Source organism: Tamandua tetradactyla, chromosome 5, assembly GCF_023851605.1.
Source record: "Tamandua tetradactyla isolate mTamTet1 chromosome 5, mTamTet1.pri, whole genome shotgun sequence".
NCBI lineage: Eukaryota > Metazoa > Chordata > Mammalia > Pilosa > Myrmecophagidae > Tamandua > Tamandua tetradactyla.
The window spans coordinates 108714133-108858311 of record NC_135331.1 but is presented as its reverse complement, the minus strand read 5'-3'; the positions used below and the strand labels follow the sequence as shown (position 1 = coordinate 108858311).

Sequence of the window (144179 nt, the reverse complement as noted above, 5' to 3'; positions counted from 1 at the left end):
TGGATTTTATATATCAGCCTTAATTTTTTTTCTCTTTTTATCTTTACTTATAGTCTTCATTTCTACACTCTTCTGAAGACTACTCTCTCCTGTCTTTTCCTATCTACCTGTAGTGCTTCCTTTAGTATTTCTTGTAGCGCTGGTCTCTTAGTTATAAACTCTCTCAATTTCTGTTTTTCTGAGAATGTTTTAAACTATGCAACCATCTTGCCTTGTCTCTCTCCCTCATTTTTGAAGGACAGCTTTGCTTGCTATAGAATTCTTGGTTGGCTGTTTTTCTCTTTCAGAATCTTAAATATATCATACCACTGCCTTCTTGCCTCCATGGTTTCCGCTGAGAAATATATATATATAGTCTTACTGATCTTCCCTTGTATGTGAAGGATCATTTTTCTCTTGCTGCCTTAAGAGTTCTCTCTTTGTCTTTGACATTTGACAATCTGATCTCTAAGTGTCTCAGAGTATGTTTATTTGGGTCTATTTTTTGGGGGGTACCATGCACTTCTTGGTTCTGCAATTTTCTGTCTCTCATAAGAGATGGGAAATTTTTCAGTGATTATTTCCTCCATTATTCTTTTTACCCCTTTTCACTTCTCTTCTCCTTGTGGGTCACCCATAACATGTATGTTGGTATGTTTCATGTTGTCATTTAATTCTGTGAGACCCTGCTTATATTTTTTCATTCTTTTCCCTATATGTTCTTTTGTGTTTAGGATTTGAGATGACTTGCCCTCTAGTTCGCTAATCCTTTCTTCTGCCTCTTCAAATCTGCTGTTTTAAGTCTACATTCTGTTTTTCATCCCTTCTATCATGTCTTTCATACTCATAAATTCTGCCATTTCTTTTTTTCAAGCCTTCAAGTTCTTCTTTATGAACATTCAATGTCTTCTTTATAGGCTTCATCTCTTTTGTCATATCTCCCCTAATTTCTTTTATTTTTTTAAGTTGATTTTGCCTATTTAATTAAAGAAGAACTAGTTGTTTCAAGTCCTGTGTTTCATTTGAAGTGTAAGTTGTTCCTTTGACTGGGTCATATGTTCACTCTTTCTAGTATGATTCCTAATTTTGTATTGGTGTCTCAGTATCCATTTTCCTTGATTAGCTTATTTTTAGAGGTTATTTTCACTCTTTTATGTAGGGTTGTCTTGCTGTTAGGCTTTTTTCTCTATCTGTTTTTTGGTGTTCAGTTCAACTTATTCTAGACCTCAAGCATAGCTTCTATTTAACTGTTCAGAATCTTTCAGCTCTTGTTTTTCTGGTTCTTGCCTTGCCTAAATGAAACCTTCCCCCCCCACACACACTTTTTATGGTGGTTTTCCCAGATATCATCAACCTCAGTTAGCTTTTCCCAGACAAGGCAGTCCTAGGTCTCAGGAGGATAGTGCTATTAGTATCTCATCTGGGGATGAGAGCTGGTTGTTAGAGATTCCTATGAAGCCTCTAAACTCTCTGTTTTTCCTATCCTTCCCAGAAGATGGTGTCAGCTTGTAGTTTTCCACCAGTGTAAAGTGTTGTAGTACATTTAATTGTAAGCTGACCCTGTATTTGACAGGGCATGGTTGAGACAGAGGCTGGGGTAGAAGGTGGACTAAGCCCCTGGAGTCTGAATTCTCTGATTAAGAGCAACCACTTGACATGGTCTCTGCCCCCTCTCTTCCTGGGGAAGCTAAGCCTTTTAGGGAATTGGCTCCTTCACTTGACTTTTTTTTTGTCTCAGCCCTATCTTAAGTCAGCTCTTGCCTAAATCAGTGCTGACAATTGAAATGCCTGAGGCTTTCTCTAATGAGATTCTTAGAATCATTAAAAAAAAATTTATATCACTTTTCAGAACCAGTCCCTCAAGTTTTGGCCTGCCAAGAGTCGGAGTTATGTCTTTGCTCTATGTGTGTTGGGACAGAACCCTTTAACAGTATTCTGAGGTGGGCCAACTCCAAAAGTCTCTTTTTTTTTTTTTTTTGTCCACCTAGGCTCCTGTCTTCTGAGAGAAACCTCAGGATTCCTTCTTTTCCTTTGGGTTATCTGTGTTTGGGTTATCTGTGACTCAACAGTCCATATTTGTTCATTAAAACCACAGTTGAAGCTTGGCTGGGCTGCCTTCCCTTACTCACAACAGTTAGCTCTTCTTTTTCCCACAGGGAAGTGTTTGCGACTTGGCCTGCCATGCCAAAGGGGAAGGGGTGCCATCCTCTAGACTGGGGAGCTTTACTCACAGTTCTCTGGTGTGATCTTGACTCTTTTACCCTTTCAAGATTGGTGTACAATGTTTATCCAGTCACTGATGTCCCTTAAACAGGTGTTTCAGTCAGTTCCTAGCTATTTACTAGCTGCTTTAGAGGACAAACTAAATTCCACATTTCCCTACACCACCATCTTGCCCCACCTCTTCATCAGTGTGCTTTTGAAAGCCCCATCTTAAGCCACTCGAACCCAGACTCTATAAACTTATAAAAACCCTTCAGTTTCTTCCTTTTTTTGAGACACTGCTAGAAATTTGCCAAGGTAGTGATCTCCTTTGCTGCAATAAGTTTAATATATTCAACTTTGACTAAGAAGATTTGGTGGTCTTTGTGGGGTAGAAGAGTTGCTTTCTGTTTCGAATGATAAGACTGTTGCTTTTTAATTATTTTGACCCAAACTTAGTTATTTCAACCACAATGAGTCGGTCTCCTCATTTCACTGGTACAATATGGCAAAATATTTGGGGATTAGGTGACAGACTTTCATTGAATAGTGGAAAATTTGGGGTAAGAAGCAGAAAATATTTGCAACAGATTGAATTATGTACCCCAATTAAGACACCTTCTTAGTCTTAATCACATTTGTGTGGGTGTGAACCCATTGTATTTAGGTCTTTTGAAGATGTTATTTTAAGTTAGGTTAGGTCTTAATTTGGATTATTGGAGGCTTTGTAAAGAGAAAGAAACCAGAAGCCAATGTCAGAGAAAGCCACAGCAAGGAGCAGAAGCAGGAAGTCAGTGGGCATCTGGAAGAGAAAAGACATCACTATGGGACAGGAGAACAAAGGAACACCAAGGATTGCAGGAAGCCAGCACCAGAATACTCTTGTTGCTGGGAGGAAGCAACCTTTCTAACCTTCGAATCTGAAGTAATAAAGTCTCATTGTTTAAACCAAAACCAGGATGTGGTATTTATCATAGCACCTGAGCAAACTAAGACAATATTCATTTTATAATTTTTTTTGAATGTTAATAATAGTAGATACCACTTGTTAAATTGTTTACTTTGTGTGTACACATTTCAACTGTCATTATCTCATTTAATCTTTTCTATAATCCTACAAGTGAAGAATTTTTATTTATCCTCTTACAGAATAAGAAATTGAGGCTCAGAGAAAATAAATAATGTTCTGAAGCTCATATAGTTAATTCAAGGTGAAGTAAGGGTTTGAGCTCAGTCTTCAAAGGTTGACCCCAAATACCATTCTTCTCTAATTATAGAGTATTGTCTCCTGTGGCGCACACTCTGGGCTACAAGGATTTCTTTTCCTAAACCTCAAATCAAGTAAATGGAGACAGAATATTTTATTATGTCATCTGGGCAAATATTTGAACTAAGAATTTTGTCAGATAATCAAACAAGCTAACACTTATCTAGTGCTTTCCCTGTGCTGGGCATATTCTTTGTCTTTTGAATATATTAATTTGATCAGTTCTTCCAGCAACCATTTGAAGTAGGTACAATGAGGAAACTAATACACAGAAAGATGAAGTGATTTACAGTTAGCAGTAGATGGTGGAGTCAGGATTTGTGTGCAGGTAGTGCGGTTCCTAAATCTGTATTTATTTATTTCTTAGTCATCTTGATCTATTGTGCAGAATCAGATCTTTGAATACTTCCATAGTCTCAAGTGGTCTGTGCTAAAGAATTTAATGCCAGCATTTTCTTGAACACTTGAAACTCAACACAGTACATGCTATATCTCTAGAAGGGCATTGACTTAGGGCCAGTCTGTTTTTACTACATTCAGTTGTGTACCCATGGGTAAATTTTTTGATTTATCTAATCATGCATGCCAAATCGTTGTCCAAATTAATGCTCCCTGGACACCAGTTCACTTCCTTAATCCTATTCTGTTCTCTGCTTTTTAAATGAGGACCCAGGATTTGACTGCCCTTCCTCTTTCTGAAATCTTTCTCCTATGCCATTTAGATTGCTCATTATAAGATGCAGCTTTTACTACATTATGTCCACTTGTGGATCTTAACCAAAATCTGGCTGTCTCCTTGGGAAGTCTGAGGGACATCTCATTCTCCCACAATGGCTGAACTTAAAATTCAAGAAGATTGGCTACTGTTTCCAGTGCTACATCAAGACCATTAATTTTTTCTGATATCTCAAAATCTGTTTTCTTGGAACTCCTGTCATTCAGCTATAGCACTTTTTCATCTCATTTTAGTCAAACTCTTCTCAAATTTCATCAACAACTCCGATGCCTAATTCTCTAATTTCCTCTACGTTAAAATATGAATTCTTGCCACCATCCTGAGAGTGCTTAGTTTCCATGTGAATGTTCCAATCTACATCCTGGCCTCTCAAATATTGAGTTCTCAACTCTATTCATTTTCAAGTTTGGTAATAATATGTCAGGACCTAGACCCTTTCAGAATTTGAAAATCTTTTATTCCTGAAAACTTTAATTCAGACTTTTAGTTCTGACAACAGAGTATATATTCCCACTTCTCTTAATTCTTTATCCCCTTTACCTTTATTTTACCCGATTATTATCTCAACTTTTCTCTTTTTGTTTTACCATTTCTTTGTAGTCTTGAATTGTTATTCCTTTCACCCTGGTGTCCATTGCATCTACCACTCTTCTTAAAGTTATCAACTCCTTTTCTCCTTTACCTTTCCATTTTAGCAAAACCAAATCCTAAATGAATTGTACTGACTCCCTCTCTGGCTTCCATATTTGGGGTGCTAATAGTTCTGAGTACTTCTGGAGAGTAACCATTATACCTGTTCAGACTGGCACCACATAAACCTTTGAATCAGTCTTTAACATGTTTAATTGTTTTCAATATACAAAAGAAAAAATTAAAAACCTCCTTCCTTAACTTATTTTCATCTCTGGTTCCACTCACTTTGCCTCCCTCCTGTTATTCGTGATATTCTAAAGCTGTATTCCATGTCTTTAGTTTCCAGTTTTCTACTCACTCCTTGACCTCTGCCATCTTGCTTTTCTCTCTGAAATGTTGCTGACATGGACCAGGAAATGGCCACCAATGAACTTTTTGTGGCTAAATCCATTGGGCATTTGTCATCTTTAGTTCTTTTATCTACAGTATTTTAGATTATTGAGCCAGGAAGGCCTTGGAGAAGAGTGCTGATAGAGACACACCAGGAAATAAATGCACCATTAAAAAGGGAGCGAGCCATGGAGTTTACAGGTATTCTGGAAACAGTGAAAAGATATTTTGATAAAGACACAAAGCTTTCTATAGAATAGCAGCAGGAGAAAAAGGATTTTGAATTAGATTGTTAGAAGATGCCCTAAATACCATGTTAAGGAATTCAGATTTTATTCTACAGTGATTAGTACCTACTGAAAATAGTTGAAAAGAAAACAAAAAACAAAAAACACATAGTAAGATGTGTTTGTCATCCACCTGCCACTGTGTTGCAAACACAGCAACTTACCTTTTTCCTACGTGTCTGTATTATCAGTAACAGAATCATAGAAAGCGGCAGGTAGAGCAATTTGGGTAAAGGTATAAGAAATACTTTTGTTATGAGTTTGAGGATGGCTAGAAATTACGGAAGAAATCCAGGGAGCATTTCAAGATTCAGGACTAGCCCCTGGAGAGAAGGTCAGGTTAGAAATGTAGGTTAGAGATTTAATTCTGGATAAGTGACTGCTGAAGTTTTCATTATGATCTCTGTTGGGACAAGCAACTACCCTCAAGATGGTCCCTTCTTTCCTTTCAATTTCCTTTTAATAAAAAAGACTCAGAAAATTCTTTGCTGTACATTTGTACAAAATTCCATTTTATCTTACATTTAAATCTGTTGTCATTCAAAAATAATATGCTTTTGTTACATTGTTAGGTCCTTTTGCAATTGCTGGATAAAGCAAATTTTTCCTTTTGACAGTTGGTTTGCAATATTTTTTCTATGTATGCTGAATTGCTTTCTTGCTCTTGCAAATATATTCAACATCACAGTTCTTCCACATGACAGACAGAGAAGGCCCTGGCAGATTCCAACCTCAGGAAGAAATTTCTTTCTATAGTACTATCAAGAGATTTATATATGTATGTCAGGAGACATTCATACTCATAAACTTCCATTAAATGAAGGTCATACAGGTAATATTCTTTGATGTCATTTTACTCTATTGGATCATTGCACATTTGATTGTTAACCAATCTGATTGAAAATTTGATTCTATATGCATTTTATATGTTGCCATAGATATATTTTAATGTAAAATGTAGTAGGTGATGATTGCATTTAATTATTATCTGTGAAGTTTGGAATATACAAATAGACAATTGTATAGTTCAAAATGTTAATGACAAAATACCATGTTTCAGATAGTGTAGATATGCAAGTGGATAAAAAGTGCTAAAATGATTGAAAAGGTATATGTAGTTTGCAATAGTTTCTAAACTATTTTTGTTGCCTTTTATTCAGAGATATTGATCTTTTCTCCTTTGGTACTGTTTGGTGCCTTCAATTAAAATTCATGATGATTACTCTACCAAATGCTAGCTTTGCCACCGGTGTTTCTTTCCGGAAATGTTGTATTCATTAAAAATTTTATGTTAATTATGAGAAACCTGTTTGAATTTGTCCAATTACACACACACACACACACACACACACACACACACACACACAATATTATGTTTAACATCTGTTTAATATCCTGATATTATGGGTTGAATTGTGTTCTCCTTAAAGACATGTTCAAGTCCTAATCCTAGGTCTTGTCAAGTGACCTTATTTGGAAGTAGAATCTTTGAAGACGTTATTAGTCAAGATGAAGCAAGACTGGGTTAGGGTGGGTGCTAATACAATATGACTGGTGTCCTTATAAGAAGGGGAGATAAGACATAGATCAGGACACAAAGGTCGATAGCTATGTGATAATGGAGACAGGAAAGAAGGCTATGTGGAGAGAGATGAAGCTCACTAGCCAGAGAATGCCAAGAATTTCTGGCAAACTCCAGAATCTAGAAGAGGCAAGGAAGGATTCTCCCCCACAAGCTTCAGGTGGAGCATGGCCTTGTTTGTACCTTGATTTCAGACTTCTCTCCTCCAGACTGTGAGACAATAGATATGTTATTTTAAGCCATGCAGTTTGTGGTACCCTGTGATAGCAGCCCTTGCAAATGAAGACAATTGGTGATGCCAGGTACTGCAGGCTCCTTGAGTGCAGGGCTAGATTTTTCACAGGATCTACCCCCTGCACCACACACAGTGTTGCAAAGTAGTAATAGAATAAGTGCTTTTGTATTGAGCTATTCTAGCCCAATGGAGCTCAGCTGCACTTTTCTACACCCTTATGTTTAGAATCTATTGACTGTATTTGTCTGTGTTTATATCTCTGCTTGCTAAATTCCATTCCTAGATTTTGAATAATCAATGTTGTCATGGTATAAGTGTATAATATTATTTAATGTTTTTGAAAGGGCCACTAAAAGACCCAATCTTTTATTTGCATCCAGAGAATCCCTAATAATAAATTTTAAGTTTAAGAGGTTTTCATATTGGTATGAGAAGCAGATAAGCTACAGCTCTTAGTATTCAGTTCAAGGTAGTCACATCAAATATATTTTAACAAAATGCACTGTTGCTTTATTTGAAATGGGGTTAGTCAAATTACTTTTAATAAACAAAAGTCCTGGCAGACGTCTTGCTATAGTAGTTGAGGATGGTTGGGGTTCAGTACCTGTGAAAATTGAATCAAACCTTCAGGTCCTTGAAGATTGCAGATGGACCATCAAGGGTAAAAGGGACACCTGGGAAAAACTGGAGCTCCCAACTCTACCTTTGCCAATATTTCTTTTTTGTAATCATTTTCCTTTCTTAGCGCATTGAGCTTTCTCTCAGTGGCCAGAGCTTCAAGCCCCTTTTCTCGAACTTTCTTATCATAGTATATAATAAGGTTGTAGTAGAAGGAAGTGGTTCTTTCCAATTCTTTGTCTAAGCCTTCGGCCATTTTTTTGTAGAGGTTGCACTTCTGATATGTAAAGTTTATGTTTCTATCTGCTTTGCAACGTTCCTTTTCTATTTCTGAACAATAGGATTCCTCCTCAATTGAATTTCTTTCAAGTTGCAGCACATGTTGTTCGTGGACCTCAGGAAGTATTTGAAGTTTCCTCTGAAGCTTATCTATCTCATTTTCCAGCTGTGAATTTTCAGCCTGCAAAGATGCTTGCTCATTCTGCAGACTTTTTGTTTGCTTTGTAATCTCTTTATTCATTTGTTTTTCTTCACATACTTTCTTGAATATTTCTTGTCTTTTTGCTTCCAACCTTTTAAGGGAAACATTTAAGTTCGCAATATTAATGAGTTTACTCAGATCAACTGCTGATGGATAGACTAGGTGATCTTGAATTATTGGTTCTCTATTTTTATATAATTTAAAGTTGCTGTTTCTAAGGTGATCAGGCAAATGGATGATCTTCAGCATTGTTTCAGTGAGAGATTTTACCTGGTTCTCTTTATCCTCCACATTTTCCTTCATTCTTGAACTGGAGTGTTCAATCACTTTTATCTGTTCCTTTGGTTCTTGCACTCTTTGCTTCCATCCCACAATTTCTTGGGCCATCACTTGTAGATTTTCCTGAAGATGGGTGTTTTCCTTCACACCATCTGTTATTTTCTTCTGAAGTTGTTTTCCATTCATTTGATATGCCGTTAAGGTCTTTTTTGCATCAATCATGTGAGATTGGAAGGATTCTGCTGCCTTGTGGAGTGACAGAATCTGTTTTTGAAGGTGAGCCATCATCATTCCATGAGATGAAAGTTTAGGGGGCTTACTCTTCCATTCTTTTCCCACAAGGTCTACTGTATCCTTGGGTGAAGAATTGTTCAGATATGTATTGAGTGCTGCCAAACACAGAGTCTGCAATGACAGAGGACAGGCCGCCACCACAGAGGACTTAAGGACTTCATAGGCTGCTTTCATCTGCCTAGTCTTCTCACAGAATTTATGATGTTCTTCAATACAGGCAGAAATACTTTTGCTTGGGTCTTTTTGCCTCCTTAGAGTATGTCGGCATTCTATTATAAGACAAACCATAGCAGTACATATCAGGAACTCCCAGGGAAAATCAATCAGACCTGGGAGTTTTCTCAGAGTTTCAGACATCACATCAAGCCCCCAAATTTGCTTCAGAATCACCTGGAAAAATACTATGGTAGCCATCAGTAGATGTTTCATGGCTCCAGAGGCCACTATAGCTCTGCTCTCAGTGCCAATATCCTGTTAACCACAACTGACCTGTGGAATCCTGTGGAGGGTTCCATCTCCCAAACAAACAAGTGCTTGGCAACAGGGGACACTGTCAGTTGGGTAGGGGGAGGAAGAGCAAGTTTCTATAAGATAGGGCTCTCTAACTTTATTCTGCTCTCTGTACAAGTAGAAAGTAGTATTAATTGTACTGTGCATCAAAAGAAAGGGGAAATGGCTGATGGCTGCCAGTGGAGACCAGCCTATGAGCTCTGGCCTCTCTGGTCCACACCCAGGCCTACAGTAAACCTTGGGGATTAAGCAGTGCCATGTCCTTACCCCTCCCCTGTACAGAAGCATGTCAGGATGTAATGGTGGGAAACCACAGTAGGAGACTCCTGTGTCCATGTTGTGGGTGGTCTTATTCTCCTGTCTTAATGTTCCTTCTGGGAAAGATGGTTCTGCCTAAAAGGATCACAAAGATCTTCCTTCCCTGAAGTTTTCCTTTTTCTTGTTGTTTCCTCAAGGCAGGCATTGGGAGAGGAGTGTGGGGTTTCACCAAAAGTATCAACTAACAGACCTGGGTCTTAATTTTCAGATCTCAGGAGAAATCCATAGAAAATGACAAATTCTGAACATTTTATGAATTTTCTGTGCACCCACTGTGTCCTCCTCCAATCCAAGTATTCCTTGATTGGGGAATCTCTTCTTGTGAAAGTGACTGTGTGACCCAGGCTTCTTATGTGTCTTGCCTGGCCATCTTTAGCACATGCTTTCCAAGGCTGCCTTCAGATGTTAGCCTCTGCAAGGGGAGTGGTCCTTATTTTCAGTTAAACTTGCCACCTGTGCTGGTTTGAAAGGAAGTATGCCCCCTAAGAAAAGCCATGTTTTGATATAAACCCCATTTCATAAAGGTAGAATAATCCCTATTCAATACTGTATATTTGAAACTGTGATGAGATCATCTCCCTGGTTGATGTGATTTAGTAAAGAATGGTTGTCAGACTGGATTAAGGGATAACATGTCTCCACCCATTTGAGTGGGTCTTGATTAGTTTCTGAAGTCCTATAAAAGAGGGAACATTTTGGAGAGAGAGATTCAGAGAGAGCAGAGAATGCTGCAGCACAACGAAGCAGAGAGTCCACCAGCCAGCGATCTTTGGAGATGAAGAAGGAAAACGCCTCCCGGGGAGCTTCATGAAACAGGAAGCCAGGAGACAAAGCTAGCAGATGACACTGTATTCGCCATGTGCCCTTCCAGCCGAGAGAGAAGCCCTGACTGTGTGTTTGCCATGTGCCTTCTCACTTGAGAGAGAAACCCTGAACTTCATCGGCCTTCTTAAACCAAGGTATCTTTCCCTGGATGCCTTTGATTAGACATTTCTATAGACTTGTTTTAATTGGGACATTTTCTCAGCCTTAGAACTATAAACTAGCAACTCATTAAATTCTCCCTTTTAAAAGCCATTCCGTTTCTGGTATATTGCATTCTGGCAGCTAGCAAACTAGAATACCACCTTTTATTGCATTAAAACATTTCTCACTCTCCTATGATATTGCTGACAGACTCAGGTTTAGTGCCTTTTTGTCTAGCACCTGGGATGATGCCAAGAATTACCCATCCCAGTAACTTTACCTGTGAGGCAAGTAAGAGAACCATGAGGTGAGACCAGTGTGGGGTCCTGATTGGTGCCAGAGCTTGGTGGGCACAGGTCTCACTTGATTGTGGAGAATAAATGGTCTGAGCAAGTTTGGTGGTAAGGGGAGGAGTTGGCAAATGCCTGAAGTTACTGTTTCTTTGTAACAATTTATTATTTAAAATTCAATTGTCATTTAAAAATTTATTAGCAGTTTCTAAAAATGAAGAATTCAGCCATGGTCAAAAAAAAAAAAAAAAAGTACTGGAGAGGATTTTAGTCAGCACTCTTTCTTTGAAGAAGGCAGGAAGACACCCAAAATTTCCTTACCCAAAATAGAGGATCCTGGTTATGAAATTGGGGGTTCACAGAAATGAGCTTCTACAGAAGCCAAGACTTCTCTGGGATCTTAGGTTTGTTTGAGGGATAACCATGCCCAGGAAGGATTTTGTCTATGTATGTCCCACACATGAGTCAGAAAAGGCTTTTTGCTTTCCGTGGGCAGTTCACCTTCTGCAATTTCTCTTCTGGTGGACACATAGCTGCTGGCATCTGCAGTATGAAATTCAATGGGAGGTGGCATATGCTCCATGTAGCCTTGCGGGGGGTGGGGGTGGGGGCCGATGCTGATAGCATCTACCATCTTCAGCAGCTGAAGCCCAAGGCCATTCTAGGAGTCAACATTCAGTCAGCAGATGTGAGGTAAGATCAAGGCTCTTGTGTGGAAAGTTTTCATGGGGCAGTGCTTGGTGTTCATGCGCCTTAAGTTGGCATGACCTCAGGTGAGAGGCCTTGTGGGGCAGTGAGCAGCCCTGCCCCTGAGTACCCACGGGTCCTTCCCGGACAGTCAGAGGAGCTATCCAGGCACTCACAGCCTGGGGAGGGCCCAGATCTGATCCCTCAGGCCCTGGAGCGTGGGGTGGGAGAGACGAGGAGCCAATGCCCAAGGGTAGGCAGATCAGAAGTCAGGACCAACGTAGTGCAAGGATGGGTCTTTATCCTATTATAAGAGTCCTTTATAGACAGAATGAAATTCAGACAGATAGAGAGCCACTAGAAGTAAGAAGTTGAAGGTCAATGGAACGCAGAAGAAAAGGGAGGGGTCAGTCTGCCATGTGTATTGCCCTACGACAAGAGGAGCCAGGGACTAAGGATCAGCCAACAGCCAGCCCCAGAACACCACAGTCTTCAGGGAGAAAACATTACATTGATGAAGCCTTCCTTGATGTGAACTTGTTCCTAGCCTCAAAACCATAAGCCATTAAATTCCCATTGTTTTAGCCAAGTGTGGTATTTGCTTGAGCAGCCAAGGAAGCTAATACAAATACTAAGTCTTATCAATTCTTTTTTGATGTACTGCATTCTGAATTTTTCATTTCCTCTATGAGGCTTTTAAAAACACCTATCTCTGCTAATTACTATAACTTCTTGTTGATGTCCATGTTAGATTTTCCTCAAATCCCAACAAAAGACAAAAAGTAGTTCTTTCCCTATAAACTATTTTTGCTAAGAGAAATATAGGCTTTAATACACAAATGTCATCAAATTTTACTGAACAAATGAAAAGAAATACTCTTCTTCAGAGGCTGCCTGTGCAAGACAAATCTAATTTCCAAGGTCACTTTGGTGGCGATATTAACTGACAGTCTCCACATTGTACTAATAACATATAGAAACACAAGACTCCAGTCTCCCAGACTGCTGGTCAGTCTGTCATTCTCCCCAAACAAAATATTATTTTCAGGAAAAAAATTTGAGATTTAAAGTAAAATAGGGTCATAAATTGTGCACCGGTATGTGTAAATGATCTAAACTTTTTCTAGTCACCTGGGTCTGCATTTCTGCTTTAGCAGATTTCTTACTCCATCATCTTGTTAAAAATATAGACAGTTGTATAACTTCGTCTAAGCTCATGCATTATTGAGCTGATAAATCATAGTGGCTTTGAAAGAGCCAATTTGCTCCAGCTGCCTCTCATGCAAATTAACTGCATGTGCTAAAACTCCTTATGGAAATTTCAATGGCCAAAAATATTACATACAATCAAAGCTCAATGTTTTTTTGTTTTTCCTCTAGAATATTTTCCTGGTTAGTAGCCATTTTAAGAGGCTCTGATTTTGATAATTTCTGGGTTTTGTTTTAAAGGCAGAATTTCTCTACTTATATATATTTTTCCTTACTTGCAATTCAATATAGAGATTTTGAAAAATTTCTTGCATTTGCCTTTGGTGAAACTCATGGCTATGATGCCCTTATCTAGATCACCACTGATAACTCATTATAGAAAAAACAAGAGCTGATGAAGGCCATTGCAAAAAGGTCCATACTGGGAAGCAAAGACACTTAGTGTTTAATTTGCCCTTACTGCCTCTTTTGGTCACTATATATAGATATATAGAGGTGTTTGGACCAAATCACTTTTAGGAATCTACCAATTTTCACGTTCTTGTTTTCTTTTCTTTGTGTTTTGCCCATTCTTCCTTTGCAAGGATGAATGCAAGGAAAACTTTTTTGACTATGTGAACCCATGATGACTTTTCTGAATTTTGATTTATTTCAGCTTTTGGGTATATGCCATGTAACACATGTACCATTTGGTCAGGCACCTGTAGTCACGTTATTATCCCAAACCTCCTCCAGACTTTGGGATATGCCAAAGAATTTAGTCGGTGATTCTATTAACAGAACATTCGCAAAAAGTGTGTGCTGAGTTATTGATGAAACACTTTCTTCCTCAATCCAAGGTAGTTTTCACAGAATTCAATCACTTTCCCCCAAATTAATAAAACACTGGTGTGATGTTCATGTCAGAAAGTAGAACTCACAGCCATTTGCTGTGTAACTAATTTTTAGTTATTTTGATAGAAATTATGATTTTAACTTGTTTGAGTAGATTTTGTTAGAAAATTGTGGATAACAGGAACTGATGTTTGGGTTGCAGTGCACTGAGTTTCTTTTAAAAAAATTGTTAAAAAAAACCCTATTTCAATTAACATAAAATAGAGTGAATTATTTTGATGAAGAAATAGCAACTTTATAGATAATTGGATACATATAGATGTGTTAAATATTTGGAAACCTAAGTCCCAAATATAATAAATTTGCAAAGGATAGTCTTAAAAGTTTCAAAATACCTCATAACGAGACTTCCTATTTAATGAGACTAATTTATTTTAAAGTATACATTTTCCTCACACATTCTCACAATATTTTGATCCTGTTCACTTTTTTCCTTATGTATATATTCATTACCTATTCTTTTTTTATTACCAAGACTGGTTACTTTTCCTTGCATCTTTGTTTCTTAGTTATTTGATCAATCAATTATATCTGGTTAGAGAATTCCAATAGTCAAATGACATTGCATGATCTCACTGAGATACGGTCTATAAGTTGCTTATAATTTTTACGTGACTTGACTCTCTATATTTTATAAGTAGATTTACTTCTTTTCTTTTCAACTCATGAACCAATCCAATAGCCTATTAAAATAAATCACCTCTTATCTGCTTTGAATTTTTCTTCTTTGATTCTGAATGCTGCCTTTAAAAGAATATTAACTGAAAAATAAGGTAACTTTCTAGTTCCTCTTTTTCATAAGCTGGGTCCCCTAGGATGCTTATCATTTATGACAATAGATCTTTTTAATCACAAGCGATCTCTCTTATTTTGAAGTCAGTCACTCTTCAGGTTCATATGGAAGCATGAAACCTTTGTTCTCCATGTGGCATACTCTAATTTAATGTCGTAGAAACATAAAAAAGGGCCATTTTTAAATGCTAATTTCATATATCCAAATGAAAATATAAGTAAAGCTAAGCAGAGGTGAAATATTTAGTTACTGAATATCATTATATGTATTTGTCTCCACTTAATGTTTTTCAAGTAGATAAAATGTTCAGATATACTAAGAAATTACCAAGAGTTTATATTAGGATATAGTTCAAGATTGGTTGAAACTAGTTTTGTTGATATGGAAGGCTGATTTTGTTAGTTTCTTCAGAAGGAGGTGGATTTTTGGTATAGACATATTTTTCATTGTCAAATGCAGTAGCTAGAGTGTAACCTATTTAAGAATGTTCTGTGTGAATTTGAGAACATTTTCTGAGCTCCATAGACCAAACTGAGTATTAACAATGCAGTACTTATGGTGTCATGTTTATTAATGGCTCAGTAGGAGGGACAGATGTGAAACAAGTATAGATGTAATTCATTCTTCATACTATCTTGGCATTATAAGAAGCCCAGGATGAAATATTTGTACAAAGTATTTGCTTTCTCCAATATGTTCTTTTAAAACTGCCTTGGGTATCTCCAGGTTTTAAGAAATATATATTTGTATTTGTTATACTTTAAGTAAGACAAAACCCTTTTCTATATTTATATGATTAACTTCCCTTATATCTGTCTCCACCGAAATTCATGCGCCATTATGAAAGTAAAATCATAGTATTTATGAGAAAAACGAATTGCTCAAGGACAAAAGAACTGCAAGGATTTCATAGTAATTGTATTACAACCGGGAAATACATGGGAAAATATTACCCATCTCAAAGAGGAAATAGAGGTAAAGTTTAGCTAGAAAGTAGAAAAAACATACACACCAACAAATAAAAATTCTACTTCTTCTTTTTCCAGTTTTTATTTCGATTGAAACAGAACCTTTCATATTGACATAGGGCATTACAAAGAAATATGGGGCATCCAACTGGTGGAAAATCTCTTCCTTCTGAGTACTCACTTAACTCCAGGGGTGGAAAAGGATAGGATTTCTGTTTGGGAAAAGGCAAGAAGTGGTCCTCCCAAGGCTGTTGACTCTCACAACAGCAGATTAACATTCCAGAGAAGAAAGTGGCTGTGTGACTCAGGCAACAGAAACAACATTATATTTGGTCTGTCTGAGGCTACAGCCAAAGAAAGAGAGAGAGAGAGAGAGAGAGAGAGAGAGAGAGAGAGAGAGAGAAAGAGAAAGAGAAACACAATAACGATTTTTTTTGAATGATGACGTGGTTTTGTAAATGAATTCATTGAGTTTCAGCAAAACAATTTATATGTTAGAACCTGTTTTATACTTCTGACTCTATACCACTTAAGTTAATGGTAAATTTTGGTTACATTCCATTTTTTCCATGATTAATCAACTATATCCATTTTAAGAATTTGAATTCTGAAAGACACAAAGAAACTTGTCCCCAGTTCTGTGAATTAAGATCATTTATCAGCTCTGCTTTATTTGCAAAAGAAGGTTCAGTTGCCCTTTATATTATTGTTAGAGCTCAAGACAATGTTTCTTTACTTATGAGCAGATGTTTGAAATCCTCCAGGAGGTTTCTATAAGACTATGGAAATGAACTTGGCATGGGTACTGGGCTCCCAGGTGGAGCGGTGCACATGAGCCTCCTTAGAAGTGTTAGATCAAGGCTAGTCAGGGAGAGCAACAGAACCTAGCCACCAAAAGCCTAGCGCTTTGGTGAGTGACAGGTACAGGCTCCTTCTGAAGCATGAAAAGGAATGCTAAATGATCTCCCTGACAGAATAAATCTTCTGTTTGTTTGGTCTGGACCAGATGTGCTACAGGCTGATGTGGAAATGTCTGCTCATGCCAATTTCACTTTAAATCACAATTTGGCAGGCAGGTTAGTTTTGAAAGTTGCAGCCCATTTAGCACTTGAAACAGAAATGTTTTCTAATGGTCTTTTCAGTTAATTTGCGAAGCCACACCAGGGCTTAAATAGGGCTGTAAATAGCTGTTCTCTGGAGATGTGGGTCACTTGATGAAAGAACTCTGTCTTGACATTGAATGGGAAATATGGCTTTATTTCCCATGCTTAACTGAGCAATCTCTGTGTACACAGGACTACTTCTGTGTGTCTAGCCCTATACTGAATGCACTGCTGCAGATTTATTTCTTTTTGCCTTTTTCCAGACAAGTTGCTTCAATGTTTTAAAGTCAGGATTAAAACAATTTTGATTGTTTTCTACATAGTCCTCGAAAACTTGAGTTAGAAAAGATCTTAAAAGACAAGGCACTTCCCAACATATATTATGTACTTTAAACTTATGGACACTCTCTAAGACAACCCAGATGAGGATTCTAAAGAATTGAGAATTGCTGATTGTATATGTAGAATGGAATGATATATTAATATTTTTGTTTGTTAATTTTTTTTAATTAATGAAAAAAGATAAAAGTAACACTCTCAAGAGAAAGTAGAAAAAGGATACAAGAAACAAATAAATCCATACATTGTGTTTATGGCCACAAGTTATGTCATGTTTCAGGAAATAATAAGTTGTTTGTATTTCATTTTCAACTATTTTGTAAGTTATGATTGTTTAAAATAAAAAAAATCAGACATACTCTAAGAGTAGCCTAACATTAAAAATGAAATGTGTAATATTCAGAATCTGAATCTAAAAAGGATGAATTGGTCTCTTTTCAGTTATCTTTAAAAAAAAGAATTTTTGGAGGGGGGGGGAGGGTTGGAAGATTCTCCTTTAAGAAAGATTGCTTGAAAGTATAGTTGTCATGTATTCATTTTTCTTCCTAGAAGAGCTCTTGAGAGTTCTGGTTAATAATTAGCTATTTGCATTAATGCCCTTATCTGATTCCATGAAGTCAGAGATCCTTATTTTGTTCATGTTTGTATTCTGAGTGCCTACTATGATGCACTCATAAAGTAAGTGCTCAAAAAATTTGCTGAATGAGTTAACTTGCATAACAGTGTACTTTTATCACTCAGTTGATGATTGCAGGAAGAATTTGTTGTTAAAATTCCTGAAAAAAAATTGATTTCTGTGGATTTAGATGTAAAACTGAACTCTTACTTAACAGTTCTTGATGAAAGGGTCTCAAAGAGCACGTAACATCAATAATGGGAAATGGGTATGTCATTTGTCTTTGGGACCTGGGACAACGGATCTATTGTCTTTTGTAAAATTTTAATTTGGACCATCTTGGTCTTGTAAAAAATTGTATAAAAAATCTATCATTTGTCTTTCAAGTTCCATCACCTCTGTAGAGAATATACACTATTAATACTAATGATTAAACTAGATTAAACATTTTGCTACAAAACACTATTTGTCTACATATAAAGACATCCACATATTCCAGAAGAAAACATAGGAGAAGATTTTTATTTTTGGTTTTGCTTTTAATGTTCATCTCAAGTGAAAATGTTTTTCTAAGCAAGACCCAAAACCCAGAGGCCATATGAGAAATTATTTTTTCGATTCCTGGTGCCCTGCCCATGCAAAAAAAAAAAGAAAATATTTTAAGATTTAATATATAAACAATAACGTCATCCTAGTTTAAAAATCCATACACCAAGTCAAAATACTAGTTGTAAAGTAAGAAAAACTGCAGTATATTTGAGACTAAGGGTCAGTTTCTTTTATATACAAAATATCCTCCAAATCAATTAAAAAAGAAAATGAAACAAAGCAAAAGATGCCCAGCCTCATATTTAATGAAAGAAAGACTGATTAAAACTTTGCTATGATTTTTTTTTCACCTGAAAAACCGACAAAGACCAAAAATAGTTTGAAAAAAACAACAAATATCAAGGGTGGGAGGGAAAATATCTACTTTCATGCATTATTGCTGGGAGTATAATCGATACATCCCCTCTTTTTTAATTAAATTTTTTATTAGAGAAGTTTTGGGTTTTATGTAACAATTATGCATAAAATTAAGGTTTCCCATACACCACCCTACCACCACCACTTACATTGGTGTGGAAAATTTGTTATAATTGATGATAGCACTTTTTTTTGTAATTTTACTATTTTTTTTAACAGTAGTTACATTTGCTACAATTGATGAAAGATGATTAAAGTAGTGTAATTAATTATGTCCGAGTTTATGTAGAAGTATTTTTCACCATATTATTATTATTTTTTTTCATGCATGTCTTTATTTTCTTCGTACACTGGGTAAAGGGAGCATCAGACACAAGGGTTTTACTATCACGTAGTCACAAGATAAAAGCTATATAATTATACAATCATTATCAAAGATCAAGGCTACTGGATTATAGTTCAGTGATTTCAGTATTTCCCCCTGACTATTCTGATAAACTAGAAACTAAAAAGATATATCTGTATAATGAGTCAGTGGTCATAATCATTTGCTAGATCCTAACTTCTCAGCTACAACTCCTTCCTCTCATTTGATCATTCTCTCAATCTTCAGGGGTATCTGGGAATGACCATTCTAATTTGTTCATGCTGAAAAGGTGCCGAGGAATGAAACTGGTTGATGTTCTTGGAGAGACTGGTCCTCAGAGTTCCGTGGCTTATCTAGCATAAGAGCAATCCAGAGGCCTTAAATTTCGGAAAAAATAAACTTACTAAATAAAACTTTTATCAAGTTATAGAGAGAGTTCAGGCAGGGTATTCTTTAGGATTTTCAGGAATCCTATTTGTTGGAGCTTGGCATACTGTGGTAATTTGCAGTAGATAGCTGAAGCTTACGTAAGAGTAACCTCCAGAATGACCTTTTCACTCTATATGAAATTTCTTAGCCACTGAAAGTTTATTTGTTACATTTATTTTCCCCCTTTTGGTCAAGAAGGCATTTTCAATTCCATGATGCCAGGACCAGGCTCATCCCTGGGAGTCATGTCTCACATTCCCAGGGAGACATATACCCCTGGGAGGCATCCCCCTTGTAGGGGAGGATGTAGTGAGTTTATCTAAGAGTTTGTCTTATAGAGAGGCCACATCTGAGCAATAGAACAGGTTCTCTGGGGTGGTTCTTAGGCATAGTTAGAGGTAGGTTTAACTTTGCCATTACAGAAATAAGTTTCATGAGGACAGTCCTCAAGATCAAGGACTTGGCTTAATAAACCGGAAGTCCTTAATGTTTGAAGGAATATCAGGAATTTCCCAGGTGGGGAAGTTTAACAGTTACACATTTTCCTCTAGCCCCTCAAGGAACTTTGCAAATACTGTTTTATTTTCTGCCCAAAATACTCTGGAATGTTTCATGGTGCATCCTCTCTTACGGGCAATTTGGGACTAGCCCTTAAAATAAAAATTACTATCACATGTCCTTTGACTTAACAACTACACATCTAGATGGATGTACTTGCACCTGTGTAAAAAATAACATGTAAAAGTATAAACAAGAAAATTTCATAGAACATAATTTGTAGTACCAAATATTGGAAATACCCTAATGGTCCATCTGTAGAAGACTGATTAAATATCTTATGGTGCTCTATATTGGTGGGATGCTATGTACCCATTAAGAAAATAAAGCTGATCTTAATGTCTAAAGTGAACAATATTCCTGACATAGTACTGAATGAAAATTAATATGTGGTATGGGGTATGCTAGACTTTGCATTGAAAGGAGGCTATTTACATATTTATACATTACTAAATACATGCTTGTGGATGCTTAGACTATTTTTGGATGTGTGTTCAAAAACGTGGTGATGGTAACTGCTTTTGGGTGGGATTCTGGAGAAAATAGGATAAAAGGTATGAATTTCTGCTGTTTGAGTTTTTGCTAAAATACATGTATTACTTTAAAAAATATTTATCAAGAGAGCAGTTCCTTCTCTCTCTTACCTCTGTTATTCTATGAGCTATGTCAATATGCAGGACTATTTTAGGGTATACATGGTACAGGGTTGCCCACATGTCCTCAGTGATTCCTTTTTAAAGCATATTTCAATTATTTCTACCTTCTTTACATCACATATTGTCATATTTACAGTTTTCTTTGACATTTTACCTATGGATTGCTGAACCATCTTATGGTTTCTTTTTTAATATGGTATTTAGTCTGTCCATCTTTCCTGATCCATTTAGGATGCCTTCTCCTGGTGGATCATTTCATGTTAAAACAAACTATTTGTCAATAATTTAGGAGGAAAGAATTACCAGTTCTTATTCTTTATTCACTATGTACATTAAAAATATACCTTGCAGTATTAGGAAAAGTTTGAGAATGCTTGTGTGTGTGTGTATGTGTGTGTGTTTTGTATGCTGTATGGCAGGGTCACATTTCATTATTTTTCCATGTGAGTATCCCATTATTGCAGCACTATTTTTATTGATTTTCTGTTTGTCTGTTTGTTTAGCTTGTTTGCTTTTTGGGAAGTGGAGGGACTGGGAATTGAATCTGGGTCTCCTGCTTGTTTGTGTGTTTGATGGTAGTGTATATCATGTTGAAGTTAATGATGGCTAATTAAATTTCACTTAATTGTCTCATAAAACAATTTATATTACAGCTCTAATTCTTAGTGAAATTTATAGACAATGGAGCTCATCTAAGGAATTTCATTGATATGGCATTTTATTTTTGAATACCATAACGAGAATATGTAAAAATTTTACCCATTTTGGAACTTTGGGGCTCATTAAAGTGTCATTTTGTAAAATGACTATTTCAGTTCAATGAATGTTGACCTAACAAGTTGAAAAAGTTTGTTGTCCTCTTTTTTAATGAGTACAGGAATGAACCTCCTAAACGGGATTAATTTAATGGGCTTACACTGAGATTAAAGGGTGGTGTCTACTTCTTCAGTGCTTCATGCTTTCGCATCGGAAGTGCAGCTCCTATGTGACTCTTCCCAAAGCTCAGCTTCACTAACTGCTTGGCTGCTTACACTAACTGCTTGGCTGCTTACAATAACTGGCTGGAACAGAATATGTTGAAAAGGTGAGACACTCCTAAATGTATTTACTGTTGCACTGTCAATGTTCCCTGGCCAAGTTATTTTCAATCAGGTAAACACAAATATTGAAAATGAAATTGAAGATAAAAGAAAATTAAATCCAGGAAACTGTTCTTTCTCCATTTCCCTATGCTATGAATAACCTACATTTCTATATAATCACTGAGAAATTTTTCATGTTGCTGGCTACAGTCAACTCTAATAATGGTTACCCTGATTAATTATCATGGCATGACTGAGTCTTCCATTAGTAATGTTGGATCCATTAGGAAACTAATACATACTTATTGGCAACATGGTGAATGGGTTGCCAAGCTTCTCCTTGTTTTAGGTCATGTAGGAAGGAAGGAGGATAAATGGAATGGATGAGAAGAGAAGTGAAGTTCTAAGGGTGAAAATCAACCAAACATTTTGTGATGGGCTAATGGAGAATGATAATTAGGATGTAAAAGTGGCAGTGATCATGTGTATATGCTTTTTAAAAATATGCTTGTGTCTAGTGTAGCCTTTGGCATAGATAGGTTGTGACATTTTGTTCAATTTCTTAACTGAATGGTTTCTCAACCTGGGTTTCAATGATCCCTAAAGGAGTTGTGGATGGATTTGGAATGTCTTTGGACCTCTTTGAAATGAATGACAAGACTTCCTTATAGTTCATTTTGCCTTCACTTCAAATTCTCAAGGAGATGAGAATATAGGTCTAGTTTGTTGAGCAGTACAACAATATTTGAGCTGGTATGTATCCTGGAAAACTGCTGGGGACTCTTAAAATGTCTGTATAATGTACATTGTTAGGGAGGGTGTGGAAAGAAAAAGTTCCAGAAGGCTTTAGGATGTCTCCAGAGCTGTGTTTACATAACTTCCAAGTTATATAAGACAAAGAGATGATCATTATTGCAACAAGACACAGTAGAATGCATCCATTTCTAAGATACGAATGTTCCTGTCTAACACAGCACTCCCAATATATTTAACATATTCACCCTTATGGACAGTTCCCTCCAGGGCTTCCTGGTTTGGAAATGTTCTCTGTAGAGAACCTCCTGTTAAACTGCCTCAAAATCTATAACCATAAAACATTAAAATGCTGTTCTTCTAGTGTTTAAGCTTCCATTTTTATTGATTTTTTTGCCTTTGGTCCCAAAAGCTAGGTGGGCATGGAGGCTACCATAATGGTAATCAGAGTCAATGCAGTAATCAGAATAGTCTGACTCATAGAGACCTAAGATTAGTTGATCATGGGGTACCTGGAAGTGAAATAGATGGGAAGTCTCTTAACTTCTTACTTGATCTGTATAAATGAAGAGTGCTAGGTCAAATGACCAAAAGTCTAACCTGAATCATAAAAACAGAGGAATGGCCCCTCAATCAATTCTCAGATTTTAGACACATTATAGACCCAGAACCCCTTGAATGAACGGAAGGCCATCTCTTTAGGGAAAAGTCTGCTACACTGCCCAAAATTTATATTGTTAATCTTCCTCCCAGCCCTTCCTAAAGGGACCTATGGCCTTTTATCAGGGTGACTATGCGCTGGCGAAAGGTAAATGACCAGACATTCAGGGAAAGTTAAACACTGTTTCAGAACTGGTATTAATTCCAGGAGACCCAAAATGTCACTGTGGTCCATCTACCAGTCAAGAGTAGGGGCTTGTAGAGGCCAGGTGGTCAATGGAGTTTTAGCTCAGGTCCATCTCACAGTGGTTTCAGTTGGTCCCTGCACCCATTCTGTGGTTGTTTCCCTAGTTACATGGAATAGACATAACGCAGCAAGGCAGAATCCTCAAATTGTTTCCCTAACTTGTGAACTGAAGGCTATTATGGCAGGAAATGCTAAACAGAAGCCACTAAAACTAACTCTGCAAAGCAAAATAAAAAATCAAAAGCAATGCCACATTTCTGGAGGAATTGCAAAGATGAGTACCACCAGCAGGAACTTGAAGGATGATTCCCATTACTTCCCCATTCAGCAATTCCTATTTGGGTTAGGCAGAAAAAAAGTGGCTCTTGGAAGATGATGGGGATTACTGTAAATGTAAACAGATGGTGACTCCAGTTGCAGCTGCTGTTCTAGATGTGGTATCATTGCTTGAGCAAATCAGTACCTCCCATGGTATCTAGTATGCAGCTATTCATCTGGCAAATACTTTTTACTCGATATGTTAGTAAAGATCACCAGAAACAGTTTGTTTTCAGCTGGCAAGGCCAGTAATACACCTTCACTGTCCTAACTCAAGGATATATCGACTCTCCAGCCTTATTTATAATTTAGTCCATTGAGAACTTGATTGCCTCTCCCTTTTACAAGACATTATACTGGTCCGTTATATTGAAACTATCATGTTGATTGTGCCTAACAAGCAAAAAGTAGCAACTACTCTAGACTTTTTGTAATGGGTTTGTATGTCAGAGGGTAGAAGATTAATCTAACAAAAAAGCAGGGGCCTTTCTAATCAGTGAAATTTCTAAATGCCCACTGGTGTGAAGCACATCAAGGTATCCTTTCTAAGGTGAAGGATAAATTGTTGCATCTGACCCTTCCCACAATAAATAAGAGGCACTAGTGCCTCTTTGGATTTTGGAGATAACTTGTTCCTCATTTGGATTTGCTTATCTGGCCCATTTACTGAGTGACCTGAAAAGCTGCTGTTTTGAGTGGGGACCAGAATGAGAGGACACCCTGTAACATGTCCAGGCTGCTTTTGCAACCTGCTCTGCCACTTGGGCCATATGATCTAGCAGATCCAATGGTACTGGAAGTTTCAGTGCCAAATAGAGATGCTGTTTGGAGCCTTTAGCAGGTCCCACAGAAGAATAATAGTGCACACCCTTAAGATTTTGGTGCAAAGCCTTACCATCCTCTGCATATAATCACTCTCTTTTGAGAAACAACTTTTGCTCTCATACTGGGACTTGGTAGAGAATGAATCCTTAACTATAGGCCACCAAGTAACCGTGAGATTTGAACTGATCATCATGAACTGAGGGTTGTTTGACCCATCATGTCATAAAATTTGGTGTAGACAATCGCACTCCATCATCGAATGGAAATGGTATATACAATATAGGGCTCAAGCAGGCCCTGGAGACACAAGTAAGTTATACAAGGAACTAGTCCAAATGCCAATGGCTCCCAATCCTGCTATATTACCTTCTCTTTCCCAGCCTGCTACTATCATATCATGGAGAGTTCCTTACGATTTGTTGACTAAGGAAAATTAAATTTCATCTTCATTTATGGACAGTTCTGCATGATATATAGGTAACGTCTGAGAGTGGGCAGCTGCATTACTATAGCCCCTTTTGGAACATCCTTGAAGGACAGTGGTGAAGGAAAATCCTCCCAGTGGGCAGAACTTTGAGCAGTGCAGTTGGCTGTTCATTTTGCTTGCAAGGAGAAATGACCCGAGGTTCATTTGTATGCTGATTCATGAACTGTGGCTAGTAGTGTGTCTGGATGATCAGATACTTGGAAGGAACATGATTGAAAAATTGGTGACAAAGGGGACTGAGGAAGAGGTACACAGATAGACCTTTCTGGATTGGCAAAAGTATGAAGATATTTGCATCCCATGTGAATCCTTGCCAGAAGGTAACTTCAGCAGAGGTGCATTTTTAATAATCAAATGGGAGTACCCATTCTGTTGATATTAGTTGACCTCTTTCACAGCCATTCCTGTCATTGACCAATGGGCCTATGAACAAAGTGGTCATGTTGGTGGGGTGGAGGTGATTCATGGACTCAGCAATATGGACTTCTCTTCACTAAGACCAATCTGGCCATAGTTGCTGTCAGGTGCCCAATCTGCCAGCAGCAGAGACCAATACTCATTCCCTGATATGGCACAATTTTTCATGATGTATTCAGCCTGTGACCTGGTTGCATGTTAGTTACATACATTATGGAAGGGGCAGCAATTTGTTCCTACTAGACACATACTCTGTATAGAGATCTACCTTTGCTGCATGCAATACTTCTGCTAAAACTACCTCCTGGACTTGCATTTCATCCAGAATTGCTGGTGATCAAGAAACCCATTTCATAGGAAATGAAGTATAGGAATGGATACAAGGTCATGGAAGTCACTAGTCTGACAATTTCCCCATCATCCTGAAGAACCTGGATTAATAGAACAGTGGAGCGACCTTTTGAAGATTCAATTACAGTGGTAACTGGGAACAACACCTTGCAAGGCTGGGACCGTGTTCCCTAAGAGGCTGTATATGCTTTAAATCAGCATCCCCTGGATGGTGCTTTTTCTCCTGTAGCCAGGATTCACAGGTCTAGGGAATCAAGGGACCACTGTTACCTGGAATGATCTACTAGAAAAATTTTTGTTTTCTGTCTTTGCAACCTTGTTTTCTGTTGGTGTACAGGTCTTAGTTCCAAAAGAAGGAGTGCTTCTATCAGAAGTCACAACAATGATTATGTTAAACTGGAAGTTAAGACTGTCATCTGCCACTTTGGGCTACTCATGACTCTGACTCAACAAAGAAAGGAGTTATTGTATTAGCCTAGGTGATTGATCCTCATTATCAAGGGTAAATAAGAATGCTACTACGCAATGAAGGTAAAGAGAAGAATATGCTTGGAATACAGGAGATTGTGATGGTTTGAAGCTGTTATGCATCTTCAAAAAGGCCATTAATCCATTCCTATCGGTGCAGACCTGTTGTAGGTGGGACCTTTTGGGTAGGTTATTTTAATTGAGATGTGACCCATCCCATTCAAGGCTGATCTTTTTTGGGGGGTAGTGGAGGAGGTGCATGGTCCAGGAATTGAACTTGGGTCTCCTGCATTCAAGGAGGGCCTTAATCCTTTCATTGTACTCATTTATGAGAGGATAAAAGACAGAAAAAGCTCAGAAAGCCAAGATAAGCCCCAGGGTAGCTGAGAGACAAGGGCACACCCGCAGAAACTGAGAGAGGAAGCCACTGAAGCCAGAAGCTGAAAGCAATGAAACCCAGAAGAGAAGGGCCAGAAGATGCAGGCTATGTGCCTTCCCATGTGACAGAGGTATCCTGGATGCCAGCAGTCTTGTCTTCCAAGTCCAGGTATCATTTTTGATGCCTGCTGATGCCTGAGTTAGATATTTTCATGGCCTAAGAATTGTAAATTTGTAAACTAATAAATCCCCATTGTAAAAGCCAACCCATTTCTGGTATAATGCATTCTGGCAGCTTTAGCAAACCAAAACAGAGATCCCTTAGGGTAGTCTCTTTGTATTACCATGCTGTGTGATTAACGTCAATGGAAAATTGTAATAACTAAATCCAGGAAAGTTAATATTGGCCCAGAAACATCAGGAATGAAGGTTTGGGTGGTCCTACCAGGAAAGAAGAACCAGCTGAGGTGCTTGCTGAGGGTAAAGAGAATGTGGTTGGGTAGTGGAAGAACGTAGTAGTACATGTGAGCTATGCTCATGTGACCAGTTACAGAAACAAGGACTGTAACCATTATAAGTATTTCTTCCTTGTTTTGCTATGAAATGTTATATATAGACATAAAACAAATATCCTTGCTTTCTTCCCTACATAATTTAAGCCCTTACATAATTTAAGCTGTATTAATTTTAGGTAATAGTATTGAAATTACAGGATATCAAGTTTAAGAGTAAATATTACCCAAGGACTTGAATCCTCCTTTGGGAAAGGAGTTAGTGCATTTGTGTTTTACACATGACAGTTGAATAATATTAGGTGAAAATATGACTATTCTGTTTTTATTTAGAGATTAAGTATATTTGAAGAGATGTATATGGGTGCCAAATTGATAAACAGTGGACTTTGATGGTACATTTGTCAACTTGCCTAAGTTACGGTGTCCAATATTTTGGACAGGCAAGTACTGCTTGATTGTTACTGTGAGACTATTTTGTGGATTTTAAATCATTAGTCAGTTGATCGCATCTATGGCTGATTACATCTACTATCCACAAAAAAGATGCCTTCCATAATGAGAAAAATCTCAGCCAATCAGTTGAAAGCTTTAAAGTGAGAAATGATGAGCTCAGTAATCAGAAAGAAGAATTTCTATTTCTATTTCAGCCAGCCAGTTTCTCCTGGGGAATTGATCAAAACCTTCATCAGAGTTCCAACTTCCATCCTTCCCTACAGAATTCAGACTTGCCAATCCCCAAAGTTGTGTGAGTCAATTTCTATAAGTCTAGTAATATTTACTTATATAATAAGATGATGATATGGGAATTCAGTGCATTAAGGATACATTCTTTTATTTATTCAACAAATATTTGCCGAACAGTTGCTATATGTCAGCTTATTTGCTGGGAATTCAAAGGTAAACATGACAACAATCTTCATCTTAGTGAAACTCACAGATTAATGGGCAGGGGCTGGGGGGTGAAAGAGAAATAAACGGCTGAATTGAAAGAACTCATGAGTGTCTACTGTTTATATCAAATTCTCACATGCATCTCACATTGAGGTTGGAATGGAAACCCTTTTTGATATCTCTATGTTAAGTCGATGGGTATTCAGCAATTTAGAACCTGCAGTGCTCATCAGCTCAACTGCAGTGTTTTAAATATATAGTTGCCTGGGATTGCATTCAGCTCTAGGAATCAATAACTCCTGGAATGGGGTCCTGGTTTGTTCATAAACTCCACATTTCTTCTGATGTGCATACGTTGAGATCTTTCGAAGTTTTACTAAGGGTTTACTACTTGATGGGAAATACAGGTGTGTCACATCAGCATCTAGAAAGAAAGTCAGCCAGTTACTGTGAAATTCTTACCACCTATATGTTTGTCCTTACCCAGCGATGTTCCATGTGTTATGTATTAACCTTAGATATGAGGTAACTTTATGCTTATGCTTTGGTTTTGCAGTGAAACTTTGTTTTTCAGAGCTGATTATCTTGCACCTGGGTACCAGAATTCTGTTTACTCCAAAGTGAAGATAAACTGTGTCAACTGTTAGAAAGTCATTAAAATATACCTCGAGGAATAGTTAAGTCCTCATAGAAAACTCTGACACCTGTTGTCTTTTACAGCAATCCCACATCTACCCCATACATTTTCTTTATTTTTTTCCTCTCATTCTTGGGAGATGATTTCCATGAAAATGAGATCTTTATTTCTTGAGAGTTCATCTGTTCCTGCTGCTCAGAGGGAAAAAAGTACTTAAAATTTAAGCTCTCTGGGTTGAATTAGAATGCTCCTCTGCATTTTCCCCCAAGGATAAGGGGCTTTTTGTGGTCTACGAGGAATTCAAGCCCTGCTGCCAACCGGCTATTCTTGGGATGAAGGTTTGCTCGTGGTCTTTTCTTGTGGACATGTCATTCTCAAGAACAACCATACCAGTTCATGGGGACTGCAATTAAAGAGAAGGTTGAGTTCCCCTAGGCCTCTCTCCTTAAACAGAACCCTCATTCTGTAATCTGGTTATACCTGAGTATGACGACAGCTTTACTACAGAGCATTATGTTCCATATAATGGACATAACACTGTATATGCAAGAACTTCTTTTTATAATTCTCTTTTATGTGTCACTCTCCTCTTTATTTTATATCCTTTTCTAACTACATAGTAAGTACTATTGTCAATGTATGTACGAGAACTTTTGTATTAACCAGCATGCTAGGCTGACATTTTCAATTATATTTACTAATGAGTTTTTTCAGTTAAGTAGGTTTTGTGTGTGTGTGATTCAGTGTATTAATGGCTGAAAATTCCATGTAGTATTTGCTTTGACTTAATATGTGATAGGAGGGAAGGGTAAAAGTTATGCTTATGTAACATGATGTGTTCTCTTTAGATTTGAATGGAGTTGGTAGAATAAAGATTAATTTCTATATGTACAAAACCTTATGGAGTTCTAAAAATTACACATAGTGAATTTTATTTTAAAGAGAATTCTAAATGCTAGAATTGCAAAAGATGAAGAATACTATGGCCATATCCTTAAAGTCCCCAAGTAATCAACCCTTCTTTTGTCTTAAATGATCATTATCTTATAATAAAGCATTGTCAAAAATGAAGACATGCTTTTTAAAGGGAATTTTCAATGATTAATTGAAATTTGTTATCAATTGAAAACACCTACAAGCCATTCTCATCCTCCTTCTTTCACTTGTCAAACAGACCAACCAGGAAAGAGGCTGAAAATACCAGATGTTTACCTTCCTTACTTCCTTTCAGCTAATGGGGATCATGTGAACTAGAATCGGTCAATGACACATGAGGGGAATTCTCCTGGAAAAAAATATTTGTTTTTGATAAAAAGAAACAGATGAATGAATAGGCAACCCTGTATCATTTACTGAGTTGGTACATGCAATATGTCAAGATGTAACATTTGGAACTGCTGCAGCCATTTTCTGACCATGAGGAGACATCACCAAATTCTCTAGTAGAAGAACAGATAAAACTTGGTATTTGATGCCATCATGGAGCCACTCAACCAGCCATGGAATATTATGTGAGATAGTAATAAACATCTAATGACTGAATCATTTTTCATTTGGATATTCTATTCCTTTCAATCAAAACCATATTAATTGATACCTTGCCAAATGAGACAAGACTTAAAAGGAGGCTAGGTATATCTAGTTAAGAGAAGACTCAAGATTTGGCAACTCTCTAGTTTTCCTTAATATTTCAGGAACAAAACTAGCCACACTGAGACCAAAAAAAGCCAGCTGATAGCACTCAGTTCTGTAACCAAGAGCAACAATTGCAGTACCTAAAAAGGCAGCAAGCCTGGCCCACCCAAGTGCAAATAAGAATGAATATTCCATCCAGTAGTGGTTCAATTGTAAATATTTGTGTTCTAGTTTGGTAGCTGCTGGAATGCAACACACAGAGATGGATTCGCTTTTAATAAAAGGGGATTTATTTTGTTAGTTCAGAGGAAAGGCAGCTGACTTTCAGCTGAGGTTCTTTCTTATGTGGGGAGGCACAGGATGGTCTCTGCTGGCTTCTCTCCAGGCCTCTGGGTTCCAACAACTTTCCCCAGGGTGATTTCTTTCTGCATCTCCAAAGGCCTGGGCTGAGCTGCGAGTGCTGAGATGAGGTATGCTGAGCTGCTTGGGCTGTGCTACATTGAGCTCTTTCATTTAAGCTCCAGCCAATTAAGTCAAACATCGTTCATTGCAGCAGGCACGCCTCCTAGCCGACTGCAGATGTAATCAGCAACAGATGAGGTTCACGTACAATTGACTCATGTCCAAAGCAACAGAACTAGGTGCCTTCACCTGGCCAAGTTGGCAACTGAATCTAACTACCACAACTTGTAATCAGGAAGTCAGATTGCCATAAAATTAAAGACCAAGGGGAATACAAATTAGGCACTTTATGAAAAATCTGAATTGAGACCCAAGCCCTCTATACTTTATTATGAAATGAATTCAGCCTCTAATAATGTTTGTTTACAACTTTATTGAAATAAGAAAAGAAAGGAAACTAGGTAAAGACAAAGGATGTTTCTTATATTGCATAGGTTGAAGATACAAATTCAGTTTGAAAGAGTTTTGGAAATGTGAAGGTTTTTTTATTAGAATAAGTTTAAAATATATTGTTTCAAGTAAAAAATATGATTTTTCAAAGGCAGAGTATTTTCAACTTGGATAGGGAAATCAAGGAGACCACTTGACGAAAGTAGAACTAGAAAAACACATAATGATGCATGCATTTAAAACACAAATAAATCTGTGGATAATGAGAGAATTATATGTGGCCTTGTCAGTAGAGAAGGAGAATTTGATATAGACAGATTCTCTTAATTCTATAGAATTAAGTAATTCAGGAAAGAAAACCCTACACAAATATATGAAGAAAATTAGATACTACAAGAAAACATACAGTGAAAATGGACAGACATGATGGTGACTCAGACTTCAAACTAAATGCTTGAGTATATCATCAGTGGAACCAGAGTATGAACATCCGCTTCCACTTTCCATAATCGGAAATTAATTAAAGGCAACTATTTGATGGTTAATCATAGGTTGCCATGTGGTATCTTTTCAAGAATTACTCCTCCTTAGTATAAATATATGTCTCAGCTGTCAGAAAAATACTAAAAATAGTTAACATTCATAACAGTGCTATGTACAAAGCACTGTTCTAAATTCTTCATATTTATTAACTCGTTCATTTCTCACAGCCAACCAATGAGATGGCTGATAATATTATTCCCAATTAAAAGATGAGTTATATGAAGCAAATGAGGTTAAATAGCTTTGCCTGAAGTCATACTGTTTGTGTACAACAGACCCAGAGTAGAAATCCAGGCAGCCGTCTTCTAGGTGATTCTCTTACCTTATGCATGATGTTTGAAAGAGTAAAGAAGGTATAGGTCACTGAATTTTTCCTTCTCCAGTTCACAGATATCTAGCTCAGAGCAGGGTACATTGTGAATATTCAACTGTTAATTAACGAATGAGTGGATACATGATGGCTTTAATGCATGGATTGACAGAAAGTCATTTGCACCGGTTTGGGGAGACCAGTCATCCAGCAATAGGAAGTATTTCTCATAGAAAAAGATTATGTCAACATTTAAATACCTCTGATTGCATAGTGGTAAGTGCTTTGTTCTGATAGCAGCTTTTTATGCCAGATGCTCATAAAGAAATTATAATCATTCAATGTAAAGAGACACAATTACTAAATTCTTTTTAAAAGCCAATCCCAAATCTCAAAGATTAGCAATAAAAGTGGGAGGCATTAGTTAAGATACCATGTAAACTGCTATAAGGAGACACAAAAATATAATGGCTCAAACAGTTCAAAAGTGTATTTTTTCTCTCATATAATAGAAAAGAGATAATCTAAGCCTGGTAAAGAATCTCTGCCATCTTTAAAATATGGCTTCTATTTTTGGATTCATTTTTTTGCAATGGGAAAGTAGAGACACCAGGAGTTTATGCCCATTTCTTTTAAGGGCACAACACAGAAGTAGCAAACATTAATCCACTTTGTAGCTCATTAGCAGAAATAAGTAACATAACTACATCTAGATACAAGGAGTGCTGGGAAATGTACTCTGTAGCTAAGTGGCCATGAATTCTGCTATATTCAAGAGAATTATTCTTAAAGGAATGGGGAGCAAATATTGGAGGACAAAATTTGAGGTCACAGTGTTGTAACAAATGGGGGGAAAGGCTGCAAGCTGTAAAGCCTCAGCTTTTGAGCCTGATGAGTAACTTCTTTGTGGAGAAATTCTCCCAATTACATCTGTGGTTTTGAAATTAGCTGTAGTCAATTATGCTCCTCTACTACTCTGGCCTCAGTGTGGACCCGAAGGTGACAAGGTTGGAACACATTTATTTTAATAATTAAAACAATTATCAAAGAAATAAAAAATAATACCAGTACATGGTGAAAAAATATCGTTGAGTTAAGTTGGATTTAAAAGGAAACGCTAAAATCTCCTGTTTCACAGTGCCATTCTGCAAAGCCAATACCTTTTAATTCCTTTCACTATAACTCCAGGCAGTAATCTCCATATCTCAAAATGCTAAACTATGTCGTTTGTGTTTTAGTTTATTAACTTTAGACATTATCTATAGAGTCTTATCTCACTTACTAGTAACAATGTACATTTCTTTCTTCCCACCCAATTTGATTATGTTTTAGTTTCTTTGCTCAATGTCACTGTAATTTTAAATAATATACTCACATATTCATTTTTATTTGGTAAATTATAGACAGTTATTTCTTGATTGTCTACTTTGAAGGTGAAGATATTAGCACTTCTAGCATTTCTTTCTGCTTTCATCTTCCATTCTAACCTGAAGTTTGTTCCTCTTTATTCTTACATGTCAAGTTTGATAATATTACATTGTATTCATTAACCACAATTAACTGGTAGGTGATTTGTTATAAGTTGTTTCTAAGGTTGAAAAATCAATAAATATTGTTTATATTATTATGACTAATGCAAAGGAAATAGATTAGCTGCTGTTCTGTATCCCATCCTTCCTACCCTGGGAACATTGTAGTAAAGAGGAAAAAAGGAAAGAAGAAATGACCCATTTTGATGGAAAACCTGAAATTTATAGATTTATGAGACATGGTCTATTGGAAAATGTCAGTGTCAGCTATGTAATTATCAGAGCATAAAAAAAAGATGTTTCATGACCGAAAGGGCTCCCTTTGAGTAAGTAACACCCACATGCATTATTTTAAGACATCAAATGTTAAATCAGGGCCAGGGAATGTCTTAGTGCTCTAAAGAAGGAAGTGGGTAGATATGTTGGATGGGCCTTTGCTTCTCCATGGTCCCCTGTGTCTGTGTGTTAATGCTAAAATTTTATGCTAGGTAAGAACTCTGATTATTGCCAGTCTGATTTGATAATCCAATCTTGTCTATTCTCATAACTGGGAGTATATTTTCTTTTCATTGATCTTTTTCTCATAGAGTTTCTAGCTGCCTATTTTTCCTTGCAGTATTTGTTTTTATCATTCATGTCTGTGGAATGCAGGCACATAAAAAAGCGTATTTATTTAACGTATTTGTTGTAGAAATGTGGTAAACAATAATTTTCCCGTAGAATTATTAAAGCATTGTTCCTGTTTTTTAAGTTTCTAGTGTTGATGTTATGAAGCCTGAGGCCACTTTGGACCTTCCTTTGCCACAGGTATGTAACACATACTCTTAATACATTTCTTGAGTTATTAGTGTTTTCTAAAGGAAGCCCAGAATTGCCCAAGAATCATCTGAAATTAAAGATGTCACTTAATCTCTTAGAATCGCAGTTCTCTTATCTACCGTTGGAGACTGGAATGCTCTCTAAGTTTCCTTCCACTTTCATAAACAAAGTTAAAAGTAATAAATTATATTTTTCAAAGACCTATTATATCTATTTTTTTGTTTTGACTTGCCTTCACAGACATATGAATCATAGTTAAGGGCATAATTGTTTTTCCCATCTTATTGCTGAGGAAACTGAAGGAATGAGAAGTTAAATAATCTGCTAAAAGTAAAATAGCTTTGTTTGAAATATAATTTTAAAAGGTATGAAAAATGGTTAACATATCTGTGTTTATTGTGAGTTGTTTAAAATACAACCAATAGAATGAGAGAAGATGTTTGGAGACCATAGATCTGATATGGGTTTAGCATTCAGAATATGTAGAGAATTACAACTTAACAACAAAAAGACAAACAATTCAATTTAAAAATGAGCAAAAGACTTGAATTGACATTTCACCAAAGGAGATACACAAATGTCCAAAAGGCACATGAAAAGATGCCCCAAATCATTAACCCTTAGGGAAATGGAAATCAAAACCACAATGAGATACCACCTTACACCCACCAGAATGGCTGTTATTTTTAAAAAATGGAAAATAGAAAGTGCTGATGAAGATGTGAAGAAGTAGAAACTTTAGTACATTATTGGTGGGAATGTAAAATGGTGCAGCCTCTGTGGAACACAGTTTGGCAGTTCCTCAGAAAGGAAAACATAGATCTAACATATGATATGGCAATTCTATGAGTCGATAAAAAATTGAAGAAATTGAAAGCAGGGACTTGGACAGATATTTATATACCAATGTTAATAGCATATCATTCTTAATATGTATTATTCATAATAGCCAAAAGGTCGAAGCAATCCAAATGTCTATTAGCAGATGAATGGACAAACAAAATGTGGTATATACATGCAATTGAATATCACCCTTAAAGAGTAATGGAGTTCTGATAGATGCTACCAAAAGACATCAGTCATGTTGAATGAAATAAGTGAATCATAAGGGGACAGATATTGTGTGATTCTACTTATACGAAATAAGTAGAAAAAGAAATTTGTAGAGTCAGAAAGTTGAATAGAGGTTACCAGCAGGAGGTGATATAATGGAGAGAATGGATAATGGGTGTAAGCTTTCTGTTTGAGGTGATGTGAAAGTACAGTAATGGATGGTGGTGAGGGTACTGAAATATTATGTGGTTATTATAATGCGAAATTATAATGTGGTTAGTCTTGTTGAATGGTATCATTGGGACTGGTTGAGATGAGAAAGTTTATGTTATATGTTTCCATAATTTTTTTTTTAAAGAGTGACTAAAGAGACTGTGACAATTAAATGCAATGATTGATCCTGGACTGGATCCAACAATGGAAGAGAAAAAGCCCCCAAAGGCCAAAAAAAGTCATTATTGGGACATATGAATAACTGGAATATAGACTGTATGCTTTATATTAATGTTATATTTGTTGAATTTAATGACTGTACCTAAGGCAGTTATATAACTGAATATTCTTGTTCTTAGGAAATATACATGACAGTAGTAATTGTTTAATTGTTCAAGGAGCATGTTGTTTAGAAAATAGATGGATGGAAAGACAGATATATGGATAGACAGAATGATGCAGCAAATATGGTAAAAGCTACTGGATCTGGATATCTTGGTGGAAGTATATTGCAGTTCTCTCTAGGAGTTTTGTATTATTTTGCATCTGTCCTGTAAGTTTTAGAAGTTTAAAAAGTTTTAGAAAAGGGGGTGTCATTGTATTAATAATATTTTAGCAGGAATATTCTCTTAAAAATATAGCTCTCTAAAGGGTGATACAATGCTGGCTCAGTGGCAGAATTCTTGCCTGCCATGCCATAGACCCGGGTTCAATTTCTGGAGCCTGCCCATGCCCAAAACAAAACAAAACAAAACAAAAACATAGCTCTCTAAGGAGTTTTCTTTCGTGTCATAGGACAATAAGCCTATCTTTTCCCAACGAACAGGTTTTTAAAATTGTCAGTCATTGGTGGATTTATGTGGGTGAAACACTTGATTAACACACAAACATGCAGATTATATGTATATATGTGTATGCATATGTATATATAATTTCCATAAACAGGCTAAACAAAGAAGGATACATGGTTCATCCTGGCAATGCTTTGCAGTGAAATAAAACAGAGGCTTTGACTGGATTTTACTGAGCAGTATAGGAAAAGGAAAGATCAATATTTTATCTTTTTTAGCATGTGATGGTAGGCTTAAGAAGTATACTTAAATCAGGTTTCTATTGTAATGATTGCACATCCTGGAATGTTTTGACAGAATATTTGTTTGTGTTTATATATCTTAGGTTTATGCCTAGCTGTGGAAAACAAGTTACTTGGTGTATGGCAAAGAAAAGTGATCATGAGAGAATTAAGGTGGGTTTTTTTTTGTTTTGTTTTTTTAATGTGCTAACATTTAATTAACTTCCAACATGTACAAGGCACAGCAGAGAACAAAGAATTAGATTTAATCCTTGCATGTGGCCTTCCTAGCAGAAGTAAACAGCCTGAAGAAAGAAAAATGAGAATCATCTTCTATTTTAAAAATGTGTTTTTCTAGATTTTTATGGTAATTTAAGTGTATTGTTGAAAATATGAGATTATCAAAACATATAAAGGAGAAAAAATAGTATATCAGAGTTAAATATAATTAATACGTGTATATTTACTTATTTTTTCTATGTTGATAATACTCGCATTCCTTAAAATGAAATTCATATTTTATCTTTTTTTAATTTTTCACTTAATATTATACAGTAAATATTTCAAAGTGACTAAAGTTTATCAAAAGCATGATTTTATGGGCTACATAGTATTTTTAAACATTTTTTTATTTTGAACTGTATACTATAACATATATACAAAGCAGAGAAATAAAAAAGCAATAGTTTTCAAAACACTCTTCAACAAGTAGTTACAGGACAGATCCCAGAGTTTGTCATGGGCTATCATATGATCCTCTCATATTTTTCCTTCTATCTGCTCCAGAATATAAGAGGTTAGAGGGCTTAAATATATATTTTTTATCATCACAATCTACTTTTTTTCCTTCTTTTTTTTTGTGAAAAATAACACATATACAAAAAAGCTGTAAATTTCAAAGCACAACACCACAATTACTTGTAGAACATGTTTCAGAGTTTGACATGGATTACAATTCCACATTTTTAGGTTTTTACTTCTAGCTACTCTAAAATACTGGAGACTAAAAGAGATATCAATTTAATGATTCAGCATTCATATTCATTTGCTAAATATTATCTTCACTGTAAAACTCCACCATCACCTGTGATCTTTCCATACCTCTCTTTAGGGGTATTTGGGGTATGGCAATTTTAAATTTTTGATATTGGAAGGGTCTGTCACTAATATGGGGTAGGGAGATTGAACTATCTGATGTTCTGGAGAGGTTGGGCTAGGTTTCAGGATTTATCTGGACCAGGAACCCATCTGGAGGTTGTAGGTTTCTGGAAAGCTACTGTAGTGCATGAAACCCTTGTGGAATCCTATATATTGCCCTAGGCGTTCTTTAGGATTGGCTGGAATGGTCCTGGTTGGGGGTTGGCAGGTTGTGATAGGTAGCAAGGTCTAACCGAAGCCTGTGTAAGAACAACCTCCAGAGTTGCCTCTCAGTTCTCTTTGAGTTCTCTCTGCCACTGATACTTTATTATTTACACTTCTTTCCCTCCTTTTGGTCAGGATGGAATTGTTGATTGTACGGTGCCAGGTCTGGATTCATCCCTGGGAGTCATCTCCCACATCACCGGGGGGACTTTCAACCCTAGATGTCATGTCTCACATAGCGGGGAGGGCAATGATTTCACTTGCAGAGTTGGGCTTAGAGAGAGTGAGGCTGCATCTGAGCAACACAAGAGGTCCTCCAGAAGTACCTTAGGCATGCCTATAAGTAGTCAAACTTCTCTGGTACCTACATACGCTTCATAAGAGTAAGCCTCATGATCAAGGGCTTGGCCTGTTTATTTGGGTGTCCCTAAAGTTGAAACAGTATCAGGGGATTCCCTGATGGTAAGGTTTAATAGTTCATATTCTTTTTCCCATCCCTCAGGTTTTTTTTTTAAATATTTTTTATTGTGTAATATAACATATATACAAAGCGAAAGCAATAATTTTTAAAGTATACTTCAACCAAGTAGTTACAGAACAGATTTCAGCGTTTTTTATGGGTTACCATTCCACTATTTCTGATTTTTCCTTCTAACTGCTCCAAAACACTGGAGGCTAGAAGGAATATTAATATATTCCTTAATTGATAAATTAAGGAATAATTTATTTATAATAAATAAGGATCTTTAGACAACCCCTGTTCTGACTTTATGTTGAGAAGGGGTGTTGACACTAAAAGATAGGGAGATATAATTAATTGGTAATCTTGGAGAGCCTGGTCCCTCTGGGTTTCAGGATTTATTTTGCCTAGGAAACCTTTGGAAATTTTAGGTTACAAGAAGGCAAGCTTAGTGCTTTCCTGGAACTCAATTCAAGTCCTAGGTGCTCTTAAGAGTTTAACAGGAGTGATATTGGTTAGGGTTCAGCAAACCATGGCAATTAGCACAATCTAACTGAAGCTTCCATAAGAGTAGCCTCCAGAATAGCCTCTTGACTCTATTTGATCTCTCTTAGCCACTGATATCTTATTTTATTACACTTCTTTTCCCCTTTTTGGTCAGGAAGTTACTGTTGATTCTATGGTGCCAGGGCCAGACTCATCACCAAGAGTCACATCCCATGTTGTCATAGAGCTTTTCATCTCTGAATATCATGTCCCGTGTCAGGGGGAGGGTAATGATTTTCTTTGCAGAGTTGGACTTATGGAGAGAGAGGTCACATCTGAACAACCAAAAAAGAGGTTTCCTAGAAGCAATTTTTAGGTCTCATTGTATGTAGTCTTAGCTTCTCCATCACAGAAATAAGTTTCATAAAGGCAAGCCTCTAAATCAGGGGGTTAGCCTATTTTCTTAGAAGTCCCCAATGCTTGAGAGGGTACCTGGGGTTTCCCAGATGGAGAAATTTAATAGTTCCATATATATATATTTTTCCTTTGGACCCTCAAGGACTTTTCCAATACTTTTTAATTATCAGCCCACAGTAGTCTGAGATGTACCTTGGTATTACTTTAAACTATACAGGATTACAAAGCCTTGCTCCTGTTCTGCACTCCAGGAGTTTGGGTTGTTTAAATGAGCTATCCAGATAGGTTGATTTAGATTGTGTGCCACTGAAAATTTAGGTTCTAGACATAATAAAACTCTCTACCTTTGGTCTCTTGCAGTAGGTGAAGGTCTAGAGTACATACAGGGTAAAAGATGTACCTTAGTCCCAGCTGGATTGCCTTCATTTTTATCTCCAATTAAGACCCAATCCCTTTTTCATTACTTTAACTGTTATTGTCTGTAGCTATGGTAACTTTTAGGCTGCAGCAGTCCAATTCTGGGTGTTAGGTGTCACAGCGTTACTCAGAGATCCAGGGAAATACCAGCCGATTCACTGTATTACCTTGATTGATTTTCTGGTGTTGAACCACTCTTGCATTCTTTTTTATTTATTAATTAAAAAATAAAGAAACAAAATAAAACAACATACATAATCAGTAATTCACAATATCATCACTTAGTTGCATATTCATCATTTCTTAGAACATTTGCATTAATTCAGAAGAAGAAATAAAAAGACAATAGAAAAAGAAATAAAACAAACACAGGGAAGAAAAAAAAAAAGATTATACCTACCATACCCCTTACCCCTTGCTTTCATTGATCACTAGCATTTAAACTAAATTTATTTTAGCATTTGTTCCCCTATTATTTATTTTTATTCCATATGTTCTACTCCTTTGTTGACAAGGTAGATAAAAGGAGCATCAGACACAAGGTTTTCACAATCACACAGTCACATTGTGACAGCTGTATCATTATTCAATCATCCTCAAGAAACATGGCTACTGGAACACAGCTCTACATTTTCAGGCAGTTCCCTCCAGCCTCTCCACTACATCTTGAACAACAAGGTGATAACTACTTGATGCATAAGAATAACCTCCAGGATAACCTCTCAACTCTGTTTGGAATCTCTCAGCCATTGATACTTTGTCTCATTTCCCTCTTCCCCTTTTGGTAGAGAAGGTTTTCTCAATCCCTTGATGCTAAGTCTCAGCTCATACCAGGGTTTTTCTCAATCCCTTGATGCTGAGTCTCCGTTCATTCCAAGATCTCTGTCCCACGTTGCCAGGAAGGTCCACACCCCTGGGAGTCTGTCCCACATACACCCTTGCATTCTTGATATACAGGTAGTTCACCTGTTTGTAGGAATTTGTCCATTACTTCTAAGTAATCTAGTTTGTTGACATATAGTTGCGTATAGTATTCTCTTATGATCATTTTAATTGTTTCAGGATCCATGGTAATGACCCCACTTTTTTTAAAATTAATTAATGGGAAAAAAAAAGAAATTAACACAACATTTAGAAATCATACCATTCTACATATGCAATCAGTAATTCTTAACATCATCACATAGATGCATGATCATCGTTTCTTAGTACATTTGCATCGGTTTAGAGGAACTAGCAACACAACAGAAAAAGATATAGAATGTTAATATAGAGAAAAAAATAAAAGTAGTAATAATAGTAAAACAAACAAACAAACAAACAAACAAAAAAAACCCTATAGCTCAGATGCAGCTTCATTCAGTGTTTTAACATGATTACTTTACAATTAGGTATTATTGTGCTGTCCATTTTTGAGTTTTTGTATCTAGTCCTGTTGCACAGTCTGTATCCCTTCAGCTCCAATTACCCATTATCTTACCCTGTTTCTAACTCCTGCTGGACTCTGTTACCAATGATATATTTCAAGTTTATTCTCGAATATCCGTTCACATCAGTGGGACCATACAGTATTTGTCTTTTAGTTTTTGGCTGGACTCACTCAGCATAATGTTCTCTAGGTCCATCCATGTTATTACATGCTTCATAAGTTTATCTTGTCTTAAAGCTGCATAATATTCCATCGTATGTATATACCACAGTTTGTTTAGCCATTCTTCTGTTGATGGACATTTTGGCTGTTTCCATCTCTTTGCAATTGTAAATAACGCTGCTATAAACATTGGTGTGCAAATGTCTGTTTGTGTCTTTACCCTTAAGTCCTTTGATTAGATACCTAGCAATGGTATTGCTGGGTCGTATGGCAATTCTATACCCACTCTTATTTCTGATTTTGTTTATTTGTTTCCTCTCTCTTTTTTCTTCTTCGGTCTAGTTAGGGGTCCATCAATATTATGAATTTTCTCAAAGAACCAACATTTGTATTTGTATTCTTGTCTCCAGTTCATTTATTTCTCCTTCAATCTTTATTTCTTTTCTTTTATTTGCTTTATGGTTAGTTTGCTATTCTTTCTCTAATTTCTCCAGGGGAGCAATTAAGTTCTTAAATTTTGCTTATTATTGTTTTTTAATATAGGCATTTAGAACAATAAATTTCCCTCTCAGCATTACCTCTGCCACATCCCATAAGTTCTGATATGTTGTATTCTATTTATCATTAGTCTACAGATATTCATTGATTTCTCTAGCAATTTGCTCTTTGACCCACTGATCATTTAAGAATGTATTGTTTAACCTCCATATATTTGTGAAAACTCGGATTCTTTGGTGACTATTGATTTCAAGCTTCATTCCATTGTGGTCAGAGATAGTGCTTTGGATAATTTAAATTTTATTAAATTTAAAAAGACTTATTTTGTGTCTCAGCATATGATCTATCCTGGAGAATGTTCCATGTGCATTAGAGAAGAGTATATATCCTGGTATTTTGGGGTGTAATGATCTATATATGTCTATGAGATCTAATTTGTTTGTCACATTGTTTAGGTTCTCTCTTTGTGGATCCTCTGTCTAGTTGCTCTATCTATAGAGGAGAGGGGTGTATTGAAGTCTCCAACTATTATTGTTGAAACATCTATGCTCTCTTCAGTTTTGCCAATGTTTGCCTCATGTACTTTGGAGCTCCTTGATTGGAAACATAAATATCTATGATTGTTATTCCTCTTGGTGAATTGTTCCTTTTATTAATATATGGTGTCCTTCTTTGTCTCTTATGATGTCTTTAAATTTAGAGTCTGTTTTATCTGATATTACTATAGTACTGGCATTGGTTTGCTAAAGCTGCTAGAATGCAATGTACCAGAAATGAAATAGCTTTTAAAAAGGAAATTTATTATTACGTTACAAGTTTATAGTTTTAATGCCATAATAATGTCCACAGATCTAGTGAAAGATACTTTGACTCAAGAAAAGCTGATGAGTCCAGAACACCTGTCAGTTGGAAAAGTACATGGCTGGCATCTGCTGGGATCTTTAGCTTCTGATTTTATACAGCTTCCATGGGGGCACTTACTTTCTGCATCTCCAAATATCTGGGTCTCGTGTTGGCGCAATTGACTCTCTCACTTCTAAGTTTTCTCTAAAATGTTTCCTCTTTTAAACCAGTCTAGTAAACTAAACAAGACCCACCTTGAATGGGTGGAGTCACATCTCCAGCAAATCAAAAGGTTACTCCCACAATTAGGTGTGTCACATCTCCATGGAAATAATCCTAAGAAGATCATACCCACAACTGGATATGCCACATCCCCATTGAAACAACTCAATCAAAGTTTCCACCCTAAACAATATGTCTACCCTCCACAAGATTGGATTAGGAAAGAAAACATAGCTTTTCTAGGGTACATAACAATTTCAAGCCAGCACACTACTCCTGCTTTGTTTTGGCTATAGTTTGCATAGAATATCTTTTTCCACATTTTCACCTTCAATATATTTATGTCCTTGGGTCTAAAGTGCATCTCTTATAAACAGCATATAGATGGATTATATATTTTTAATCCATTTTGCAAATTTGCATCTTTTAATTGGTGAGGTTAGTCCATTAATGTTCAAAGTTACTACTGTAAAAGCAGTTCTTGAATCTACCATCTTATTCTTTAGTTTTTATTTTTCAGATCTGAATATATTTTTCCTTCTCTTTCTTTTAATCCTATAAATTACTACTACTGGTACTCTTAAATTCTGTGCCCACCTCAAGACCTCTCTCTCCTTTCTTTTATTTTCAGCTGACAGGACTCCCTTTAGCATTTCTTGTAGAGCATGTCTCTTATAGACTAGTTCTCTCAGAATTGTTTGTCTTTGAAGATTTTAATCTCTCCTACAATTTTGAAGGAAAACTTGACTGGATAAAGAATTCTTGGCTGGAAGTCTTTATCATACAGGATCTTAAATATATCGTACTACTGAATTCTTGTCTCCATGGTGCCTGTTGAGTAGTCTGAACTCCGTTTTATGTGTTTTCCCTTGTATGTAGTAGATTGCTTTTCTTGTGCTGTTTTCAGAACTTTCTGCTTCTCTTCAACATCTGATAGTTTTATTTGTATGTGTCTTGGAGTAGGCCTATTAGGATTTATTCTATTTGGAGTTCATTGGACCTCTTAGATTTGTATATTTATGTCTTTTATAAGGGTTGGAAAATTTTCTCCCTTTGTATCTTCAACTAACTTTTCCAGCCGTTTACTCATCTCTTCTCCTTCTGGAACACCAATGATTCTTATATTTCTGCATCTCTTTTTGTTCATCATTTCCCTAAGATCCAGTTCCAGTTTTCCATCATTATTGCCATTTGTTCTTTAATATACTCTATTTCAATTGTTCTGTCTTCTAGCTCACTTATTCTTCCTTCTGGTTCTTCAAATCTGCTATCATGTGTCTCTAGTATATTTCTAATTTGGTGTACTATGTATTTCATCTCTGATCTGACATTTTTCTTTTTAATCTTTTGAATTCTTCTGTATGCTCTTCTAGTGTCATCCTGATATCTTTATTCCCTTACATATATCCTTGAATGGCTATTCTTTATTCTGTGTCCCTTCTGATGTTTTGATTTGGTCATTTGGCTGGACCATTTCTGCTTGGATCTTCACATGCTTTGTGATTTTCTGTTGTGTTCAGGGTATTGATTATCTTAATGTTATTTTGCAAGTTGATTTGCTTCACTTGTCTAAAGTTTTGTATTTACTTGGTTTTGCACTGAGGTTTCCTTTTACACTTGGTTTGTCAGTAATTCCCCGCCAAACCAAGGCTCAGATCTTACGTAGGGGCTGCAATTCTACTTGAGGGTTGATTAAAAGCTAGGCAGGGGTGCGCAGGTACTTCAGTGGCAGAATGCCCATCTGCCATATGAGAGACCCAGGCTCAATTCCTAGTCCATGCACCCCCTCCCCAAATATATAATAAAAATGAAACAAAACTAATAAATGAAAGAAAACCCACTCAACAGTATTAGGCCCCCAAATCAGAAGGAGACACCCCAATATATATTGGGGATGAACTCAGATTGGTGCACACAGAAGGGAGAGAAAATTTTAAAAAAATGAAAAGACAATAAAAAACAAATGTATGAAATATATATAAATAAAAGTAAAAATAGAAAATATTAATATATATAAACATATATAGAAAAATTCCAGGCACATAGGGATTTTGCCAGAGTGCCCTTATCACTTTCTTCCCAGCAAGTAGCACTCCTGAGGTGCCTCCTCCCCTCAGGTCTACCCCTCCCTGACTGCAGTGATCAACTGGGAAGATAGTGTACACAATGGGGGTGGGGGTGGGGGACTGCTCATGGCCCTCAGGGCAGCATGGCTGGTTTCTGGAGTTGAGATGGGGGGGGGGGTGCGGCACAACCACAGTGCCCAGGGGAGCAGCCAATCTGCAGCACCTGGTGCCTGGCGGATCTGCTGCTGACCACACCTGATGGGACAGCCACTTGTGACATTCAGCTGGGTGAGTGCTCCCAGATCCTGGGGGCATAGCTCTTTGCAGTCCTACATAGTATTTTATTGAATGGTTTTGAGGATTGAAAATGCTGAATTCAGTCCTCTCTGTTTTAGTTTCCTTGGCTGCTCAAGTAAGTGCCATTTTATGGGCTGACTTAAAGAACTGGAAGTTTTTTAGCTCACAGTTTTGAGACTAAGAGAAAATACAAATCGAGGTATCATCAAGGCAATGTTTTCTTCCCAAAGACTGGTGATATTCTGGGCCTGATTGCTAGAGATCCTTGGTTCTGGGCTCCTCTGTTACATGGCAATGCATATGGCAACCTCTCCTGGCCTCTTGTTCTCTTTTAGGTTCTGTTGAATTTCAGCTTCTTGCTTCCCATGGCTTTTTTTCTGAGTTTAATTTTGCCTCTAAAGGACTCCAATTAAAGTATTAAGACCTATTCTGGGCTACACTTTAACTGAAATAACCGCATCAAAAGGTTCTATTTATAATGGGTTTACAACCACAGGAATGGATTAAGTATAAGAACATGTTATTTTCTGGTGCAATACAATTCCTAAACACCACACCCCCTACTTTCTACCACCTCTTATCCTCTCAGCTCTTTTGTTCTAATATCCTCTATTGAAAAATTTTCAACCTCATCAATATCCCAATTCTGACACTGCAGATTTCCTATCAGCTTCTACTGTTTATATTTTTCTTTTTGCCTAGCTTAAACATCATTCCATCATCATAATCACTGTTCTGGAAATTCTTTCAACACCTTTGATTTTGTTTCTTCTTTCATTGTATTCACCTTACAAAATTCCAAACCATACTTAGCCCAAATATTTACTTTCTCTGTGCCTATTATCAAGATGCTGAATATTCCTAGAGAAATTATACTTGGGCTGCTTAATTCTCATTAAATATTAATTCATTATCAGAAACCTTTCCTAAGAAGTCAATAATTTCCCTTAATCTTACTGCTTAGCCAGAAAGCTCTGTGCCTGACTTGCTGAGAACACAATCTAATTTCTTCTATAGTCTCTTTTTTGGGGGTGGGGTGGGGCTGTTGGTGGTTCATGGTCTGGAAATCAAACCTTGGTCCCCTACTTCTGTAATCTCTTTTACCATTACACCACTTTTGCTCATTTTTAGTGGAGACTTCATATCATTCTTCATTGGAATAAAAGAAGTTATTAGATGAGAATCCCTTCATTTCCTGCCACCAAATATACAAACCTCACTGCATCTACACCATTTTCTCATTCTTCTTCCCTATTGCAAAAACAAAATAAAAAACATTTACTCCTGTGTTCTGCAGCACGTCTGCTTTTATCTACTCAAGGATTTGGTATACTTGGTATGTTTGGTATATATAGAGAAGATTTCTTCTCTTCAGCATAATAATAACTCTTAACTACTCTTTTGGATCATTCCCATCAACATGTATAGATACTTTAATGAATTCTAATCCACAAAGACAAATGCTGTATTTTGTCCCACATTCCACATTCCAGAAGGAAAAGCCCCCCCCTAGTCAAACAGGGGACAATTTGTGCATCAGTAAGGATAATAATTTCAACTGATTCAGATGCATTACATATGCTGAAATCCATGAGTTCTTAGGTTTAAATTTTAAAAATTCAGCAGGATTTTGGGGAGATGTTAGTGTAGGAAGTTCCAGGAATCAGTCCCTCAACCAAAACAACTAATTGAACTCAAAGAAACTGTCAGAAATATCTATTTTGCAGCTCCTGAACCTAGTGGAATATTGTGCTACATCCAAGCAGTTGCCTTTGATCGGCTACTTCAGATTGCTAGGGACAGAGCTCTGAGAGCAGCCACTGTTCCAAACCCTTTAGGCAAAAGCAGCAAAGAAGTCTTAAAGACTGATTAATTCCTAAAAACTACAGAAGAAAGTTAAAAAGTTACAGTAGCTAGGCTAGTGCTGAATCAAGAAAATGAAACTTCAAAAGCTATAAGAGAAGCCATTCTCTTCTTCCCGTCCTGTGCCATGTGGAGCAGGCTGTTCTCCCATTATGAGTCATCCTAGAGGATCAGAGCAACCTCAAAAGGCATACTGAGGTGCTTATATGTTGATGTCAATCAATGAGAAGGCAGACTCAAAAATTGACATAGGAAACTCATCTTAGGCTGGATCTCCCAGAATTTGCCCTCTTGGCAGATGCAGCTTAGGACAGCTAAAACAGTTCTTACTGTACCAAAAATATCAAATAAGTAGGATAGTAGGTATTAGAAGAATTGAAAAAGATAAAGAGATAAGACTTACAAAACCTGAATAGCAAAATAGCAGAAGAAAGTCTTGTATTATCAGTAGTTACTTTAAATGTAAATGACTTAAATTCTCAAGACAAAAGACAGAGACTAGTAGAATGGACAAAAAAGCATGACACAACAATATGCTGCTTACAAGACACTCACCTTAAATTCAGAGACACAAGCATGCTGAAATTGAAAGGATGGAAAAATATAACTTGGAAATAGTAATCAAAAGAAAGTAAGGGGGCGGGCCGCGGTGGCTCAGCGGGCAAGAGTGCTTGCCTGCCATGCCGGAGGACCCCGGTTCGATTCCCGGCCCCAGCCCATGTAAAAAACAAACAAACAAACAAAATATAATAAAAATAAAAGATGTTTCCCTTTCTTCCTCCCTTCCTTCCTTCCATCCTTCCTTCCTTCTCTGTCTTTCTTTCCTTCCTTTCCTCCCTCTCTCTTTAAAAAAAAAAAAAAAAAAAAGAAAGTAAGGGTAGATGTACTAATATCAAATAAAATAGATGGTCCTACATTTATAGTTGGAGACTTCAATAACCCATTTTCAATGTAGAACATCTAGACAAAAGATCAATAAGTAAACAGAACACTTGAATGATACTATAAGCCAACTAGACCTAATAGACATATACAGAACACTTTACCCAACATCAGCAGAATACATATTCATCTCTAGTGCATATGGATCATTTTACAGGTAGACTATATGTTAGCTCACAAAAGAAGTCTCAATAAATTAAAAAATATTGAAATCATAAAATATATATTTTTCCTGACCTTAATTGAATGAAGCCAGAACTCAATAACAGAGGAGAAGTGAAAAATACACAAATTTGAAAATTGCAATACACAGGCAACCAATAGGCCAAAGAAGATATCACAAGTGAAATTAGAAAATATATTGAAATGAATGAAAATGAAAACACGACATATCAAAATGTATGGGATGCAATAAAGGCAGTATTGGGAGAGAGATTTATAGCTTTAAATTTGCATATTAAAAAAGAACACCTCCCTTCCATGTGGGAGATCCAGGTTCGATTCTCAGACCATGAACCCCCTGCCCCCCCCAAAAGAACAAAGATCTCAAAGTGAACATAAGAAAAGAAATAACAAAGATTAGAACAGGGAAAAATGAAATAGAACATAAAAACAATAGAGAGAAGTAACAAAACTAGAAGTTAGTTCTTTGAAAAGATCAATAAATCAATAAACAATTAGCTAAATTGACCAAAAAAAAAAAAAAAAGAAAGGTCCCAAATAAGTAAAATCAGAAACAAAAGGAGAGACATTACCATACTCCTCACAGATATAAAAAGGATTATAACAGGGTACCATGAATAACTGTATGTCACAAGTTAGATATTCTAGATAAAGTGGAAAAATTCTAAGAAAAACACAAACTACCTACACTAATTCAAGAAGAAATAGAAGATCCCAACAAACCAGTAAAAAGGAGATTGAATCAGTAATGAAAGACACTACCATCAAATATCTATGAATAAATTTAATGAAAGATGTAAAAGACATTTACATGGAAAAATTCTTACAAAAAAAATGAAGAGGAGGGAGCATTCCCTAACTTATTCTATGAGGCCAATATTATGCTCATACCAAAGCCAGCAAAGGTAAAACAAGAAACAAAAATTACAGACCAGTATTTTTGATGAATATAGATGTAAACTCCTTTACAAAATACTAGAAAACCAAATCCAACAGCATGGTAGAAAGGTTACCATAAAAAAAAGAAAGAAAGAAAAGAAAACTAACAAGTGCTGGAGAAGATGTGGAGAAATAGGAACACTCATTCATTTTTGGTGGTTAAATAAAATGGTGTAGCTGCTGTGGAAAACATTTTGGTGGTTCCTCAGAAAGTTGTGTAGAATTACTATGTGACCCAATAATCACACTTCTAGTTATATACCCAAAAGAAATGAAAGGAGGGACTTCAACAGATATTTACACACCAATGTTTACGGTGACATTATTCACAATTGCCAAAAGATGGAAGCAACTCAAGTATCCATTAACCTCTTACACACATACACACACACAGTGGGATATTGTTCAGCAGTGAAAATGAGTGAAGTTCTGTTAAATGCAACAACATGGATGCACCTTGGAGACATAATGTTGAATGGGAAAAGCTAGACACAAAAGGACTAAAATTATATGATCATACTGATATTAAATAATTACTATAAGCAACTTTATGAAGTCAGAAACTAGAATACAGGTCGCTAGGGGCTGGAATGAGGTAACTAATGGAATTTTTATGCTTAATTGGTGCAGTATTTCTATTTGAGGTGATGAAAAATTTTGGTAAAGAATGGTAGTGTTGGTAGCACAACATTGTGAATGTAATTAACATCACTGAATTATATATTTTAGTGTGGCTAAAAGGTAAATTTTAGGTGTTGTATATGTTAGTAGAAAAAAAAAATTAAATACAACTACCATAGGACTGTAAAAGACAAATGGTGAACCCTAATGGAAAATGGACTATAGTTAATAATGAAATTATAATAATATTCTCTCACCAATTGGAACAAAGGAACCATATTAATGCAAAATGTAAATCATGAGGACAGGTATATGGGAACTTAGTATTCTCTGCATGATTTTTATTTAAACCTACAACTTTTCTAAAAAAATAAAAAACAATTGGGTGGTACAACATTGGCTCAGTGGCAGAATTCTCACCTGCTATGCTGGAGATCCAGGTTTGATTTCTGGTGCCTGCCCATGCAAAAAAGAAAGAAACAAAACAAAACAAAAAGCAATTGATTGTAATTGGAAGATGGAGTGTTTTGAAAATGGAGAAAAGAAAGAATCAAGCATTTATTTTGTCTTTTGTATACACTTGATTACTAAATAACAGATGAAGAGCCATTTCTCTTTATGGAAGTTTTCTAATTAACAATCAAAGGATAAATGACAGAATTAAAATATCAATATTTTCAATCTCTAATAAATTTATGGATATAGGCATTGTATATTAGTTGTTGTTAACATCATAACAAGAGGTAGCCAGACATTACCTGCCTCCTAATGGAGAAATACACCATCTGCTAGGAAATATCTTTGCCAAAATATCAAACCTTAATAAAATCAAAATTAGATTCAATATAACTTTACAAGAAATATAGAAGTCAGGAGAACATATATGTTAATAAATCAACTTTATGGGGATGCAATGAAAAAAGTACCAACTGTAGTAAAATCTACGGAACATGTCCAACAAATTGGGCTTGAATTGCCAGTAGAAAGCAAATGATGTGGAGAAGGAACACTACAGATGAAAGGAGCTTAGAGAAGACATATTATCTAATCATTATATGTGAACCTTAATTGGATACTGAGTCAAACAACAAAACTATTAATAAACATAGCTTTTATTGTGTGATAGGATATCTGAGCATTAACTAGATATTTGGAAATATTAAATTTTTAAAAAATATATTATGATGCTGTTGGGGTTATATGGTTTTCTTTTTTGAACAGTTTTTATCTTTTAGAGATACATATTAAAATAATGAAGTGATATAATATCTGGATATGCTTTATAATGTTATAGGGAAAGAAGAGGAAGTGGATGAAATAAAATTTGTCATGAATTGATGATATATTTTATTGATAGTCTATCTACTTATATGGTGAGAAAGTAAAAATTAACTTGGACAGAGACAGAGAGAATCTGCCTGGCTATTCATTTGGTTGTGATAGCAGACACAGATAACATTAGCTGCAAGGTTAACAAGAAACAATATTTCTCCCAAGGTTATGCTGCAGCTTGTTCTTCCAAACAAATCATAAACTAATATCTACCTGCATTTTACAGCTGAAGAAGTTCAAGTGAGGGAGATAAACTAACTTGCCCAAGTTTACACATTTGGTATGTGGTGCAGCCATGTTCCTAATTAAACACTATGGTGTAGATTACTAGGCTAAGATTTTACCTGGAATGTTTTTGGTTTAGCTGATTGGCAGTTTTCTTCATGTGGAATTTATGAGTAACATTATATCTTGTTTGGAGGGTAACATACACAAAATTAAGTTTAGGCCAAGGAACAAAGCAACAGTGACATTGACAGTGCTATTAATAGTTTATGTCTCTAGCTTCTCACCACTTGAACCTGTTTTGGTACATGGAAAAATGTGGGAATGGTTAAAGCTCTTCCCTGTAGATAAGTATGAATTTTGGAGATGGTAGAGACAATGGAATGAGTTATGTACCCCAGAAAACAGTATATTCTTAATCTCGATCCTGTTCCTGTGAGTGTAAACACATTGTAAATGGGACATTTGGAGATATTATTTTTAATTAAGTTGTGGCCAACTGAATCAGGATATGCCTTAATCCTGTTACTAGAGTCCTTGAGGAGAGAATGCAATGGAGTGGTGAAGCTGGACTCTGGAAGTCAGCAGGAACTTGGAAGAGAAAATAGAGGACATCACTGAGACAGGAAAGCCAGGGAACCCCAAGGATTTCCAGCCTACTAGAACACTATCTACCCTGGGAGGAAGCAAGCCTTCTAGCCTCTGAAACTGTGATAATAAATTCTTATCATTTAAATCAATCCACTGTGTGGTATTTGTCATGGCAGCCAGGAATCTAAGACAGTAGAGGTGGGAAATCATGGTGTTTTCCCTTATTCATATGCAATATAGGGAATGAAAACACTTTCTTCAATAGTTGGAAAATGCTCTGTTTCTAAGACGTTATAATTGATAAGATTTTTCTATTGCATTGGCTGTAGTAAATAGTTTGGTATCTTCAGGCAAGGTAAGTGACTTATAAGGATGAATATAATAAGAACCATAGCATGTTAAAATTATTCTCTATGCTAATGTGTTTAGATATTAGAAACAAATTGATTATATTCGTAAAATAGAAAAGAAAATGATACCCTCCAGGATGCAACAGGGAGAGTTTAATAAGCTGTCTTAAATCACTCAACCTACAATACATCTAAAATGTTAATTAAGCAACTTTTTTTATCCTCACCTCTATTCTGCTGGCTTTAGTAAAAGCCTGTCTGCCAGCCGAACTCTCTACAGGTAACTCCAATTCTGTTTGAAGTTGGTGATCTGGGCTTGGCTCATAACATTCACAGAAGATTTACCTGAAAGATCAATAAAAGCATGTTCAAAGCTAGATTGGCTTCATAGAGGCCAGGATTTTTATTAATTCATATAAACTTCCTAAAACTTTCACTGTACAGAAAAAAAAAGGAAACTTGAGAATATCCACATTGTAAGAAATTGAATCGGTGTCATGGAGTTTCAGAAATGGTTTGGCGCCCGTGAATGCTCCTTACATGACAGAATTCATGGAAGCACCAAGTGCTGAAGTCTTTCTTAAATCTTCTAGGAGGTCTTAGAATCATCAATCACTTAAAAAAGGGTTTGATAAGCGCCAACCTTTTTGTCTTGAGTGCTGTATATGATTGGTAAGATCTGGATCTTGTCCTTTGTAAGCAGATGTCATTGGCCTCTGTAGAATATGGGTATCTAGGTGTTTACATTTTGAATAATTCCATGAAAGAACTGAAGAAGGTATAGCAAGGAAGAAATTCAGTCAGGAAAAGAAGGTAGGTGGTTTCATACGGAAAAGTAAACGATGCAAGGTTATTGGACCTGGAAAAGAAGGGTGAGGCATTTCAGGAGGTATCTAGTATTGGGGAATGTGGGTGGCTTAAAGCCTAATGGAACCCTGCCTGGACAAGTTGCTAATTTCCCTGAGCCTCAGTTTCTGAATCTGTTAGTCACAAATAAGTATAAACAACTGTTTGACACAAGGGAACTAATTTCTATGAGTATCTTTTTTTCTCATTTATAAAATTATGGTTCCTGAAGGAAATTTTGAAATAATCCCTTTAGTACTATTATTTTCTATTTTTAAAGTGGGGTGATGTTGATGGATTATCTGGGGGTTAGGAGAGTCTTGTAGGAACACTGGCATTTTCTCAGCTTGATAAACACTCAGCTGAGCATTCCTTACAAATTAAGAAAATCAGGGTGATCCAGTCACATGTATGGGGTGGGATAATGTGTAATTTCACTATTATTTATCACTTACTGATGAACGTGACTGCATGTAGGAACAATTGTTATTTTCTCTTTGTCGGGAGAAATAATATTTCTGCTTTTTCTAATTTAGATTTTTTTAAAGGTCTGTATAGTTTGATTAAGAGGGTAAAATTAGAACCAGCCAGAGAGGCTTTGATGTTTAAAATGCTGGAATTATCTTTAATCAGAGGAGATTTAAATCGGCTAAATAGTGGGATTAAGTCAAAATTATCATCATTTTGTCCACTAAAATGTTGATTCTTTTTCTACTAATGGCAACAATTCACTGAATAAGAACTCTTTTATTTTTGAATCAGATGATTCATTGTTTTCTAATGGGTTCAATTTAAAAAATGATTTTCTCCTCTTTAAATGAGGAAATGGTGCTACACAGAGGGAACCAGGCAATATTATAGAATGTCATTTATTAGGTGTAGTAGTTGGGTTCAGGTGTCTTCTCTGTATTGTTCCAATTTTAGTATATGTGCTTACCGAAGCAAGCACACCATGATCATTTTTAGAACCTTTTCCTTACTCCAGGAAATAAAATAAATAGACAAAAGGAAAACCTTATACATCCCAGACCCCTTACCCTTCCCTCTTATTTACCACTAATATTGCAATCTATCCAATTTTAAGACTTCAAATAGAAGTAGGTTAATTAAGACAGTGTAGTATTGGCAGAGATAATTTATAATATCTGTATTTATAGCTATACCTACATATATCTATACCTTTCTCTCTCTCTCTCTCTCTCTCTCTCTCTCTCTCTCTCTCTCTCTCTCTATCTATCTATCTATCTATCTATCTATCTATCTAATCTCAGTGGAAGAAAATGTAACATCCAGAAGTAGATACATACAAATATGGGCAATTGACTTTTTTTTGCAATATAATTATACAATTATTATCAAATATCAGGGCTACTGGATTATAGTTCAACAACTTCAAGTATTTCCTTCCAGTTATTCTAAAACACTAGACACTAAAAAAAAAAACTATATAATGAGTCAGCTGTAATAGCCATTTGTTAAATCCTCATTTCTCAGTTACAACTCCTTCTCATTTGATCTTTCTCTCAGTATTCAGGCCTATCTGGGAAATGACCATTTTAACTTCTTTATGTTGGAAAGGGGTGTTGGCTTCTGGAGTAGAGGAATGACCCTAGATGCTCTTGGAGAGATGGTACCTCTGGGCTTTAGGGCTTATCTGGCCTGGGATTAATCTGAAGGACTTAAGTTTCTGAAAAAATAAATTTACTAAGAAAAACTTGTATAGAGACTTAGATAGACCCAGGGAACTCCCTAGAGTTTTCAGGAATACTGTGGTTTAGGGCATGGCATACTGTGGTCGTTTGAAATATCTGGCTAAAGCTTGCGTGAGAGTAACCTCCAGAGTGACCTCTCAACTCTATATGAAGTCTCTTAGCCATTGAAACTTTACTTTGTCCCATTTCTTTTTCCCTTTTTGGCCTTTCTCTATCCCACAATGACAAAGCAAAGCTCATCCCTGGGAGTCATGCCCTGCATTGTCAGGGAGACTTATACCCCAGGGAGTCATGTCCCATGTTGCGGGGAGGTTAGTGAGTTTATTTGCAGAATTGGCTTAAAGAGAGAGGCCAAATCTAAGCAACAAAAGAGTCTCTCTGGGGGTGACCCTTAGGCATAATTACAAGCAGGCCTACCTCACCAGAAATAAGTTTCAAAATGGCATGCTTTAAGATGGCGTTCCTCAGGTGGGGTAATTTAATTTTAATTTTCCCCTAGAACCTCTAGATGACTTTGCAAATATGTTTTTATTTTCTGCTCAAAATACTCTGGAATGTATTACATTGACCTGTACATTACATACTCTGGAATGTATTACTTTGACCTGTATTAAATTGACCTGTACAGAATAATAAGACCTCATTTCCTATTGTAGGTTTCATGCAATTCGGTTGTTTAAATAAACTGACCAAACAGGTTAAATTAGATAGTGTGCTATAGAAAATTTGAATTTTGAACCAAATAAACATCTCTTCCTTTGGTGTCCCACAGAGGCTGAAGTTTTAAAATACAAACAATACCATCCTTTATCCTGTATTCTTATTTACTTTAGTTCTAATCAGGCCCATTACATTCATCTCTCTAATTGGAGTCAGATCATTTTTTCTGCTTCTTTAACAGTTGCTGTTAAAGTAACTGAAGGTAATGCTGACTTTCAGAGCTACAAAACTCTAATTCTGAATCTCAGGTGTCCCACAGATACTGGGAACTACCAATGTTCCTGAGAACTACCAGATTATACACACAGAGCACAGCATCTAAAAATTTAGAAATAACACTTAAAACTCAAGAATAGATGTGACTGCTGTAATAGCTTACAATCTAGGAACCTTTACATTGAGGCCTTTTTGAACATTCCATACTCCTTAACCATCAATTGCCCACTCTCTGCCCACTTTCTATCCCCTGATAGTCTATGCACTCACATTCAATTTTCAGAGTTTGCTGATGAGTTCATTTGTATTAGTGAATCCATTATTTGTCCATTTTTTAATGGTTTATTTTACTCAACATCATGTCCTCAAGATTATTCTTCTAGTTGCACACCACAGGACTTCATTCCTTCCTGCAGCTGCTCATAATATCATCATATGTATACCCCACATCTCACCCTTCCATTCTTCAGGCAGGGTACCCTAAGGCCACCCTCATCCATTGCAAATTGTGAATAATGTCACCATAAACACCAGTGTGCAGATGCCTATTCATGTCTCTGCTTTCAGATCTTCCAAGTCTTTGTCTAATAACAGAGTTTCAGGATCATGTGGCAATGCAATACTTTTAGCCTACTGTGGAACCACACACTGCCCTCCAGAGGAGCTGCTCCATTCTGCTTCCCTACAGTATATAGTTACCCCTATGTTAAATCACATAGTTATGCTATCACTCACACAACCTATATGAGAAGACTTTCATTTCTTTCACAAAGAGAGAAGAGGAAAAAAGAGAAAGAAAAAAGAAGGGAAACAACAGGAAGAATCTCTCATCCCTCCATTATATCTGCCTCAGTATTGACCTTTAGCTTTGTTATATTGCCTTTGTTACACTGAATGAAAGAATACTACGATGTTGCTGTGGACCATAGATCCTACTTTGCATAACTTGTATTTTTTTCATATACTATCCCATTTTTAACACCTTATAATGGTAACCTTCAATTGTTCTTTCTCAAGTAAAAACTTTCTTATATTTGTACATTTAATTACCATCATTGTCCACTCTAGTCCCTGTTTAGATTCTCTGTCTTTTCTTCTGGTATCATGCATGCTTCTAGCCTTCCTCTTTTAATTTTAGTCCCCTTCAACTTTGTTCATTATACTTACAACATTGTGCTACCATCACATAGTATGGTGCTATTCATTTCTGGATCTTTACAATCAATTTTGTTGAATGTTCTGTACTCCTTCAGCATCAAGTGCTCAAATTCTACCCTATTTCTGCATCTCATAACCTGCGTTCTCAATTTTAACCCTAGGAGTTTGCTTGTTATATTTGGTTCATATCAGTGAGACTATATAGTATTTGTCCTTTTGTTTCAGGCTTATTTTGCTCAATATAATGTTCTCAAGTTTTGTCCATATTGTTGGCTCTTCATGATTTTATTCTGTCTTACAACTGCATAAAATTCCATTGTATGTATATGCCGCAGTTTGTTTATCCATTTGCCCATTGGCAGACATTGGGTTGTTTCCATCTCTTGGCAATCATGAATAATGCTATTGTAAACATTGGTGTGCAAATGTCTGTTTGTGCCCCTGCTTTCAGTTCCTTCAAATATGTACCTGGTAATGCGATTGCTGGATCATATGGCAATTTTATATTTAGCTTCCTGAGAAACTTCCAAACTGCCTTCCAAAGCAGTTGCACCATACTACATTCCCAACAACAGTGAATGAGTATACCTATTTCTCCACATCTTCTCCAGCACTTGTACTTTTCTGATTTTTTTGATAATGACCATTCTAGTAGGCATGAGATATCATTTTGGTTTTGATTTGTATTTCCCTAATTGCTAGTGAAGTTGAGCATCTTCTCATATGTTTTGAGCCATTTATATTTCCTCTTTGGAAAAACGTCTGTCCATGCCTTTTGCCCATTTTTTAATCGGGTCATTTGTCTTTTTGTTGTTGAGTTGTAGGATCTCTTTATATATTCTAGACCTTAAACCCTTATCTGATATGTCATTTCCAAATATTGCCTTCTATTGTTAGGCTGCCTTTTTACACTCCTGACAAAGTCCTTTGATGCAAAAAAGTGTTCAGTTTTGAGGAGGACCCTTTTATTCATTTCTTCTTTTATTGCTTGTGCTTTGGGTGTAAAGTCTAGAAAACTACCTCCTATCATAAGATCCTTAAGATATTTCTCCATATTTTCTTCTAAAAGTTTTATGGTCTTAGCTCTAATGTTTAGGTCTTTGATACATTTTGAGTTATTTTTTGTATAAGTTGTGAGATAGGGCTCCTCTTTCATTCTTTTGCATATGGATATCCAGTTCTCCATCTACTATTTGTGGAAGAGGCTATTCTGTCCCAGTTGAGTTGACTTGACTGACTCATAAAAGATCAACTGCCCATAGATGAGAGGGTCTACCTCTGAACACTCAATATGATTCCATTGGTCAGTACATCTTTATGCCATTACCATGCTGTTTTGACCATAGTAGCTTTGCAATATGCTTCAATGTCAGATAGTGCAAGACCTCCCACTTCATTTTTCTTTCTCAAGATATTTTTAGCTATTCAGGGCATCTTGCCCTTCCAAATAATTTGATTATTGGTTTTTCTATTTCTGCAAAGTAAATTGTTGGGATTTAATTGGCATTACATTGAATCTACAAATCAATTAGAGTAGAATTGACATCTTAACTATATTTAGTCTTCCAATCCATGAACGTGGTATTTCCCTCCATTTGTTTAGATCTTCCTTGATTTAATTTTGCACTGTTTCATAGTTTTCTTTGTGTAGGGTTTTTTTTTTTACGTCCTTGGTTAAATTTATTCCAAAATATTTGATTCTTTCAGTTGTTATCGTAAATGGAGTTTTTTTCTTGATTTCCTCCTGCGATTGCTCATTACTAGTGTATACAAACACTACAAATTTTTCTACGTTGATCTTGTATCCTGCCACTTTGATGTACTCATTTAATAGCTCTACTGTAGATTTTGTCAGTATTCTTTACATGTAGAATCATGTCATCTGCAAACAGTGAAAGTTTTATTTCATTCTTTCCAATTAGGATGCCTTTTATTTATTTTTCTTGTCTAATTACTCTAGCTAGAACTCCAGCACAATGTTGATAAGAGTGGCAATGGGGGATATCCTGTTTTGTTCATGGTCTTAAAGGGAAAGCTTTCTGTCTTTCCCCATTGAGGATGATGTTAGCTATGCCTCATAGCCCAGGCTACAGGCTGGGTGGTGGGGGCTAGAAATTTTGGTTTCCTGTGCCCTCCAGTCAAAATCTGGCTCAATGAGGGGCTGTGTCCCTTACTTCATTTGTGGCAGAGGACTCCCCCAGCTGACCCAGATTTTAGCTGACCCAGATTTTAGCTACCCTGCCTGGCAGGAATCAGTCTGCTGAATCTTGTTTCCCTCAGGGATGAAGGAAAGGCTTTAGGATCCAGGGCTAGAAATACACTCTGTCAATGTTTTCTCAGAGTCTTTATCTTGTCTCCAAACAGTGGGGGTCTTTATCACTGCTGTGAGAGAATTCATATTCTGTGTTCCCAGTAGGAGAGAGCCCTGCTGCTGTTTCTCTGCCCATCATGTGCTGTGTGTGAGACATAGTGAAGGGGAGGGTTGGGGAATAGCCCATTCAGTATAGAGTTTTCCTACCTGATATTTTTCTCTCTCTTCAATTCAGCATTGGTAGGGTCTTTCACCAGTCTATATCTCCCTCCAGAGTTCTTAACAATCCAGATTTGTCCTTTTTTTTCATTGAATTTCTGGGAAGACATTTTCAGTAGCTGGTTATGTCACTGGATTGATGATGTCACCCCATCATTTCATATATTTTTAACCTTTCATTTTGATAAAATTGTAAATTCACATAGAGTTATAGGAAATAATACATAGAGATCCCATGATTCTTTACCCAGTTTCCACCAATGGTAAACTTGCAAAACCAGAGTGCAATGTTATAACCAGGATATTTTGTTTCCCTTTTGTAGTCACATCTACATTCCTCTTTCCTTCCCCTCCCCCACCATCTTTAATCCCTGACAACCATTAATCTATTCTCCTTTTCTATAATATTTTCATTTCAAAGATGTTATGTAATTGAAACTGTACAATAGGTAACTCTTTGGGGGTGACCTGTTTTCAGTATAATTCGATGAATATTCATCTGAGTTCTTAAGTGTTTCAATAGTTCATTTCTGTTTATTGCTGAGTAGTAGTTCATTGTATGTGTATATCATAACGTGTTTACCCATTCGACTATTGAAGAAAACCTGGATTGTTTCCAGGTTTTGTCAATCACATACAGAGTTGCTATGAACATTTGTGTGCAGATTTTTGCATGGAAATAAGCTTTCGTTAATCTGGAACAAATGTCCGAGTACAATTCCTGAGTTGTATGGTAGTTGCTTATTTGTTGAAGTTGCCAAATTGTTTTCCATAGTAGCCATACTATTTTACATTCCCACCAGCAATTTATGAGTGATCTTTTTTATGTGTATCCTCACCAACATTTGGTGTTGCCACATCAAAAAAAAATTAGTGATTTTGGTAGATGTGTAATGATAAACACCACGCTTTTAATATGCATTTCCCTAATGACTAGTGATATTCAATATTTGTGTATCCTTTTCATGAAATTTCTGTTTATATCATTTGCTCATTTTCTGATTGTATTGTTTTTAGTTTGTGCTTCTTATATAGTTTAGATATTATCCTACATTAGATATATGACTTGTAGCTTATAGGGTCTTTCACAGAGCAAACATTTTAAATTTTTATGAAGCCCTATTTATTATTTTTTTCTTATGACTCAGGCTTTTGGTGAGAAATCTTTTCCCAGCCTTTTATGCAAAAGATAACATTTTTTTGTTCCTAAAATTTTGTAGTTTTATACTTACCCTTAGGTCTGTGAACCATTTTTGAGTTTGTCTTTGTATAAGGTGTGAAGTTTTGGTAGAGGTTCATTTTTGTTTGTTTTATCCACAGCTATGCATACTGCTTGATATACAAGTCACAGCCTTGTTAATGCCGCGGGGAAGGTGACTCTAAGGCAAGCAGTCAGGAGAGGTCATAAGCTTGAAACAGATCAGGTTGGTGCATACTTGAGGTTTTGGATGAGGTAATAGAAAACTGCTCAGTGCTAAGTTGATGCATAGTCAGAGAAAAGAGTTATATGTATACCATCTCATGTGGTCATAAAATAGCTTTGGCATTATTAGGCAGAAGTTGTTGCGAGAAAGAGAAGCTATCCTTGGTGGATTTAGGAGAAAGGTCTGGAAACCATTCCAGGACTCTGCACTGTTAAGCATAACCACTGCTGCACCAACCCAGGGTTGGGGCGTGGATGTAAGAATAATCTGCACTATATTCTGTCTTGCTGTCATGAATTCTTCTAAGTGTGAGTTGAAAGACCCTGGAAAATGTGTATGCTGTGGGGTAGTGGAAGGCATGGGCTTTCTTCTCTAGTCTCATCAATTGACTGTGGCAGAAAGGCTGGGCTTAGCCAGAAGATTATATGCCACACATTGAAGTAGCTATTCTAGGAAACTGTTAGCATGTATTTCTGTAAGAGTGGTTAGGCAGTACGAGTTAAAATGATACAGAGCATGTCTGAGTGTTGATTATTATGAGTGAGCAGGGTTTATTGATCTTTTGAAAAGTTTTTCTTGGAGGTTAGTTTGGTGAGAACTGGAAGATGTCGTGATACTCTTGGTTTCTGGGAAACTCAGTAACATTTAAAGGCTACACAGGCCTAGCTTATGAATATCTCAACAATTAATTAAATCAAATGATAATTTAATTGTAAGACCTTGGTCTCTAGAATTCTAATTAATCTTGTAACTAATGAACCATTAAAAATTTTCTCAATAGAAGTCCTTTTCACCAAAGAGAGTTATATTTTTCTCATCTGAGGCTTATACTGAAACCTCCACTAGAACTTAAGTGTTATGGTCTTGCATGAGAAACTTTATCTTGGGGGGGAGGGGGCGGATGTATTGCAGTAAAAATCTTATTATAATTATGTTTACATTTTCTACCCTCTTCTCATTTTCTGTAACGTGATGGTTAGGACTCCTCTACTTTCTTTTTAGTTTTAATTTAAAAAATTATTAAGATCTTATTTATATACCTTTGAGCAAGAATATTATTTGAGCCACATGACTGAGCTCACATTACATTTAGAAGTTGTTTTATTAGACTACATTTTAATTTTATTTCATTTGTCTTCATTAAACAACTGTTTGCCACCTCAGGCATTATAGTTCTGACTCTATATTGGTTCCCAGGCTGTAAACGTTGAAGCTTATTTGAATACTTTGCATAAGATTATTCTGAAAATACATGCAAAAAGTCAACTTTAAATATTTCTAATGTGTTTTATGTATACCTTCTTTGGTGATTTAATATTTGTGCCATATCTAAAGGAACATATACCCATAAAATGATAGTACTAATATTTGAGTAAAACATTTTCTGTAAATAAAGGGATTTGTATAGAGTATATATTCTGGCTAAGAAAACTTGAAGTCAATGATTTTAAGTATCCCTGAAGTCAAACTCCATCCTTTCTCTCACTGCCATCCTTTTATCCTTCCCCAGTTCTTTTCCATTTTCTCTTTCCCTTCTGTACTTCAATGGAGGAAGTGTAAGTCTCAGGAGAGGAAATGAAAAGAAGAAAGAACATATTGTGGCTTGCAACCTTTTCTTTGAGAACCTGTATTTTCTTCCATGCTGGAGTTGTATTTCTTCATGTCTCCTTTCCATCTATTCTAGGAGTCACTGAGAAGCAAATCCAGACATTTGGATCCTACTAACTCACATTAGTTGTTATGAAATTCTGACTGTGCAAAACTCAATCTTTTTTTTTTTCCCCTCAATTTTATAAAGGATTGATCTGGTTCTTTAGGATGATTTATTAGATTAAAATCTGTTTGTAAATATTTTTCAATTTTTCTCCTTTTGTTGACATCTTTGTACCTCTACTAGTTTATCATCTCCCACTCACGTTTCTTCCTCTTGCAGTCTTTTATCCCATTAGAAGTGTGATGGTTGAGATCAGAATCAGGGCAATATAAGGAGGTAAAAAATTATTTTCATTAAAAAAGGAAAAAACTCTGCTTTTTCTTGTCCCAGTCATTCAGGATTCTTCCTTGTTTTTCTCATTAGTATCATGTTCGTGATGTATTAATTCACATTACTAGTTTTACACATTTTTTATTTTTTACTTGTCTTCATTAGAAAGTCTATTTCTGGCATGGTAGACAACAATTTCATTAACTGTATTCATCAGTTTCAAAACCCCCTTTCTAAAGGGATTTGTTATTTGCCCATGTTTTAGTTTCCTTGATTGCTCAGGCAAATACCATGCAATGGGCTGGCTTAAATAGTAGGAATTTAATGGTTCATGGTTTTGAGGTTAGGAAAAAATCCAAAGCTAAGCATCTTTAAAGCAATGCTTTTCCCCTGAACACTGTGGCATTCTGGGACTGGCTGCTGGTGAAACTTGGTCCTTAGCTTGTCACATGGCAAGACACATGGCAGCATGTCCTGGTCTCTCCCTTCTGTTCTGTTGATGTTCAGCTTCTGGCTATTCTCTCTGTGACTTTCTCCCTGTCTGTTTGAATTTCATTCTGCTTGTAAAGTACTCCAGTAATATGATTAAGACCATGCTGGGTCACAACTTAACTGAAGTAACCGCATCAAAAGGTCCTACTTACAATGGGTTCACAATCCTCAGGATTGGATTTAAGCTTTCTTTGGTACATGCAGCTCCAAACCACCACAACCAGCCAGAGAATAAACAGCCATATTGTGCTGATTTGAAACTATTATGTACCCCAGAAAAGCCAGGATCTTTTAATCTAACCTTGTGGGTGCAGACTTATTATGGGTAGGGTCTTTTGATTACGTCGTTTCCATGAAGATGTGACTCACTCAATTGTAGGTAGAACCTTTTGATTAGATTACTTTCATAGAGATGGGACTCTGCCCATTCAAGGTGGGTTTTAATTAGTTTACTGGAGCCCTTAAATGAACTCTTGGTGAGAGAAAGAGCCCAGAGCTGACACAGATAGCAGAGAGATGAAACTAAGTGACAAATGTTTGGAGACGCTTGGAGACCGACAGACGCTCAGAGAAAAGGCCCTTGGAACCAGGAGCAAAGGGCCAGCAGGCAGACGTTGGCATGTGCTTTCCCATATGACAGAGAAACCCCAGACAAGATGGGCCTTTCTTGAGTGATGGTGGACCCTTGTTGATGCCTTAATTTGGGCATTTTCCTGGTCTTGGAACTATAAATGTGTAGCCAAATAAATCCTATTTGTAAAAGACAATCCATTTCTGGTATATTGCATTCTGGTATAGCATTAGCAAACTGAAACATATATGATCATAGATTTTGCCGTAATTTGACTACAATTTGACATATTCCTCAACAGCGAATAATTTTTATTTGGAATACCCTACTTATTAGTTTAATAAAAAAATTCTCATCCATGTGACCTAGAAAAGGAAAGAATAGAAAGCCACCTTGTTGGGCGCCCGCTGCGTGTCAGGCACTTGCTAGGAGTAACACAAATGTGAAGTCTAAGCACGGGTCAGTACTGAAGAATATAAATGCTGAATGACTGCTTGATTTTTCTTAAATAATTAAAACATAGTTCTGCCTAAGCAGTGAAGAGTTCCTTTATCAAGGCTTAGGATCTCTATTGGTACAAGATTCTAAAACATTTTCTACCCCACTACAAACATTGATGAGGTAATGTGATAGTGGTGGAAAATACTGTGGATTTTATGGATAAGCAGGCTGAAGCAATGGAAAGAAGACTCCTAACAGCTTTTCTCCATTATAACCATGTGATGTTGGGATAATCTTGAACAAGTTTGAAGCTTAGATTGCTCGTTTGTGAAATGGGAGATATCAGTATGCAGAATAAATTAAAAACTGATAATTGTTTTCTTACATGGAATATAAGGATCATGGCCCAAAGTAATGGCTGGGACATACTTCAAATTTACTATCATTGGCTCCAAATAATATGGATTGTGCCTCTTCTTGAAGTAGAACAGAGAGAATTTGACTAACAATTTACTGTAACTATTCTGATACAGTGCACATATGAAATAAACACTATCACAGCATAAAGAAAGATAGCAATATGAAAGAATTTTACTACCTGTTTCATCTGCTGGAGAGCAGCCCCTAATTATGATCTTGAAAAAAAGAGCTATGTTACTCAAACTGAATTCAAGTCCGGGGTATATGGAAGCAATTCTATTTAACCTCTCAATTTCCTTACCTTAAAACAGCAGCATCAATATCTGCCCTGCCTAACTCATGGTACTATCATTGTTAATTTACACTGAGCATTTTTCCTTTTAACCAACACTGTACTAGATCACTTTGAGACATAAGAGTCTTTGGGTTGCTGTGCCATGTGAAACAATGCCTCTGATTGCTCATGGTTTTGAAAAAGATTGGCATTTATCATCACAAAGTTACGAGTTTCTAAATTTTCCTATATTCTTCAGTACACTCTTCTTGCCTAATTGCCTCCAACTCAATTATTTAAGTTCTTCTTTTAATTAAATAAGCAAAATGTGCATAAAACAAATATGAGGATATTTACAATTTCTTCCTGAATATTTGACGCATAGTACTAGAAAAATAAAACTGACTTTGTTGAGACTAACAAAAGTTTGTGTGTTTTTTTACTTATTCGTAAATGTTAGTAAAACTCTCCAAAAATGTCAGGTTTCTAACATAAAAACTGATAGTTTAATACCATCTTATTCCAGTCCTTGTTTTTGAACATTTCAGTATTTGTTAAGCTGCTGTGTCTGTCAGTAAATAACATTCACTCATGCTTCTTGCTCTTTCTTTTTAATGTTTTGAAAAATTTGACTCTGATGGAAAAATACTGATTAACTATTCCAAAACTATTTTGATCATATTCCAAGACCCAAGTGGTGCATGAATAAATTCTTTAAGTTTTATATTTTAAAAATAATTGGATCTTTCTAATCCTAGGTGTCCATATCCCATGTGTTAGCTGGCACAGAACTAAGTAAATAACCCTTTTTTGTATTTGCATTTTAATTTTCCTTTAACGGTTTTGCAATCTATGTTTTCATACAGAGAATATGCCTGCATTATAAATAGATGTCACTTGAGCTGTCATTTCAAAGATCTATGATAGGAATCTGAAAGTCTAGAGAAAATGTTTAAAGAGGCAAATTTAGTTAGATTTTTGAAACATTTTAAAACTGTTCCTTAAGACGGAAATATATATATAATCCACTAACTGATAATCACAATTTGTGGATGATGCTTATTAATATGAATTTTATATGGGTATCAATTTGATTTAATGTTTGCATGACATTTTTCAAAGAAACTTCTAAATACACAATAGAACTGTATCGTTAACATACTCTGTGTTCACATGTACATAAATAATATTTCGCCAGCACATTCTATCAATGCATACAGAGTCCTCCCCCCAAATATGTCAATCTTCTAATAAAAGCTACAGAAATTTTATGAAATTCAAAAAACATTAATTAAACTTAATAAGACTTGTGGGTGTTTGTTTTTAATATATGCTTGAATTAACAGTGACCATGTGAGGTATTTTTTAACGAATTACTTAGGAATCTATATTATATTGTCTCAGCTCTTGCTGAAGGATTGCTTACAATGGGAAATTATTTTAAACTAAAGACTTCTCATCTGGCTGTGCCAAGGTGAGTTTTTCCCTCACTGCTTTGACTTGCAGTTGAAGTTGATGTGAGAGTTTGTCAGGGTTGTTTTGACAGTCTGGTCATCCTAATCCAGGGATCTGATCCCTGTGGTTTGTCAATTATCCTGCTAACCCTACAGCGAGAACAACACTCAAGGCACTGAACTGTCAACCAATAACCAAGAAATAATGTCAGGAGCCAAAGAGGCAGGAGTAAGAGAAGGGTTTGACAACAGAAGTCAGTTATCATTCAGCATTTATTTTATTTATGGGGGCTCATAACAAATTAATTATTGGGAATCACATAATGTAGTGTCATCCAGGGCTTTGGGCATTCTTTTGTGTCTAAATTTAAAAGGCAAGGATTTGACTGCCTGTATAAGTTTTGCTAACCTGAAGTTCTGGAAAATAACTACATTGAAGATGCCTAGATAACCTGAACTTAATTTGTTTGTGATTTTTTTCACCTGCCTCATGTTTAGGAAGATGTTTAGGAAAAAAAATGCACCTGGAGACTATGCATGCTCATGGATACAATTTTGAAGTTACTGGGAGTCCATTTATAGGGACATGGACATAAATAGGGGGGTGAGATTGTGCTTTGTGAATAACAGTAAGAAGCAATGCATTTGAAATCAAGAATTTCAAAGGCAAATTTGCTTTTGAATTTAATTTATGAACATCTATAGCATTTAAGGGAGGAAATAAAGGGGCTTTTAAATAACAATGATATCTGTTGTAAAAAAATCACGATAATGGGGCTTTAAATCTGCAACTGCTGTTGAACTGGGTCCAATAGAACTTTTGAGGACATCACTTGAAACTTGCTTAGGCTTTTATTCTAACATAGCTCTCACAGGCTTTCTCAATTCAAATATCTGCCCATAAATAACAAATCCATGAGCCAGGAACCTTAAAAAAATAAGTGCTATCTGGCTATAGCCAAATAAAACTTTTTAATTGTGTGTGTTTATTCAGGAAAGTGTTGAAAGAGTCAAAGTTCTTGCTCTGTAAGTTGCAAAAAGTTTAAAATTTAAACACTTTTTGAAGAATTCCAATCAAATAATAAAACTTGCTTTGAAGACCTAATCAGTACAGAACATGTGTTTTCTTGGTCAAGAAATTATAAAATTACTTGTAAAATAATATTTATTATGGGCAGTACCCTCCCCCCAATATAAAAATACAAACATCCACAGATAATTATTTTTAGAATGTGAGTATATATAGTTTCATACCTAATTTTTCTTCATTTAATGGACATGTTCTCATATTATGGAAAATCCTTTTAAAATACAATTTTAACAATAACATGACATTTTAACATATGGATATACAATAATTCACTTAAGTAATACTCTAACATTGAATTTCTTATTACTTAAATATGAAAAGACACAAGATGATTCTGCAAGTAATATTTCTTTTTTCTGCTTTATTTTAGACTTATTTCTGATTTTCATTTAAGGATGGCTTCTTTCAAGCAAACTTACTAAGTCAGAGGGTATCAATACTTTTGATCATTGGAGAGGACTTCAACTCTTATTTGAAGCAAATGATTAGCATTGAAGATAGAAATTATCTTAGTTTGTAAATATCATCTAAAAGATACTCTAAAACATGGAAACATATGCTGGTTGAAAACTATTGCTGAGGTAGAAAAATATTTGTGTGTTTGTGTAGGCATCATTTGCCAGGGCAAGTAACTGAGTCAAAAAACTAAGGTGGTGACAAGTAGGTTGAGATCCCACTTTTATTTCACGCTAACTCGGTATTCTCAGGTAAATCACGTAATCTCTGTGTTTCAACTTCCCCTTCTGTGAAATGGAAGCATTATTATCATCAAATCTTTGTGTTGTGAGAAGGATTAAATTACCTGATCTATATAGAATAGTGCATGGCACATAGAGAGCCCCAGTGAACGTTAGCTGCTGCTGGTACTTGAATATTGCCACCAGCAAATAAAATCATATTGGCTTTTACAAGCTTTGAATTTCTCACCAGAAAGTAGAGGATAGCAAATATTTTCATTATATACAGAGTACCTAGTTAAATAAACTTTTTTGGCATACATAGAAAGTTTTTTAAAAGCACAATTTTATATAGTAGTAATCATTCTTGCCCACTGGGAATAACAGAGAGGTGAAGTACTAGTAAGTGACTGTGTTTGGATTATGTGTTATGTGTGTTATTAGGTATAAATGTAAGGGTGCTATCTTGGTATCATTTAATGTAACCCATAGATTCTCAAATATCATTGTGCATATGAAGCACATATTACTAAAAGGCAAATTCTGATTTGGTAAGTCTTGGGGGTAGCTTGATATTGCACATTTCTAATAAGATCCCCAGGTGATTGATGGTGCAATGGCTACAGTTTTGAGCAGAAAGTATTTAGACTATGGAATAAAGTGATTGGAGTTTAATAGTGAATTGTTTTTACTGTTTAATACTTTGCTTAGGGCATTTATTGCATTTGCATATCATGAATTTGAATCTCCAGAGTGTTCTGAAAATGTGGGAAGTCATCAAATTTATATAAAAATAGTATACCCAAACATTTGGAGAGAAGAACATTTGGGAAAAAAAATTCTCCATCTATTGATCTTTGGCTGTTTATTCAAATATGACATGGATATTTGGTGACTTGTCATGGGCATTTTCACCTCCAGCTGCTTCTCAATGTCACAATCATCACAGAACAGTCTGTGTTCCTTCCAGCTGGACTGCCGCAGGAATCAAGTTCCATCAGTATTGTTAAATAATGACCCTGATTATGAGGACATGTCCTTACATCAGAGTCCTTGCTCTGCTTTTTTCCAGGGATCCATATCTGCTTAACACAATCTGGGTATGCAGCAGGGTCTGAAGGTATATAAAATACAGGACAAGTTTGCCAAATCTCCCTAGAGCATCCATTTTACTCAAAGACTTAGAAAATTATATCAACACGAACATGGGTCATTTATAGCATGCAATTTGTGTGCATTTTGAAAATAATTGAGAACTGAGTGCATGGGTGGTTCAGTGGTAGAATACACATCTTCCATGCAAGAGACCCAGGTTTGATTCCCGGACCATGCACTAAAAACAAAAAAGGAACTTATGATGGACCACCTCTGGCTATGTTCCTGTAACCCAGGAATATTCTTTGACATTATTCAGCCATTAGGCCCAATTTTTGGAGGAAAATATGAAAGCCATCAGAAGGGAAAAAGGACAAAAGGAAGAAACCCAGGTAGTTTGGATGTAGTATGAGAAGAGAATTGACTTAAGCAAAAATACTTGGTTTCTGATACTTACTCTGCTACTCACATCCTTTAGTAACTCTTGATCTCTATGGGCCTTAGTATTCTCCTTTGCAAAATGAAAGAGACTGATTTTGTAGTCCCTCCAAATTTTGGCATTCTGTAAATTTATGATTGAATTATTCTTTTCCACTGAGCATTTTGTCCTAATGCATAGGCGGCCAGTTGACTATTTTGTATGGTAGAGCCTTCCCCAGCCTTGGTTCCTATGGTAGTGCCCATCTGTGGCCAGAGCTGTCAATCATTCTGGGATTATTTTCATTGCTTTGCAGAGTCAAAGACCTACACTAGAGATGGAGTTTCATTTAAAATGCAATTTAGTGTACATTGTGCTGAAAAGTATGTTACCCCACATGCAGTGGGGTAATTCTCTAAAAGAATTTACCTCCTAAATTTAGGGTATCAATGTAAACCACCAGAATCGCTACTTGACAATTTGTCATTCAACTTCAGCAAAACTGTAGAGGAAAAGCACAATGAATTAATGAATAGCAACAAATCCCCATGACAACATGTTAGTTCATTAAAATTTTATCAGCATTCTTCCTAAGGAAAGTGTGCCTTCTGTTCTATGTTGAGTTTCTTCAACATTGTTTTACAGCCAATTCACAGCATTCTGGTGCTTCAAAATTAGTTCCTGTGGAGAGTCTATACACATAGACTCTATATTGTGTCACACATGGGTCTCCTGGGTGTCATAATGAAATATTGTGTGCATTTTTGTGCATCTTATGGCTTAAACATTAACATGCATTTCCCCACTGCCTTTTCTGGAGAGTAGGCTAATTAGCTGAAAAGCCATCTTTGTGTTAATTTTTAAGCAAATGTATTAAATTGGGTTTCACAAATATCTCTCTAATATTTAACAAAAAAGGCATCAAATGGAGGAAAACTGCAAAATAACTTTGCTCACTGCCACAGTAGCAGATTCCCTCTGGCTTTGGGAAATAAAAAATAACACATAAGCCTCGATGCTTGCCATGGATTTTTTTTCTCTCCTTGAAAATTCCTTTATGTGTGACCCAGATGTCAGTGGTCTGTCCTTTCTGAATCTTCTAGCCAAATAGAGACACATCTTTCTTTTATAATTTACAATAATGACACATAATTCCACCCACAAACAATAGGATAATCAACAGAGTTCCCAATATCTTCAAAGTTTTTTGAGGGGATTATATTTTTTCTATTCAATTTCTTCTGTGTTCTGCTTCTACTGAATTCCTGATTCACTCGTGTCTCCTTTTAATAAAAGCACCTAAATGGACCTAAATATAGAAGGCAGCCGTTGTTTACTTTGTTGGTTGAAATACTATAGATTAGGGATTAGAGTGATTTAGGAATCTCTCTCTCTCTGCTTTTTTAGTACTACAGATTGAGGATTGTGATTTTGCCTTTAATCACAGACTTAGATCATTCATCCATATCCTTAGCCACAATGAGACCTTGTTCGTTTTTTTGCACAGACATTGAAGGAAATATTTTCAACATACCATCAAGACCTTTAAATTTGCTTACAGTGGGCATTTATTAGGAGCTTGTTAATAGGCATAACAGTTATATTGTGAAATGTGGTGGGTTGCATCAAACAAAATACAATTGTATATAGCCTTTGACCTAAAAATTTTATTTCTATGTTTTATGGATAAAAATAGTTAGAAATTTGCACCAAAGTTTATGCACAATAATATTCATAACATCTTTCATAATAGCAAGATTTAAGCAATTTCTTTAAAAAACGCAAGTGTTTTTCACCATAATCTTTAGACAAATGACTTGTAAGAATCACTTTTATAAGGTATTTAAATGCATAAAAAGTCAAATTTGCATTATTTATAGCAGGGTTTCTCAGTTGCTTCACTATAAACATTTGCAGCCAAATAATTTGTTGTGGGAGACTGTCCTATGCATTGTAGGATGTATAGCAGCACTCCTAGTCACTAATCACCTGATGCCAGTAGCATCCTCTTCATTCTGACAACCAAAAACATCTCCAGATGTTGCCAATTGTCTCCTGGAGGCAATATCATACACCATTTGAGAACCACTTTTCTATAAATATTGCTTGCTTGATTGATACCATGTACCATGATCCTTAATTCGGATGTGAAATATTCATCTGCTCTCATATATTCTTCATATTTCATCCCTCTATTTTGTAGGAGAAGCTGTATTTTCCCCCATATAGGGAAATCTCTGGAGATTGGATGACAGTAATTGACAAGGTGTGACTGGCATAGATGATGAAAGAATTATTTGTTAATGTGGTCACCATGGCTAATTGTTCAGGTCAAAGCTATCAAGGGAGGACTATGTCCCCAAAGTCACAGGCTCTAGACGTTAAGTTTATATTAGCAACAAAGAGAGTACAGAGTGAGATCATTTGCTAAGTTCCACATTTTATTAACGTTTAGTGTAAGTACAGACATATTCTTATTTTCAGTAATTAGACCGACCCCAGAAAATGTACTATTCTTCTGATTAGAAGACATGACTGTGTGCTGGGCCTTCTAGTTATAAATTAACATGACCTTGGGCAAGTCTTTTAACCTCTTTAAGCTGAAGTTTTGTCATTTGAAAATAAGGATAATAATAAGTGTTACTTAATTACGTGATTGTAATAAATATTGGGTATAATTATGGCTTGAAAGCATAGTGTAAACTGCCAAGGACTTCACACCCATTGTAAATTCATTCCTTTGGAGAGTATAATGGCTGAGGTTGCTAAGCACCTAGAAAGTAAACAGGGATAATTAAGGAACTTGAATTTTTTTTACTTGCATTTTCTGAATATCTCTTTTCCTTTGTCAAAGCCTCCAAACTCCTAATAAAAATTTAATAAATCTTAGATACTATTGGATTTGGAATATAAATCCAAAGAAAAAGAAAGAGAGAAAGTAAAATAAAGGTGAATTCTTTAAAAATAAGAACATTACAAAAATTAGGAAACACGTTTAAGCTCATTCCAAGAATTACCAGTGTGAGATCTTCTCAGATATCAGCTTTCTCTGCTTTATTCAACCCTGTTAAAATGAAACAACCAATGGGGCTTCTGCCATATCCCCAGGAGTCTCTGCTACACTGTAATATAACTAAACATTGGAATATCTTTTTTTCTGATTATCTGTCTCACAGCTTCTCTCCAAAACATCCCCTGTGGATTTCAGAAAATTATTGCAAATGAGCATCTGAACAAGGATAGAAGATATGCCAAATCCCTTGCCTGATGACTACTATGCCTGCTAAGTTCAAGATTGTACAATGACAACTTTAGGAAAGAAAGAATAACATGGATTAAAAAACACCTACCTGCTAACCATCTGATTTGACTTCATTTATTCTTACTTTTCAGATCTTCACACCTAAGATGAGTCCAGGCTTCTCAGATATTAAGCTTGAAGAGAAGATGATAATAAATACTTGAGTAAAATGTGCACGTGTGTGTATGTGTGTTTATTAAGCCATGCCTGGAGATGGACCAGGTGGTATATTATAGAATAGTCCCAACATGGAAGACATACGCAAGTTAATTTTCTGTCCTTTGTGGGCAAAGATGATGCTAGAAATCCTATGACCAACAAAAAAATATTTTTGAATTATTTTTCAAATACTGGGAATGGATTTGGGATTAATTTTTAGGTTAGTCTTATTCAATCTTCCTTATGGGAAGTAGCAAACATTTGAGAAATGACCGCTCAGAACAGTCTTAGATGAAGGAACAGCTCAAAAAGAGGTGACAGCAATGAAACTTACAGATATACAGAGCTTTGGAAAGGAATAAGTATCTTTCCCTTATTTGGAGAAAATGGGAAGACAAAATTAGGTTTGTCTGAGGAAACTAAGTGGGTCAGCTTCGGACAGTTGTGATGATGGCAGAATGCGTATACACATAAGTAGTCCATCCAGCAATGAGTTGGAGTTGGAAATGTCATGTCCAGGAAAGGGGACCATGGGAAAAACATATAGATTTGACCACTTACGCTAACACTGGAAGTTATAAGAGGGGATGAGATGGCCAAGGTCAGGAAGCAAGCACATAAGCTTGTAAAATTTTTTAATCACAGTGATTTTTTTTGCATTTATTGTCTGTCTCTCACACTAGACCTTGAGAAAGTAGTTGTTTACCACGGTAATCCAGCACCTAGCATTATGCCTGGCATGTGGATTCATGGAATGAATCTGTAGTGGTACCATTTACTAATAAATTAGTATAGATATCAACTTGTGTTTTGCTGTCATTCTTTTTGTTATTATTTCCGATTGGAGCAATATCATTTTTGATTGAGGGCAATTTTCCCCTCTTTCTTCAGGTAGATATTTATATTCCTTATTTATAGATTCATGAATGGCATGAAGGAGGATGCAATTAAACATATTTTTCTGCTTCAGGCTTGGTAAGAATAGGCTGCCATAAAGATATCCTTCTCACTTTGCATGAAGAGTCTGTGCCCTTCAGAAAATTATGTAGGTAGGATTGACTTAGAAAAGAAGGACTGGGGGCTTTATTGCTTCTTTGCGATAGTCTGGACCAATAGGACTCTCTCTAGACCAAGAAAAGACTGTGAGGGAAGGAAAATTGCTATTTTCCATTTTTCAATAAGGCCTAGGTGAACCACTACTGGAATATAGTGCCCTGAAGGAGGAAAGATATTATTTGGATATGGGTGCATGGATATGCACTGCATATTTGGGTATTTTGGAAAAGGTGATTGAGACTAGTTAATAGTGTTAGTGGTGGGATTTTCCATGGGTGGACAAAAACGTAGCTTATTTGACAGCACAATGCACACAGCAAATGGAAGACAATCATTCCATGACAATATCAGTTAGATGTGGGGCAGGAAAAGCAATGATCTGGATGCCAGCTTTGGTCTGGAGATCATGGACCATTTAAGTGCTGATATTCTTCAACAATCCAGAGAAGGGGAGATGACCTCTTAATAATGATTGGTACCAGACTTGTCAATTTTGGAAGATGATATTCAAATCAGATTTAATTTGATTTAAAAAATACTTACTTCATATACACTCCAAACTTTTACAAAGGAACAAAAGATAAGGAAGAATGCCAATTAGTAAAATTGAGAAAGACTGAGCAGGAGAGGAATTAGGATTGAAGGATTTATTAGACATTTATTTGTGAGCTTTAGGGGATGGTTTAAGGAAAAGAACTGAGCGCAAACTAAGATCAAAAAGGAAGTTCAGAGAAAGGATGGGTCTTTAGAAGTTGGGACTGCAAGAGAATGCAAGGAAGAGAAGAGTAGTTTGGGAGGCAATTAAAATGAAGACAAATGATATACACCTGGGAAGATCTGTGCCTATTGCAGGTCTAGAGTATGTACCAGATAGAGGAGGAAATACTGAACATATGGGGAAGAGGAAAATGACTAACACACTTAGGTTCCAAAATAAGTAGGGGGGGAGGGCAAATAAATAAATACATAAAATGCCACAGATGGAGAAGTAACTCTCATTAACAAGATCTTTATTGCTCCTCACTTGCAAAGTTGTAGGATTTTACTAGCTGGATTCTGGCCTCCTGTGCCTGGCAACTCCCATAAGCAATGCTGCCAGATAAAAACTTTTAAAATATATATCTGCTCGTACCTCTGTCCTGCTTAAAAAACATTCCATATGTTACCCTACCTATTGAATAAAGTACAGATGCCTTAGCTTGGCATTTGATATTTTCTGCAAAAGACCTCCAACCTATCTTTTCTGCTTCATTTACTTCTATTCAATTAAAAAAAACCCATATTCTAGTCTGTATTCTATGGAGCATTAAAGTTCTGCAGAAATGCTTTGAGGAAAGTTATGGAGAGTATCCTGGTGTTCAGTAAGTAGGGAACCAAGTCTCTCATTTTGCTTCTATAAGAGCAGCTACTCTTTGTGCATTTGATATACTAGGAGTTAAGTTTTCCCTTGAATAATGGTTTCTTTGAGTTAGAGAAAAATTTACAACCAACACTCTAATGAAATAGAAACGTAAGATATTCTTGAACAAGCCTGATAATTTCCTGACTCATCATATGAAATTCTTAATCCATAATTATTATCTCTCAAAACTGTAATTGTTGCTCCATTTTTTCTGTTGTCTAGGGTTAGAGGAGTTTTAGGTTATTCCAAGTTTATTTTCTTGTAACCAGTTCCTCCTGTCACCACACCTGGCCCAGATGCTGACAGGCTTGCAAGTGCTTTTACAATGTGTGTGTGTGTGTGTGTGTATGTGTGTGTTTTCTTTGATCATATCTTTGATTTATACTTCTCTTAAACTTTTGTCCAGGCATCTCCAGGTGCAGTTTTTGATGTTTGCCAATCTGATTAGTGAAAAATGGTATGTGATCTCATAGTTTGATTTACATTTATTTTATTACTAACATTGTGGCATCCTTTCATATGTTTAAGAACTGTTTGACTTTCCTTTTCTATGAATTGTCTATTAATATTCTGTGCCCATTTTCCAATGAAGCTGTGCATTATTTTCTCATTTGTTTTATAGTTTCTATATTTATTAAGATAATTAGTTCCTTGTTATCTGAGCTGCAAATATATTTTTCTCATTTGTTCTTTAACTTCCTGAATACTAATTTCTAATATCTATTTCCAAATTATTTGTACACTTTCCAGTATTAGTCATTATTTATATAATAAATGCTGATTTGGATTCCTCAATGATTACCAATTTCTTTACTTTGTTTCTTCTTCTGAGTTTATATTTCTTCTTTCTCAATGGCATTCTTTATCTTTTTTTTTCTTTTTTAACAGTAGTCTGCTACTTATTTACTCTGTATTTTTAGGTCTGAAATATCTTTATTTCATTATTTATCTTAAAAATAATGTAAGAAAATAAATTTGGGTTTGGGGTTTGATATCAAATTTTCCCAGTATTTTAGGTACATTATTTATTCCATTGTCTTTTTTTATCCTTGAAAATAAATCTGCTTTCAGTCTACTTTGTTTTAAAATTTTGTGGATATTCTTCCCTTTTCTTTGATATCTTTGAAGTCTGTTCTGTCTGTGTAAATTTAATTTTCTGTTTTCTGCTCGTGACTTAAACATTTATGCAATCTGAAGATTATGTCTGTCTTCAGTTCTAGAAAAATCTCCCTGCTGATCATTTCTAATATTGCCTCACCAAATGAAAGGAGATTTTGGGCTGCAGAGTAGCCTTGGGATTTTGTTATTTTGGGACAGTGGTTCCAGAGTACTCTTCCACTCACAACTAAATTTCATGCAGTTATCGCCTCATACGCATGCTAAATTTTCTTCTTGGCACCAAGCCTTCTGCAGGCTCTCAGTTCTAGGGCTTACACTTATGGGCCAGAGGCCCTGTACCCTGTTGTGCTGGGATGAAAAGTCCCAGCCCTCTGCTCCTCAAGCACATGTCCTTTTCTCCTAACTCTGTGAGCCTCAGGATTTAGGATTTGCTCCCTGCCTCAAAAAGGAATTCTTATATATTTTGAAAAAAGTAGCCATTTCTCTTTCTCACTTTTAATCTTAGCATATTGTCAGCACTCAATAAATGTCTGTGGTATTTGAATAATGATGTGTATATTGTGAAGGGTGAGACTCTCTTTATGTGAGCCATTCAGCTCTACTGTGAGAGAACAAAAAAGCATAATGCATTGTATGTCTTGGTTCTAAGGAAGAAATAACCTAAATCTAGGGGTTGGGAGCTAGAGAGAAGGGACAGGGTCATGAGATGCTGGGTCTGAGGCTTGTTCTTCAATTGTGAGAAAGATGTCATGATTGTTCTGTGACCCAGAAAGAGTGTGGGGCAATGGGAAAACTGTGGTGAGGCATACCACAAGTTTTTGGTATGAAGTAATTTCCCAGAAGACATAACAAGATAGAAATCTGCTCTATCATGTGGTACAGGGTCGATTCCTCAGGGCAGGAAAACCATTGCTTGATATGATTTTTCTGTCTAAGTTAAATGGCCATCAAGTGAGTTTGATTAATGCCCTCTGTGTGCCTCAAATTCCAATATGATAAATTGTTTCTTCACATTGAGACAATATTTTCAGCATTTTTGGTCTTAAATTGACCCCTGGACATTTAGTTCAGTGGGTGGGTGATGTGGAAAAATTCATGCATCTTTGCATTCAGACTGGCATGTTTATGCATTATATGTTTTGAATAGAGAAGAGTCAGACTTTCATTACATATATACTGCTTAGTCTCTAAGATTGCCTCTTAATCCCCCTCAGTGGTCTTTAAATCATAGACATTAAATGGCTACTGATTGATTGTTTATTGAAATATATATTCATCAATTAAGTAGAAACTTATTTCCTTGTGTAGCCTTCACATTTTTTGTGAGGAACTTTTTGTCAACTAAGGACCCCTCCCAAACTTTCAAAACCTGTTTTATCTTATCCAAATTCACTTTTTTTCCTTATAGAAGAAAGGGGAGAAAGACGTGAAATGTGAGAGATCAAATTTGACTTAGATAAGGTCCACTTTTACTAATATTGCACTTGATTATGACTTTACTTTAGAGTGATATTCTATAATACATTTTAATTTCTTTAATAAGGACCCTTTAATGACTTCAATATAATGAGTTTTCTTTTTATTTGTTTATTTTTATCTTTATGTTTTACGGGAATTTTTCTTCATACTTCTATATCTTCTTTTACCCAAAACTCCAAAATTAAAAAAAAAATTTTTATTAAAAAATATCTTTTTATTGTGCAGTATAACATATATACAAAGCAAAGAAATGAAAAAACAATAGTTTTCAAAGCACTCTTCAACAAGTAGCTACAGGGCAGATCCCAGAGTTTGTCATGGGCTACCATACAATCCTCATATTTTTCCTTCTAGCTGCTCCTGAATATGGGAGGGTAGAGGGCTTAAATTTTTTTTATCATAACAATAGACCTTCTTTTACTTCTTTTTTTGTGAAAAATAACATATATACAAAAAAGCTATAAATTTCAGAGCATAGCACCACAATTAGTTGTAGAACATATTTCAGACTTTGACATGGGTTACAATTCCACAATTTTAGGTTTTTACTTCTAGCTGCTCTAAAATACTGGAGACTAAAAGAGATATCAATTTAATGATTCAGCATTCATATTGATTTGTTAAATCTTATCTTCTCTGTAATACTCCGCCACTACCTTTGATCTTTCTATCCCTTTCTGTAGGGTAATGTAGGGTATGGCAACTCAAAATTGTTCATATTGATAGGGTTTGTCACTAATATGGGGTAGAGAGATGGAACTATCTGATGTTCTGGAAAAGCTGGGCTAGGTTTCAGAACTTATCTGCACCAGGGACCCATCTGGAGGTTGTAGGTTTCTGGAAAGTTACTCTAGTGTATAGAACCCTTGTGGAATCTTTTACACTACCCTAGTTGTTCTTTAGAATTGGCTGGAATAGTCCTGATTGCAGGTTGGCAGGTTGTGATAGGTAGCAAGGTCTAACTGAAGCTTGCATAAGAGCAACTTCCAGAGTAGCCTCTCAACTCTATTTGAACTCTCTCTGCCACTGATACTTTATCATTTACACTTCTTTTCCCCCTTTTGACCAGGATGGAATTGTTGATCTCACAGTGCCAGGTCTTGATTCATCCCTGGGAGTCATCTTTCACACCACCAGGGAGACTTTCACCCCTGGATGTCATGTCCCACGTAGGGGGGAGGGCAATGATTTCTCTTGCAGAGTTGGGCTTAGCGAGAGTGAGACCACATCTGAGCAACAAAAGAGGTCCTCCAGAAGTAACTCTTAGGCATGCCTATAGGTAATCTAAGCTTCTCTGGTAGCTACATAATCTTCACAAGAGTAAGCCTCATGATCGAAGGCATGGCCTATTGATTTGGGTGTCCCTAAGGCTTGACATAGTATCAGGGGATTTCCTGATGATAAGGCTTAATAGTTCCATATTCTTTCTCCCACCTCTCATGGGACTTTGCCAATACTTTTTGATTATCTGCTTAATATACTCTAGGAGGTATCCCAGCATTACACTATTACAGGACCTCTTTCTTCTTCTGTGCTCTCTGTATTTCAGTTGTTCAAATGAACTATACAGATAGCAAACCTCCAACTTTTATTTGCATCCTGCCTTACTGACTAGCATCTATCCTTCTATATTTTATTGTATACTTGTTTTCTTTTTTCTATTCGTACCACACTATTAACCATTTTTTGTGTTTGTGCTTTTGTTCTTTTTTCTTGTTCTTACTACACTTTCAGTGATCCCTATTCCTGACCCCTTCTTCCTGATGTATCCATTTAAATCTATGTGTTGCATTATTCAGATATCTTTTGATCGAGAGTGATAAAAAGTTAATTAACCCAAACTGGCTTAATAATACAAAGAAGGGAATGTAGTAGGCTGAATAACAGACCTCAAAGATGTCTACATATTAATCCCCAGAGTCTTTGAATATGGTAATTTGCAGGATAAAAGATTTTGCAGGTGTGATTACATTAAGGATTTTGAGACAGGGAGATTATCCTGGATTACTGGGATGGGCCCAGTGTAATCACAAGGGTCCTTATAAAAGGGAAGTGTTAGTAAGAGGTGTGACAATGGAAGCAAGAGGTTAGAGTGATGTGAGGAAGGAGCCAGAGGCCAAGGAATGCAAGTCTAGAAGCTGAAAAAAGCATGGAAACAAATCCTTACCTGAAGACTCTAGTAGCAATGCAACTCTGCAGACACCTTGATTTTACCACTAGAGCTGCAAGAGAATTTATATTGTTTTAAGTTAGTGACAATTTATCAGGCAACAATACAAAACTACCACAAGAATTTTATCTGTTTATATCTGGTTCAGACCTTCCTTTTATTTTTTTTTATTTATTTTTCCATTCTTTGGAGTTCCATGTCTTTATTTTTGAGTAAATCTTATAACGTATTATCTATGATGTTACATTTATATAAATTTAAAGTAGAGCATGAATTTGTGAATCAGACTGACCTCAGGATCTCTATGGATTTTTGTAATTTCACCCCTCATTTTATGGCATTTCACTCATATAATTATAAGAATTTTCTTAAATTCTTAAATGCCTTTCCAAAATATTCAACTTAAAAAAACACCTCTCTTTTTCACTCATGTATCACTGAGTATTCAATATTTAAAACATTTTAAATTGTTACTTAACAATTGGGGAGAAACATAGTGACTCTTAATAGTACTGTAAAATTGCTTAGAACCAAAGAGCACATTCAGTGTGCATTGTCACCGGTTGCTATTTTGCTGTAGGATTGGAGAATATTAGTACAGCCAGAAAACTGGTTATGTAGAGATCAGCTTAGAAAACTCCTACAATAGTTCCAGCAAACATGCCTAAAATGGGTTCCATTGTCTTGACTTGACTTACATACCCATCCCTGAACATAATCATTGCGGCCAAAGGGATATATTGCAAACAACACTGGGTGCTTACCCCAAAATCATTCATAACCTTTGTCTCCCTTGCATTTTCCATTTCCTTACATTTTAATAGAGGCTAAATTAGCCAGATATTTGATTCCTTATTTTCCCCTGTACTTAGGATTAGGCATATGACCCACCTGTAACTATTGAGACATAATTGGAAGAATTATGGGGCATACTGGATAAGAATTCTCTCCCTCATAAAAGGTGAAATGACTGTGAGGTGTCTCTTTCATGATACCTGAACAGGCACTTTTCCCATACTTCTTGCTTGTAGATGCAGTTTGTTACTATGAGGGAGAAGTTAAGAGTCTCACAAAGAAACCTACCAGCAGCTTGAAATTTTAGAGCTGCCGAAACAACCTGAAGCTTATGTAAGTATGATTTGGTGATTGTAAATTGCTTTTTCTTTTACCTGTAGATGAATACTTCCTTACTGATGGAGAATGGAATAAACTGATAGGCTAGATGGGGATTAGTCACTTATCACCTAAAGACAGGGTGTGTATTGGTTCAAGTCATGAACTGAAGAAGGAAAAGGGATATTTATACAAAGGAAAGCAAAAGTACTCTTATTAAGAGGGTAAATGAATCTTAGGAAGACATAAACAATGGAAGTAAATTTCACCTGGGCATTGAAAACTCTCCATTATTCTTATACGAACTCAAAATTAAAATGCAATCATAAGACACAGTTTCTAGAGAAGCCTGAAGTGCTAAACTCCACTATCATGCATTCCTAAATCTTGCTCATGTTTTCTTTTTTTGCCCTCTTTTCCTACAATGCTAGTCACTTCTGAATTAGAAAACTATGGGGAGTAGGAAGATAAGTTGACTTGAGCTAGAGTCAAATGAAACTGTCAAAAGAAGAATGCCAGTCACTTTAAGTAGCTCTGTGAAGTCTAGCTGCCTGTTTCTTTCCTATAGTCTCAGTAAGACAGTTCTTGTTAAACATATATGTCATGTCAGTCAAACACCATAGGTGGTGTTTGGAGTTTGAGATATTGACAATAGGAATTTGCTTTTGTCTCCCATAATCCCACCTCAAAGGTATGTGGTAGATACAGATGCCACTTGTAAGATGGATGAAAAATTGTAGATGGTAGCCAGCACTGTTTCTGACTTATCAAATGGATACTGGATCTAAGAAAAGCCTTTCCCTTTATTTGAGCACAAGAACATCTTCATGACTGATTTTATAAAAATATGCAACTTTTCAGAGGGGTAGAAAGATGTGTGGCTTGCATAAGTTTCAATGCAATGAAAGTTACTGAGAATCTACTAATTTAAGGATATAATTTAAAACTCTGTGTAAGATAATACAAAAATTAAAAGAAAAAAATCACTGCCCTTAAATGGTTGAAAAGGGCATGGGGAAGGGGAAGGCAAGATAATTCCAGAATTATTATTCAAGAAAATTAATCAATCACCACACTAGATGTAGAAAATATTATAGAAGTCCTGAATAGATATCTGGTGAGGGAGATAGGGAATCTTTAATGGAGGGATGACATGCTTTTGGGGGACTATGAAAATGAACACTACATTAAGAGGAGCACCTGTGTATTAGGCCCAGCTCTTTAGTGAACTAGGTAGATGATCTGGAGAAAATTACCTTTGTTAAGTCAGTTTTCTCTGTAATATAAACAGGGCTTTATTGGTGATAATAGCAGTCTGAAATTTTTTTATTTCTTTTTTTCTTGGGGGGGTGATTAAATTATCATGCACCATATATTTAAGTATAGGGCTTTAAATTAAATACAAAAGGGGCCTAGAGGGGATACTTTTTAATTAATTAGGATAGAGCACTTAGCATCTACTTTTTTTTTTTTTTTTTTTTTGCAGGGGCAGATGTTATTATTTATTAAGAGAACTTAACCCACAAAGGAAACTTTTTTTTTATCATTATCATTTCAATAGGAGAACATAAATTGAAAGGAGGGGAGGCAGAGCTGTCACTGCAGTATTAAAGGTATAAACCAAAAGGAAGAAGTAGTTAATGGCCAACATCATTAACATTAGGGCCTTTGCTTTACCAGAGAATGACCAGCTCTTACAATCACAAAGGCACAGGGTAAGGGCTTTCTACTTTTTATATAAGTTCCAAATAGGAATGATTCATGCTCTTATAAGACTGTTTTATTACTTTTTGCCTCTGCCTCATTCCAAAAATGATTTCAGACACATCACAAAAACAAAGTATGTCAATGTTTTTGTGAGGCTAAATTGAATTTCTTAATATGGATGAATTGAAAACCAATAAGGTGTTCTAAAAAATGCAAGGTGTGATGTCATTAAATATGCCAAAAGCAAGTATTTTTAAATAACAGATTTAATTGGGCGTATTTTATACAACTCTTTTCATAGTTTAAATCAAGACTATATGGAGTATTCATTGATTCATCAGATCTCCATTTTGTGCTTAGTGGTATCAGACATTGCAAAGCTAAGAAAACAAAGGTGGGTAGTCGTAGTCCCTTGAGGACCTAGTGATAAATAAACAATAAATATTTTTTGACTGAAGGAATTAATTCAGCACTGAATATGTTTTTGTTGTTATACTAAGGGTGCTTATGGAATGCATTCAAATGAATTCATTGCTGCTCTAAGAATTGGGTAATATAGTTGATGACTTAATTTTTTAAGGGGTGAGTATAGTTTATGCATAGATTTACAGGTGAAAGAGAAAAGTCAGTTTCTTCTCAAAAGACAATAATGTTTCAGACTAATAATACTTTGACTACAAAAAAAAAAAAATCCTAAAGCTAATAAGATCAAGGAGAAGAGACAGGGCATTTGCTCATTTTAGGAATATGGAAATCTATTTATTTATTTATTTATTTTTGCCTGGGCAGGCACCAGGAAATGAACCCAGATCACCGGCATGGCAGAGTTTAACCCAGATCATCGGCATAGCAGGCAAGAACTCTGCCACTGCCCACCATTGACCGCCCTGGATATCTATTTTAGCGGAGACCATGATCATTATAAAAATAAAAAAGAAAAGATAAAGTCAGCTCAACAGTTTCCTTTGGGAATTTTTTTATTCCTTAATCTCTTCCTTAGCTTATTTTCTTTCCTCTCAGATACACTAACTGGTTGGCCTCCATAACACTTTGCCATGCCCGAAGAAAGAAGAACTGACGTTAAATCAGGCAATAATTTTAAAGTATTAAAAAAGAACAGTGAGGTGTCACTATAGTCCCAGCTCCACGTTCATACTCTTTGAGCGCTTCCTTTGTGAAATATGTACATCATTGAAGATTCATGATAATCCTAAACAGAAGGTTCTTCATTCCCATTTACAAATGAAGAGGCTGCTGGTTACAGAGATTTAGTAACGAAACTAATGTTGAAGTGAAGCTTCAGTTTACACACTATAGTGATAAGTACTTTACATCAAAGGAAGTTTTGAGACTTACCACATGCGGGTGGCCATAAATCCTCAATGCAGCTGAAATCCGTTACAAACATGGTGGGTAGACAAAGAGTCACTGGAGGCTGGGGGAGAGGATTTTTGAAAATAATATATTTGAACAGAGTTGTGAGCACCACGCTCTCTCCAAAGAGTAAGGATTGGAGGTATTTTCTCCCTGGAACTGAAAAATCCCATGAGTAAGGTGGAAAGGGTGGACATAGAGGCTGAAGATGATTAGGGTGAGTTCACACAGGCATTTTATTTCCTTTCTAAGTGTAAGGGAAACTTACGAAATGTTTTACACAGCAATATGATAAGTTAGCTTTTGCCATTCTATGGAGAAGGGAAAGGCTGCAGGCAAGAGTGGGAGCCAGGAGAGCAGGTGGGCAGTGCAGTGGTGGTAGACCAGCTGAGAGGGATGGCCTGGCCCAGGAATGGCCGTGGTGATGACAGACTCAATGTATATTTTTAAAATAGAATTAATGTAAAGAGTTTATGAAGTGTATGTGGGGGTGAGAAAAAAAGCCCATTTTTACGGGGACAAATTTCGTTTAGAAGACTAGACAATATCACCCTGAACCTTCTGGTTTCTCTGAAAAAATGGCATATTTTAGTTCAAACCATCTGCTCACATAAAGATATTTGATTTCTAGATTTTAGGTAACGGACAATTGTAAATGAAAACATTTGCTTTGTCATTCCAAGAATGCATACACAAGTCAGGTCCTACTGTTCTACTGCTAGTGCTGAAATTATCTATCAAATATGACATACTTAGTTTTAGAAAAATTAGAATGGACTTTAGAGAGAATAATTTCCTGCCCATATTTTACAAATAAGAACAAATGAGACCCAGATAAATCATACCTCTACAGTTCTTTGGTTGTCAAACCTGGGTTAGAGCTCAGGGATCTAGACTCCATCAGGGCTTTCCCCAGCATGATCAAAGCACTAAATAACAGTGACAAACACAGCCAGATGTCAGAGTCAAGAGGATTGCAGTATAGTAAAATTGCCAAGCCAAGATAAAAAAAAATGAAAAGGAAGATAGGAAAAAAAGTTATTCTGGTTCATAGGCTCAGATGAGTATGGTTAGAAATGAGCATCAACAAGGAGAGAAGAAGCACTTGTTTCCTATATATACCAGTGAGCAATAAATTCTGAAGTTTACTAATTGTTTTGAGCTTGTTTACTCTCTGAGTATAATGCTAAGAATTTGTGACCCTGTTGATTTGTACCCTTTCCCCTTCCACTTTCTTGCTAAATTTAAAACATACGAAACTTTCACTGGCTTACTTTTTTCAGAAACTTGTCTGAAATTATTTCTTCCCAATAAGACTGACAGAGTCAGTTTTCTCAGTCAGATTGGCATGATTCCTTTACCCTCATAATCAGACTTTTTGCATACCTCTTCATGGTATAGCAACAAGATATATTCTTATTGCTATCTATACACAGAGTAAAAAAAAGTTGCTATATTACACACACTACAGCTTCTCATTTTCTGACTAGATTTTATTAGGATTTAATAACAAAATATTGGTATACCTTAATGTAAAAAATCTGTCCCTTCTTTCCTATCCACTTCCCTTTCTGCTTGCCTTCTGTTCTCCATCCATTCATTTGGCAAATGTTGAGTGCCATCTGTATGCCAGACACCAAGCTAAGTGCTGGTGACTTTGGTGAAAAATACAGAAATAAGTCTACAAATGGTAGAAAAAGCGCTATTAAAGGAACAAAACAATTTCAGGCAATGCTGAATTATGAGGAAACATTACTGTATTGTGTGAGAAAATGTTGGAGGATTATTTTACTGAGGTCCTTAGAGATAGTCTCTCTTAAGAAATAATATTTCACTTGAAAGCTGAAGGATAAGAAAAAATAGCCAAATACACATCAGGAGGTGTGTTCCCATCATAGGCAGCAGGAAGTGCAAAGTCTGCTGAAGTCCAAATACTGCCATGTATAAGTTAGGAAAAAGATGCCTCTTCTTCAAGACATTGCTGGAAAATTACTTTAATGCATCTAAATACATGTGAAAGATCCAAATGTGAGTCAAGCCCCTTGTAAATTCACTGCATAACCTGCCTAGCTATGTGTGGTGCCCTGGCAAAGGCCCTGAGGTGGGAAATAAGTTGGCTTACTTATGGAAGTGAGAGATGTTCCATGCTCTTGGAGTCTATTCAACCGATGGAGTGATAGACAAGGGCCATAGTCGTGCAGGCTTCTTTTTCCCCCTTACCAACTCCACAGTGTCAGAGTACTGAGAAAGTAATCCTGAACTCCCTTCCAACTTACCCTTATGATAAGAGGATGACTGCAATACCTTCAGGAATGATTCATTTACACAATTTCTTTTTCAAAAGCAAGAAATTGGTGTTAGGAAAAAATTTCTCTTCTGTTTGATTGCCTTTGTTTTCTTTTCTCCCCCTTCCTCCACCTCTCCTCCTTTCCTCTTCCCCCTCTCTCCTGCTCTCACTCCTCTTTCATCTTCTCCTCCCTTTCTCTCTTTTGGTCCTGCTCCAGCCCCCTCTTTCCTTCTCCTTCATCTCCTCCCCTTCCCTTCTCTGTTCTCTTCTTCCTCCTTCTCCATCTTTTCTTTATTCTTGTTTTCCTCCTCCTTTCCCTTCTACAGTTCAAGGAAGACAAGGTTTTCTAGAAGTCCTCCAGCAGACTTCACCTTATATCTTATTGGTCCAACCTGCTCACTGCACTTCCAGAGATTTCAGACAGAGTTTACCTTCTCTGATATCAAGGGATCACACCTAAAACCCCAAAGACCTAACATTATTTTACACTATTTTTTACTTCATTTTTATGGGACTTAGAAAAGAATTCGGTAGAATCAGAACTCTTTGAAGAGTGCTCAGAAATTGTGACAGCATATGATGTGTTTGAATGGTATTCCTCTGAGCTTGGTATGTAAGTGTATGGGAAGACACAAAAGTGGCAGCAGATACAAATTAGGAGGCATTTCAGAAGTCCAGGTGAGAATTAAAGGTGTCTTAGACTGAGAGGGTAATAGAAGAAACGAAGAAGAGTGAATGAATTTAAAGTAAGATTTGGAGATGGAACTGACGGTAACTGTGGTTCCAGTTGTTTTTAAATAGCATAAAGCAATTTAAAATCAGAGTAAAGGAGATCATTTCTGCCACTGTAATTTTTTAAAATATATACTAAATAGCTCCTGCTGCTATATACAAATATTGATGTATTAACTCACATTTGGCTCTTGAGACAATTCATTCAGTTTTGCTCAACTTTAATTTTTTCATAGGTAAAATGGAAGGATGTTTCCGTAGCTGGGTCTTTGTGCAGATTAAATGATCTAATATACGTGCAAGGGCTTCATACCATAAAGAGTTGTACAAATATGAGATAATGTCATCTCAGGCAGACATGGGGAGGACATAATTCTGTTCATTTTGAGTCTCTTTCTTCTGAACTGTGAAGACAAAGACTGCCAACTCTGTTATCTTAGGAGAGAGAAGAGGGATGGCTTGTTGTTTTCACCTTTGTTACAGTTTAAATTGTATATGCAAAAAGATATGTTGAAGTTCTAAATGCCAATATCAGAAGGTGACTATTTGGAAATGGGGTCATGCATGTGTAATGAGTACGTTAAGATGAGGTCATACTGGAGAAGGTTGGGCCTTGGGCCTTTAATCCCATGTGACTGGTGTCCTAGAGAAGAGACAAAACAGAGACAGACAGGGGAGAGAGCCACGTAAAGACAGAGGCAAAGACTGGGGCAATGCTGCTACAAGAACAGAAATGTCAGGGATACTTGGAAGCTACCAGAAGTGAAGAAAAGGGAGAAAGGATCCTTCCCTTACAACCATCAAAGAGAATATCATCCTGCTGACACCTTGATTTCAGACTCTAGCCTCCAGAACTGTGACAATGAACTTCTCTTGTTTTATGTCACCAAGGCTGTGGTAAATTTCAACCTTCTTTGTCCTCCTTTGTAAATATAATGAGATCCTATAAAAACAAATCAAATAATACCAAAACAGAACACAAGGGAGTCACTTTTCCTTTGACTCAGAGACAGGTTTAAGTTTTGAAGAAAATTTTCCTACATCTTTGACTTAGCTGAAACCCATGACTTATGACCAAGTCTTATCATTTGCTTGTTCCCATATATTTTCTTTTCTTTTTCTTTTACTGCTTGTTGTGCTCCTTTGCATGTGGCACCTCACAAAGGCTTTCAGAAGCTCCTCACTTTGGTTCTGGAGGGGAATTACTTGAAACACTAACTGCTTCTGCGAAAAATAGGATGTATGTTCCTCAGGGAGTATGTTTCTATTACTCTTCCATTGACTTTATTGGGATAAGAGAAACATTTTGTGTAAAAATGGCAACAATCCGTAAATCTCTGCTCTCTGTGTGTCTTACATATTCATGTCAAATGTGCTGAATTTAGTGACAAAACTCACACTGTTCTTCCTGACGGCAGTGCAGAATCTTGAGAGCTACAGATGGACAAGCTGTGTTCTATTCTGTCTTACATATTGGCAACAGAATTGCCTCTTAGTTCACCTTCCTTGGGGTCTAATAGGTTTTTCTAGAAGGTGAATATAAATAATAGGGGAGAGGCAATATTTAAAGAGATAATATCTGAGAATTTTCTTGAATTGCTCAAAGTTAAGAGCCCCAGATTCAGGAAGCACATCATGTCTACAGCAATATATTTAAAAGTCCCTCCATGCATCATTAGAAATCTGAAAAGCACCAAACATAACAGAGGATCATAAGATTTAATAGAGAGAAAAGACAATTTAGCTAAAAAAAACAAAAAACAAAAAACTTAGACACAAACAAATTTCTCTTCTGCAGAATTAGTGACCAGAATATGAAGGAATAATATATTTAAAATGCAGAGAGAGAAAACAACTGTTAACCTGGAAATTTGTACCCAGCAAAGTTGTCCTTTAGAAGAGATGTGAAGTAGGAGAGCAATTAATACTGTCAAATTGCTAGTTACTGACTCTCATTGAAATACGTGCTCAAAAATGTGCTCCTGGAAGAAGAAAAATGAATGAATAAATAGGAGCTTGGTAGGGATGCTTGTTAAATTAAAATTTAAATCAGGTATGCCTAACAAATTTTCAGTGCAGCCACTTTGAAATAAAAATACCAAATATATTTTCCAAAACAGGGAAAAGAAGGCAATGAAGAAAATTTGATTAATCTACTATAAGGAGGAGAAAATAAGCAAATAAAAATAAAAAACAGAAAACGTAAAATAAAATGATAAATATAAATTCAAATGCACCAAAAATTGTAAGAAACAAACAGATGAAATACATTTAAAAACAGAGATACTCATATAAATAAAAAGCTGCAAGTATCAATTATGTAAATAAAATTATTACTATTAATTAAATATAAGATTTTTGGTTTTATATATAATATACTATATATGTAGTGAATATATATAATATATATATAATATACTATATGTATATAGTAAGGAATAAAGACAATTTGGAGTTAAACACATGAACTTCCAAACATTAATTATATCTGAGGAGAGAAAGTTGCTTCAATTCACTCCATGATATTTTATTTCCTAAAGAAATGTCTAAATAAAATATAATAAAATATTAATATTTTAAACCCAGATGGTACATTATCTGAAACAGTTCACTAATATAAGTAAAAGGGAGTGGATCACAAGAAAACAGTTAGCTTTAAAAATTCATCTCAAATAAGTCAGTTACTGGAGGTGATCTATGATTGGCACAACTTCAGCCAGTTATTTAATGTTTTTGAAGTCTACAATTCATCTAGAGTTTCATTCTATATTACTAGATTTTACAATTTGGTATTCTTCGTATCTTTAGGATATTCATCTTGAGTCTTGTGAAATCCTCAATCATTAGAGAAATGATCCATAATATTCACTTGTTCTTACTACAATGGAGAAATGAATTAATACATTTTAGAAAAATGTTCAACTTGTTGAAACAAATTGCTTTTGTTGTTTATCCAGAATTAAGTAGAAATTAAATAATCAGAGCATACATTCCTTGAACATTCAAGCTTTTGGAAATTGTTCAGTAAATATAAATGGATAAAATACATATAGACTTCCACTTCATGTCATGCAGTGTTTTCAGTTCCATCAATAAAAATTCCTATGAAATGCAGTATTAAGATAAAATATACTGAAGAGAATATATTCTTCCCTTAAATCTAATTTTCCATTCACATTGTTACTTTTTGAGTTCTTTTAAGACCATGGTATTTTCAGTTTAACAGGAGTATCATAGCTTATTTTTAAGGATGATATGGTTTATTTATCTAGCACTTGGTATATGCTAGAAAATGTATGCACACATCTAAAAATTTAAATTATAACTAGGGAACACCTACTTCACTGATAAAAAAAAATGAATTTCAGAAATCTTAAGTCAATTATTAATCAATATTTTTTGGAACCAAGATTTGAAGCAGGACCTATCCACCACAATATATCTTTGCACAGAGACTCTTAGAAAGAAATTTCCACTCCCCTTTTTTTCATTACACAAATTATTCCCACCATTAATATATCTATGGGGTGTGTTTTCTTACATTTACTTTACTTGTCTTGGATTTTGGGGGAGGGGTGATATTTAAGCAATCATTTTGTCAATTGAGGGTTTTGATAATTTCCCATGTAATACATAGCAGGTCATATGAGAAGGAGCTAAAATTTCTCCTTGTGCTACACATTTTTTGTCTCTGCTCTGCTGAGCTTGGTTTGCAGTGATAGTCTTCTCCAAAAATGACAGGTTCTGGGATAACTGGTTCATGACATCCAAACTCACCAAAGACAAAATAACAGTAACAAAGCCAAACCTCATTTTAATAACGAATAGTGAAAAGAACTGGTCAACACAGTCTCTTCCTACTAGAAAAGTTTATTTTGAAAGATAAGCTTAAATAAAAGAGAAGGCTGCTTAATTATCATGTGAGATAGATCTGGAAAGAAGAGGAGAGGCCCATCCTGTAATAGACAAGTATGTATCTAATGCGGATACAAACTCAGCCAGTCCTGGAATTGGACTCTCCTAGCTTTCACTTGCTTTTGTCATCTCCTCAGTAATATCATAATGTGTCTATTATTGCTAAAAGGCAAGAGGAGTTTGCATTCGGAATTTGGAATAAAATCTGAGATAGGGATATGGATTTGTGAAGACTTTATGTAGGAATGTAAAATAAAGGTATGCAAAAGAAGAAGACCATAAAAGAAAATCCAAAAAGTAGACCAAAAAGGGGAGTTCATATAGAAAGGAATCTGGATACAGCCTGCATTATTTCTCAATAAGGGATGGTGCCTCTGCCTCCTTATGTATGAGATGCTTCAGAGTATATATTTATCCTTTAAGGGGAAGACCTTTCATTGTAATTTAGAAGGCTACTTTCTGATGTTATTAGTGAAGGTGATGCTAGTTGTTACAACAATAAAATCCCAAGTCTTGGGGACTTGATATGATAGAAGTTATGTCCTCTCTCATGTAAAGTCAAAAATCAGTGTTTGTGATTGATGGTGTGTCTTTTTCGTGTAGCATCTTGGGGATTAACATTTTCAACACTTGGCTTTTGAGACTGCTGTGTGAGTCTGCAACGTGTCAGGGGATGTAGGCTGTAGGATGTAGGATCATGTAGGATGTAGGATGTAGGAAGTACATTACTTCCACCCTGGATACACCTAACTGCAAGGGAGGCTGGGATAAGTGGTCTTACTGTGAGCTTTGAAAGAAAGAAATGACTTGGTTAAGAATTTGCCAGATTTGAAGGAAAACTTTCAAGTAACTATTTCCTGTGTTCTCATTGATGTCTGATATTCTACTACTGAAGCAACTTTCCATAGGTTCTTATTCCTGTTGCCATGTAAATTACAGAAGTAGGAATTTGGCAAATTGATGATTATTTATCCTTTAGTGTAAATCATTAGAAAGTCAAGTTGGGACTTACATATAACAAAGATGAAAAAGAATAGAAGAGTATAAAATATGTCACAGTGCATTATATAACTCATGTAACTTTTGTTTTAATTATACATATGTAACGTATGGGTCAATAAGTTGAGCATGATATAATACATATTTCTTTCTGTGGGTTGCAGAAAATAGCAAAATATGGTATATCTAACTTACTACACCATACCTTTTCATACAAAGTGAGGATTTAAGGTGGACTTGGGACAGAAAATTTTACCCCATTTGACAGTTTTCTTTGGGTCTATCTGTAGTGAGTGAGAAGATGCCCATTTAAGCTCTGATATAACCTGTGTGTTTTCTTCCTGTAAATAACAATGACAGGGTAGGAGATTTGTGAAATATTATCATGTTTCTATACTAGGCAAAGGGATGAGTTGGTAGCAGTATTACAAACTTAACTCTCAATCTGTTTCCCTTCTGTCAGTTTTGGAAAGACATATTTAAAAAAAAAATTACTGTTACCAGAAGTATCAATATACATGCATGATATCAGTGTTACTATCTAAAGTTTTTTATATAAGTGGGTGGTTTTGAACTTTGCGTGCAGCAATAGCCTTTGTTCATTTAAGGGCTACTGATGTACCTTAGGTAGCCCCTGTTATTTGGAGTAATTTAAGTACACATCTTTATGCTAAATTTTAATCTTTTTTGCACTTATAGTAGGCTCACAGTATGAGAATATTTGAAAAAATATTTTCCCTACAGTTATGCTTCACCTTTTTCTTTCTGGGGACATAAATAGTAGTTTTTTCCCTGCCTGAATATAATTGAAATGTTACACAAACATGGATATTTTATAATTCTGCTTGTAAACAAACTTGGTAAAATTATTTGAGATGGTTTCTACTAGAAGCCAAATCCAACTAATTGTTTTTATCCAGATCAAACTTTTGAACTTACAATGTAGAATTATTCATTTATCCCAGAATGATAAATACATCCCCTTCATTCCATGTATGGTTTGAGAAAATAGAATGAAACTTGTGAAGTGCCAGAGGAGGAGGTGGAGGGAAGAACAACCAAGGGACTGAGCAGTTTGGTCCCACCCTATTTTCACGTAACTGGTAGGTGTTTCTAGTTTGCTAGCTGCCAGAATGCAATATGCCAGAAACAGAATCACTTTTAAAAAGGGGAATTTACTAAGTTGCAAGTTTACAGCCCGAAGGCCATGAAGATGTCTAAATTAAGCAAAGCTATAAAAATGTCCAAATTAAGGCATCCAGGGAAGATAGCTTGGTTCAAGAAGGCCAAAGAAGTTCAGGGTTCCTCTCTCAGCTGGGAGGGCACAGGGTGACATCTATCTCTTCCGGCTTCTTGTTTCATGAAGCTCCCCCAGGGATGTTTTCCTATTTCATTTCCACAGGTCTCTGGTTGTGTGAACTCTGTTGGTTCTGGTGACTCTCTTTTTCCAAAATGGTTCCCTCTTTAAGGGCTCCGGTAAGCAATCCCACCTTGAATGGGTAGAGATGCATCTCCATGGAAACCGTCTAATCAAAAGTTACCACCCACAACTGGGTGGGTCATATCTCCATGGAAACAATCACAAAGGGCCCACCCAGCAATACTGAATGAGAATTAAAAGGCATGGCTTTTCTGGGATACATAATAGCTTCAAATCAGCACAGGAGGTATGGCACAGCCAGAAAGCCAGTGGTGCCAGAATAAAGTCCCATATCTGATCTGAATTTGTGATATGTTCAAAGCTAGCTGTGGTGGATGCAGGATAAGTTCAAAAAGAAATTTATAATCTAGTGGATGAATGTTTTAGGACAAAAATATATCAGTTTTGATATAAACAAGAACCACTATTGAATCTTGGTGCTGCCATTTATTCTCATTGTGACTGTAGACAAATTACTTAAATTTTCTAAGGCCTTGTTTTCCTCATTTATACAATAGAAGTGATATTTTACCAGTTGGTAATTTGTTTTATCAGTGAAAGAAATCGTAACTCAGATTGGTTTAAACATAGATAGGATGCTTTTTTGGGCCCACCTAATAGAAAACCCAGAGACATGACAGAATCAAAGGAACTGTTTAATTTTGGGTCATTGTGTCCTTGAAATTCTGGATCTGTTTCTATGCATTTCTCACAGTTTGCTGTTGTCTGCTTGTTAGCAAAAATAAATGGAAATCATCCAGGCTGCCCAATTATACACAAAACTAGAGACAGTAGAGAGTATATTTAAAAAAAAATAGTTACCATTGGAATAAAAGGCATTTTCTTATTTAAAAATCTCCTCTAATGATCTTTCTTTGACATTAATTTGATTTTATGACCATGACAAAATCATCACTGTGGTCAGATTCAGGGGATAAACTGGTATGCTTACGTCATTTAAGGGCCCAACTTTGAAATGGAGGCTCCATCTTTTCTGCAAAGAATTTATGGCTGAGGGGTGGGTCTCAAAAAGCAGTGTATGTTTTGTTTAAAGGGAAGAGATGATAGGGGAGCAAAAACCTGCTAGTAACCACCTGACTACCCCACCTCCACACACATTTTCCTTTCCTTAAGGATCTACTGAGTCCCATATCAAATACATCCATCCTATCACTCCTCTAAGAGTTCCGTCCCCAGGTAGGAGCTACCTTGGAGGTTGAGCCATCAATGTCCTTAATTCTTCATGGTTGGGGGTTCTGCCTGCAATTTTTTTTTTCCAAAATGCTTTAACTGACTTTCACTTTATTTTCTTTTGTTAAACTCCAAGGAATAGAAAACAAAAGTAGAGGTGTTATCAGATCATGGTCTTTGAGTATATAACTGGATCTGAGACATTCTCTTTCCAGGAATATGTCTTGGTTTAATTGACTCTGCCTTTTTTATGTCTTGGGAGCAATTCAGAACAGTAGGTCAATGGCTGGAGGCTAGGTAGCTTCACTCATCTGCATCTTTGCAATGAGAGAATACATTTCCTTTTTCAAGTAGTGAATGCACAGGAATTCATTTGGGATGAGCCTAAGCAATAGAGCTTCTCCTCTCCAGCCAGGTTTTATCACCTTCTAGTATTTCAACTCCATAATTTTACTGAAACTAATTTTACCATGAAGCAGTGTTATATATTCCCAGGTGCTAAAACAAATACCTTACAATGGGTTGGTATGATAAAAATAATTTATTGACTCACAGTTTCAGAGGCTAGATGGCTTCTTTTCTTCTGGGATAGGTATTTTCTGGCTGGTGGGCAATATTCAGGGTCCTTTGGCTTTTGTGTCATGTGGCAACATCCTCTCTTTTCTCTTCTGAGTTTAGTTGACTTCTAGCTTCCTGTTATACACATAAGCAGAATTATTGGGTGTGACTTCCTCTTAAAAGGGAAGGGGCAAATATCATTTTGGCCTTTTCACTTTTTCCCTGTGCTGACCTGCAACACAGATGTGATGGTTGGAGTGCTGGCAGCTATCTTGGTCCATAGGTGGCCTTGATGGTGTAATGGAAAGATACAAACAGCTTTGATCTCATTAGATTATGGAGCCGCTATACCAGTTCTGGGTGGCCTATTTCCAGAATCCATTTGTGCGAGACAGGACAACTTCTATCTTAAGTCAGTGTGTTTGGGACATTTTCTGTTTAATGCTGATGAGCCTAATCATATCTAATTATTTAAAACCATATCTAATGTAGATATAGTCAAATCCTAAGGAATGGGGAAGTGATTTTACATGCTGGAGGATTATGTACCATTTAGATTTATGAAAGAAAAGAGAAATGGGAGAATCAGGCAAAATCGGAGAGCAGGAAGCAAATAAAATATGTCAATTTTATAACAATGTCACACACTAATATCATCATGTTAATATTATCTTTGAGCTTTATATACAGTATCTGAGTCTCCTTCCATCTATGAGCACATCATATTGTGATCTATACTCAGCCAATCAGACCACTCACACCAGACCTTAAATCAAAAGCAAGCGATGCAAAGTAGTAAGAGCAGTGAAAGCTCTTTTGTGGATGCGGCAGTGGAAAGTGGTGTTGCCCAGCATCCAGTGTAAATGATGTGGGTAGGTTTAGATGCAGGATTCAGAAGTTAGTAGTGGCACTAGAGGGGTTCTTCACTGCAGAAGTCCCATGGTTGGACTTTGGCCGTCTGACTACATTGTTGCTTCTTAATCCATTCTCTTCTCTTGTCTTTCTAGTGATCTGAGTCTGTGAACTCCCAATATCTTTCAAATAAACTTCTTTTATTTGCTTAAAACAGAGTCAGTTTCTGTCGATTGCTACTGTGAACCCCACGTGACACACATCTTCTAATAATCATGTAGTGTGTAATAATGTGAAGGCAAGCTTAGATTTAAAAAAGAAAATTCAACATGTCTTTTTCTGAATTGATTTTAAATAACATCCATATGTTTCTCCAGGAGCGTGAAGACTTTGGAGCCTCTTTGATTAGTCTTTTTGACTTCCTAAATTCATGTTTCAAAACCAATTCATTTAAACTTGAAAAAGATGAATTTGGATTGAAATAATGAACCCATATATTTCTAATGGATTTTTAAATTTACCAAGAACAACATTCCTTAAATCCACACTTAATAAATATCCTATCTAAACCTGTTAATAATGTGACTTTATTTAATGTATATTAAAGTAACAAGGATACAGAGTGATCAATCTTTCCGAAATTGGGTCCATTTGTCAGTTAAGTGCCTGATTCACAATAGGTACTTATCACGCATTAATGAGAATGGAGTTCAATGAGAATAATAGAATGACTTTTATGGGATTTTGTTTATGTATAGTTCTTGTACCTTACAGAGATGGGCATAATTTAGTAGCAAGAAGATCAACCGCATTAAGTGATGACTAGTAGATGTTTCCTGCTTTTGGTTAATTTAACACTTCAATATTCATTACCAAGTGCACATTCTTGTCATTGCCAAAATCAATAAGTTTTACTAAGGCAGGCAAACTGCAAATTGCCTTAATAGGTGCTGCATTCAAATTTTGCTACGAACACACTGTAGCACTTACTGTGAAAGACAATGCTTCCTGACCATGTAACAATTGAAATATTATTCATTTTATTTACTGATCTGCCTCCCTCTCCCAACCATGATTTGCCACATTATTTGAATTTGTCCTGTATTTCTTTGAGAAAAATAGGTAATCTTTAGTTACAGTAAAATATCATATCTGAATCCATAATAAAATAAGGTTTGGGAATCACTGGCTTGGAAGATTGGTGACTGAGCAATCAACCACTTTTTCTCTCTTTTTAACAAAACTCCTTTCATTCCTACTCTACTCCCTCAAAGCTGTTTCTTGTCTGTGATCCCTAGCAGACTGGGAGCTTCTTCTTAAGAGCAGCATCCTTTCTGTAACACCATAACCCTCTGAAATATATGTCACATATTAGTTATTCAATAAATGTCTAATGAATAAAGATAAAAGATTGAGATGGATTTATGTTTTACTGTGTGAGATGATGTAATAAGTGGAAAGAGCTCAGGCATTGAGGTTTGACACACTTAGTTTCAAATTATTCCTCTATTACTTATATAATAAACCATACCACATTCTTTTTTACTTATATAATAGGTAATATTTCTGCCTCTGATACTCTCTGTGTCCTAGTATTCAGTTTAAAAAAATTAAGAAGAGGGCAGGCCATGGTGGCTCAGCAGGCAAGAATGCTTGCCTGCCATGCCAGAGGACCTGGGTTCGATTCCTAGTGCTTGCCCATGTAATTAAAAAAAAAACTTAAGAAGAAATAATGATGGGTTGTTGAGAAGATTAAGGCAATTATGTGTCTAACTTAATTAGCTCAGTTCTTGGCATGCTGTAGGTACATAGCAATGTCGGTTCCCTTTCTATTGACAGTAATATCAAGGGCGTTAAACAGACTATTTTATGTTCCATGAGAAACTGATAGATGGTGGTTGAAAAAATTGAATTCTGGTATTCAGTTTGAATCTGAATAAATTTGTACAACTTCTTTAAACTCTCTGGGTCTCAATTTCTCCCACCTTAAAATGTGAATAATTGTTGCAATATTCAAAGGATAGAACATGTTTTTACAGATTGAATAGTGTCCCTCAAAAATATATGTTCAAGTCTTAACACTCACCCCTATGAAAATGCTCCCACCTGGAAATAAGGTCTTTGAAGAAGTTGTTAGTCAAGATGAGGCCAAACTGGATCAGGGTGGCCCATTAATCCAATACAACTAGTGTCCTCATAAGCAGAGGAAATTTGGACAATCAGTAAGAGAGAGACAGAGAGATGACCATGTGACATAGGCAGAGATTGAGTTATGCTGCCACAAACCAAGAAATGCCATGTGTTTTAGTTTGCTAGCTGCTGGAACGCAACACACCAGAGATGGATTAGATTTCAATAAAAGGGTTAAAGGCAGTTAACTTTCACCTGAGGTTCTTTCTTACCTGGGAAGGCACAAGGCGATCTCTGCTGGTCTTCTCTCCAGGCCTCTGGGTTCTAACAACTTTCCCTGGGGTGATTCCTTTCTGCGTCCCCAAAGGCCTGGACTGAGCTGCGAGTACTGAGATGAGGTATGCTGAGTTGCTTTGGTTGTGCTATGTTGAGTCTCTCATTTAAGCACCAGCCAATTAATCAAACACCCTTCATTACAGAAGGCATGCCTCCTAGCCTACTGCAGATGTAATCAGCAACAATGAGGTTCACATGCCATTGGCTCATGTCCACAACAATAGAACTAGGTGCCTTCACCTAGCCAAGTTGACACCTGAACCTAACTACCACATGTTCACCCCTTGTCAACTTGGCAACTACACGCATCACCTTAAACAATATTAAGGTGCAAAAAATTCTCTTCTGGCTGTGGACCTATGAATCTCAAAACAAGTTATCTGGTGTTAATATGCAAAGGAAGGACAGTCACAGGATCCATAGGGAGAAACTGGAAGGAAAACCTGGAGGGCAAGCATTATTGGATTTCAAAGTCTGAAAGTCTTATCCTTCAACTTTAGAAAGTGGCAGTCCCACCCTTTCCAAGGGCCTATACAGTGGCCTGCCTCTTTCCAAATCAACCACAGGGGACATTGAGGAGACCACCTTTTTCTCGGCTCCACATTCTCAAAGCATCGGGGTCACACCTGGGCTCTCTGCCATTTCCGGGGCACACACTCAACCCCTCCATGTGGTGACAGCCAGGCTCTCCCCAGTCCCCCAAGGAGCATGCTGTACCTTCTCCAATGCCTGAGGCTGTGTGACTCTTCCCACTGTAATGAGGTGGGAGACTTAACCTCACCCTTCAGGGTAAACTCACCCTCTCCATGTATATGGGTGGGTCCACTCCTCTGGCCAAGTTTTCTTGACTTCAGACCTGAGCTCCATGGTTCTCACTCTGCAAACTCCAATTTTTTCCCTTTTGTGTCCCCCTTTGTCCAGATTGGCAGTGGTTCCATTTACACCAACAGTCTCTTCAAGCACTCCAGGACTTCTCCATCATTCTCTTCACAGTTCCTCCAAAATCTTCCCCTTATCCATTTAAAAAGCCATTCCAACATGCTTGGTATTTGCAAACGGAAGCAGCACCCCACTCTCCAGTACCAAATCTGTTTTAGTTTGCTAGGTGCTGGAATGCCACACACCAGAGACGGATTAGCTTTCAATAAAAGGGAATTTGTTTAGTTAATGTATAGTTCTTCAGAGGAAAGGCAGCTGACTTTCAACTGAGGTTCTTTCTTGGAAAGGTGATCTCTGCTGGCCTTCTCTCCAGGTCTTTGGGTTCTAACAACTTTCCCCTGGATGATTCCTTTCTGCATCTCCAAAGGCCTGGGCTAAGCTGCGAGTGCTGAGATGAGGTATGCTGATATGTTTTGGCTGTGCTACATTGAGTTTCTCATTTAAGCTTCCAGCCAATTAAATCAAACATCATTCGTTAGAGCAGGCATGCCTCCTAGCCGACTGCAGATGTAATCAGCAACAGATGAGGTTCACATGCCATTGGCTCATGTCCATTGAAATAGAACCAGGCCACTTCACCTAGCCAAGTTGACACCTGAACCAAACTACCACACCATGGAATGCCAGCTACCCACTGGAAGCCAGGAGAGAAGCAAGAAATGACTTCTCCTCTTTAATAGGAAACATGGCCTGACCACTACCTTGACTGACTTTTAGCCTCCAAAATTATGAGGTGATAAATTTCCATTGTTTAAGTCAACCACTCTGTAGTACTGGTTGCTGCAGTCCCAGAAAGTCATTCAACATGAAATGAATTAGGTGAAAGGCTAAAATCTTAGTTACTATGCAAATAAAATGTTACCATTTTTTACTTCTCTGTTAATTGTACATGGCACAATAAATTATCTTTTGTTATAATTTTTAAAATATTTTTATTATTGAGTCCAATTATTTCCTTTGAGGCTAAAAAGATGGTATTAAAACATTTCTGGGGGCTCACAGAAAATGTTAACTTAAAGCATAATGATTACATTGAAAAATAATCTTAAGAAAGAAATTAATAAAGAGTAAATTTTAAAGATGATTTTAGCTATAGCATTTCAGACAGATTGGAGAGAAGGCTAAGACAGGTGGTGAGGAATGAGTTTTGGAATACCAGATGTGAAATGACAAGGACAGGAGCAGAGATTTAATTTTGGAAAAATAATAAGTACTAGAAATCTATAACTGCTTTTACAAAGGAAAACTGCTCAAAAGTCTTTATATGTAGAATTTTGCAATATGGTCTTTCAGATACAACTAACCACTGCCTAATAAAGCAGGGAGAAACTTGCTTATTATTTTTTGTTCATCTGGTAAGAAATCTGTTGTATTTTGTTCCATTGCAGCCAAACTCTCAAAGTTCTCCTTCCAATAAATCACTGCTACTCTTCAAGGAATTCTTTTCAGTAAGTGCTTCAAACAAGAAAAATGTGTAAATGTTTGAAGAGTAAACCTTAATTTAGAAGACAAATATTCACAACTCTTCATTAGAATTTACATTTAGAAATAAAAACTCAGGCAGGGAAATAGTCAAAGGAAATTAAAAGTTGCAAATTATTGCATTTACATCTCAAGCATGTCAGTATCTGTAATCCCTGCTGATATGTTTTAAAAGAAAATATAGGCTATTAGGATTATTAATAAAAACCATCTTTAAATCATGTGTATGACTTTGAAAAATGGTGTTAACTTCTCAGTTTTTTGTTACAGACAATTTTATAATCACCTCTTAAAGGTTGACATTCACCAAGGTTCTATCCTTAAGCCCCCAATTTTTTATTAGGTCATGTTCTGTCTGAGAGCTCTTGACCACTGTCATGTCTTTAACCTATACGAAGACTTCCAAAATGATTACTTAGTAGGGACCAAAACACTTAACTCTGGTCTAATATTTATCTTCAAACTGGGTATTCTCACCAGTACGCCTTATGGTGACTACAATTTCAAAATGTCTAAATGTAGATATATGCATTTCCTCTTTAAACTTTTCCTTCTTTCTATATTCTCTCATTTGATGGCATCCTTTTTACAAGACTGCAAGAAATCAGGGAGTCATTACAAACCCCACCTTTCTTTCACCCCACACCATCTGTAAATCTGAAATCTTGCTAATTTTTAAGTCAATGATATGCATCTTTAAACTTTTTGCCACAGGATATAAAATACATACAACACAAAGAAAGAAAAAAGCAATAGCTTTCAAAGCACTCCTCAACGAGTAGTTAAGGACAGATCTGAGAGTTGTCATGGGCTACCATATGATCCTCTCGTACTTTTCCTTCTGGCTGCTCCAGAATATAGGAGGGTAGAAGGAATAAATATTTTTTTTTTATCACCACAATCGAATTTTTTTTTCTTTTTTGTGAAAAATAACATATATACAAAAAAGCGATAAATTTCAAAGCACAGCACCACAATTTGTTGTAGAACAGATTTCAGAGTTCGACATGGGTTTCAAGTTCACATTTTTAGGTAAAATTGATATTTTAAAACTTAAATTGGTCCATGTCACCTATTGGTTTACAACCCTTCAAAGGCTCATAAGGTGAACTTCAAACTTTTTAATATAACATGCAATGAACTCCGTAATCTGTCATCGCCAGCTCCATCCCCACATTCTTGCTACAGTCATCCTTAGCCTGGAATGTCACAGCCTCCTTATCCCCCACTCTCATTTTGCTGAATTTCTGCACAAGTTTTCAGTTTCACTCCAGGTTGCCTTAGGAGACTTTACATGAAGTAGTTCAGAGATGCTTTGCTTTAAGAGTTTTTTTTTTGATACTTTTGTGTTTCTGTTGTTGCTCCCAGTACATTATATTTCTTTTTCTTTTGCCTGGGCAGGCACCGGGAATCGAACCCCAGTCTCCGGCATGGAAGGCGAGAATTCTGCCAATGAGCCACCATCACACTGCCCACCACTGCATTATGTTTTGATTATCTCTTTGTGTCTGTCTCCCATGCTATGTTGTGAGTAATTTATAGCAAAGACCATAGCTTATTCTTCTTTATATCTGGCATGATTAGCAGAGAGAGCTTGATATAGAGTAGTTCAAAGTGTGTTCTCAATGAATGAATGGCTATATAGAGGTGCAATCAGATTATATAAAGAGCAATAACATCATCACAACATTTCACCTATTATCTCTATTTGTGCCATTTTTATTAATATTGTGATCCATAAATTACAGTGAACAAAATTGTAGGCTGTTGAGGGGGAAAGGAAAAATTACTCAGTCTTCTAATTTGAGAGGTGATTTTCTTTCATTTCTCTCCATTTTAGATCTGAGATACAGTGAGATTTCTAAGATATAAACCCAAATCAGAATATTTAAGTGATAGTGCATATTTTTCTTAATTCTTATTTGTAATAGTCTTAAACAGTTTAAAAGCACCATAAGCATATTTATTAAAAATGTTCAGGTCATAATTATTTGAAGACAATTCTGACTCCATCTATCTAGGATAGATGGCTTTATTACCTGCTCATATTTTTGGCTTTGGATTTTTTTTTTCTCCAGAGAGCTAATGTACTGTACTTAATCTAATAGTTAAAATAAGTTTAAATCCTCAATCTAAGTATAATATATTTTAATGAAATAAATTCAGTTGTCACAAATAAGTAATCAAGTGCTGCCTTCTGGCTCTTGAAGAAAAGGAGAAAGAAAATGAAGGGTTGTGCACACGTTGGCATATTGAAGCTGGCTGTCAGTTCCTGAAAGTTGATTTTGTTCCCCACCTTAAACACATATGGTGTATCATGCTGTATCTTCAGGCTGTGTCAGCCACACATAGTATAGCAATGGTAAGGAAGAAACACAAAATGCAAGACTTTGATCTTCAAAGCTACCTAATTTCCCTTTGCTCAAAAGCAGTTGTTAGAGCTACAGAGTTAAAAAGTCTTCTAAAGAAATGTAAATGACCGTCTGTGCAACTTCAGTTTCGGGCATAATTCTAGAGACCCAGGAAATATTGATACCATAAATCCAAGTGGTGACATAGGTCCACAAAGAAGAGAGAATCATTTGCTTTTGTTGACTAGGAATTAAGCTAGTGGATTTTTTTTTTTCCTAAGGGAAGGAAAGACTCTTATTTTCTTCCTGCTTCTTTTTTTAAGGTTCTACTTGCCCCTATCTTCAGGAAGGTGATTTAAATAATGTGATAGGTGAGTTATTAAATGCTCTGTGAATTCTCATCATATTGATATTAGGGCAAAGCAATTAATAGAGATTGCCAATGAAAGATGATTTGGGAATATTGTTATTTCAGTTTTTTTTTTTTGGCCTGTGTCTCTAGATATAAATTGATGTGTGGAGAAGATAAAATAAACTCAGCACAGTAGGGCCTTGTTATAGACATCAGGAGGGAATGTTCTTAAAAATTGAAAAACTAATTTCGAAGAATTGTTAGATGCTTTACTTAGGAGGAAAATTAGGATTGATGATCTTTTGTTTAGCAAATTAACCTCAGGAATTTCTTCTGAGAATGTAGGTATGATCCTAAACATTACTGAGTGGGGATGGAGAACTGAATTGTCCTCCCCAAGAAATTAAATGCAAAGGGAATCAGATACTTTTTGGTAGAGACAGGAAAGGAGGAACATAGAAAACTGAGTTCATAATACATCACTGTTAATTAGAAATTACTGATGGCAGGAAATACCTCCTAGAGTTCAGGAGAGTAATGTCTAATAACAAATTTTAAGATTTAGTTTTATTGTGTAGTGTAACTATCATCCTGTGCTACCAAAAACTTTTAGTAGAAATAGACTACACATATACACAACCTGCATTAGGCTTACTATGGAAAAATGAAAGGAACCAGGGTGTGGGTTCAGTTTGCTAGCTGCCAGAATGCAACACACCAGAGATGGATTGGCTTTTAATAAAAGGGGATTTATTTTGTTAGTTCTTCAGAAGAAAGGCAGCTAACTTTCCACTGAGGTTCTTTCTTACGTGGAAGGCACAGGATAGTTTCTGCTGGTCTTCTCTCCAGGTTTCCACAACTTTCCCTGGGGTGACTTCTTTCTGCATCTCCAAAGGCCTGGGCTGAGCTGCGAGTGCTGCGATGAGGAAAGCCGAGCTGCTTAGCTGTGCTACATTGTGCTCTCTCATTTAAGCACCAGCCAATTAAGTCAAACATCACTCATTGCAGCAGACAAGCCTCCTAGCCGACTGCAGATGTAATTAGCGACAGATGAGGTTCACATACCATTGGTTTATGTCCGCAGCAACAAGACTAGGTATGCTCACCTGGCCAAGTTGACAACTGAATCTAACTAACACAGTGTGTGATCTGAAGTAATGCAGAAGAGCAGCATACAGCAAAAATTTTTTGATGTAGGAAAAAAGAGCAAGAGGTAACTAGAAAAAATATAAGCAACACAAGAACCCCCTGAGATATGAAGGAGTTGTGTTTTAACTTAAAATTTAAATGACAGGATAATCCCAGCAGGCAGAGTTACTAAAAGGAAAGTTATTGTTTCAAGTTTTAGACAAGTCCGTAAACATGTTTCATACAAATGAATTCTATGGCATCCAGACTATTAGGACTTGATGAAGTCTAGGCAAATTAGAAAAATATAACCACTTGGCTTTATTGCTTCTTCTACAGGGAATATGTGTTTTAAGGACAATTACTCTTTTGAAATTAAAAAAAAAATTCTGCATTTTTTTTCCCTCTACTTTTGAATATCAGGTAGTTGGATTGACCATTAGTTTTAAGTCAGGGATCAATGGTTTACAAATATTTTTATTTACAGAATTATTTCTTTTCACAAAACCTGAAATTGGGAACAACTTTATTTAAAAATGAAGGTAAGGGGAAAAGTTAGAGAAGGGACAGGAGGGCGAATAAGGTGGTGATTTGGGAGTGCAGCTGACCTGGGAGAGCCATCTGCACACATGTGGCAGCCCTGTTTGAAGAGGCTGAGGAACTGAGAAACAGAAGGCTGGAGACTGGCACAGAGGTGCGGAGCCCACAGGAGTGCATGGACAAGAGCCAGGGACTAGGAAGTAAGCCAGGCCATATTCCTTGGGCATGCTACCATCACCAGTGCAGCCTTGTGACTGGCGACTCACCCCACACCCCGTGCACATGAACCCTGTCACCTGCTTCCATTCCCTGTGCTCCAGGTGCCTCCACCCCACCAGCCCAGTGCACATACCTGCCCCTCACCCCAACCCAAGTGCAGCCCAACCTACCTCTCCTGCACCCCTCCCAAGAATTACCGGCTCCTCCCTGTTCCCTGCAGGCTGTTGCCAGTGCACAAAGGCTGCAGACACTAACCTTCATACCCAGGTTATCCCCAACCTCCTGCCCATAGTGTTGCACAGTCTCGCCTTGCCAGCCCTCCTCCCCCGAGCTCAGGGAATCAGGCACTCCTAGATCCACACATGTGCACAATACTACCTAACTGTAATACAGTTATGTTAAAACACTGAATGAAGCTGAATGTGAGAATGATAGAGGGAGGAGGGCTGGGGACATAAATGAAATCAGAAAGAAAGATAGACAATAAAGATTGAGATGGTATAATCTAGGAATGCCTAGAGTATATAATGATAGTAACTAAATGTACAAATTTTTAAAAATGTTCTTGTATGAGGAATAACAAAGGAATGTCATTACTGCAGGGTGCTGAAAATAGATGGTAATTAATATTTTAAGATTTCAACTTATGTGTGAGACTAAAGCAAAAAATGTTTATTTGGTACAAAATTTATACTTTGACTAGTGCATATCCTAATATAACTTATGTAGACAGCTTAATTGAACACCATAAGTACATGGAACCTTGAGTAGGATATGAGATTTTGTTGGTTTGTCCAGAGTGATGCCCCGATAAATCCCAGAGTGATTTGGAAAGTGAATAAAAAGGTATTTGCAAAGTCCCCTACAGGGAATGGTGAGAACAGGGGAAAATTCAACTTCCCCAAGTTGAATTCTTGATATTCTCACAAGCAGTGTAGACAACCAAAGCTATAAGCTGAACCCCCAGTCTCGGGGTTTGTTCATATGAAACTTAACCCCACAAAGGATAGGTCAACCTAATTAAAATTAGGCCTAAGGTTCTCTTGGGCGAACCTCTTTTGTTGCTCAGATGTGGGCTCTCTCTCCAGCCAACATAAAAAGCAAACTCACCACCTTTCCCCTGTCTACGTGGGACATGACTCCCAGGGATGTGGACCTTCCTGGCAACGTGGGACAGAAATCCTAGAATGAGCTGAGACTCAATGTCAAGGGATTGAGAAAAACCCTAGAATGAGCTGAGACTCAGCATCAGGGGATTGAGAAAACCTTCTTGACCAAAAGGGGGAAGAGTGAAATGAGACAAAGTGTCAATGGTTGAGAAATTCCAAACAGAGTTGAGAGATTATCCTGGAGGTTTTCTGAACAGATGCAAATGTTCCAAGAAATGATCATGATATGAGTATGCAACTATGTGATGATATTGTGAATTACTGATTATATATGTAGAACAGAATGATCAAAATAGAAATATTTGCATTTGCTTGGAGTTTTTTGATATTGAAAAAATAAAATCATGTCATTCAGCTCTAGGAATCTCAGTTTACATCAGTCCTAGAACTGCACATGCACATGGCCCTCAACCACAGATCCTAGCTCTGAAAAAGTGTTGACCTGCACAGACAGGTCACATGTGCCCCCAATCCATGAAGGCATAAGACCCACCTGCTGCCATAGTTCTACACAGGTACACAAAGGACCCCATTCCTTAAACCAGTGCACACTGGGATTATACCCTCTAGACCAGCTCACCTGAACAACTAATCCTCCCTGGACACTGGGCACCCACGTTCACAAGCAGCAGCTTAATATCCCCAACCTGTGCCTATAGATGCCCTAAAACAAATTGCTGCCCTGAGTGTCCCACCTCGTACCCTGCTCCCTGCTGTACATCGATCCCACAAACACAAGACCTTAGACTATTGAAAGAAATCAACTCCCAAAGTAAATCAACCAAGATATTTACATGCCACAAAGACAGCAGAAGATAACTAAGCATATCACAATGCAGACAGATATAGCCCTGCTAATGACTAAATTAAAACACCAGAGGAGACACAGATGTTGGAACAACTAATCAAAGATGTTCATATAACTTTACTTAATAAAATCAGTGGGATGGTAAATGACATAAAGGAGATCCAGAAGACAGTAGACGAGTATAAAGAGGAATTTGAAAGAATAAACAGAAAAATAGCAGATATCACAGAAATTAAAGAACTCTGTTGACCAAATAAAAAAACATACTACAAACATACCAGATGTTCTAGTTTGCTAGCTGCTGGAATGCAATATACCAGAAACAGAATGCCTTTTAAAAGGGGGAATTTAATGAGCTGCTAGTTTATAGTTCTAAGGCCAAGAAAATGTCCCAATTAAAATAAATCTATAGAGATGTCCAATCTAAGACATCCAGAGAAAGATACCTTGGTTCAAGAAGGCTGATGAAGTTCAGGGTTTCTCTCTCAAGTGAGAAGGGACATGGTGAACACAGTTAGGGCTTCTCTCTTGGCTGGAAGGGCACGTGGCAAACATGGCATCATCTACTAGCTTTGTCTCCTGGCTTCCTGTTTCATGAAGCTCCCCGGGAGGCAGTTTCCTTTTTCATCTCCAAAGGTCGCTGGCTTGTGGACTCTGCTTTGTGGTGCTGCTCTCTCTGAATCTCTCATTCTCCAAAATATTTCCTCTTTTATAGGACTCCAATAAACCAATCAAGACCCACCCAAATTGGTGGAGACATGTCGTCCCCTAATCCAGTTTAACAACCATTCTTGACTAAATCACATCATCCAGGGAGATGATCTGGTTACAGTTTCAAACATACGGTACTGAATAGGGATTATTCTACCTTTATGAAATGGGACTTATATTAAAACATGGCTTTTCTTAGGGGGCATACTTCCTTTCAAACCAGCACACCAGATTTGAAGAGACAGAAGAAAGAATAAGTGATATAGAGAACAGTGTAACTGACTTCAAAGACTCAAAACAGCAAATGGCAAAAAAGATAGAAAAATTTGAATTGGATCTCAGGGAAATGACAGACATAACAAAGTGCACAAATATAAGAATCATTGGTGTCCCAGAAGGAGAAGAGAGCAGTAAAGGGCTAAGAAGAGTAGTTGAGGATATAATGGGGTAAAACTTCCCAACCTTTAAAAAGGACATAAATATGCACGTCAAAGAAGCCCAAAGAACTCCAAACAGAATAAATCAAAATAGGCCTTCCCCAAGACACATACTAATCAGTCTGTCAAATGTTGAAGAGAAGCAGAAAATCCTGGAAGCAGCAAGAGAAAAACAATCTACTACATACAAGGGAAACCAAACAAGACTGAGTTCAGACTATTCAAATAGTACCCTGGAGGCAAGAAGGCAGTGGTATGATATATTCAAGATCTTGAAAGAGAAAAACTTCCAGCAAAGAAATCTGTATCCAGCCAAATTGTCCTTCAGAACTGAAGGGGAGATTAAAGTTTTCACAGACAAAGAAGTCCTGAAAGAATCTGTCAACAAGAGGCCAGTCCTACAAGAAATACTAAGAGAAGTTCTGCTGGCTGAAATAAAAAAGACAGAAGAGGGAGGTCTGGAGGAGGGCACAGAACTGAAGAGTACCACTAAGGGTAATTTAAATAATACAAGAGAAAGAGAGGAAAGAGTTATAGATCTGATAAATAAAGTAAAAAAGATAAGATGGTGGATTCAAGAATGGCCATTGCATAATAACTTTGAATGTTAATGGTCTAAACTTACCAATTAAAAGGTACAGATTGGCAGAATGGATTAAGAAACACAATCCAGCTATATGCTGCTTACAAGAGACTCATCTTTGACACAAGGATATAAATAGATTGAAAGTGAAAGGATGGAAAAAGATTTTCCATGCAAGTTTTAACCAAAAGAAAGCAGGAGTAGCTATACTAATATGAGGCAAAATAGATTTTAAATGTAAAGATATCAAAAGAGACAAAGAAGGAGACTATATACTAATTTAAGGGTTAATTCAAGAAGATATAAAAATCATAAATGTTTATGCTTCCAATCAAGGAGCTCCAAAGTATATGAGACAAATATTGGCAAAACTGAAGGGAGTGATAAATGTTTCAACAATAATAGTAGAAGACTTCAATACATCACTCTCCTCTATAGATAAAACAACCAGACAGAAGATTGACAAGGAAGTAGAGAAGTTAAATAGCTTGATAAATGAATTAGATCTAATAGATAAATGTTAGGTCACGGCACCCCAAAATACAAGGATATACATTCTTCTCTAGTGCTCATGGAAAATTTTCTAGGATAGATCATATGCTGAGGCATAAAACATGTCTTTATAAATTTAAAAAACATTGAAATTACTCAAAGCACTTTCTCTGTTCACAATGAAATGAAGCTGGATGTCAATAACCACCAAAGAATGAGAACAGTCATAAATATATAGAGATTAAATAACACACTCTTAAACAACCAGTGAGTCAAAGAAGAAATTTGGAGAAATCAGTAGCTATCTGGAGATGATAGAGAATACAACTTATCAGAACTGATGGGATATGGCAAAGGCTGTGTTGAGAGGGAAATTTATTGTCCTAAATGCCTCTATTAATAAATGAGAAAAATAAAAAATTGAGAACTTAACAGCACACCTGGAGGAAACTGAGAAAAAAAACAAACTAACCCCAAAGCAAATAGAAGGAGAGAAATAACAAAGATTAAAGCAGAGCTACATGAATGGGAGAACAAAAGAACAACAGAAAAAATCAGTAAAACTGAAAGTTGGTTCTTTGAGAAAATCAATAAAATATATGGGCCACTAGCAAGACTGACAGAGAAAAAAAGAGAGAGGATGCAAAGAAACAAAATCAGAAATAAGAAGAGGTGCATTACCATAGACCCTGAAGAAATAAAAGAAATCATAAGAGGATACTATAAATAACTATATGTCAACAAACTAGACAATTTGGATGAAATGGAGAAATTCCTGGAACCATGCAAACAAGCTACACTGACTGAGGAAGAAATAGAAGATCTCAACAAATCAATCACAAATAAAGAGATTCAATCAGTCATCAAAAATCTTCCTACAAAGAAAAACCCAGAGCCAGATGACTTCACAGGGGAATTCTATCAAACATTCCAAAAGGAACTAACACCAATCCTACTCAAACATTTCCAAAAAAAAATGAAGAAAAAGGAACTCTACCTAACTCATTTTATAGAGCTAATATCATTTTAATACCAAAACTGGGTAAGCATGCTATAGAAAAGAAAACCACTGGCCAATACCCCTAATGAACATAGATACAAAAATTCTCAATAAAATATCAGCAGATCAAATCCAACACATTAAAAGAATTATACACCATGACCAAGTGGGGCTTATACCAGGAATTCAATGATGGTTTAACACAAGAAAATCAACTAATATGATACAGCACATTAACAAATCAAAAGGGAGAAATCACATAATCATCTCGATTGATCCTGGAAAAGCATTTGACAAAATTCATCATCCCTTTCTGATAAAAACACTCCAAAAAATAGGAATCAAAGGTAACTACCTCAATATGATAAAGGCAATATATGAAAAACTGATAGCCAGAATCGTACTCAGTGGAGAGAGACTGAAAGCTTCCCCCCTAAGATCAGGAGCAAAACAAGGATGCCCACTGTCACCACTATTATTCAACACTGTGCTAGAAGTTCTAGCTGGAACAATCAGGCAGGGCCAAGAAATAAAATGCATCTAAATTGGAAAAGAAGAAGTAAAATTCTCATTATTTGCAGATGATATGATACTATACTTGGAAGATCCTGTGAAATCTACAGCAAAGTTACTTGAGCAAATAAACAAATTCAGCAAGGTGGCAGGATATAAAATTAATTTGCAAAAATCACTAACATTTCTATACACAAGCAATGACCTAGCTGAGGAATCAGTTAAGGGAAAAATTCCATCCAAAATAGCAACTAAAAGAATCAAGTACATAGGAATGAGCTTAACTAGGGATGTAAAGGACTTGTACACAGAAAATTATATAATATTGCTAAAAGAAATCAAAGGAGATATAAATAGGTGAAAAGATATTCCTTGCTCATGGATAAGAAGGCTAAATATAGTTAAGATGTCAATTCCCCCCAAATTGATCTACAGATTCAATGCAGTACCAATCAAAATTCCAACAATCTAGTTGGAAGATTTGGAAAAGCTAATTCATCTGGAAGGAAAAGAGACCTCAAATATCTAAAAGCATCTTAAAAAGAAGAATGAGGTGGGAGGTTTAACACTCCCTGACTTTAAAACCTATTATAAAGCCATACATAATATTCAAAACAACATGGTAGAAACATTGACCATTGGAATCAGTTGAGAGTGCAGAAATAGACCAACAAATTTATGGTCAACTGATTTTTGACAAGGCCCCCAAATCCTCTGAACTGGGACAAAATACTCTTTTCAATAATTGGGCACAGAAGAATTGGATAACAATAATCAAAAGAATGAAAGAGGACTACTACCTTACACCCTACCCAAAAATCATCTCAAAGTGGATCAAACACCTAAATGTAAGAACTAGCACCATAAAGCTTCTATAAGAAACTGTAGGGAAACATCTTCAAGACCTAGTATAGGTGGTAGCTTCCTAAACTATACACCCAAAGCACAAGCAACAAAAGAAAAAATAGATAAATAAGAAATCCTCAAAATCAAACTCTTCTGCACCTCAAAAGGCTTTGTCAAAAAGGTGAAGGGTTAGCCAACTCAGTGGGAGAAAAGATTTGGAAATCACACATTGGACAAAGGTTTCATTTCCTGTATATACAAAGAAATCACACAACTCAACAACAAAAGAACAAACAACACAATTTTGAACTAAAGATATGAATAAGCATTTTTCTGAACAGCATATACAGATGGCTCAAAAGCACATGAAGAGATGCTCATTCTCCTTGGCTATCAGGAAATGCATATCAAGACTACAATGAGATACTACCTCACAACTATAAAAATGGCTGCTATTAAGCCAACAGGAAACTATAAATATTGGAGAGGATGTAGAGAAATTGGGACACTTATGCACTGCTGCTAGGAATGTATAATGGTGCAGCCACTATGGAAGACTGCTTGGCAGTTCCTTAGGAAACTAAATATCAAGTTGCCCTATGACCCAGCAATCACACTACTACAGAAGAACTGAAAGCAATGACAAACAGACATTTACACACCGATATTCATGGCAGCATTATTCACAGTCACTAAGAGATGAAAACAAAGCAAATGCCCATCAACAGAAAAGCGGATCAACAAAATGTGGTATACACATATGATAGACTATTATCTAGCAGTAAGACAAAATGACATCCTGAAGCACATGACAAGATGAATGAGCCTCGAGGACATAATGCTGAGTGAAATTAGCCAGACACAAAATGATGGATACTGTATGATCCCACGCTTATGGCCAGCATAAAGGTACAATCAGAGGCTTATACTACAGAGTATAGGGAATTTAGAAATACACAGAAGTTAGAGATGGGTGAATCATTAGCTAATGAGGTTGAACTCCAATGTAAAGTAATAGATAGGAGTGAAGGTGGTTCTCTAGTGAGTCTATAAGTAATATCACCATATTGAAGATGAACAAGTTGATGGGGGTTGTATAGACCTATATGTCCCACTGATTAAACTAGAAATATGAATTAGTTCTTGCAAGACTTACTTCAAAGATATGATACTTGTACAAAGAGTGTTTAAGTCCAGGGTACAGAGGAAAACTGCTACTGCATGCTATGAGTTATGTTCAAAAGCAAACCATCAGTACTACCATGGAAACAGCTGAGGTAAATAATGGGAGGAGGGACAAGAGTTAAGAGGTTTAGGTTTCCTATTTGGCGAGGATGTGTTATTGGTTTTCTTCCTCTTGGGAACAATGAAATTGTCTAAAATTCAGAATGTTGATGGACTGTGGCCTTTGAGCCCTATACATGATGCCTGATGAATGCAGGTGGCTGAAGGATGCACTGACTGAGAAGTAGATTCGTGAAAGATGGTGTATACTTATGAATGAAGGTTGTGCTACTACAAAAAGGAACAGAGTCGTGAGGCACGCAATGATGTGAATGAATGTGTGGGAAATTTGGTGATACAAAATTAGCCAAAAACAAAGAACAAGACTGGTACGGTCACCTTTAGAAAATGCTTATAAGAAAACAGGGGACTAGATTTTCAGCTTTTAGAACAGACTCCATTATGTCTGGAGTGGTGATTATTATTTCCGGATTTTGAGAGACTATTTTATATATAAAACCTGATATTTAGAGATAAGAATGAAGCTGAACAGGTTGGGGTCAAAGTAGTGCAGAACAGAGGGGTAGGGAAGACAGTGTCTACCTTTTAGTACCACACCTACTCTTTGAGACAAATAGAAGAAAGATTTATTTGGTCTGGAACTGAAATTTTCTGTAGTGCATAATCAAAATAAACCTCTCTGTATAGTTCATTTGAACAACTGAAACACCCCTAGCGAGCCTAGAATAAGAAAGAGGTACTTTAATCCTGTATAGAATATTGTAATGCCTGGATATATCCTAGAGTTTATTAAGCAGATAATCAAAAAGTATTGTCAAAGTTCCATGACGAACTTGGGAGAAAGAATATGGAACTATTAAACCTTAACATCAGGGAATCCCTTGATACTGTGTCAAACTTTAGGGACACCCAAATCAATAGGCCAAGCCCTTGATCATAAGGCTTACTCTTGTGAAGCTTATGTAGGTAGAGGAGAAGTTTAGACTACTTACAGGCATGCCTAAACGTTACCTCTGGAGGACCTCTTTTGTTGCTCAGATATTGCCTCACTCTCTCTAAGCCCAACTCTGCAAGTGAAATCATTGCCCTCCCCCCTACATGGGACATGTAATCCAGGGGTGAAAATCTCACTGGTGATGTGGGAGATGACTCCCAGGGATGAATCCATCCCTGGCACCAGGGGATCAACAATTCCATCTTGACCAAAAAGGGGAAAAGAAGTATAACTAATAAAGTATCAGTGGCAGAGAGAGTTCAAATAGAGTCGAGATGCTACTCTGGTGGTTGCTCTTATACAAGTTTCAGTTAAATATTACTACCCATCATAACCTGCCAAACCCAACCAGTATCACTCCAGTCAATCCTAAAGAACACCTAGGGTGATATATAAGATTCCATAAGGGTTCCATGTACCGTATAATTTTCCAGAAATCTACAACCTCCATCCAGATGGGTCTCTGGTCCAGATAAGTCCTGAAACCTAGCCCAGCCTCTCCAGAACATCAGATAGTTCCATCTCTCTACCCCATATTAGTGACAGACTCTTCCAATATGAAAAATTTAGAATGGCAATAGCCCAAACACCCCTAGAGGGATGGAAAGGTCAAAGGTGACAGTGGAGTTGTACAGAGAAGATAGAATTTAACAAATGAATATGAATGCTGAATCATTAAATTGATATCTCTTTTAGTCTCCAGTGTTTTAGAGCAGCTGGAAAGTGAAAACCTAAAATGTGGAATTGCAACATGTGTGAAACTCTGAAATACATTCTACAACTAATTCTGGTGCTATGCTTTGAAATTTATTGCTTTTTGTATATATGTTATCTTTCACAGAAAAGAAGGAAAAATAAAGTCAATTGTGATGATAAAAAAATATTTAAGCCTTCTAGCCTCCTATATTCTGGAGCATTTAGAAGGAAAGTTAGGAGAGGATTGTATGGTACCCCATGACAAACTCTAGGATCTGTCCTGTAACTACTTGTTGAAGAGTTGCTTTGAGAACTGTTGCTTTTTTTTTTATTATTTCTTTGCTTTGTATACATGTTATACTATACAATAAAAAATGTTAAAAAATAAAGGTAAAAATTACTCTAGCTGAAGTGAAGGAAGGGTGGGTATGAGTGCATAAAGTAGTCCTACAGAGAAAGAAGAAATGATAACTACTGACATCAGATATGTCCTTCTTATCCTCTTAGCATCCAGTTTATCACCTCATGGTTTTATGTTTGCTCAGAATAGTGACCTCTTCAGTTAACACTTACAGAATTAACCACAATCTGCTGTCTATTTGGTGTTTGTTACGTAGATTCAGTTTGTATTTCTATTCACTTAAATTGTGTCTTTTGTCTTTCTTACTTCCCATTCAGCCTTTAATATTTACTGAGCTGTAACTAAATCAACACTGTCTGTCTTCCCTTGAATCCTTGTGACAGAGCTCTCGTTTGCCCCAAAACTTTCCCCTTCTGTTTCTCCTTGTATGTTCCTCAATCTGTTCATGCTATATCTTCCATTCTCACTCTCCTCTCCCCCCTGCATACCTATATTTCTTAATAAAAATTCCTTTACTGGTTAGTTCTCCCATAACTATAAAATGAACTCACTTATCTGCTCTATAAGGGAACGTCATTTACTCATTCTTTTATTAGGCGCTTAAGAAAATTGTTCATATGCCCAGTCTGGTTTCAAGTAATGCAGAAGTTACTTGCAAAATCATGTTGGGAAATAAATAAAATAAATCTTGATAAAGAAAAATATGAGCAACAGTTCCATCATAGAAGCCTTCATGGAAGCTAAATGTAGAAATTCCGAATAAACTAAATACCATTGTGGACTAAAGTTAATTAGGAAAGATTCATAGAACTAGAAAGAAAAGTACTTATCAAATGGAATTAGCATTAGTTTACCAAGAACAAAATGTGTCAGTCTATTCCATTTCAAAGTTTTTGTCATGCTTACTGGTATGAGAAGTTACAAAAATAAAATAGATCTAGTGTACTTGGATTTTAAAGGCATTTTACAAGATACCTGGAATTTTTTTTGTGGGAAAGATAAAATATAAGATATATATCTTGGTGGATTCATGACTCAATAAATGACAGAACCCAAAGATTATTGATAATTCTTATAGATGAAGAGAAAGAGGAGTTAATACCTTTACACAAGGAAGAGGAGGAGTATCATAGTTAGGCTTTAGGTTTCTGTCCTCTTCCCTTTTCTAGTTACCATTTTAGTTATTAACTCAGATGGAGACATGAAGAGAAAACTTATTAAATATGAAGGTCACACAAAGCATGGGGCGGGGTGTGTCCCCTCTCCTGAAAAGCTATAAAAAGCCTCGACTATTAGATTGTATACAAAAAGACTAAACTGAATGCTGATATGCTAGTGGTCTACATTCTTCCCCCCAAGCCAACTGCCCAAATAAAGAATGGGGAGACGTGGCTCAGCAGCCGCAAAGCCCAAAAAGACTCAGGGCATTGAGTCGAGTTCAATGCATTCTTGGTTGTTTTGGCTCATAGTGTTTTTCTGAGGTTGAGCCTCTCAGAGATCCACAGGTGTTCGTTAATTATATGATAAGCTTGTCCTCAGACTTCTGTTTTTAGAGATGAGAACATAGATTTTGAGAGGGGCACAAGTCAGACCAAACAACTTCATCTAAATGCCAAGGACTAATGCATTCTGGTAAGCACATTTATGCTATTTATATTTAATGGAAAAGTTTATTTAAGACTTAAAATAGGATGGAACATATACACATCTTAGGGAGCCACCATCCAATGGTTAAAGGGGCTAGAGTTACACATGGAAAAAATGGGAGGATTTTTATACATACGTTCTCAAAGTATTGGTTTGAATTTGAGACCATATGTTATAAATTTGAATTTTTTTTACTTGACACCCTGGGACTATGACGAATCTTCTGTAACACCAAGTGAACTAAATACAATGAAGACTTAGTCTGAAATCCATTATCATATTCATTTCTTTTTACACTTGTGTGAATGCCACTTACAGCACCCCGTGAATTCCTGTGAATTCCCTTTTTTAGTGTCTTAGTGAAGGGAGTGTGAAAAAAAAAACACGATCAGATCAAATTAAGGGGAAAACATTTCTATAGGCTAAATAAAATCTGCCTAGAAATCAGGCCTGGAGGAGGAATAAGGAGTCCAATGTGAACTTTGGGTAGCTGTTAAGTATTTCTGTTTTTCTAAATGTGGGAGGGAGAGGTGAGAACCCGCGTAGAGCCGCGGTCTCAAAGGAAATCCATTGCTTCCCACTATCTTGGAGCTGGAGCGCAGTAAATTGTTAGAAATGATACACAACATATGGAAGAGGAATGAATGTGATGAAATGGACATAATTTATCTGTCTTACTCATTTCTCTGCTATTTTCCCACTCCTTCCTAATTATAAATATTGTCAAATTTCATCAACTCTCCCTGTCTTTTTTTCGTATTTTATAATCTTGACATCTCCTAATCCTTATTAATTCTGGTTTGATTATCAATTTAATTTGATTTTGAGGAAAGAGAAAAGGAAACATATTAGTGTATTAAAAAATCATTAAAATGATGTAAATAGTATTGTAGTAGAATGGAGGGATTTAGACTGTATTCAGATAAACGAAAGAGAACAATGAGATAAATGGGAAGGAAAAGGAAAGCATTAAGATAGTTGACCTAGTCCGACTTGGTCTCCAGCTGTGTTTTTCTTATATACTACTTAAGATTTCTTAAGAGCAAAAGGACTGTAGACATTTTAGGGTACATGGAGGCACAAAGAAAAGGCTTCTTATGGCACATTCACTGAAACCTTTATTTCACCACAGAGAATCTGACCACAGGGCATCTCAGAAGAGTTGACCTACCTGGTGTCTGCAAGGACTCACACACAGAGGTGGAAGGTTAAATTCCTTAGCACTCCACACACACAAACAGGTATTTTTTCCTGAAATGTTTAAGAGTAATTTGTAAACACGATGTCCCTTTACCCATTAAGATATAACTTTTGTTCAAAAAATTGCAATCAGATTTATTTAGATAATAAGAATCTTTAATGTATAAGACAGGCTAAAGTATTTAATTTTATAAATAATTATCTTATAAGTAAGTTTCCATTAACATTTCTAGTGTAAAGTCAAAATATACCTTATGTTGTGTTTCTGTTTTGTTCTGAATGAAGAAGCACAGCTATCAAAGTTTGCAAAAGTGACAACGTGGAGAAATTTAAAACAAGCAATAGCATGATCTAATATAATTATAATTTCTTGAATGCAAACTATGTGCTCGGAACCATACAGTGTGATGTATGGATATATATGTGTGTGTGTGCATCTGATCTCTAAAAAAATAATGTCATAAGGAAGGTATTATTAATCTCATTTTGTAGATTAAATTCTCTTTGAATCTGTAAGAGATCCAGTAATTGCATATTGTCACAAAGCTGGTAAATGCTAGAACTGAGATTTCCAGGAACTATCTTTCCTTAATAGAGTAAATCTTATATAAACAAAGCCTAGTTTACTTTTTACCTTCATCTCCCTGAAAAGACAGCCAGCCAATAGCAAAATTCAATGCAAGCCTCTTTGTGAAGGTGGCTTGGGATAAGCTTCTTTAATTTCCCTTAGCAATTCATTAATATTATATCAGTCATTGTCAAGAAACTTATCTAAATCCAATCCAATCCCATGTTGCTGTCAAGTAAACCCATTAACTACGGAGGAATGCTTGAGGAGCATAAGAAAATAATTCTTCCCTCATCAAAAATAAAAATCAAACAAAAACTTTACTTACTTAAAGTCTGTGATCAAGTTACATTGAAAACTTTCAACAACCACAATTATTTTAACCTTTGTTCTAGGTTTTGTACTCCATTCTATTAATCATTTTGGTTCTCCTCTGTGAGTCTTTTTTTTTTTATTACAAACTCTCTAAATATAAACACATAGATATACTTGCGTATAATTGATTTGACTATTGTAGTTAATAAAAGAAAGGCTTTGTACATTATAACCTTTTTCATACATATTAGAATCACTGCTTTTTCAGCCTTGTTGACTCTAACAATTACAATTTAAGAATTATTATTTATTGAGCTATTTTTTAATCATTTTATTTAACTGATATTATAGCACTGAATTATACAAAATTTTCTCTTTACAAATGAAAATACTTAGTTTTCATAACCTGTATAACTAACTTGAGCAATGTTACAGAAAAGAAAGTAATGGAGACAGTATTTGAATGTAACTCTATAAGAATACAATTCTTTGAGCTTGATTACTACTCTATAAACTGAACTGTATGACAGGATTTGGTGTTAACTTTTAAATTTTAAATATTCTTTTAACAAGAGTTGGTTCAACTTTGTGACTGCAACCTTGTGACTACGAGACATAATTGGGAAGTCATAATATAGGGGAAGTGTGAAACTTTGACAGGTGAACTTTTTGTTACACTTATTTAATCTTATTTTTACGTTCATTTGACTCCAAATCTTGTGCCTTCTAAAGACACTAACATGTAAGGAAACTTAGCATTTTTATATAGACATTTTAAGCCAAAGACTGAACAGTATTATGCCTGATTTTTCCTCTGACTGCAAGAGATTAATCTCATATATTATTTTATTAAATCCTTACAGCAACCTTCTTGGGTAGGGAGTTTACCTCAATTTTAGAGATGGGTAAACTGAGCTTTGAGGAAGTTAATGGTTCAAGGTCACACAGCATTTTAATTGGGAGTTGGGAGAACTTCTGGAAGAATGGTCTTGGCCCATCAAAGTTGTTGAATGCACTTTTTAAAAATGGTTTTCTTTTTTGTATAATTATTCTCCAATCATGATTTTTAAATCAAATCTTAAGTCAACTTTGAAAATTTATATTTTTCCTGGAAAAATCAACTACGTTTTTGAAATTTAAAATTTCATTTTGGATAATAACTTTTTATTTTATTAGATTAAATAGGGAATTTAAATTTATTTCTCTGGGCCTGTGATTTTACATATATATATTTTTTTATTCCTTTGATTATGAATTTGGGTTTGTTTTGCTTTTTGAAAGTCTACTTTGTGGTGTTTTTAAAGAATCAGTCCTTGAATTTATTTCTCACTGCATTTTTTCCTTTTCTAATTGATTTTTTTTGTTTGTTTTTATCTTGGTTTTTCTAGCTTGCTTTGAATTTCACCAATTAGATCCTAGCTGCAAAATCCAATGTGTTTTTCCTAGTCCCCATTGCTACTTGATCTGAGATATTTAACGTTGCTAGACTAAGAATTTCTTCTTAAAACTATCTCCTCCCATAGATTCTTGATTACATAGTTTTGTTTTTTTTTTTTTTTTTTTTTTTTTTTTTTTAAAGGAAAGACAGAGAGAAGGAAGGAAGGAAGGAAGAAAGGGAAACATTTTTAAACATTTTCTTGTTTTATTGTATTCTGTTTCTCCGTTTTTGTTACATGGGCTGGGGCCGGGAATCGAACCGAGGTCCTCCGGCATAGCAGGCAAGCACTTTGCCCGCTGAGCCACCGCGGCCCGCCCGATTACATAGTTTTTATTTTATGTTACTTTCTAATTCATTCTCCATCTTCATAATTAGTTCAGCTTCTACTCTCTATCATCCAAATTTCCAAATTGAAAATGGCCCTCAACTCTTCTCTCCTCTTTTCCTTGTGGTTATAACAATTTCCACAAATCTCTTGTTGGTCCCCATTAAGTAGTGTGAAGGAGAAGGAAAATACTTGAGTGCCCCTTTAGTCCTTGTCTCAATGGCCATTTTCAAGAATATCATTGTTTAATAGTTTTATTAAACTTGTAATTTATATGCCAACAGTTTTATTCATTGTAAATTACAGTTCAATTATTTTTTAGTAAATTTCTAGGATTGTGCAGCCATTACCATAATCCAATGTTAAAACATTTCCATCACCCCTCAAATTCTCTCATTTTAATCTGTAGTTAATTTATATTCCCATCAACAAACCAAAGCAACAACTAATCTGCTTTCTTTTTCTATAAATTTTCATTTTTGAATATTCCATATAAATGGAATATGCATTATGTAGTCTTTTGCAACTGGCTTCTTTCATTTAGCATAATGTTTTGAGATTTTTCCATGTTGTAACATGTATCAGAAGTTCACTCTTTTTTGTTGAATATTATTCTATTGTTTGCATATACTACATTTTGTTTTGTTTATCCATTCACTACTTCTTGGACATTTGGATTTCATTTTTGGCCTTATTTCTATATTTCCTAAGAATAAAATCCCCCAAAACTATATAACAAAGATATCTCACCTGGACCCATGACTTCCTCTCCAGTCTTGTCTCCAGCTAGTTCTCAACGTGCATCACATTATGTCAGTAACAACCTCCTTATAACGCACAGAATAAAGCATGCTATTTCATTACTTATGGCCTTTACACATAATGTTCCCTCTGCCTGGGACACCCCCTTCCTACTAAACTCCATCTCAGCTTACAGATCAGCTCAAGGCTCTCCTTCCCTATTTGTTTCCTTGTCTTCTGTTGTGCATGTTCCTCTTAAATTTCTTTTCACCCTGTATTGTAAATTTTGGGTTGTGTGTCTGTGTTCTCTATTAGAACTCAAAATTTTTGCATTTAAGGATTGTATTTTAATTTACTAATCCAACATTCTAACACTGTTCTGTTGCGTAGCTGATGGCTGGGGGTAAGTGGCCGTACTGAGTCAGTCACACAGACACACAGCACACGACTCAGGAGACAGACCTGAGGTGAGTGGAAGGCATCCGCTTTATTGAGGAAGTGCACAGGCTTATATAGACTGGGAGCATGCAGAGACATGTGTCGGGCTGGGATTGGTCACCGTTGTTGCTAGGGTGGAGGGCAGATTTAAGGTTAGCGCTTTTGGCGCAAACCACCGCCAGTTCTGGGAAGAAAGCCGGTCGTGGGTTAGGCCATTTTGTGTTGCCTTGCATCAGCCATGGCAGCCATGCTGGCAAGGAATTATGACATCTCCATCACTGTTCTTGGCACATAATTAAACTCAATTTATGATTATTTAATTGAATTGACATTAATGAAACAGTTCTAATGGTCTAATTTCTTAATGACCAAACTCTAATTAAAAGTAAAGGATTTAGAAATTCTCCTGAAAGAAATGCTAATCTGCTCTCTGGAAACCTCAGTCTTCCTGCATTGAACGCTTCACTATAGTTTTGCATATCAAGCACAGTTTAATTCTATAAATTTTATTCTCTTCTAAAGATGAAAAACAAGTTAGAGAATTAAAAACAAATTTCTTATTGGTCCCCATTAGTAGTGTGAAGGAGAAGGAAAATACTTGAGTGCCCCTTTAGTCCTTGTCTCAATATCTTGTGACATTTATAAAAATGACCATATGCATTGGAGAAACTGAATCTTCCTTGGTGACTGCCTATTATAACCAGGATAGTAATGGATTACAGTAATGACAGCACTCCTGTCTCATCACCTCATCATCATTTAACAAGTAAAAACACAGAAGATTTCATTTTTGCAGTGATGTAAGTGTGGGGAGGCAGACACTTAACTATACAAATAATTTCAAAATCATATAGTTTACACCTTAATTTATGTTTCATTTTTAAAATGTTGTCATCATATAAGTATATTCTGCAATAATCTTGGAAGCAAAAAGTTTTTGAAGGTCTTATTTTTTAAAAATTAAGAATTTTGTTTTATTTTAAAGAATGCCTAATTTTTCCATAACAGTCTCCAACACAGAAATCCTAACACAAACAAAATGCTTCTTGAACTAATGTCAAAGCCAGTTCCTTTTGAGAAGTTTCAGTAGGTTGCCTGCAATATTTTTCATTGCTTAAATTCTAGTTTATAAGCACTAAATCTTGAGATGGTATCTCAGTTAAAGCACTGATTTATAAATTTAATTATATTTCAGTTAGTACTGTTTTAGTCAAGAGTCTTTTTGTTTGCAAATGGAAGAAACATGACTCTTATAGATTAAGAGAGAAAGCAAATTTAAGGTTCACATAACTGGAAAATTCAGGGTGCTCCTGAAATCAGTTGTTTCTGGATCAAGAAATTCGGAGGATGTCTTCAAAACTCACACTGTGTCTTTCTCATGTTTAGGTCCTTTCCACAAGTGAAACAAATGGACATCATGCCTGACAAAAATAAGAGAGAAGATTTGGTTGGGTTTAGATTGATTCACTGCATTTGAGGAGTGAAATATTCTTATTGGTCAGACCAAGTCAAATGACCACCCCTGTCTCTGGAGTGGGGGAGTAACATGGAATGGGCTTTCCATAGGAAAGGAGTTCTCTAGTTCTAGATATAGTGGGGAGGAGGAGTTTTGTATAGAGAAAACCACCGGGTGCCCACTACAATTTTTTTTTTTTTTGCCATGGTAAATTAAAATATAGAATGAATGCCATTTTTCTGATAAGTGAAATATTAGGGATTTATAACATTACATATCTAATTATCTGGCCTCACTTTTAAGTAACAAGGAAAAAGATATTTTGAGGAACACAACTGAGCTTAATCCCCAAAGCTTTCTCATATATTTGCTATTTGTTCAAGTTAAATTACACACCCAGAAAGAGTAGAAGAATTGACACATATTCCCAGAGCATCTACATTAAACTTACTTTTGAAAACAGGTTTCTCAGAAAGTGAACAAGATATTTTTTACTAGGTCATCCTTAAAAATTTTCTAGAGACAATTGAAAAATAAAACTTTGTGAAACATCATTAGAATGGAAAGTATAACGAACACATGACAAGCATGGTTGTAGTGTACATGGGAAAATAAATTGGAATGCAAATTTGTTGGATTTGAGCTTTATAAAATCTCATGTATGAGATCAATCTACACTGAGTACTCTAAAGATAATGCTTTCTGGTAACCCTTTTATCTTATAATTTTTAATTCATTGTCTCCCTATTTTTTATTCACTGAAGTTATACAACTGTTGAAATACATATAATCGGTATTGATTGCTATTTGTCTGGTACAAAAATATCCATTCCCTAGGTTTTGGAGGATAATCTAATTGACAATGGAATATGGTGAAAATCATTACAAATTAAAGTTACTAATTAAAAATTTCAGTCTTTCCTTAGAGCTCTAATTTTATTGTATTTTCTAGTATACTAAGGTGGATATTTTATTTTCGGAATGAAATTTCACAACACTGTACTTACAATAGTTATACTATAAGTTTACCCATGTATTATAAGTATTCTTATATCAGAACATAATCATCATCAAAATTAACCAAATCCAAAAACAAAAACTTAAGACATGATCCTGGATTTCATAATGTATTGGTCAGCATTCATCAAAGAAACAGAATTAACTAAGAGATTTATTGGAAGAAATTTGCTCATGCAATTGTTGGGTTTGGCAAGTCCAAATTTCATACAGCAGGCTGGATTCTGTACCACAGGGATTTTCTAGTAAGAGTGATACTGAGGTCTTTAGTGAAAAACTTTTAAGGGAAGCTGGCAGGCTAGAAATTCCAGGAAATGTTGAGATTGAAGGCTTGAGTCCAAATCCATATGGGAGCTCGCTGGAAATTCAGTGGGCAGCAGAGGATGTATTCTTGAGGGAGAATTTCTTATTCTCTCTGGAACCTTCAAATATTTGCCTTTAAGACCACCAATTGATTGGATGAGGCCCACCCACATGATCAAGGGTAATCTTAAAGTCAGCTGATTCTAGAGGCTAATCTCATCTTCAGAATACCTCCACAGCAACAGGCAGCCAGAGTTAGACCAAACAACTGGATACCATAGTCTAGCCAAGTTGACCCATAAAATTAACCATCACACACATTTTATAAGAAACTGCATAAAGTTGTGGGGAAAAAAGCAAAACGTTTGGAATGATATCCATGTTTGTATCTTCATCATTCCTTTGTTTGCTACCGCACAACAGTTCTGTGAATATGAAATGGGATAACCTATATGAAACCTCCCAGATCTCTAACAAGAAGTTTTTTCCCATCTCTTTTTTTCCTTTTCCCTTTTTAATCTTTCTCTTTCACTCCTCTCTCCTCTTTTTTTCTGTCTTTGCCTTAACTTTTCAATTCTTGGCTATCTTAACTTGACCTTCTGTGTCTTCATTTTATTCTTTATTGCCATTTTGCTGCTTTGAGAACTTCAAACTCAAATCCTTCAATGTGGAAGTCCAGTAGAAAGGAGAGTATCTCTGTGGAAGTTCTTCCCACAAGCTCAAGGATTTACTCTGGACCAAGTTGAGTAACGTTGTCTAGTCCTAAACCAGTCAGTGTGCCTGGGGTGATTTGGTGTACTGATAAATATTGCCTGGGTCATACTCAACAATTAGTGCAGGAGTGGAAATATGTGGAAAGAGAATTGGGGTAATGTATTTCCCTAAAGGGTATTGTGAGTACTTTTATCAGAGGGAAGTGACTGAAAGTTGGGAGGTCAAAACTCAACAACTGTTGACTACATTTTCTTTCTTAAAGAAGCTCACATTTTAGTTGAATAGAGAAAATAGACATATTCATACACACAACATGTAACAAAACAATCTCAGGTATAATTGCTAATTGATAAATAATGTGCCCAGTGATTATTTCTGTAGAGACACAGTATTCTTAATGATTAAGAATACAGAGTTTGGGTTTGATCCTAGTTTCACAAATTTAGAGATTACTTGAATTCCCTACATCTCAATTTTCACAGTCATTATAGTAATAGTATTACCTTATAGGCCTCTTTAAGGGTTAAATGAGTTAATACATATGGGGCAGATAATGTCTTGCCAGCATGGTGTAAGTTAACAGGTGTAAGTTATTGTTATTGTAGGAATTAGATAGGACATCTGTTGTACCTGGAGTAAAAATAAGATTGAGATATACTGTGAGAAGTGGGAAAGACATTCTAAGAAGAAGCAACTGTGGACTAAAGTTTGAGGAAATGGACATTCATGTTCAAGGAATCAGAAATATCCACAGAGATCACAATACAAAAATATAAATAAATTTCCAACTGTCTTTGCAAATTGACTTAGAAGCATTTCTCACACTGTTCCTTTTCCTTGGTATCCTTTCACTTTAAACTCCTTTTTGCTTTGGGCCACTTCCTCTGCTTTTTAACACCCAGACTAAAATTTACCTCTTCCTGTGTATGGCTATGTTTTGATGAGAAGTTTACCTAAAATTTTTCCTAGTCTAGTCATCTGAATTTTGAATTGAAGATGTCAAATCAACACAGACCAAGTTATAATCCTTCCATAGCTTCATTATTTTGTTCTTCCTGAGATCCCTAATGTCTTTGTTTCAAAAGCCAATGCATATTTACAAGTATTTAACTTGCTCTAATTCTTTGAATTATTTTATCCTGGTAATCATCCAGTCACTTCCTTCTAGAATGTTCCTCCCCCAATGTCACTGTGATATGATATTTTGAGGCATTTTTCATTTATCAATGGTCACTCGTTATATAGAATATACTGTTTAGACTCCTCCTTCTCTCCTCTTGATATCATGCTCCTCGGGTTCCTTCCATGGTCATTTTCTCTTTCTATTCTGACATAATTCCTTATCTCCTCGAAATATAATATGTAGGCTGATGACTTCCAGACATATTTCTAATATAGATCCCTCTCCTAAGACCAAAACATATACACACATCTGCCACTATCACTGAACAACTGTCTACAAGGAATGAAAAGGCCAACATATCTAAAATCGAACTATTTATCTTCCCATCAAAACTAGGTCTCCTCCTGTGTGCATTTAATCAGATGCTTGAGCCTAAATCAAGCATTCAGACTTATCTTCTCTGTAGCCCCAACCTTTTAAGTATTTCTTGTGTCTCTGCACTTCACTACCCCACTGCCATGTCCTTGTCCTGGCTGTCATTGCTTTCCCCTTGGATTCCTATATTAGCCTCCTAAATGGTAGTTCTGACTTCAGACCTATTCCTCTCTAATTTATTATCGACAATCTTGTTAAATTGTCTTCCTGATGACCAAATCTGATTATACTCCACCCTTGCCCAAAGGTATTCAATGGCCCCCTACTGCCATAAGTGAAGTCCAGAGTATTGTAGGTTCTTCTTCTTTCTTCTGCAGTCCCTTTTCATACTACTTCCTCTATCTTGCCATATATATATTAGCCACCAAAGCCCTTGCTGTCCTCCCATCTTCTAGCCATGCTCTCCCCTCTTTCTGGAATATGTTTCTTTATTTTTTCCCCATATTTGACACTGTTAAATTGTTCTATCCTTGACCCTCACTAATCATTTGTTTCCTCACCACTGAACTCACCAGATTTTCCATGTTCTTCTGTTATTTTTTTTTTTTTTACATGGGCAGGCACCGGGAATCGAACCCGGGTCCTCTGGCATGGCAGGCAAGAACGCTGCCTGCTGAGCCATCGTGGCCTTTTCCATGTTCTTCTGATACCAATACATTTTTTTTCACTTTCAACCAGCCCATTGTTATCCTGCCCTGGAGTCCTCAGAATTTCCCAACTTGAAGTCTGCACCACTTTCCCCATTAAAATTTCATGGTCTTTGGTACTTTCCATTCCAACTGATGGCATGCACTAAATTTTGATAAATATCCTTGATTCCTCAGTCTCCACCATATCCATTGAATCTCCAGATTTCCCTAATTTTACGATCTAAATATCTCACAGATATCATAGTTTCCCTCCATCACCACTACCATGATGATGAGTTTAGGTCTTCATCATCTCTGATAACAACAAAATGCATTGTTATGGCCAATAACTTTTAAGTGTTTTATATGCAGATACATAAAAGGCAAGATATGTTTTTATGTGAATTGTTTTTATATGAACTAATTCCCACAGAAAAATCTTGAAATTGGACTACTATCATTATCCTTTTATAAATGAGGAGCTGTAAGCTGCAAGGAACATGTAAGGAACACCTTACATGTGTCAGGTTCATGGCTTTTTTTTTTTAATCATGGAGAAAGCACAGACCTTCCATATAACACCCCCCCCACTGCCCTGCCCTGCACACACACACACACACACACACACACGCACAGTTTTCGTTACTATTAACACTTTGCATTAGCGTGGTACTTTTGCTACTGTTGATGAAACAAGATTACTCTAATTCTATTAACTGTAGTCCATAGTTTGCATTAGGTAACATATATACAATCTAAAATAGGGGCTTTAAAATACAATAAATAGAGTCCTTGATCTTTTGATGGTTACTTTTAAAAAATCAGATGCTTGTTTCTAAATTCTTGAATTTTAGTCAAAACATGTCACCTGGCTGGCCCAAAATCCTTTGTTCTATATTGAAATCATTAAAAACATTCTCTGTGACTTTTTCCTGCTGACATTGATGCTGCCTTTCAAAGCGAATTTCAGTCAAAAGAGTAGTAATCAGCTACCGAAGAAACAGCTACTGAAGGGAGCACACTCTCGTCTCTCTTTCCTTTCTACAGTGGTGTAAGCTTCCTTAGAGCTTTTAATCCTCAAACTCTGGAAAGACTTCAGCAGGCTTAATATTTTGTTTTTCAGCCTACCTAGAGGAAAACTCAAACAGTGCTTTAACAACATAACCACGCTCTCATTTTCCACCTTATCCTTGCTGGCTCATTAGATGTCCACCGCTCTCCTCCCAAGCAGCTTTCCTAATTATGTTGGTGGTGCACAGCTTGCCTTCTTAAAGACTCTGTTTCTCACTCTGCTCCTGCCATTTCACTGGAGAGGAAATCTGCATCCGCACTCCAATGGAAGCCATAAGGTCACCACGTGAAAACTTGGAGGGCAAAAAAATGTTGTCAATAATGAGATCTCAGGCATTTGGAAAGTTCACAGGGTCCTTTGTACAACACTGAAGAATCCCTCTGTTTCCTCTGGTGCCGTTTCATGCTAATTTCAGAACATCAGCCAGTGTAAGGCATCTGAACTGAAACTTCAGTTCACAGTGGAGCCCCTTTCATCCTTTTTTTGCAGCTAGGCAGTTAGGTTTATCTTGTTGATCTGTGAAAAAAGGAAAAAAGAAAAAAGAAACACAGTCACATGAATATAACAGATGGAACAAATTGAGGAGTTTGCTCCTATCGCTTTTCTCTTTATTAAAATGAGAAAGGAAAATTCTGTTTCAATGAGGTGCAAATTACTGTGATTATTTAATATTGGAAAAGTATGTGACATCCTAAAACTCTAAGATCTTTGTGATAGGTATAGGCTGAATAATAACAAATGGATTATGTCACATATAGAATTTTGATCATCATTCTGCCATGGATTTTTTGTGAGTCCTCTAATTATATCCAGGGAGGGAGCAGAAAGCCAAATTCACCTATTCCCCTGATTGTGATCTGTTTGAGTCTACCTTATAGATACAGCCACAGAGATGGAGCAAAGGCAGTAACTGACTCTCTGACCTGGTACTGAGTACTAAGTTACCACTGCATTGTATTTAAACTGTGAAACTTGATCTGAATACAGAGATGCTTGGGGAATCCTGGATTTTCACTCCTATAGATTTACCTCATTATATTCCCTATTGTCCTAGTTTCAGTTCTGTGCAATTATACCTTAGGAAAATGCCTTCTTAGCTCGAGAAAGAAAGAACACAGGCAAACTTCATATCAGATTGGCTTCTGAGTCCCCTGTTTCCCCCTAGTTCCAAGTACTTGAATAAAAGAATTTAAGAAGTTTTAGAGAAAATATTTAATCTAATCCTAGACCTCTAGACTAGAGAGTACCTGAGATTCTTGATCTCTGCTCTTTCTTCATTAGTATTTTTTTAAAAGAAATTGTCTATTGAAAAATGAGTCACAGTCTTTAAATTTGTCAGTCTTACAAATTGGAAATGAACAGCAAAATATTATATCCTTCAGCCTCTTACAGAAAGCAGCCAGTGGAAGGTCATTTGAGGTTGAAGAAATTGTTTCATAGAGCACAAACTACCAAATCAATCTACTGTGATATGATCCAGTAGTTAAGGTGGTTGAAAATAACAGGTCACTCATTTTTCAACCTAACTGGCTTCACCTGTAGACAAGACCTTAGTATAGAGACATTTAAGGAATATTAGCAAATAAAGGGAATTATAAAAACATAATTTGAATGAATGGTGATTCTTATTTAAGGATCATGATTTTGTCTAGATTCTTATTTAGTCATGTCATTTATACTTCTACCAGAGAAAGTTAAACAATAAATATTTCCTTCTCGTTTTTTTTTTTTCCTTTACCCAATTCTCTACTTCCCCAACTTCTCATTATATTTTAGGTTGGTATTGCATATTATTTTTTAGGGGGAAGCTGTCTCTGACTCGCTCCTACTCTATCCTCTTCCCACTCCTGGTTCTGACCTCACCATTTTACACTCATTATATATTATACTTTACTCTTATAGCCCTTAACAAAAGTTTAATTAAACATGTTTGCTTAATTGCTGATTTGATATCTGTCATTCCCAGGAAACCATACTCCTAACCAGGGTAGAGATATATTTGTCTTTTCATTATTATTTCCCATAGTTAGGCAAACAATATATATACCAATAATAAATATTCATTAGTTCATAATAATAAAATAGAGTATTTAATGCAACTTTTTCAAAAATATACATAACGTTAGACCTAATGTTTCACTTAGAATTATTAACAAGAAACTCTTTCGCTCAATTCTAAAAATCTAGAGGAAAAAACCATACAGGCTCACAGAGAGAAGAAAGAGGTAATCTACAAAGGAATGAATCTGAACTCAGACTGAAACTCAAACTGAACTCTTATCAAGAGAAGGGTATGAATAAAACTGAACTCTTATCAAGACAAGGGTATTTAGTAAATGATAGAATTCACCATGATATGAATCCTGAATCTTTATATTAATAATCTTACTTTGATAGGATTTGTTTATCTATCATGTTTTTACCAAAAAAAGCCCAATCAAACTAATGGGCACGTGAGGTAGAAGTCTGTATGTGCTGGTTTGAAAGGAAATATGCCCCCTAAGAAAAGCCATGTTTTAATATATATCCCATTTCATAAAGGTAGAATAATCTCTATTCAATGCTGTATGTTGGAAACTGTGATTGGATCATCTCCCTGGTTGATGTGATTTAGTCAAGAATGGTTGTTAAACTGGATTAAGGGACGACATGTCTCTACCCATTTGGGTGGGTCTTGATTAGTTTCTGAAGTCCTATAAAAGAGGAAACATTTTGGAGAAAGAGACTCAGAGAGAGCAGAGAATGCTGCAGCACCACGAAGCAGAGAGTTCCACCAGCCAGGGAACTTTGGAGATGAAGAAGGAAAATGCCTCCCAGGGAGCTTCATGAAACTAGAAGCCAGGAGAGAAAGCTAGCAAACTAGAACAGATTTTGGTACCTGAGGAGTGGGGTGCTGCTGTAGTATGCAGATACCAAACATGTTGGAACGGCTTTTTAAATGGATAAAGGGAAGATTCTGGGAAGAGTTGTGAGAAGCTTGATAGAGAAGGCCTAGAATGCTTTGGAGATACTGTTGGTAGGAATGTGGACTCTAAAGATACCTCTGATGAGGCTCTAGACAGAAATGAGGCATGTGTTATTGCAAACTGGAAGGAAGGCGATCCTTGTTTTAAAATGGCAGATAATCTGGCAAAGCTGACTAGTGGCTTTGGCTGGAAGGCATATTTTAAAAGCCATGAACTTGGATATTTAGCAGAGGAGATCTCCAAATTAAATATGGAAAGTGCAGCCTGGTTTCTCCTTACAGCTTATAGTGAAATGCGACAGGAAAGAGATAAGCTGAAAACTGAACTCTTGAGTAAAAAGAAACTAGAAATTGAGGTCCTGGAAAATTCTGGCCCTACAGAAAGGGAGACCCCAGAGTATAGTGCCCTGTGTGTGGATTTAATCAAATGTGGAAACACTCAGCCATTTCAGAAAAAGCCAGGATCAGACACAGAGTTATCCAGGAAAGATTTGTGGAAACTCCTTATGTCTGATGGGCATGATCCAACACTACTGCAAAGAAAGCCGACGAGAGTGCTGTGGGACCTGTATAAACAGAGCCGCTGCCAGTCTGGACTGCGGGGTTCAGAAGGGACACATTGGAGGAAAAATAACTTCAGAGGCAAAACCGTGGAGGCTGAGGTCTGAAGTCAAGAAGTCTTGGGCCAGGAGAGCGGGCCCACCCAAGCCCGTGGAGAGGGTGAGTTTGCCCCAAAGGCAGAGGATGGGCCTTCCACCTCGTTGCAGTGGAAGAGTCATGCCGCCTCAGGCCTTGGAGAGAGTGAAGCACATTCCTTGGGGTTTGGGGAGAGCCTGGCTGCCACCACATGTAGGGGTTGAGTGTGTGCCCCGGAGATGGCAGAGAGCCCGGGTGCAGCCCCAATGCTTGGAGAGGGTGGAGCCTAGAGAAGGGTGGTCTCCCCAATATCCCCCAAGGTTGCATTCAGAGAGAGGCAGGTGTAGGCATTTGGAAAGGGTGGGACTGCCACTTTCTAAAGCCCTGAGGATAAATGACTTTCAGACTTTGAAATCCAATGGCGTTTGCCTGCAGGTTTTCCTTCCAGTTTCTCCCTATGGATCCTGTGTTTATCCTCCTTTGCATATTGGCATCAGATAATTTGTTTTGAGATTCACAGGCCCACAGCAAGAAGAGAATTCTTTACATCTGTTTAAGATGATGCTTGAAGTTGCCAAGTTGACAAGGGGTGGACATGTGTTAGTTAGATTCAGTTGTCAACTTGGCCAGGTGAGCATACCTAGTTCTGTTGCTGCAGACACAAGCCAATGGTATGTGAATCTCATCTGTTGCTAATTGCATCTGCAGTCGGCTAGGAGGCGTGTCTGCTGCAATGAGTGACATTTGACTTAATTGGCTGGTGCTTAAATGAGAGATCGCAAGGTACCACAGCTAAGCAGCTCAGCATTCCTCATCTCATCACTTGCAGCTCAGCCCAGGCCTTTGGAGATGCAGAAAGAAGTCACCCCCGGGAAAGTTGTTGGAACCCAGGGGCCTGGAGAGAAGACCAGCAGAGACCATCCTGTGCCTTCCACGTAAGAAAGAACCTCAGTGGAAAGTTAACTGCCTTTCCTCTGAAGAACCAACAAAATAAATCCCTTTTTATTAAAAGCCAATCCGTCTCTGGTGTGTTGCATTCCGGTAGCTAGCAAGCTAGAACACTGCATAAGTGGCAGAAATATGGCTGGAGGACTCCAGGAAGCAGCTCCAGGGGATGAGGTGTGACAGGCCCTAAATCTTCCAAGACCTCTCCTCCTTACTTATGGGACATTCTGGTCCCTTATAGAGGACAGTATGGTCTCCTTATTTTCAAACCCATGTCATTCTTTAATGGTGGGGGAAGGGATTATGAATTGACTTGTGTTTTTTTCTTTCACTCTTGATTGCCTTTACCACACTTCTCACCTATTACTCTAATCAAAGAAATATTGATGCCATCAAAACTGGGGCTTCTGTACCACAAATCACCCTTCCTGAGTAAGGATGAGGGTGTCGATGATTTTGATGTTGATAATCATCCCTATGTAAACAGACCATAGTTAACAAAAATAATTAAAAAATCCAAAACTCAGACTGTATAGCAAATATATAAAAGATTTTAGAAATGGAAAAAGTTATGATCAAAGTGTTGGGAGAAATGATAATCTTGAGAGCAGTATTTTGGATTTTAGAGTAAAAAGAAAAGAATGGTTACAAAGACTGAATTAGCAGTTACTTAACATTTTCTTTATGAAATTATTAATTTCTTAATGAAATGTTAATGAAATAATTTTTGAGCTTGAGTCTCAAGATATTTTTAGAGTACAGATTTTTTGAGTTTATGAAAAGTAAAGACTTATTTTTTTCTGCTGTTTTTTTTCTTCTTTGCCTTTCTTGCTCCCTTTGCATTATGGATAAAACCCCATTAGGGTAAGGGATTATGAACACAGGTGTCAAGGACATTCTCTAGAATTATGTTGAAGGATATTCTATACATATATTGAATTTATTTGTCAAGCACCAGTTCAGACATTAGCCAAATAATATAAAAACTCTTAAAACATTTTAATTATGAGAGATCTCTAAAATTTAAAAAATATGTAAATTACAAGGTGTTTTTCTCTTTAAGTTTTTTGTGTCTTTGCATTACTGGGCAGTTTCTTTTTTAGATTTCACCGAACTAGCCAGTCAAAATATGAATCCTGATTGATTTGAGTAGACATGTCAACATTGTTTTGAAAAAGGTGCTGATACATAAAAGTTAAATAGTAAGAGGTTGCTGGAGAATTTATATATGTCCAAATTGCATGATGCAAGGAATTTAGCCAACTTTGGGTGGTTTGAGCATTTAGTTCTCATTTTTCCTATTCCCTCCATGTTTAGCAGAGTGTATCTGCTATGTTTTTCTGTTAAAAAAAACAAACAAGCAAAGAGAGAGAAGGGGAGGGTCACTCTTTCTCTTGGTTGCGTTTGAACTGTTTTCTTGTCTCAAACAAACCCAGCAGGTAACAGGTGATGCAGATGGAGAACCAAGCTGTAATTACCATCAGTGTCATCGCCTTCTTCACTTTGCCAAATGCTGCATGTTTCAGGCAAGCCACTCCGGAGAGTCTTCTGTTGGAGGCCCGTTTCTGCCTAAACCAGTGTGCGTTCCCTTTGATATTCCCACAGTGTGCACAGTATACCCTCGAACACACACTGCTCAGGGTAATATGTCTCTAATGCAATGAAATCAATGGGAACACAGCCTTTTTTGCCTGACAGTATTGTCAGGGTATATTATCTGGTTTAGGCTGTGGCTTCAGTTCATAGCAGTCGTCAGTTAAATTTCCCTTTCTGAAGCTGAGCAAAGTGCGGTAATGTCACAGCCACAGGCGACTGCCGTTCACTGTACGGTTACCAGAGAAGCATAGCCTCCTGCCTTGTCACACTGTATATAACTCAGGGTCTTCTCTTCCTTCCTAGTCAGAGGTTTCCGAGAATGTTGCCTGGAGCAGTCATGGGATGCAAAAGAGAGAGATTTTTGTTCTGCACTTAGCAACATTACCACACTTCACTCTCAGTTTCTGATGAGGGAAAATTTAACTGACTTGCTCTGAACTTGATCTATCAGATAATACACCCTGACAGGGCTGTGCATAAAGGCTTGAAAACCTACTAATTTATATTTCATTATCTCTGCACTTGGCTTAATCTGTTATCTTTTGCTAAGTGTTACAAAGATAACAAGGGGAGCTGAACTGGAAGGGGAGAGGGGAACCCTGACCCCATTGGGGATGCAAAAAGCTTACTGTCAGTAATTCAGCCTCCTGTTTTAAGAAGTTACATACCAGAAGACAACTTTAGAGCTGGTGCATAAGATTAGAAGAGGTAGGTCAATCCTCTACGGGTGAAGAGTGGACCATTTCTAACATATGCTGTTTCATGATGTGCATCAGAAAATGAAATGAGGATGGTAGAATTGTGGAATAGCACATGTTGATGCCCACACTCTTCCTAGCCCATATCTCAGGTGGTGTTCTCAGGAGCTAGCCATGTATCTTCCTAGTACATGGCCATTGTCATTGAAAAAGACCCTTGGAAGTACTGATGTGCCTTCAGGAACCAGTGAAGTATTAGTAGTATATAAAGTTTAAAAGGGGATAACTCTGATTTCCTCCAGCAAAGAGGAGGCTCCGTTGGTCATAAACATTCCTGCTGGTGGAGGGGTGGGGTTAAAGTCCAACTCCTATTCAGAAATGTAAAGGTACTATTTGGCAGTTCTTTATGTTATGGATAAAACTCCTCTGGGGGGAGGGATTGTAAACACAGGCTTCAAGGATATCCTCTAGAATCATGCTGAGGGATCTTCTATGCATTTACTGTATTTATTTGTCAGGCACCAGCTCAGACATTCAGATATTAGGTTAAATATTTAGAAGATTTCTCAGAGTCTTTCTTTGGATTTTAAAGCAAAGCCAGTCAGGCATCTCTCAGAGAGGGTCACTTGATTCTCCTTTTGGTTTATGTTGACAAGGTGTGTAGGGTACATGAATTCAAAGTTCAGTCCAAGATTTGAATTTCCTATTAATTATTCTAAGAGGAATTATTCCCTTTAAGGGACTGTATGAGAAGCAGAGAGGCATGAATCGTGTATCTTTGTTCTCAGAATGGTCAAACTATACTTCTCAGAACCTAGGAAAGGATCCCTACAGTCTGAGCTTCTGCTTCCATGTCTGTAAAGTTAAGGGGTGGGGAGGCGTAAGAATATATGCTGTAATCATATTCCAGGGTATAAAGTGGCAAAGAGGGAGTCATTATAATCACAGAATTTTAGAGCTGAAATAGCCACAAAGGTTGTTTGGAGAAAAAAGACCTAAACTAAAAATGAGAAGACCTGAGCTCTAATCCTAACTCAATCCTTAAATGTAAACTGGAAAATGGCCTTCCTGCTCTTTCATATTTTGCTTTTTCCGTTAAATATTACTATTTTGCTGTGCTAGGCCTGCTTTTTACTTTGGGGAGCTCTCCTGTTGACATTAGTGATTAAAGATGATCCTGAAATTCACCATTTAACATACAAGCTAATACTCGGTATTGAGGTATTGATGAAATCCAAATAATATTAGTTTGGAGCACTTCTCCATTCCTAATGTTTCTTTGCTGTGAAGAGATCTTTATTAGTGTAACTCTAAGTCTTTCTCCAGCTTGTTTATTTCATCCTTAGGGAGATAAAGAAAATAACTTAGTTAATAAAATTTGGAAAATAACTGAACTTTTGTGGTTTAGCCCCGCCTTTCTTTTCCCTGTTGTCCAGTGATCCTCTAGTATCTCTGTTCCCTGGAGGTAGGAATTAGGAAGCCTAGCCTTGGGTCCAGCCTTGATTCTGCTTTGGAATTAATTCTGCCTAATTCTTGGGTTTAGTTACAAAGTCCACTGGGCTCTCACACTAAAATCTAACCTCCAACTTACTTCTGATCAGTAAGAGTGGTGTCATTTGGCTGTTATCTTAATCAGATGTTGGGCAGTAAAAGAGAAGAGTAAGTTGCTGAACTCTCTTCCTTTCCAGGGAAATCACCAACAACACCGAGAAGAATTAAAATGATGAAGTATCTTAATTAATTGAACAAAAGCTTAGTAATCGCCTACTCAGGGCTAGATATTTTGTGAGGCATCAAGGAAATAAAGATGAATTAGGCATAGTCCTTTTCTGAAGGAGCTCAGAATTCAGTGAAGTAGATCAATAGGGAAAACTGGATACAGTGGAAAGAAGAGTCATATTAAGACATGCAGACATTTATCCCTATTAATAAATTCTAAATAATCTGGGAATGTGGAGTGAGATCAGAAAAAGGAAAAATATACACATTTATAAGTAGTATTCCACTGATAATTTTCTTAGTCAACAATTTTACTTTTTCCTAAACTCTTAAAATATGCAACTCTTTATAAAAATAGAACTTCTGGGATGGGCCACAGTGGCTCAGCAGGCAGAGTTCTTGCCTGCCATGCCAGAGATGCGGGTTCAATCCCTGGTGCCTGGCCATGCAAAAAAAAAAAGTGTAGGAGTCCTCCAAATCAGAAGATATGGGTTTAAATCTATAATAAATTAAACAAATATGTATCACAAAACTAAAATGAAATTCTTTGAATTTTTTTTTTAAATAGAGAAGTTGTGGATTACTTTCATTTAGAAAGTACAGAGTTACCATCAACAATACCCTATCCCCGGCTCACACACACAGTTTTTCCTGTTATTAAAACTTTTATTTAGTGTGATAACTTTGTTACAATTAACGAATCAATGGCATTATAATTGTACTTTTTATTAGGGTCTACAGTTTATATCATGATTCACTATTCGTGTTGTATAGATAGGTCTATGTTTTTTTTTTTCACCTGGTAACATTATGTACAACCTAACATTTTACTTTTAAACCACATTCAAAAATACAATTCAATATGTTCACATTTATTTGTAATTGTGTTCACAATGTTGAGCTACCATCACCACCATCCATTACCAAAACTTTTTCATCACCCCAAACAGAAATGTCATACCAATTAAGCATCAAGTCCCGATTCCTTGCCTCAACTCTGGCCTCTGGTAACCTGTATTCTAGGTTCAGACTCTATGAATTTGCTTATTTTAATTATTTCATATAATATTTGTGATCATACAATATTTGTCCTTTCGTTTGTGGCTTATTACATTCAACATGGCTTTCAACGTTCGTCCATGTTGTTGCATGAATAAGAACTTTATTCCTTTTCACAACTGAATAATATTCTACCATATGTATATACCACATTTTGTTTATCCTTTCTTCTGTTGTGGACACTTGGATGGTTTACCCCTGTTGACATTTGGGAATAATGTTGCAATGAACATTAGTGTGCAAATATCTGTTTAAGTCCCTGATTTCAATTCTTTTGGATATATACCTAAAAGTGGGATTGCCAGATCATATGGCAATTCTATACTTAATTTTCTGAGGAACTGCCAAGCCATTTTCCAGAGTAGCTGCACCATTTTGCATTCTTCTTAACAATAAATGGGTGTTCTTGCTTCTCTAAATCATCTCCAACACTTGTTAGTTTCCATTTTTTTTTTTAATGGTAGCCTTTCCGGTAGGTGTGAAATGGTATCTCATTGTGAGTTTGATTTGCATTTCTAATAATGTTGAGAGTTTTTTCATGTGATTATTAGCTATTTGTACATCTCTTTTGGAGAAATATCTATTCAAGATTTTTAACCACTTTAAAAATTGGGTTGTTTGTCTTTTGTTAGTTTTGTTTTAGGACTTCTTTATCTACTCAGAATACTAAACCTTTTTCGGGTATGTGGCTTCTGAATATATTCTTCCATTCTGTATATTTTCGTGTCTTTTTAATTTTGTAATGAAGTCCTAAGAACCACAAAAGTTTTTAATTTTGATGAATACTCATTTATATATTTTTCTTTTGTTGCTCACACTTTCAGTTAAGAAACTATAATCTAACATAAGATCCTGAAGATGCTTGCCTATGTTTTCTTCCAGGAATTTTATAGTTTTGATCCTTATAGTTAGGTCTTTAATCCATTTTCAAGTTAAATTTTGTATATGGTGTGAGGGAGTGGTCCACCTTCATTCTTTTGCACATGAATACCCAGATTTCCTCACACCATTTGCTGGAGTATTCTTTCCAGTTCAATAGTCATGGAACCTTTGCAAAATCAATTGAGCATACATGTGAGGGTTTAATTCCTAATTCTCAATTTATTTCCAATGGTCTATGTCTGTTCTTGTGCCAGTACCATGATACCTTGATTACTCCAGATTTGTAATAAGTTTTAAAATCAGAAAGTGTGGATCCTCCAAACTTGTTCTTTTTCAAGGCAGTTTTGGCTGTTGTAGCCCTTTAGTCTACTGTATCAATTTGATGCTTGGCTTTTCTGTTTCTGCAAAGAAGGCTGTTGGAATTTTCTTTGGAATTGCTTTGAGTGAAATTGACATCTTAACAATATTTAGTCTTCTAATCCATGAACACAAAATGTCCTTCCATTTCTTTGGGTTTTCTTTTATTTTTTCCAGCAATATTTATTTAGAATTTCCCATATATGTCCTTCATATCCTAAATGAATTGCTTTGTATTTGATTCTCTAGTTGCTATTTTAATGGTATTTTTTTTTCTTGATTTCCTCTTTAGATATTTCATTACTAGTGTATAGAAACACTACTGATTTGTGCATGTTGATCTTGCACCCTGCCAATTTGCTGAATTCATTTATGAGCTCTGGTAACTTTTCTGGTTTTTTTTTTTTTTTTTTTTTTATAGTTAAGACCTTGTCTGTTAAAAGGAAAGTCTCACTTCTTCTTTTCCAATTAGAATGCCTTTTATTTTTCTTGCCTAGTTGCTCTGGCTAAAACTTCCAGTCTAATGTTGAATAACAGTGATGACAGCAGGCATCCTTGTCTTGTTCTTGATCTTACAGAGAAAGTGTTTAGTCTTTCACCATAAAATAGGATATTAGCTGTGGATTTTTAACATATGCCCTTTATCATGTTGACAAAGCTTTCTTCTATGGGGAGGGATGGGAAAATGTTCAGTAAGCACACGATGACCTTTTCTTATCTTTTTTTCTCTTTTTTTTCATTGTTTCTCTTACCATTTTTAAAGCTGTGTTTTCTTGATGTGGCATGCACCCAGTAACTGCCACCCTTTAAACTGTTTTAAGAACAGTTTAAGGTATCTCTGCCAGGTATTTTGCTAGTTGTTCAGAGATTCCATGGAGGAATGGCATGCTGAAGCATCTTACACCATTATCTTGGTCATCCAGATGTCATAATTTTAATTGCATGTGATGGAAACTATTTCGGTGCCCAAACACTATTTTCCTTTGGGCAAATGAATTAGCCTCAGTTTCCTAATACAAATTAGGAGTCACAGAAGCTACTGTTGTAATGTTTACAGGTAATGAATTAAAGATCCAGTTCACAGTGAATTTGTGCTCAGTAAATGGTCAGCATCATTATTTAGCTTGTGGTATGCATCTAGTATGAATTTCAGTAATTCCTTTAATTTGAAGTTGAAAAATGTTTGTCTGTTTCTGTTGCATAGAGAAAATAATTCACATCTTTAACCTTTTAACTTAGATATTTTTCATATTGTATAATCTTAGCTGAGCATGATAAAAACATAGATAAAATTAGATTATGTTGGAACTGGGTTCAGAGGATAGGGTAAAAGAAATTGGGGTGAAGGTTGCAAGAAAGAGAATACTAATTCATAGATAATCTACCACTTGTTAATTATCCTGTTACTTGTTAAGAATAGGTTCTACATAGACATTTATCATTTAACTGACCACATTTCTCCGTTGTCTTGAAACAAGTTATCTTTGATTTTGAAAGTTTTGCCAAAATTATTGACCTTTATTTCTATAAGTCCTGCAAAATATTAGGCATTATAGAAACAAATGTTAGCATATTAGTTATCATTCTGCTAAACAGATAATGAAAATTTCCTCTATTCCATGACATCTGAATGAAGATATTTTCCTTGACTGATACAGTTCAACATCAGAAACAATAAAATATTTTTATTAATTGACCATAATACTGAGTACAGGCATCTGTAGTATGGACAGGAAAAAAAGAGAGAGAATGTTTTCATTCTGAAGGAGCTGTCACAATACACAATAATCTTTCATTCTCTGTTTGCATTTTTCATAGCCCTTGTCTCACCCCAAATTAAGTATTATTTTGTTTTGGATCTATTTCTATTCACTTATTTTTAGATTAGCCCACAACAAAACAGAAATCCAATTTTCTCTCTAGTTTGGCTGACTATCTGTAAGCAAAAGTTGTATACATGGTCCTTGGGAAAAACATATCCCAATCATCATGTATGATCTTGGAGATCCATAGCACCACAATCTTGAGCCAAAGAATGATTCTGAGACTGTTTCTTAGCAAGTGTCCACTCCAAGGGCAGGGTCAAGGCATTTTTTTTTTCAACAACTGTCTTTTTGCAGGCTGTCTCCCTGATTTTCTAGAGAGAATTTTGGTCGAAAAAATATTGTGCTGGAAGCATGGGTCATATTATGGAAATCCAAAAATATACCCCTCAGGAAACTGCTGCACTAAATCCCTTTCAAGTTCACAACTCAAGGAGTGCAGAACTCTGTGAAAAGAAAAATTATTGAAGCTCTAGAAAGCTTGGATGCATTTAATTCAGGGTTTCCTATTTTTCCATGCACACACACATGCACACACAAATACACAGGCATTCCTAACCTTCCCCAGGACTAAGTCTATGAAAAGGATGGAGAGAGGTAAGTGGCCTGCCTTGCCACTCATTAGTTCAGCTGCTATCTATTCATGTGCAGTCCACCTAATCACAAGATAAATACACAAACCAGATGTACACATCAATTTTCCTACTTTCCACTTAGAAGGTGGACCACAATTTCTCCAGTTTTCCCTGAGTATTGATGATAAATGTTTTCATTTGTTTTACTGTAGTTTAAAGAGGCAAATTTTAAAGATGGTACACTAGGGTAGTGCTGTGAAAACTAACAATCCCCAAATCAATGACTTAACACAATAGAAATTTATTTTTCACTCATACTCATTATATATTACTAGGGCTCCACTCTACTTTATGCATTCAAGAGTCACATTGATGGTGTTTGCACCAATCCGATTTGTGGCTTTAGCAATCACTGTGAAAGAAAATGAGTGCATGGAGGCTTCACATCAGTATATTGTTTCAGCTTCTAAAGTGACACAGATTAGAATGATCCACTCACTGCCATGAACCAGAACAAGTCACTGGACCCCAACTAATTGCAAGAGTGCTTGAAATCATGATATTCTGTATGCCCAGAAGGAGAGGGAAATCAGATATTGGGGAGCACTGGTAACATCTACCACAAAGGACCAACAAAATAGCTGGCCATTTCTGATGAGCTTCAAAGAACAAAGCCTCTTTGTTGATATCCCTATTATTCTTTTTTTTCCATTGTGAAAAATAACATATATACAAAATAAAGTGATGAATTTCAACGTACAGTGCAACAATTAGTTGTAGAACAGATTTCGGAATTTGGTATGGGTTACAATTCCACAATTTTAGATTTTTCCTTCTACCTGCTCCAAGACACTGGAGACTAAAAAAAAATATATCAGTGTAATGATTCAGCAATCATACTCATTTGTTAAATCCTATCTTCTGTGTTATAACTCCACCTTCTCCTTTAATCTTTCTCCCTATCTTTAGGAATATCTGGGTTATGCCTATTCTAACATTTTCATGTCAGAAAGGGCTGCGATCGGTATGGCATAGGGGGATGGAACTAACCGATGCTCTGGAGAGGCTGGCTCCATTGGGTTTCAGGCTTATCTGGCCTAAGAACCCACCTGGAGGTTGTAGGTTTCTGGAAAGCAATCAATGCATGGAACCTGTGTAGAATCTCACATAAAGCCCTAGGTATTCTTTAGGGTTGGCAGGAATAGTTATTGTTGAGACAAACCATGATAAGCAGCAATGTCTAGCTGAAGCTTGCATAAGAATAGTCTCCAGAACAGCATCTCCATTCTATTTGAACTCTCTCAGCCACTGATACCTTATTTGTTACAATTCTTTCCCCCCTTTTGGTCAGAAAAGCATCATCAATCCCACTGTACCAGGGCCAGGTTCATCCCTGGAAGTCA

At 36.3% G+C, this 144179-nt stretch overlaps 2 long non-coding RNA genes across 3 annotated transcripts; one reads left to right on the top strand and one right to left on the bottom strand.

Annotated features, from left to right (window-relative positions):
* The first annotated feature begins 27839 nt into the window (after positions 1 to 27839).
* LOC143682680 (uncharacterized) lies at positions 27840 to 36881 on the top strand. Its single transcript, XR_013175225.1, has 4 exons — positions 27840 to 27896; positions 32095 to 32297; positions 34302 to 34357; positions 36812 to 36881. It is a non-coding gene; the product is annotated as an uncharacterized LOC143682680 (long non-coding RNA).
* Positions 36882 to 52644: 15763 nt separating this feature from the next.
* On the bottom strand, positions 52645 to 114039 carry LOC143682679 (uncharacterized). Of its 2 annotated transcripts, XR_013175223.1 has the most exons (7): positions 113961 to 114039; positions 95912 to 96051; positions 80618 to 80672; positions 73285 to 73369; positions 59583 to 59692; positions 53056 to 53271; positions 52645 to 52757 (listed from the first exon to the last, which is right to left on the bottom strand). It is a non-coding gene; the product is annotated as an uncharacterized LOC143682679 (long non-coding RNA). The 2 variants fall into 2 exon arrangements; XR_013175224.1 differs by lacking the exon at positions 59583 to 59692.
* Between the last annotated feature and the right edge of the window lie 30140 nt (positions 114040 to 144179).